Raw genomic sequence first — 136705 nt, forward strand, 5'->3', positions numbered from 1 at the left:
GTGTGAGTGTAGTGTGTGCATGAGTGCGCGTGTACATTCGCGCGCGTCCACGTGCGCGCGTGTGTGCGTGTGTGCACGTGTCGGTGCGCACGCATGTCCGTGCGAGCCTGTGTGTGTGTTCGTGTGCCCGCGTGCACGGGTGCGCCCGTGTGTGCGCGCGTGTCCGTGCGCGCGTGTGCGCATGTGCGCCCCGCCCGCGCGGCAGGGAAGGGGTTAAGCGGGCCGGGGCGCGGAGCTCAGAGCCGCGGCCGCCCAGCCCGGGACGGTCGCAGGGCGGCGGCGGGGCCGAGCGCGGGACAGGCCGGCACAGCGGGGCCCTGGGGGGCCATGGCGCCCCCCGGCCCCGCCGCCCGCGCGCTGCGCCTGGGAGCCCGCGGAGCGGCCGCCGGCCGGGAGGTAGGTCGGGCCGCGCGCTCGGGGGCCGCGGAGCGGGGGTCGCGCCCGGGCGCTCGGGGCGGCGGGGAGGGTCGCGGTGCCCGAGGGAGGAGGCGCCGGGCGCGGGGCCCGACCCGGACCCGGACCCGGATTCCGAGCGCGCCCGCGGGACCGAACCGACGGCGTCGTCGGGGGTTCGGCGCGGCTGCAGCTCAACCCGCGCGTGGGGGTGGGGGGAGACGGGGAAGGGGGAGAGAAAGAGAGAAAGAGAGGGAGGGGAGACGCGAGACGGGGCGGGGAGGAGGGAGCCGGACGGAGAGAGGAGGGGAAGGGGAGGGGAGGGGAGGGGAGGAGGGGGAGGGGAGAATGCGGGAGACCTCTTTCTTCTGCACTTTTCCAGAGCGGCCTGGGGGGCTCGGCCTCCCGGGGGAGGTCTCAGAACCTCGAGGTGTCTCTCCTAGTAAGTGGGTCACAGGAGTGACAGCGCCCCGGGGAGCGGACCCCGGGGTGGGAGGACGGGCGAGTGTCCCCAGAAGCCAGGGGGTCTGGCCGGGGTTGAGCCAGGAGTCCCCCATGCTCTTAAGCCAGTGGCCAGCCCTGGCCCCCGATGGAGGGGTCTGCTGTGTCTGCAGTCGTGCGGGGGGGTGGGGGTCGCAGCCCTCCAGGGGCTGGTGGCCCCCACAGCCTGGGAATCTAGCCTCGGAACTCTCAGGCCCCTCCGTGATTGTTACTGAACTCCTTTGTTGTTGTTGTTCTTTTTTGTTTTCGGGCCACACCCGGGGCTGCTTGGGGTTCCTCCTGGCTCTGCACTCAGGGTTCCCTGCTCCTGGTGCTGGGGTTGCCCCACGGGGTGCCGGGGATTGAACCCGGGTCAGCCACCTGCAAGGCAAGCAGGAGCCGTACCTCCTGCTCTCCCCCCAGCCCCGCATTCTTATCCTGTTAGGTTGCTCCAGACGGGGGAGAAAAATCCTCCTTGCCTCCTCCCCTCTCCGGCCGCGGGAAAGATGGAGGAGAAAATCTGTGGGTGGAGCGCTGAGGATGGAGCGTTGGAGAGTAGAGTATTTGAGGATGGAACACTGGGGGGTGGAGCACTGAGGAAGGAGCACTGGGAGGAGCACTGAGGACGGAGCACTTCTCAAAGAGGGTCCAGGCAGGACAGCAAACCCTGACACGAAGGTCTCCAGTCCTGTAGCCGGATTTGAGGTCTTCTCCGTCCCCGTCTGTGGCCCCTGCTCTGGGCTAGTGGCTCTCTCCCTCCGGGAACTCAGCCCTTCCTAGGGCCAGGGAGGCCAGCAGTATCCTCTGTGGGGGTGGGGGGGTCCCCTCAGAGGAGGGGGTGCCAGGCTGAGACCCGGCACCCTCCCCCCAAGACAGCACAGCAGGCAGGGAGCTGGTGTTGGTTAAAGCAGCAGCCAGCCGCTTGATCCCTGGCACTGCATCGGGTCCTAGTGCCCAGCCAGCTGAGGCGTTGTGGGAAAGGGGTGGTGGGAGAATTCCCGGTCGCGGGGTGCCCTGGCGGGGGGGGGGGGGGGGGGGGATGGAGTACGGTGGATGGAACGGGTCAGCCCGGCTCCGGCTCTGGAGGCTGGCCGTGGGTTTGGCCATCCTGGAGAGTGGCCGTGGGTGAAGGGAGACAGGATGAACAGGGGGTGGGGGTGGGCGGGGGGGGGGCACCTCTTTGGGGACAGACCCAGGACAGGAAGGACGCTTATGACCAGAAAGCTAAGCAGACGGGGCCAGGGTGACAGCACAGCGGTGTGGGCGTTGGCCTTGCTGGGTTCGACTCCAGCATCCCATAGGGTCCCCTGAGTCCGCCAGGAGCAACCTCCGAGCGTCTCCGGTGTGACTCCCCCCACCCCCAAATAAAAGAAAACTGAGTGCAAAAAAAAAAAAAAACAACCCCAAAACTCACGAGAGCCAGCCCCAGCAAACAGCGTTAGGAATGGATGTTTCGAAGGGCCTGAATGGACAGATTACTGCACTTGGACAATGAAGTCGCCTCTCCCCCACGGCCCCCCACACCCCTGTCCTGGTTTTTGATTTGGCAGCTTCGATACAAACAAACAAACAAACAAACAAAAAAATACACTGGAAGAAGCAGAGTGCTGGAAGTGGGACAGCGAGCATACGAATGAGTTTTCCGGCAGCGTGTTTCTTTCCCGGAACGGGAGTCCGGTGGGAACGGGTCATGTGGAGCCTGTGTGAAGGGGGACCCGCAGCCAACCCGGCCCGCATGGCTTGTGGCTTAGGGGGGCTGGGGGTTTCTGGGTACACGGAACCCCCTCCCCGGAAACCCTGGGATCCTGATGGGAGGGGAGCAGGGAGAGAGCCCCAGCACCCGAGGGGTTGCTTAGAGGGGCCCATTCACTCCCCTTTCGTGGGGGGGGGGTGCGCCCCAGGGGGTGGGACTCGAAACCAGAGATCCTCTGGCCGCGAGTCTGGGGGTGGGAATCTCTCCGGCTGAGGCGCCAGGAATGTGTCTGGAGGGAGCAGGGGTTTCTGGGAGGTGCTGTTGCCAGCCCGGCCCCAGCTGACCGGCCTGCACGCCTCCGATGTTAACCCCCTTTCTTGCGTATGAATGAAGTCTCAAATGGGCCCCCCCCTCCTGGCTCTGGAGGTGGGGGTTTGATCTCGCCTGGCATGCTCAGGGGCTGCTTGCTTTGTCTTCCTGTTTGAATCAACTTCCTGGGCTGTTGAGAGCAATCTGCTGTTTCAGGGTTAGTCGGTTTGGATTTGGGGCCATCCCTCCCTCTTCCCCCCTCCCCACAGGGCTCAGGGCTTCCTCCTGACTCTGTGCTCAGGGCTCACTCTTGGCAGTGCTCCGGGATCCAAACTGGGTAGGAGGCATGCAAGGCAAACCCCTTTACCCCTGGGCGCTCTGGCCCCCAATGGTTTCTGGTTTAGGTACTACAAATACGCTTCAGCCCTTGTCCGATACTGCTGTCAGAGAAGGTCCTGGAAGAGGTTCAGATCGGTTTCAGAGTCGGATGCATATTGAATGTATTTGTGCCTGGACGGCTTCCAAGGGAGATTTCTGGAGAGAGAGAGAGAGAGAGAGAGAGAGAGAGAGAGAGAGAGAGAGAGCGAGCTGGGCGGGGCAGGAGCTCTGCTTTCAGGAGGCCAGGCCCAGTGCCCAGTACCTCATCACGGCCCCCAACACCGCCAGCACCCCTGAGCACTGAGTCAGGAGGAAGCTCTCGAGCATCGCGGGGTGTGACCCAACAACAACAAAGAAACTTCCATACTGGATTTTCCAAAAACGACCGGAGATCTCACCTCGCTTGGCCCATGCAGGCTGTCCCCCGAGTCCCTTCCTCGTTGCCTCCGAGTTCCGTTTACGTCGCCGTGAGGATTGAAATCTAATTCATCGGCCTAAGTGAGGATTTGGGGTTTGGTTAAAAGCGCGGGCGAGTCTAGCCTGGCTGGCATGTTTGAGGCCCTGGGCTTGCCCTCTGTGGCATACATGGGCCCATACCCATCAAAATGAGACAACATGGTAAAATGAAAGTTTCTTGCTTTTGTCTTTAAATGTATAAATCCATTTTATTTCATTAAAAACTATGATTGAGGGCAGGAGCGATAGTCGAGCAGGAAGGGCTTTTGCCTTGCATGCTGCCAACCCGGTTTCAGCATCCCAAATGGTCCACCGAGCACCGCCAGGAGTGATTCCTGAGTGCAGAGCCAGGAGTAACCCCTGAGCATTGCCGGGTGTGACCCAAAAAGTCCAAAAACCCCACCAAAAAACCCCCTGTGATTGACAAAGTTATTGATAGTTGAGTTTTAATTTTTTTTTTCCTTTTTGGGTCACACCCGGTGACGCTCAGGGGTTCCTCCTGGCTCTGCACACAGGAATCACTCCTGGCGGTGCTTGCAGGACCATATGGGATGCTGGGAATCGAACCCGCTTCTGCCGCGTGCAAGGCAAATGCCTTCCCCACTGTGCTATTGCTCCAGCCTCCAAGAGTTGAGTTTTAGGGATATAATAATATTTCAGCACCAACCCCTCCCACCCTCCCTTCCCCTCCCCACCTATCACCTTGTCACGGGGCACAGTTCCGTGGCTGCAGCTCCCGTCTCCTGTTCTGGGTGTTGTGGAGTGTGTGTTGTGGTGGTGTGCGCTGCCACTCACCTTGGGGTTTCCTTTTTGTTTTGGGCCACACCTGGTGATGCTCAGGGCTCAGGGATGACTCCTGGTGGACCGGGGACCATATGGGCTGCGGAGTGTCAAACCTGGGTTAGCTGTGCAAGGCAGACGCCCCTCCCTGCTGTTCTCTCTCTCTCTCTCTCTCTCTCTCTCTCTCTCTCTCTCTCTCTGGGACTTCCTATCCTTCCCTTTTTTGTTTTATATCCTTCCTTTTTTTGTTTTACAGACTCTCCTCCAATACGTTGTTTCAGTTTTGTCTCATGCGGTGGGTTTTCTGCCCCCATGGGATCCCAACAGCCCGGGAGCCCGAGACCCACCATCCCCCATGCACCATGCGGCTGAAACTTGGTCGGGGGGACAATCACTACCAAGGGCCAGCCATTTTTTGAACTATTTATTTATTTTGCTTTTTTGGGGGGTCACACCCAGCATTGCACAGGGGTTACTCCTGGCTCTGCACTCAGGAATTACTCCTGGCAGTGCTTGAGGGACCCAATGGGATGCTGAGAATCGAACTCGGGTCGGCCGCGTGCAAGGCAAATGCCCTACCCACTGTGCTATCACTACAGCCCCGAACTTTTTATTTTTTTCCCCCAAGTGCCACCCTCTTTCTCGGAAGGGAGGACGTGCAGAGGGAGGGTCTGGGCCCTGGGCCGTGCAGCCCCTCATGGAATCTGGCTTGCCTGGCAGCTGTCCCTGTCTCCCGAACCAGCACCCTGTGGCTCCCCCCCCCCCCCCCCCCCGCATCTGCTAATCCCCTCCCTGGAGAGAACTTGAGTGATTGATTGATTGGTTTGTGGACTCATCTGGCGGTGCTCAGGGATCACACCTGGTGGGGCTCTGGGGACCACACACGGGGTGCTGGGAATCGAGCCAGGTTCAGCCATGTGCAATGCAAGCATCCTCCTCACTGGACTGTCTCTCCAGCCTCCTAGAGAGGATTTTTTTTTTCTTTTTGGGTCACACCCAGTGATGCTCAGGAATTACTCCTGGCTCTGCACTCAGAAATTACTCCTGAGGGGCTGGAGTGATAGCACAGCGGGTAGGGCGTTTGCCTTGCACGCGGCCGACCCGGGTTCGATTCCCAGCATCCCATATGGTCCCCTGAGCACCGCCAGGAGTAATTCTGGAGTGCAAAGCCAGGAGTAACACCTGAGCATCGCCAGGTGTGACCCAAAAAGCAAAAATAAATAAATAAATAAATAAATAAAAAGAAAAATAAAAAAGAAATTACTCCTGGCAGTGCTCAGGGGACCATATGGGATGCTGGGAATCAAACCTGGGTTGGCCGCGTGCAAGGCAAATGCCCTACCCGCTGTGCTATCGCTCCAGCCCCTAGAGGATTTTGTACCGCCAGCCCCTCTCCCCAGTGAAGGGGCTGGGGGCAGAGGAGGGAGAGAGGTCAGGAGGACAACTCAGATCTGCGTGTGACTTTCTCGCTCCCGTCACAGACGTCACAGGAGACAGGCCCCATCACCCGTGGCCCATCAACATACGGGCTTTTCCCCAGCAGATGGGGTTTCGCTCGTGCATCTGGTGTTTCGCTCGTGCGTCTCCTACCCCAGCAAGTAGCAGAGGGATTGAGGGGGCACAAGAAGTACCCCGACCTCGGTGCTCCCGGAAGGTGCCAGAGATCTCAGAGGGTCAGTGGCCAGGAGTGAGAGGACAGCCCTGCTCCCTGGTCAGAGTCAGGCCAGGAGGACCCAGGAGAGGTCCCGGCCAGGACTGTGTGTGACCGCAGGGAAGTGTCCCCTGCCTTTGGGGGGACCCACGGGGGCTCCCCCTCCTCTTCTCAATGTAGGTGACGCGAGTTTCCATTTGGCCTGAAACCCAGGGTGCCCCCTCCCCTTCCCGGGTAACATGCATGGCGCGTCTCTGCCTCCTGTCCGCCGCATTTCCGCCTGTGTGTTTATGGCAGCCGGCAGAAGGACATCGGGTCCCAGGACATCACAGAGACCCGTGCTCTGTGTTTACCCCGGAGCCAGCGGATGCCGCTAACGGGGTGGGAAAACGTCTGCGGCGGAAGGAGGAGTGTGGATGCTCCCCCAAGCCGTGGGACCCGGAGGTTCCAGCTGGGCCAGGCCCTCCGCAGGGTCAGCGCTGACCAGGGAGACAGGAGACGGGGCTGGCTCTGCCCAGGAAGGAGCTTCCGGCTGTGATGTTACAGGAGGGAATGCAGAGGTGGCCGAGAGCAGCAGGGAGCCCCGACCTCTGACCTCAGGCTCTCCTCTCTGGGCTCCCGAACCCCAAGCCTCCTGCGTGGGCCACACACCTGAGCTGGCGCCAACGCTCACCCATCTGTGTGAGTCCGACGCTCCATGGAGAATAGAGCTACCTAGAGCACCCTGGGGCTCCGCATTCCTGGGGGGCCTCTTAGAGTTCCACCCCCTAAGGGTCTGTAGTTAGGCCCTTCCCAGGGGCTGGCGTGCTGCCGTGCGTAGGGTTAGGCGTTTGCTTGGGGCCGGAGCCCTCGTCTACAGGGAGGGCGTTTGCCTGGTTCGCCGTGGACCCAGTCGTGATCCCCTGAACAGGACCAGGAGCAATTCCTGAGTGCAGAGCCAGGGGTAACCTCTGAGCATCACTGGGAGTGGCCCCAAAGGCCCCCCCAAAAGGAGCTTGCCTGTTGCGTCCTGGAGGACTCTGTGTTGCTTCAGCTGACCTGTCTTTCTTTCCTGTGTTCCTCTGGGGGAGGTCGTGGTTGGACCACAGGCTGTGATGCCTCAGCCTTCCTTGGCCTCCACCGGGCTTAGTCCCCTCCAGGCCACTGCCCTAACCTCAGCCGCTCTCTGTTCTGCACCCTCTCATCTTTGCCTTGACTCTTGCCTCCCAACCTTGGGCCATCTTTTTTTTTTAACTATAGTGATTATTTATTTTTTGCTTTTTGGGTCACACCCAGCGATGCACAGGGGTTACACCTGGCTCTGTGCTCAGGAATTACTCCTGGCGGTGCTCAGGGGACCATATTGGGATGCCGGGGATCGAACCCGGGTCGGCCGCGTGCAAGGCAAACGCCCTCCCCGCTGTGCTATCACTCCAGCCCAGCTTGTGCCATCTTGACCTTTCCACGCCCCCAGAGAGCGTATCTTCCTTGGCACCCCTTGATACCCCCTCTTCCTTCCTTTCTTAGCACCCCAGTCGAGCCTGCCACCCTGTCCCGCCTTCTCCGTGCTCCCTCAGCCCCCTGACCCCAGCGCCATCTCCCTGTTTGTTCTGGCTTGTTTTCTTGGTACCGGGGAGGGAAGGCGGGACGTCACACACGCTGAGCTGCGTCCCCTGCATGCCCGTCCCTGGCTACAGGAGTGGCCATCCTTCAGGCTCCTGCCTGCCTCGGACTCTTCCTCTCCCTGAGCTTGGAAGCCAGCCTAGTCCTGAGGACACCCCCCAGGTCTCCCTCCTTCTCAAAGGAATTGGGGACTCGGCTGAGCTTCAGTCTACCCCTTGTTTTTTTTTTTTTAATATATTTTGTTTGTTTGTTTGTTTTTTTCTTTTTGGGTCACACCCGGCGATGCACAGGGGTTACTCCTGGCTCATGCACTGAGGAATTACTCCTGGCGGTGCTCGGGGGGGCCCTATGGGATGCTGGGAGTCAAACCCGGGTCGGCCGCGTGCAAGGCAAACACCCTACCCGTTGTGCTATTGCTCCAGCCCCTAAATATATATTTTTTAATGAATCACCGTGAGATACAGTTACAGCCTTACAAACTTTTGCGATTATGTTTCACTCATACAAATACGCCACAGAGGGAAGCCGAAATTCAGGGGCTGGGCATTGGCCAGAGAGCTGGGCCACCTGCTGTGCGTGTAGGGGCCTGGGCTCAATCGCACTGCCAGGAGTGCTCCCTGAGCACTGCTGGGGATGGCTCAGAGTAAAGGAAAGTGACAGGAGGCCATTCACAGCGTGAATGTTTCCGATACCTTCAGAGGTTTCTTTGGGAAGGACTTGGGGGCCAGACTCGACTCTACTCAGAGCTTCCTCCTGGCTCTGCACTCAGGGATCTCTCCTGGCAGTCCCAGGGGACCTTATGTAGTGCTGGGAATTGAACCCAAGCACCTGCCTGTGGTTATTGCTCTGGACCCCCCTGCGTTTGTTTTTTTGGGTCACACCCTGCAGTACTCAAGGGCTGCAAGTGGACTGGTGCTCAGGGGGTCGTGTGGGGATAGGAGTGGACCACATTTATCATTTCTTTCTTTTCTTTCGGGCTGGAGCGATAGCACAGCGGGTAGGGTGTTTGCCTTGTACACGGCCGGCCCGGATTCTGTACCTCCGTCCCTCTCAGAGAGCCCGGCAAGCTACTGAGAGTATCCCACCCACACGGCAGAGCCTGGCAAGCTCCCCATGGCTTATTCGATATGCCAAAAACAGTAACAAGTCTCACAATGTAGACATTACTGCTGTCCGCTCAAGCAAATCGATGAACAATGGGGGGGACAGTTTCAATCATATAATGATTGAGTAACCATCCCTCTACCAGTGCCCATTCTCCACCACCAACGTCCCCAGCATCCCTCCCACCACTCCCACCCCATCCCACCTCCACCCCCACCCCACTCCGCCTTGGTGGAAGGCACATTCCCTCTTACTCTCTGTCTCTCCTTTTGGGTGTTATGCATTTGCAATACAGGTACCAAGCGGTCATCATGTTTGGTCCATAGTCTACTTTCAGCACACATCTCCCATCCCGAGCGAGCCCTTCCAAGCATCATTCACTTAGTTACACCTTGATTTTTTTTGCTTTTTGGGTCACACCCGGTGATGCACAGGGGTTACTCCTGGCTCTGCACTCAGGAGTTACTCCTGGCGGTGCTCAGGGAACCATATGGGATGCTGGGAATCGAACCCAGGTCGGCCGCGTGCAAGGCAAACCCCCTACCCGCTGTGCTATCTCTCCAGCCCCACACCTTGATTTTTATTTACTTTTGGTTTAGCTTTGTTTCGTTGCCAGACCCAGAGGTCCTGGGGGTTACTCCTGGCTCTGTGCTCGGGGGTCAGAGGCTAGTACATGGTGCTGGGGATTTCACCCAGGCCCCTGTGTGCAGAGCCTGGTCTCGGCCCGTTGAGCTCTCTCGGGCCCCATTGTCTGCTTCTAGCTCTGTCTCCTAGCGTTTACCCCTGAAGTTCAGATGTAGCCCCTAAACCACCCTCCCGTCCAGACTTCTGTGACACGTGTGTCAAGCTCTGTCTCGCCTGATCTTTTTTTCTTAAATGAACAAAAATCGTATTTAGCTCATTCATATGGGAAACAGATGGGATGAAGTGGCTCTAAAGGGGCCTCCAAGTACTTCCGAGTCAGACCCGAGGGGCGAGGAACCGCGTATGTGACTCCCAAAGCTGGAAGTGTCCTCTGGAAAATGCTGGTCATCGGATGGTTTTGCCTTGAAAAGTCGCAGTGTTTGATTGCCGCTTGGTCCAACGGGTTTCTGCGTTGGGGGTATGTGTGTGTTGGTTTCTGGGCTACACCCGGCTGTGCCCTGGGCCTGCTCCCGGCTCTGCTTTCCCCTGGGGGGGGGGGGGCGGGAAATGGACCCAGGGAAGTATGTTCTGCATCAAGGGTGGAAGTGGGCCCTTCACTGGCCAGGCCAGTGCCTCCCGCTGTGCTGTCACTCCCTGGCTGTCATCCTGGCTCTAGGGCAGAGTGGGTGGGGACGCTGGTGTCCTTCCCGTTCCTGCCACCTCCTCGTGCCTAGCTGGTGGGTTGACCTTGTTGGGATTCGAAGGCAGCTAGTGCGCCCCTGATGAGCTGGGAACCTTCCGAGAAGAGACGGGCGCCCGATCGCGGACCTCAGTTCAAGGGAAGGGCCCGTTCCCAGCCATTGCACAACTTCGGCATCCAAAGCACCAGGCCTGGATAGTAAACAAACAGAAACAGGCTGAGAAGGAGCCGGGAAATGGGGGCGGGGGGGGAGGGCAGTGGGGATGCGGTGCCCTCCTGCCCCCTGGGCGCCTCTGACTGCGGTCACGCTGGCCAGCGAGGTTGGCCAAGCAGCCTGGAGACGACTCAAGGATGTCCTATTCCTACTACTTGTGTTCCCCACCCCCCCGCCCCCGTTCAGTTTTGTTCGGGGGCCACACCCAGTGGTGCTAGGGGGTGGAGGGTTCTCCCAGCACAAAGCTAGAGGCCACTGCCCCAGGGTGCTCTGGGGAGCACGCACTGCTGGGGGTCCAACCCAGGGCCCCTGCGTGTACTCCAGCGGCTCAGCTCAGCGAGCTTCCCCAGGGGCCCAGTCCCACCGTGTTAAGGCGGCCTGTCACTGTCTGCACCAGGTGCTTTGTCAGCCCTGGGGTGGGCAGTGTTTGGCCATCACGTTCACTTTGTTTGTTTTTGCTTTTTGGGTCACACCCGGCTTCGCACAGGGGTTTCTCCTGGCTCATGCACTGAGGAATTACTCCTGGGGGGTGCTCGGGGGACCCTATGGGATGCCGGGAGTCAAACCCGGGTCTGCGTGCAAGGCAAACGCCCTGCCCACTGTGCTAGCGCTCCAGCCCCGAAGTCACGTTCACTTTCTAGCAGTTCTGCACGCCTTGGGACCTTGCTTGCAGGCTCGCTCCGCTCGTGCCTCCGTTTCCTCCTTAGCTCCCACAGAGTGATGTGCCCATTGTGAGCTTCTCTGGGAGGGAGGAAGACTCAGGAGCGACCCCCTCACCCAGCGTACCCGGCCCGCTGGCTTCTTTCTGGGCCCCTGGCTTGTCCCCCGCCACCCCCACTGTAGCGGCCTCTCCCCAGGGCCCGGAGCTGGGCCGCGGCCGCCCCGTCTGTCTCCGGGCTCCCTCCGCGAGCGAGCAGGCCCGGGAAGGGGTGGGATGACGTCTCGCTGGAAGATTGCTGCCCTTTGTCCAAATGTGCTGGCCACGGGCCAGGCTGGAAAGTCTCTGCTCATGGAAAGAGAGAACAGAAGCCAGCGAGCAGGGTGGGAGGGACGGGGTCTGCGGGGGAGGAGAGGAAGAGGAGGGCGGAAGGGGGGTGGGGGGGACAGGGGAGGGGAGGGTGCAGCCCAGCTGGGGCCCTGGGGCCGGGCAGCTGCAGGAGGGAAATGCAGCAGCCTCAGGTGTGTCCAGGCCCAGGGATGGGGGGGTGGCGGATGGGAGTTTCAGGCCAGGAGGCTGGGGGGTATCCTCTGCCCTCCTGCGAGTGATAGCCTGGTGAGGTCGGGTTAGAGTCAGGAAAGTCTGGGGGAGGGGGGAGAAGCCAGTCCCAGAGGAGGCCAAGCTGGTGGCCGTGTTGGCAGCGAGAGGTCAGAGAGGGGGTGAGGAAGGGGGCAGGGGCCACGACCCTGATCTCAGCAGGGGCGCTCCCACCAACCTCTGACCTCTGACCTGCACTGTCCGTGAGAGCGTGTGACCTGGGGGGAGCCCAGCCCTGCGGGCTTCCTGTCCTGCAGCTGTGGGTTCGGGGCCTCGGGAAGGGCCGCTGCAAAGAACCTTGCCGAGAGAGTGCTCTGGAGTAGTTCCGACCATCCTGGCCCTGCACCCAGGGGTGCGGTTCAATCTGAAGGGTGCCCCAAATCTGGGACAGAGGCCAGCCGTGCCCATGGCCGTAGAAATGGTTCTAGAAACAGCTCCAGTGGGGGCCAAACTGGGCCTCAGCGAGAGGATGGGGCTCGGCTCACTTCTCACTGAGAGGAACCTGATCGCGGGCAGAGCTTCCGGCCAGAGAAGGTGGCCATGGGTGGGGGGCGTGAGGTGGCCAGGGCTCAGGGGCCACTGCCCCTCGCCTGCCCCAGAGAGCCTCGGACGAGGGGCCTTGTCTTTCAGCAGGCCGAGGGGCAGTGGAGGGCTCCTGGCCGCGCCCTGACACGGTGGTCTGTGAGGAGGGGTTGGGTCCCCCTCTCTGACTGCCCCACCCCGTTCTGTCCCTAGGTCCCTAGTGTCGCATCTGCTTCTGTCTCTGCTTCCCCCCACCCAGCCCCTTTCATTTCCTTCCACCTGCCCACACTGATCTCCGGGACCCCCCCACCTCCCCCACCCCCAGTGCAGGGCAGAGACCCTCTGAACCCGCTGCCTTCTCTTTTTGTGTGTGTGTGTTTTTTGCTTTTTGCTTTTTGGGGGTCACACGTGGAGATGCTTAAGGGTTACTCCTGGATGTGCACTCAGGAATTACTCCTGGCGGTGCTCAGGGGACCATATGGGATGCTGGGAATCGAACCCGGGTCAGCCACATGCAAGGCAAACGCCCTACCTGCTGTGCTATTGTTCCAGCCCATTCTTTTCTCTTCTCTTCTTTTCTTTTCTTGTCATACCCGGTGATGCACAGGGGTTATTCCTGGCTCTGCACTCAGGAGTTACTCCTGGCGGTGCTCAGGGCACCCTATGGGATGCTGGGAATCGAACCCGGGTCAGCCGCGTGCAAAGCAAACGCCCTACCCGCTGTGCTATCTCTCCAGCCCCGAATAACAACAATTACTCCTTTAAAAAAAAAAATTAAAACTCGGCAGCAGTCAGAGAGATAGATACACAGTAGGCAGGGCCCCTTCCTTGGATGCTGTCAACCTAGTTTGACCCCAAAGGCCCCCCCAACCACGCCCCAACACCACATAAGGTCTCTGAGCCCATCCTGAACACAGCGAGGAGTAAGCCCTGGGCGCTGCCACCTGTGCCCGACCCCCAAGTCAGAGTAACACTAGCCCCTTCCCCACGGCTCTTGGCTCCCTGAAATGGTGCCCCTGGGCAGAGCAAAAGGAAAAACGGGTGTGGCTCGGTCAGGGTCCCCCCCCCCCCCCCCCCCCGCGTCTGGGACGACGCAGTCCTGGAGCACCTGCCTCAGACCCAGGACCATGAGTGTGACCCCTGGCGCTGCCCCATGTGCCATGTGGGATCACATTATCAACTAAAGTGTCATCTCCGCTGAAGCGGGACCACGTGTGAGTGTAGACACAGACCCGCACAGCCCAGGGGAGCGGAAGGGGGTTAACTGTGCAGGGGTGAGGAAGGGCAAGGAGCCCTAGGGGTGGCAGAGATCTTGGTTCTCTCCTGTTTCCTCCGCCACCGCCCCTGCCGAGTGACGAACCTCCTTTCTGCCTCCAACTCCCCTGGTGCCTATTTGGGAATCTCGGCGCCCCTCATTGGCTTTCCTTTTTCTCCTTGTGAATTTCCGCTCAAGACCCAGGCCCGGGGTGGGGGTGGGGGTCTCTGAGACACCCCGTCACTCACAGGCTGCATTCCCAGTGACAGGCGGGGGTCAGGAGGAGGATGCGGCAAGCTGGGTCAGCCCGGCGGGCGTCATTCCCAGCGGGGTCCTGGGAGAAGGGGCACCGCACTTCCGACGGGAAGTGAGTCCCATAAATAGATGAAGGGATGGGAAAGGGGCTCGTCTGTCCCCGCCGGCCTCCAGCCTCTGCAGCCGCTGGCCCCGGTCTCCCTCCCGAGGTGTCACTGCCAGGGCTGTTGCTTTCTCTGGCCTGGGTCCAAAGGACACGACATGCCTTGCGTGTGCCCCCTCCCCTTGACACCCCAGAGCGGGGATGCACGGCCGAGTGTGTTTGGTGACGTCTCGTGGGGGAGGAAGGAAGTCGTACGACTGCTGGCACCACAGTCTTAGTTCTTCCGACAGGATCCTGGTGACGGGCCCTGGGGGGTCTGTTGGAAGGGGTGGGGCTCATGAGGTCGGTCTTCTTTTTTTTTTTAATTTTAATTTTTATTTTGCTTTTAGGGTCACACCTGGCGATGCACAGGGGTTACTCCTGGCTCATGCACTCAGGAATTACCCCTGGCAGTGCTCAGGGGACCATATGGGATGCTGGGAATCGAACCCGGGTCGGCCGCGTGCAAGGCAAACGCCCTACCCGCTGTGCTATTGCTCCAGCCCCTAATTTTAATTAAAAAAATATTGAATCACTGTGAGATAGAGTTACAAAGGTTTCATGTTTGAGGTAAGGTAAAAAGGTAAAGGCCCTCCCGTTGATCGTCGATTTGCTCGAGCGGGCCCAGTAACGTCTCCATTGGAGACTTTGTTGTTACTGTGTCTGGCATATCGAATACTCTCGGTAGCTTGCCGGGCTCTCCGAGAGGGGCGGAGGAATCGAACTCGGGTCGGCCATGTTGGCCGCGTGTAAGGCGAACGCCCTACCTGCTGTGCTATCGCTCCAGCCCTCATGTTTGAGATTCAACCATATTATGATCAAACATCCAGCCCTCCACCAGTGCAGATTCTCCACCACCAGCGTCCCAGTATCCCCCTCCCCCAATCCCAGTCCTCATCCTGCCTCTATGGCAGACAATTTCCCTAATACTCTCTACTTTTGAACTTTTTTTTCTTTTTGGGTCACACCCAGTGATGCACAGGGATTACTCCTTGCTCATGCACTCAGGAATCACCCTTGGCGGTGCTCAGGGGACCATATGGGATGCTGGGAATCGAACCTAGGTCGGCCGCATTCAAGGCCAACGCCCTACCCGCTGTGCTATTGCTCCAGCCCCTCTCTCTCTACTTTCGGGCATGAGGTTTTGCTTGAATTTTCCCACCTCCATTCAAGCCTACCTGCCAGGGGTAGTCTTGAAACCACTAGCTAATTTATTTTCCATTGCGCATTTTGAGAGTATCACGAGAGCTCGCACGGCTGCAAAAGCGGCTGCGCACATCTGGAATTTGAGACTGTAAATGGTCGGGTTCCAGAGACAGCTCTGGAGGGCACTGATCCATTTTGGGATTCAGTTGGGCATCTCTGGACCAGGGCTGTTGGCGCACTGAGATGGCTCCCGGAGGCACATTGTAGGTCGCTGAGTGGGCGGGGACCTGGGGAGGGACAGCCTGGCACCTCTGCCACCATGTGGCCTGGAGATTTAGTACTGGAATCACAAACCAGGCCTTGCTTGTGGAAGCTCTTGGTCACCGTGATTCCATCTGGAGTACGCGGGGAGACTGCATCTGCTCCATCCGGGGTGCCCTGGTGAAATTGTCTCGGTATGGGGCCTGGAGAGACCTCTGGCACTGTGGTGTTTTCTGAGACTCGCTACTGTGTCTCTGGACCAGGGCTGGAGGTCAGCCTTCTTTTTTTTTTGCTTTTTGGGTCACACCCAGCAATGCACGGCAATATTCCTGGTTCATGCACTCAGGAATTACTCCTGGTCGTGCTCGGGGGACCATATGGGATGCTGGGAATCGAACCCGCTTCTGCCGTGTGCAAGGCAAATGCCCTACCTGCTGTGCTATCACTCCAGCCCCGGTCAGCCTTCTTAAGGCAGAGACTCCGAGCACCTCAGTGCCCTGAAACATCTCCTGACAGAGGCCAGGGACCTCAGAGCAGTTCTGTAGACTGTCCCCAGCTCACACCCAGTCGAGCTTCAGTCCTGGGCTTCCCCTGGAGTGCTCACTCCACACGACTTTCCTGTCAGACTCTGCAAGTGCAGAGGTTGAACCGGCACCCCGTGGTCCCCGAGCGTCTGTTCTGGGCTGCTGGGGTGTCATCTTGTTCCAGCGGGTGCCAGTGCTCAGGCGTCCAGGATGGGGAGTTAGGGATTGGAGGCGGAGCGGCTGAGGTCGGAAATGATTTTACTTGTGGAAGGAGAGAAGGCCGGGAAGCTCCCAGACTGTGGGCGGGGTGTCCTGAAGATGGGGGCGCCAGAGGAGGCCGGAACCCTTCCCCTTTTATGCTTTTTTTTTCTCTAGGAGGGTGGGGTGAACACTTCTTTATTGAGTGCCAAGAACGTGGCCGTTAAAACTGGACTGAGGGGCTTGGAGCGATAGCACAGAGGGTAGGGCGTTTGCCTTGCACGCGGCTGATCCAGGTTCGATTCCCAGTATCCCATATGGTCCCCCAAGCATCACCAGGAGTAATTTGTCATGAACAAAAGCTATTTTCTGTTTGCTCCCCTGTGAAAAAGAAGCCAGACTCCCCACCACGAGCCCACATGCACCCCAAGAGTGACACCCTGTAGTTCCCATCCCTCCCCAGGTTCTCGCCTCCCCAGTGAACATTTTTGCTGCAGGCTCATGAGAGGGGGTGACCCAAAGCGGGCCTGGCTGGAGGTTTGGAGCGCAGATCGTGAGGTTTGGGGGGTGCAGAGTCTAGAATTGGGAGTAGAAGCGTCAGAGCCAGCTGCTCCGCTGCTAATTCAATACAGTGATCCTGGGCAGGTGTCCAGTCCGTGGCCTCCCAGACGTCAGAACAAGAATCGGGGGCCCCAAATCTGAAACGCAGCGGGAGGCAGGAGGCGTCGGGGCAGCGAGTTGGGTGTATGAGGCGGTTCTCGGAGCTGTTCGCGGGGATTGTCATATTTTAGGACTGCAGACGTAAAGGCTCAAACTTGAAACTCCCAGGTCGGGCCAAGCTGGGAGGCTTCTTGGGGGGTTGCTTCTCTCCATCGGGACTGCAGCCCCTCGTGAAGTCACTTTTCGCCTGCAGCTCAGCGCTCAGGGATCATTTGTGGTGGGTTCGGAGCCGGGGGCTCGAACCCGGGTCGGCCATGTGCAAGGCAAGCAAGCGCCCTCCCCACTGTACTAATCTCTCTTCAGTCCTGTGGCTGCTTTTCTGGCTCTGAGGAAACCCCCAGGTCCCCCTCAGACCCCCAGACTGCAGTCACAGCAGATCTCTGATCTCATTTGAACAACTCTGTTCCCTGGGTGATTACAGCATCCATCTTGGTCCTCGCACGAGAAATGTCCCCTCTGCCTCTAAAGTGCAGTGTCCTGGGGTCTGTGTCTAGACTTCCTCCTGTGCCACTGGTTGGCTGATCTATTCCTGGGGCAGCGTCGGCCTGTTTTGATTAGAGGGTTTGTTGCTGGTGTTAATGTCTGGCCCGGCTGATCTCCCACGGACCACACCTCATGGCCTTCCTATTGTTGGTGGTTTTCTGCGCTTGGTATTCTGGTTTGAAAGCATCCAGAGAACTCCTGGGAGGTCCTGGTGGAGGGTCAGGGGTGTGCTGGGGGTGGGGCTGGTATTTGGACTCAGATAGGATTATTTAAAGGGGTTGAGTCAGCTCCCAGGGAACTTTCTTCTTCTTTCTGAATCTGGAGCCCAGAAGGTTACTACAAGGTGGCTGGGTCACACTCAATTTTCCAGACCTCCAGAAGAGCACCTCAAAAGACAATATGAAAATCTGGTAAATCTGCATGAAGTGTTTAAGAGTTTCCTGGAGTAGTTTGAGGACTTTTCTTTAACCTTGAAATTATTTCAAAACATAAACATTGTTGGGGCTGGAGCGATAGCACAGCAGGTAAGGTGTTGGCCTTGCATGTGGCCGACTTGGCCGACTCGGGTTCGATTCCTCCACCCCTCTCAGAGAGCCCGGCAAGCTACCGAGAGTATCTCACCCTCACGGCAAAGCCTGGCAAGCTCCCCATGACGTATTCGATATGCCAAACACAGTAACAACAAATCTCACAATGGAGACGTTACTGGGTCTGCTTGAGTAAATCGATGAACAACGGGAGGACAGTGACAGTGACAGTGGGGGTTGGAGAGATGGTATAGCAGGTAAGGCACTTGCTTTGTATGCGGCTGACTTGAGTTCAATCCCCCGCACCCCATATGGTCCCCCCCCAAGCTCTGCCAGGAGTGATCCCTGAGGGCAGAGCCAGGAGTAAGCCTCAAGCACAGCTGGGTGTGGCCCCCAAAACTAAAAGTCACAATAAAAAACATTTTAGGTGATCATGCTTCTGGAAACATCTTGGTGAATGCCTTCAGAAAACGTACAAGTTGTACTCACAGACCCTGCCTGAACTCAGGTGTTGGTTGGCCCCGACAGAGAACCCAGCCGGTCATCTGGGCTGATATGGCAGAATCACTGCCGCCTTTTCACTCAGGGCTCTGTGCTTTTCCCTTAAGTCACCCTGATATTACGCAAAACTCTCTGCCTTTTACCCAGATGTTCCAAAGGAAATGGGGCCCATCCTTCAAGCCCTTGAGAATCTCCCTGGGGCTGGAGCAATAGCACAGCGGGTAGAGCATTTGCCTTGCACGTGGCTGACCCGGGTTCAATTCCCAGCATCCCATATGGTCCCCCGAGCACCACCAGGAGTGATTCCTGGGTCCAGAGCCAGAAGTAACCCCTGAGCATCGCCGGTTGTGATCCAAAAAGCAAAAAATAAAAATACAAAAGAATCTCACTGTCATCTGGCTCCCTACTCTATTGTCCTCTTCCCCAAGATTATTGAGACATTTTGCATTGTGTACATTTGAAATGTCCCATATGGTGATTTAATACATGCAGTCTTACTATAACCTCAGTAGGCAAAAAGTAACCGCAGTACTCAGTAAGGTTAGCACAGGAGTATGTGTGTATATGTGTGTGTTAAAACATTTGAGATTGGGCTGGAGAGATAGCACAGCGGGTAGGGCGTTTGCCTTGCACGCGGCCGACCCGGGTTCGATTCCCAGCATCCCATATGGTCCCCTGAGCACCGCCAGGAGTAATTCCTGAGTGCAGAGCCAGAAGTAACCCCTGTGCATCACCGGATGTGACCCAGAAAAGAAAAAGAAAAAAAAAACAACACCAAACCACATTTGAAATCTATCTTCTTAGCAATTTCCAGATCTAGAATATACTTGGCACTTTATTTCTTGCATGAGAATGAAAACTCTCAGAGAGCCAATAAGTCCATTTATTTTACATTTCTCCCTGGCCTCATTTAGACCCAACTATTAGTTGGAAGGAGTTAACATGATTATTTCTCCATTAGTCTTAGCCCTATAATCTTATTTTGGACTCACTGAAACCCATATCCTGGGAAGTGGCTACTGGAGACCAGGACTCAAGTTTGGTGGCTACTTGGTGAGAATGAGGATCACTTACCCTTCCATTGAGGCTGTTCTGTGGCAAAACAAGCAGTGGGGGGTTGAGGGGGGCCCTCCTGCCTCTGAGCCACAGCCTTGATTGTGGCTGAGGTAACCGCTGTTAGTTGTAGTAATGGCGACACTTACAGAAATGAGGGCATCTGGTTTTGTTGCAGTTAAAATAGAGAGAGGGAGATGGGGAACCACCCAAGTCTCTTTCCTAGTTTCGGTTGCAGTTCATCTTACGTTTCATGCCAGTCTTTTCCACACGTGTCCAGTTCTGAGTAGGAATCAGCCCTCCAGCTTTTTTTTTTTTTTTTTTGCTTTTTTTGGCCACACCTGGTGATGCACAGGGGTTACTCCTGGCTCTGCACTCAGGAATCACCCCTGGCAGGGCTCAGGGGACCAAATGGGATGCTGGGAATCGAACCCAGGTCGGCCGCGTGCAAGGCAAACGCCCTCCCCGCTGTGCTATTGCTCCAGTCCTGGCCCTCCAGCTGTTTAACGTGGTCCTGGGGATCAAACCTAGGGCCTGACGTAGCTGAGACCGGTGCTCTGCCTCGAGCTACGCTCCTTTGTCCAGTCTTCCCTTTTTTTCCTTTGTTTCCCCTTCCCCACACTTCCTCCACCTTTCCTCCCATCTCCGACCTCTTTCATTCCCGCAGCCTTAGTTCTGTGCTCAGCACAGGTTTCTCTTCCATTTTTTCTGTTCTTCAGTTTACTACGTCTGTGTTGAAGGCGTAGGTGGAATCTAGCCGTGCTCTTTCTGGGGCGGTGGAGGCATGCGTGGTCCCTTCAGGGTTGTGTAGACACTGTCACAAATTTATTTGATTTTGTTTGCAGCACCAGGGAGCCGACGCCGCGCCTCACACACAGAGCAGGCGCGTTTTCTGCTGAGCCAGAGTCATCATCATTATTAGTATCATTATTTTGGTTCTTGGGCCCCACTCAGGGGCCGCTCTTGGTGGGGCTTGAGGCCTCGACCACGTGGGCTGCCAGGGGTTGAGGCACGTTGGTTGCATGCGAGGCAAGTGCCCTGGGCACTGTCTCCAGCTCTCCACAGTCAACTTTAGAACATTTTCTTCATCTCGGAAAGAATGCCCAGGCTCGTTAATAGTTGCTCATTTATTTTCTGCTTCCTTAGAATTATAGTCTTTTTCCCCCATTGTTTTGTGACCACACCCAGTGATGCTTACGGGGTTACTCCTAGCTCTGCACTCTGGAATTACTCCGAGTAATTGGGGGGACCATATGGGACGCCTGGGATCAAGCCTGGGTTGACTGTGTGCATTGTAAATGTACTACCTCTCCAGCCCAGAATTGTCACTGTCACTGTCACTGTCCTCCATTGTTCATCGATTTGCTTGGGCAGGTCCAGTAACATTGTGAGACTTGTTACTGTGTTTGGCGTATCGAATACGTCATGGGGAGCTTGCCAGGCTTTGCCGTGCGGGCGAGATACTCTTGGTAGCTTGGCGGGCTCTCCGGAAGGGGCGGAGAAATCGAAGGCGGAGGAATCGAACTCGGGTTGGCCAGATCGGCTGTGTGCAAGGCAAATGCTCTACTCGCTGTGCTATTGCTCCAGCCCCCCCAGAATTGTAGTTTTTAAAAAAAACACAATTAACTTACTTTGCTCTTTGACATTGTTGGTGTGTGTGTGTGTGTGTGTGTGTGTGTGTGTGTGTTTGCTTTCGGGCTATGCCCAGTGGTGCTCAGGGGCTACTGCCAGGAGTAATTCCTGAGTGCAGAGCCAGGAGGAACCCCTGTGCATCGCTGGGTGTGACCCAAAAAAGCCAAAATAAATAAATAAATAATAAAAAATAAAAAAACAGAATCTACGTACTGGGCTCAGCTTTCTCGTGTCCATCATGCCGCCTGGCCAGCTTTGTCCCTCTGTCTCATTCTTGGCGCGACCTTGTGACTTGGGACCTGCTCACCTCTGCTCAGCTCAGGGGTCCCGCGCCTGGTCTCTGCCTCAATGTGACAGAGGAATCTTCCGGGCTCATGGGGACCCCCAGAGACTGGAGCATTTGGTTGTACCCAGGAGCTCTTCCTGGCCAGCCCTGGCCTTGTCCTGAGGTGGTGTCCTGGGACAGGTGTGGGGTGCTTGGCTTGTGGCTCTGGTGGTCTCAGTGGCCGCTGCACCCCTGCCTGCCCTTATCCCCATCTGCTTCCCATCTCCCATCTGTCCCAAGTGTAGAAAAATCGGCTTGTTTTTGAAAAGTCTCCAGCATCAAATACAAAGCTCTTCTGTCAAGAACTGAAAACCCGGAGGCTGGAGCGATAACACAGCGGGGAGGGTGTTTACCTTGCACGCAGCCAACTGGGGTTCGATTCCCAGTATCCCATATGGTCCCCTGAGCACCGTCAGGAGTAACTCCTGAGTGCAGAGCCAGGAATAATCCCTGTGCATCAACGGGTGTGACCCAAAAAGCAAAAAAAAAAAAAAAAAATGAAAACCCATTTTAATGTCAGAAAACTTTTAACTCGAAGAGCACAATGGAAACGTTGTAGAAGGAGAAGCTTAGCTGAACAGACAGCAGGAGTTGTGGTGTTTGACCATGTGCTAGGTTTGTTTTTTTTTTAACTTTTTCTCAATATCTTTTCTGAAAGCTCGAACCTTCTTGGCGTCCTGGATAGTATGAATACTCCGAGAGGCCTGGGGACAGGCAGGGATGGATTCAGGCATCTCAATGTCTGTGCCTGGCCCGGTTCATTCCCCAGCACCATGTGGTCCCCTGCCAACGTCACCAGCTGTTGCCCTGGTCCCTGGCACTCAGGGCTCTGTCGAGCTGCCCACCAGGAGTGAAGCTAGGACCCTGAGCATGGGGGCCTGAGAAAATGACTATTTTTGTTCTGCTATGATTGATTTCTAGTCAATTCTCTCTCTCTCTCTCTCTCTCTCTCTTCCTCTCTTCCTCTCTCTCTCTCCTTCTCTGTCATCCTGGAGACCAAACCCACGGCCTCAACATATTCAAAGTATTACTCTATCACCGAGCTAATCTCCAGCCCTATCATATCTCTATCTCCCCATTATATATAACGTCTATATATTCTGTATTAATATTTGAAACTTTAAGCACCTGTGATTTGTAAATCACGGGTGTTCATAATACAGTTGTTCCAGGTGTTCAATGTTCCAACACCCCGCCATCAATGTCCCCAGTGTCCCCCTCATCCCTCAAGCCTGCCCCCTGAGCAGGCGCCAACTAATTGACTTTGCGTTGCTTGTCACAACGTCCATCTCAGTGGCATTACTTGCATCAGTGTGTGAGGACTGACTGAGCCCTGAAGTGCTGGTTGAGCCTCCTGTGCTCAGGGAGCTTAGTGGCTTGGTACTTAGTGCTCCTGTGGGGCCGAAGCGGTCGGAAGGCTGGAGGCATCACACAGCCACGTGTGCGGCTGCGTGCTCCAGGAACTGTGGCACTGGGCCGTTCATCAGCTTGACGTCTCTCTGAGGTCACCCAGGAAACTGGGGCTTGGGGCCTTCCTGCAGGGTAGGGACTCGGCCCATCCCCATCCCGGAATCGCAGCCCAGAGACCTCCCTGGGATGACCCGGTAGCAGCGTCCTCCCCACTAATATATATTAACCAAGATCTAATCCATATGATGCCGTCACGTGAGCGTGTGCGGTTTTGTGGGGGACGGTGTATTTGTGTCCACCGTCAAAGTCCAGCATGTTTCTAGTTCTTGCCTTTCTTCTGGGGGAGGCACGGATGCTGCCCAGGAGCTACTCTGACTCAGGGCTTGCCCCCAGAGGGGCTCAGGGGTCCGGTCTGGGCCTCTCTGGCCCCTCTCTCTGTCCCCCCTTCCCTACCCTTCTTCCCCTTGTGCTGACTTCAGGCAGTGCCCACAGAGGTCCTTACCTTTAGTGTTGGTGCCCGTGCCCTCCTGACCGCATGCAGTTCCCCGGCGGTCGGACACTTTGTGTGGTAGCAGGAACCCAGTGGCAGGCAGGGCAGTTGGGGTCACAGCCAGGTCGTGACGTGGAGATGGGGACCCAAACTCATAACCACACGCCTGCCAGCGCTGAGCCATCCAGGCCCTGCCCCAGTGCATTTCGTCAGCCCCCCCGAAGGAGCCCGGCCTGTTAGCAATCAGTCCCCACTTCCCACTCGCTCTACGTACAATGGTCCACGCTGGACTTCTCGTTGAGCAAAGCTGTACAATACGTGGGTTTGTGTGTGCGGCTGTTTTTCATTTAGACTGTTTTCCAAGTTCATCCATGGGCTAGAATAGAATGGTGCCTTTTTTATGTTATTATTATTATTATTTTGCAGCGGAATGACATTCTCGTGCATGAATATTCCACTTTTTCTTTTTGGCCACACTGGGCGGTGCTCAGACCTTCCTCCTGGCTTTGTGCTCAGGGATCACTCTGGCAGGGTGCAGAGGACCATATGGGATACCAGGGACAAAATCTGGGTCAGCGTGAGCAAGGCCTGCTCTCTACCCACTCTGTGCCCAGAACATCCCACTTTTTTGCTCATCCATTAATCAGTGGATCAGTGTTTGCAGATTCCACCTTGTTCACTTCATGGTTTCTGTTTTAAGGTTTGGGGGAGATGATTTCTTTTTTTTGTGTGTGTGTGTGTGTGCTTTTTTTTCACTTTTTTTCTTAAATTTTTATTAGTGAAACACCATGATGTACAGTTGTAGACTTACAAATTTTCAGTTACACAATGATCGAATACAGAATGGGAGAGGATATTCGCCCAATACTCATCCAACAAGGGGTAGATATCATGGATATACAAACTATTGGTCTAACTCCACAAGAAGAACACATCCGACCCCATGAAAATTGGGGTGATAAAATGACAAAATGAACAGAAACTTTCTCAAAGAAGAAATCTGAATGGCAAAAAGGCACATGAGAAAATATTCTACATCATTAATCATCAGGGAGATTTCTTAAGTGTGACTTAAACACATCCAGGTTTGGGGCTGGAGCGATAGCACAGTGGGTAGGGCATTTATTTACCTAGCATGTAACCCACCAGGGTTCGATCCCTGGCATCCCATTTTGTCCCTGGAGCTCTGCCAGGAGTAATTCCTGATTGCAGAGTCAGTAGTAACCCCTGAGCATTGCCAGATGTGACCCAAAAAGTAAAAAAAAAAAGAGAGAGAGATGTGAATTTCTCTGTACCTATTTTTGCTTATTTGTTTGGTTTCTGTCTTTGGGTCACACCCAGCTGTGCTCAGGGCTGACTCCTGGTTCTGCACTCAGGAATCACTCCTGGCAGGGCTCAGGGGGACCATAAGGGAGGCCGGGGATGGAATCTAGGTTGGCCGTGTGTAAGACAAACACCCTTCCTGCAGTATTATCTTTCTGGCTCCCATGTACCTCTTTGTTTAGCTGAAAAACTTTGTATAATTTATTAAAGTTCGAATTAAAATGATTAGTGCAAAAAAAAAAAAGAAAAGAAAATGATTAGTGCCAGTTAAGCCCATCTGGTGAATGGAAAGTTCTATTGTTCTCTCTCTTTTTAAAAAAAATTTGTTTTTTTTTTTTCAATTCCTCCGCCCCTCTCGGAGAGCCCGGCAAGCTACCGAGAGTATTCGATATGCCAGACACAGTAACAACAAAGTCTCCAATGGAGACGTTACTGGGCCCGCTCGAGCAAATCCATGATCAACGGGAGGGCCTTTACTTTACTTTTTACCTTGTTTTTGCTTTGGCCATGCCTGCCAATGCTTAGGGTTTTACACCTGACTCTGAGCTCAGGGTCACTCCTGGCCATGCTTGGAGGACAATATTGGGTGCTGGGGACCGAATCTGGGTCAGGCACTTGCAAGGCCAGTGCCCTATCTGCTGTGTGTCGCTCCAGTCCCCTATTCTTAGGGGGAAATGTGTTATTACTGATCGCGCCTCGTTATTCATTATTCCTCCTAGAAATAGTCCATTTGGGTCATAAGACCAATTGTGTTGGAGGAAATAAGGAGCCTTGGCTTGTGTCAAGATCATCTGAGTTTGATGTCATGTAAACTCGTGTGGTTTGCTTGGTTAACGTCTTTGACTTTGCTTTCCCTTTCCCTGGTTGGGACAACAGACTCCCGCACTGGCTGTGGCGCTCACGCGGGGCTGCTCGCCGAGTTCCTGTGCTCTCTTGCCTGGTAGAAGCACCCTGAGGTCCTATACTGGGGGTCCCCAAAGCACAGTGCCCCTGGGACCACACTGGGCACGTGCAGTGCTGCTGGGATCCAATTCTAGGCCTCAAGTGCGGTAAGGCAGGGGACCCCGCCCCCCGCCTCCTGGCCTGATGTACACAATGAGATGGTGATTCTGTATGAGACCTCGTTGCTCTGGTAGGACCCAGGAATCTGAGCATTGACTGGGCCCCACCATCTCACTGTTCCCAGTGACAGTCAAGTTTATCAGGGACAGAGGCCAGGGCGATAGAACAGCGGGCGGAGTGTCTGCCTTGTACGCTGCTGACCCTGGTTTGATTCCTGGAATGGTCCACATATGGGATTTCCTTCACAGCCAAGCAGCTGAGCTGAGCTTGTCACATTATTATTTTATTTAGATACATCTTTGGGGGCTTGGGGTCATGCCAGTTGCTCCTCTGGGGCTGCTCTATGGGATGAAGGCCAAATCTCTTGTTGCACCGGGACCTGGAGCCAGCTCTGACACATGCCTTCACTCTCAGAGACCCCGCCGGCCCCGTGGCTGACACTGAAGCTTCTGAATTTGCACCCCAGTACCTTAGCTGCCAACCCTCCCACACCCCACCACTGCCAGACGGGGTCCCTATAAAATAAATCAAGAAAATAGGGATTGGGGAGGGGCTGAAGGGATAGCACAGCAGGTCGGGTGCTGGCCTTGCTCTCAGCTGACCCAGATTTGATCCCTGGCACCCCAGAAGGTCCCCCTGAGCACGGAGCCAGGAGTAAGCCCTGAGCATCTCTGGGTGTGCCCCCCCCGAAAAAAAATAAGGATTGAAGAGATAGCATGGGGGTGAGGTGCTTGCCTTGTGTGAGGTTCGATCCCTGACACCACATCTGGCCATCTGAGCACTGTCAGGATTGATCCCTGTGCACAGAGCTGGCAGCAAGCCCTGAGCACCCACTCCCACTCAGTCACCAAAGTCAGAGACAGTTAATGAACAGCCAGGTATGAGACTGCATTGACAAGGCATGTGGGGCTTCATGGGGTGGAGGGTGGGATCGGCCCTGCTCCCTGCCATGACAATTCTCTGGGCTGCCACCGTCAAATGTGTCCTCCGGCTTCTGATCGACCATGAACCCAGAGGCACACATACCAATCTCGGAACCCAAGGGCTTCTGGCAGTAATCCCTCTCGGTTTATTACTAAAATATCAGAAATTCAAATTCGCGTGGCCGCTATCATGGCCACACGACATCATATGCTCTTCATAATCAGCAATAGAAAACAAATTTTCTAATGATGTCTTAGTGGCAGGTCTGAATGTTGGGGAAAATTCCAAATAACAATTTTGAGTTTTTTGTCGTAATACTGAATGTGATCAATGTAGAGAGAGAGAGAGAATAAAGTGGAAATCTGCCACACAGGCGGGGGGTGGGTGGGAGGAGGGTATATTGGGGTTCTTGGTGGTGGAAAATGTGCACTGGTGAAGGGATGGGTGTTTGATCATTGTAGGACTGACCGAGACTTGAACTGAAAGGCTTTGTGACTGTTCTCACTATGATTCGATATGCCAGACACAGTAACAACAAAGTCTCCAATGGAGATGTTACTGGGCCCGCTCGAGCAAATGATTCAATAAATGAATAAATAAATGTCAGAGGCAGAAAGGAAGGTCAGAGTTCTATGGGCGTGGCACCTCTTGTCCCTCTGAGGCCTGTCTTAGAGGCCAGCCTCCAGCCGTCCCTTGAGGTAGGGTGCATGTGCCAAACGCCTCCTGACCTCACATGTGGCATAGCATCCAAGGAAAGCCAACCCTTAGCTCTGACCCCAGAACCGCGGTTCCCCTGATAGGGGACCCTTCAGTGGGAGGTGTGGTGTGGTGCCATGCTACCCCTCAAACATACAAGCAGTTACACTCTTGTAAATTACTGTTAACTTCAGTAAAAGTAGATGTGGGGGCTCAGGGAACTGTATGTGGTGCCGGGGATTGAACTAGGTCAGCCGCATTCAAGGCAGACACCCTACCTACCTACTGTGCTATTGTGCTGGTCCCTGTGGGTTTTTTTTTTATTTTAAAAGATATTTTTGATTTGGGGGGATTATCTAGTGTTGCTCAGGGCTTCCTCCTGACTCTGCCCAGGGATCACTCCTGGTGGTGCTCAGGGGCTCATATGCAGTGCTGGGGGTTGATCCAGGGCCGTCTGTGCTCAAGGCAAATACTTTACTGGCTATACTGTCTTTTCAGATTTTAAATAGGGCCTGGGTGGTGGTAGGGTTTAGATAGGGCCTAGGTGATGGGGCTTAGATAGGGCCTGGGTGATGGGGGTTAGATATGGCTTGGGTGAGGGGGTTAGATAGGCCCTGGGTGATAGGTGATGGGGTGAGATAGGGCCTGAGTGACGGGCGATAGGGGTTAATAGGGCCTGGGTGATGGGGGTTAGATATCGCCTGGGTTATGGGGGTTAGATAGGTCCTGGCTGGTGTGGAAAGTATGGGGTCTTAGGCACTAATTGTAATGGTTACAGTAACACTAATTACCCAGCAGTATTGTGGATCGGGCACATCAGTAATGGATAGTAATGAATCTATTCATTCAGTTACTAATATTTTTATCTGGCTACCATCTACTCAGAAATTTGGCACAGCAAATGAGACATTTGGCCTCTGCGCTCATAATGTTCTAGACTAGAGAAGAGAGATGTTTCTTTTCTTTTTATTTTTCCCTGGTGAAGAAGAAATAGTTTTATTTATGAACAATGGGAGGACAGTGACAGTGACAGTGACTTAAAAAACTGTGAAGTGGGAGCTGGAGCGATAGCACAGTGGGTAGGGCATTTACTTTGCACACAGCCGTCCTGGGTTCGATTCCCAGCATCCCATATGGTCCCCCCGAGCACCACCAGGAGTAATTCCTGAGTGCATGATCCAGGAGTAACCCCTGTGCAATGCTCGGTGTGGCCCAAAAAAGCAAGTAAAACAAAACAAAACTGTGAAGAGGAGCTGGAGCGATAGCACAGTGGGTAGGGCATTAGCCTTGCATGCGGCTGACCCGGGTTCAATTCCAGCATCCCATATGGTCCCCTGAGCACCGCCAGGAGTAATTCCTGAGTGCATTAGCCAGGAGTACCCTCTGTGCATTTCTGAGTGTGACCCAAAAAGCAAAAAAAAAAAAAAAAACCACCAAAAACCTAAAAAAGGTTCTTCTTTTATAATTAAAAAAAATGTAGAGTCAAGCATCAGGAAGACAGCTAAGAAATCCATGAGAATTTAGCATGTATAAGGGCCTGGCCTCGATCTCAGATTCTCCCCCACACCCCCACACCCCCAAAAGATACAGCCAAGATTTATACCCAAGTCCCTTTCACTCTAAACCATATATTTTTCTTCTGTCATTATTGTTTAATGACACAGATGATTATTCTAATTTGTTTGGGTCATGCTATTGTATGGGCTTAGGGACTGGCCCTTTCTCTGTGGTGGAACTCCCAGCAGTGCTCAGGACAGCATACGGGGCCATGAATGGAACCTGGGCCCCCTCCTACCAGGCATGTGCTCACCGGTTGAATGCTCCATCCCTACAGACAGTTCCAGAAAGCACAGAATTATCACCTGTCACTAGACATGCACTAACCAGAATTGTGTTTTCAGATAACTGTCTTTTCATATTCTGTCCGGCTTTCAGAGCCATGAAGCTATTGCCTTAAACTTTTTTTTTTTTTTTTTTTTTTTGCTTTTTGGGTCACACCTGGCCATGCACGGGGGTTACTCCTGGCTCTGCACTCAGGAGTTACTCCTGACGGTGTTCAGGGGACCATATTGGATGCTGGGAATCGAACCCAGTTTAAACTTCTTTCTTATTTGGTTTTGTTTGTTTGTTTGGGGACACATCGACTGGGCTCTGTGCTTAGCGATCATTCCGGGCGGGAATGATCAGGGGACTGTAGGGATGCCAGGGATTGAACCCAGAGTCAGCCTCACGCTAGGAAAACTCCCTACCCGCTGTACTCTCTCCTGCTCCCACATTTCTGCCTTTTTCACTCTCAGCAAAACTTTGGTTCAATGGATTCTGCATCTTTCTAGAGACTCAATTCATGCTAATGACCTCAGTGATGAGGACTAAAAGCTGCTTTCCTCTTCTGCTTCCGCTCTGCTCTGTTCTGAACACCAATTGTATATTTAAATAGGGGATTCTGCTTTGGGAGCTATTTTTAACATATGGAAATGTGTTTGCTTTCTCCCAAGTTTCTAATTTATGTTCTGTAACCAAGAGTAGCAACACAATTTATGTGCTAATGTCCCGATCTAGGGAGAAGTCTCTACGTAAACAATGGTGAGTCTGTAGAAGCCAAAGCAAAATAGTAACAAGATGCTGCAACTTGCTAAATTATTCATTCCTCTCTGACTGCTTCCTGGAGCTGGAGAACTTCAGGAACGGTGCAGTGCAGTGTGTGTCCAGACACAGAGCACTGTATTTGCTCATCTTGGAATAACTCCTAGGGTCTCTGGCAAGGTCATGGCCATTGTTTTGCATTTCAGAACACAGATATTTCCCTCTCCTTAGACTAGCTCAAAAATGTGGGGGTGGGGGGCATGTGCCCAGAGAAATAATGCTGGGGTTAAGGCTCTTCCCTTGCATTTTCCTATCCCCAGTTCAATCCCCAGCACCGCACTGGTTCCCCGAGCACTGCCAGGAGTGACCGCTGAGCACAGAGATGGAAGTGAACCCTGAGCACCAACTGGGTAAAGCCCCCAATCACACACACGGTCACGGTCACGGTCCTCCCGTTGTTCATCGATTTGCTCGAGCGGGCCCAGTAACCTCTCCATCATGAGACTTGTTGTTACTGTGTTTGGCATATCGAATATATCACGGGTAGCTTGCCAGGCTCTGCCGTGCAGGCGTGATACTCTCGGTAGCTTGCTGGGCTCTCCGAGAGGAGCGGAGGAATCGAACTCGGGTCGGCCAATAACTTTTTTTTTTCCCTGGGTAAAGGACTTAAAGGCCTTCTGTACAGGGGCCAGGGTTTATTCCCAACACCTTATGGCTCCCTGCACACCACCAGGATATTCCCTGAGCACCCTTTGGGATGGCCAAAACCAAAAACCAGAAGCTGCTCTTTCGAAATAATTTGGGGGTTACACCTGGAGATGCTCAGGGGTTACTCCTGGATCTGCACTCAGGAATTACTCCTGGCAGTGCTTGGGGGATCCTGTGGGATGCCGAGGATTGAATCCAGGTCAGCCACATGCAAGGCAAATACCCTACCCACGGTACTATCGCTCCAGCCCCCCCATTTTTTTTTTTTTTGCTTTTTGGGTCACATCCGGAGAGGTACAGGGGTTACTCCTGGCTTTGCACTCAGGAATTACTCCAGGCGGTGCTCAAGGGACCATATGGGATGATGGGGATCGAACCTGGGTCGGCCGTGTGCAAGGCAAACGCCCTACCAGCCGTACTATTGCTCCAACTCCCCAAAATAATTTTTAACAATCTCCTAAGATCACATTTTGGAGACCTTTTTCCCCATATAGACATTCCAGGTCTGCATTTTCTTGTAGAGATGGAAATAATGTCTGTCCAGTGAGACCGCTGCTGTGGTCACACGTTAGCCACATGTGGCCACTGAGTACATGTGGCTAATGTCCCGGAAGACAGAGGTTTCAATTTAACTGCATCTGAGTTGAAACAGCCATGTGTGGCCCCTTTGTGGAATAGTACCGCCCTAGGCCGTGCAAGAAATTTGAATCTGCCTCTGTCCACTCATTTATTCATGCCGCATGACCACTTCCACTGCCGGGTGTGCTTGGTGTAGATAACAGAAGCCAAACACGTTAAAATTCAGCACAAAACAACCACTACTGTCTTCAGAGAGAGGCTGGTCTGGCAGGATTCTCATCCTAGAAGTGCAGTTCCAGTGTAGTCAGGGATTGTGGCCTGGGGTGAGAGCCTTATGCAGGACAAGCGCCTTCCCTGCTGTACTGCCTCTCCGGGCTTGTAGGGTGGCATACTCAGTTTTGCTTGTTTGTGGGCCAAACCTAGCAGTTCTCATTGCCCTGGGGTCATCCTGGCTGTGCTTAGAGGACAGTGCAGTGCTGGGGATCGAACCCAGGGCTTCTGCAGCCCTTGCAGTGAGGACTCCACTGAATAGTTGTGGTGAAGACTGACTGTGAAAGAAGCAGAGGAAACCGACTAGCTCGTCTTTCATGCCTGACGTTTCCTGTCGTCACCAGAGAAGGAAGCGAATAGTAGTGATCCTCCAGCATTGGCTGCGAATTCGTGAGGCTTTTTGTGAACTGGTGCATTCAGTATCTGTTACCACTCACTACAGATCGGGTAGGGCGTTTGCCTTGCACACGGCCAGCCCGGTTGACCTGGGTTCAATTCCTCTGCCCCTCTCGGAGAGCCCAAAAGCTACCGAGAGTATTCTGCCTGCACAGCAAGCTCCCCGTGGCGTATTCAATATACCAAACACAGTAACAACAAATCTCACAGTGGAGACATTACTATTGCCTGCTTGAGCAAATCGATGAAAAACAGGAGGACAGTGCTACAGTGTTTTTGGCTTTTTAGGTCACATCCAACGATGCAAAGGGGTTACTCCTGGCTCTGCACTCAGGAATTACTCCTGGTGGTACTCGGGGGACCATATGGGATGCCAGGGATCGAACCCAAGTCAGCCGTGTGCCAGGCAAACGCCCTCCCCACTGTACTATCACTCCAGGCGCCAGATATGCATTATTATTATTATTACTATTATTCCGATTTCACAGGAGAAGTTTTAGAGATATTAAGCCGTCTGTCGAGGCCCATACCCAAGTCCACTCACCCCAGAATGCAGTTGCTCCTTTCCTCTTTCCTGTCTTGCCATGGTATTTCCCCAAGAAGGACATCAAGCAACTGCTTGTTCTCATTTTTGCCTGTTCGTTCTTTGCTCTGCTTCTGGCAGTACTTGGGGCCTACTCCCAGGTGGCGGGGATGGGGAGGCATGGTGGAGGGCATGGGGGGGCTGTTGGTCCTGAGGGTGTTGGGATGCTGGGATGCCAGGAGTGGGACCATCCCGTTCCACTGAGCCCCTCCCAGAATGGAAAGGATTTCTTTCAAGTGGCGGTTCCCGTGTTGGAGACCCCGGGCCCACCCCTGCCAGCTCATACCTGATTCTTAGCAGACCCCAGACCCCAACCCTCACCCTGAGTTTGTGTTTCTTGGCAGGGTCAAGGCAGAAGGTGCAGAGGCCGGGGAAGGCCCGGGAAGTCCTAGAAGGGAACTGTGTCCTGGACAGCGGGTCCGCTGCAGACGCCTGGAGAAGCCCGGTGCCCTAACCAAGCGGGAGACTGTGCAGACCAGGATGTCCAGCGCCGAGATGGTCATCAGCCACCGGGCCTCGGGTCTGGGGGCCCCGAAGAGGAGGCCACTGGGCGGTGTCCCGATCCCTGGACACACGACGCCGCTCAGCATCAAAGACAAGATTTCGGAATGGGAAGGGAAAAAGGAGCCGCTGGCGCCGGGCCCCGGCAGGAAGGCCGAGGGGCCCGAGGACCACCCGGCAGTCTCCGGGATGGAGACGATGATGACGACGGCGACAACAACGACGACGACGAGAAGCGGCGACGGGCCGCGAACTCGCGCAGCCGAGGCCCAGAACGGAGCGCGGCCCGACATCGAGAGGGCCCGGGGCGGTGCGCGGGTGGGCGGCCAGGACGCGACCCCCAGGCCCGGGCGTGAGCGGGGCCGTGGTCGCCCCCCGGACGACAGCGCATCGGTGCTGACGCAGGTGCGCCGGCTGGAGCGGGCACTGCGGGACGGCTCAGCCGGGCTGGACCCGCAGCCACCGGGCACTTGCTACTCTGCACACTGCCCGCCCGAGCCCCGGCCCCCCGCCCTGGACGCGGACGCGGCGGCCGAGGACCGCAGGGGCGCGTGCTGGAGGCCCTGGGAACACAGCCCGGACGGCGCGCCCCCCAAACCCGTGGTCAGCCCCCCACCCAAGCCCCGGAGGACGTTCAAGCACGATGGGGAAGGGGAAGGGGACCCGGGCCGAGGGGGGCCCGGCCCGAGGGTCGGGAAGGACAGACGGAACCGGCCTCCCCTGCCCTCCCTCCCGCCCCCGCCCCTGCCCTCCTCGCCCCCGCCGGCCGCAGTCAACAGAAGACTCTGGAACGGGAGGCCCAAGCCCAGTGCTGACCACAGGTGGGTGCCAGGGGGCCTGTCTGCCTGGTATACAGGGCTGCCTCCACTTCTTTTTTTATTCAGCGGATCGTTCTGTCGTCTGAGACCCTTTGTAGCTGTTTCTCCCAAACCCTTTCTCTCCTCAGCTGGAGAGAACGCAGGAGACCAACGCTGGGCCAAACTCGGGTGGGCACAATCCCTGGCACTGTTGCAGGCAACCCTGGAACAGCCCTCCAGCCCCCACTCATTCCCCAGTGCCCAAAATGCCAAAAAGATGCCTTGGGCCAGAGAGTCAGGCCCTGAACCCCAACTCTACATGTGGTTCTTGGGGCATCACTGAGCCCTGAGCATAGCTGGGTGTGGCACCCCTCACACCCCCCATCAAAAAGTCTTCACTAATTTTGTTGACTTTTGTGGGGGGCCACACCCAGTGTTGCACAGAACTCTGTCCTGTGTCTTCGCTCAGGTCTCACCCCGCACAAGGCTTGGGGGGGCCCTTGGTGGCCATAGGGATTGAACCCAGGTTGGCTGTCCTTTTGTGCTCCCATTCGGCCCCTGCGAACAGTGATCATTTTGCCTATTTCCAGCTTCTCTCCTGATCGCACTGGCTGCTCCTGTTCAGAGTAGGGGCCCCCAATCTCTCCTCAAGCACTAGAGAGCGATGTTTTTATGTCATCAAGCTAACATTCAGTTAGCATTCAGTTATATTTCTTTTTTTCTTTTTACAGAGTTTTAGAATTTTTTTTATCTTTTTGGGTCACACCCAGCAATGCTCAGGGGTTACTCCTGGCTCTGCACTCAGGAATTACTCCTGGCAGTGCTCAGGGGACCATATGGGATGCTGGAATCGAATTCTGGGTTGACCCCGTGCAACGCAAACGCCCTACCCACTGTGCTATCTCTCCAGCCCCTCCAGCCCCGAGTTTTAGAAATTATGCTTAGGTTTTGTCAAATTGCTTTTCAGTTGATCTCTCAGTTGTGTGTTTGATCTCTCAATCACGATCACGATCACGATCACGATCATCTTGATCACAATCATCCTGTTCATCGATTGCCTCGAGCAGGCCCCAGTAATGTCTCCTTTGTCCTAGCCCAGAGATTTTAAAAAAGTGCAGTATTCAAGGCTCTTTCAGGGTTAGGAGAATGAGACCCATCATTGTTACTGGTATTTGGCATATTGGGTACGCCACGGGGAGTTTGCCAGACTCTGCCATGTGGACAGGTTATATTTGGTAAGAATGAGGTAATAAGATGTCACACGGCCGCAAATGCGGACGCTGTGCGCTTCCTGGAGCTGGGTTTTATAGTCCCTGGGTCTTGGCCATTGATGGGATTATACGGCGCCAGGGTGCCAGTTGGTGGTTGTGACCCCTGCCTACTGGAATGTGGAGGATCTGGGTGGAGGATGCTCAGCCCCGATCCAAGCAGGCTTGGAGATCTCAGCCCCCGGACCCGCATGCCCTCTCAATAGATCTCTCAATAAAAAGGTAAAGGTAAAGGCCCTCCCGTTGATCGTCGATTTGCTCGAGCGGGCCCAGTAACGTCTCCATTGGAGACTTTGTTGTTACTGTGTCTGGCATATCCAATACTCTCGGTAGCTTGCCGGGCTCTCCGAGAGGGGTGGAGGAATCGAACTTGGGTTGGCCATGTTGGCTGCGTGCAAGGCGAACGCCCTACCCGCTGTGCTATCGCTCCATAGTGCATAGTGCATAGTGCATAGAGATCTCTCAATAGTGCATATTTATTTATTTATTTATTTTTATTTTGGGGTCACACCCGGCAATGCGCAGGGGTTATTCCTGGCTCTGCACTCAGTAATTACCCCTGGCGGTGCTCAGGGAACCATACGGGATCCTGGGAATCGAACCCAGGTCGGCCGCGTGCAAGGCAAACGCCCTACCCGCTGTGCTATTACTCCAGCCCCCCTTTCAATAGTGTATTTTTAAAACTAGAAAACAATTTTTGTTTTGTTCTGTGGGGCAGCCATCGGTACTCAGGGCTTACCTAGTTTGTGCTCAGGAATCACTCCAGGTGGTACTCAGGGCTTACTCCTGGCTCTGTGCACAGGGATCACTCCTGGAGGAGCTCAGGGATCACTCCTGGCTCTGTGCTGAGGGATCACTCTTGGCAGAACGCGGGATCATATGTGGTGCTGGGAATCAAACCCAGGTCAGCTACGTGCAAGGCAGGCCTCTGACCCACCATATTATCTCTCAATGCTACAGTAGTGCTTTTTTTTTTTTTTTTTTGCTTTTCTTTTGCTTTTTTTCCGGTTCTGAGCCACACCCAGTAGTGCTCGTGACTTATTCCTGGCTCAGCCCTCAGGGATCATTCCTGGGAACTCAAAACCAGGTCCGCCACATGCAAGGCAAATGCCCTACCTGCTGTATTATTGCTCCAGCCCCATCGATGATGCATCTGTATCCTAATTGTCACCCATCCTTTTCTTTGAGGGATGGACTTCCAGTTTGGTCTCAGATTGTTATTCTTTTATCTTGTTTTGTTCTGGTACTACACCTAGTGGTGCTCCTGGCTCTGTGCTCAGAGTCCATGCTGGGTGGTGCTCAGGGAAGCATGAGGTACTGGGGTTCTAGCCCAGGCCTCCCACATGTAAAGCGTGAGCTCAGACCACTGAACTCTCTCCTTGGCCCTTTAAAGTGCTGCTGGGTTCTTTCTGTTAATAGTATTACTTTGGGGTTTTTTGTTTGTCTGAGAGAAGAGCAGAAGTACTGGTAGATGCGTCAGAAGCTGGGAAAAGTATTCGTAACGCCCGCCTGTCCTTCGCCAACTACAAGATCAAGATGACTGCCCTCCGACGTCCTGTTGGATCCATCACATCCTCCAGAACGGCAATGGAGAAGATTATCCATGACTTCTACTCAAATCTCTTCAATAGCCATGTCCACTTGCCGACATACCAAATTCCACAGGATGGATATGTCGTTCCCAACGTTCTCCCTTCCGAAATCCGACACGCCATTTCGTCAGTAAAGAAACAAACAGCACCCGGCCCAGAGAAGGTCAGACCTGAACACCTGAAGAACCTGCCGTCAGTACTCATCAATACACTGGCTCGGCTCTTCACTCGCTACCTGTCTGAATGCAAGGTTCTGTCCCAATGGAAAACCAGCAGGACCGTACTACTGTTCAAGAAGAGAGACATCTATGACATTGGCAACTATCGCCCGATCTGCCTATTGTCTGTCATCTACAAGTTGTTCACTCGAGTCATCCTAAATAGGATTGGCAGAACACTAGATGAAGGACAACCATGCGAGCAAGCCGGGTTCCGCAAAGGATTCAGCACCATCGACCATATCCACACGATAACCAAGCTCATTGAGGTTTCTCGGGAGTTCAAGATGCCGCTCTGTTTAACGTTCATTGATTTAAAGAAGGCCTTTGATTCTGTTGAGACGGAAGCGGTCATTGAAGCCCTAGCCAATCAGGGCATTCAAGCCCAATACATCAGGATCTTCCGTGAGCTGTATTGTGGATTCACTACCAGGATCTCACCATTCTACAAAGAAGTGATCGTTGATGTCAAGAGAGGGGTGCGGCAGGGTGATACCATTTCACCAAAACTCTTCAGTGCCACCCTCGAGAACATCATGCGACGACTGGAATGGGAAGGAATGGGAGTGAAGATAGATGGTCGGCAACTACACCACCTCCGCTTTGCTGATGACATTGTTTTAATAACACCAAACATCAGCCAAGCGGCACAAATGCTGGCCGACTTTGACCGTGAGTGTGGAAAGGTAGGACTACAGCTGAATCTTACGAAGACTAGAACTGTTACCGACTGGATTCCACGGGATGTCAAAAGACCGCGTGGCCGCCCACCTACCGGATGGTCAGACTTCTTCGTCAAGATCATGAACGATCGGTTTGAGGCCCTTCATGTTCCCGGAGCGAACAGATGCCATTGGGCTACACTGGCATGCGACAGGGACAAATGGAGACGTTACTGTTGCCCGCTCGAGCAAATCGATGACTAACGGGAAGTTAAGTGATTATTAAGTGATTAAGTTTTGGGGGCCACACCCAGTGATACTCAGGGGTTACTCCCTGGCTCTACACTCAGAAATCATTCCTGATGGTGCTCAGGGGACCATATGGGATGCAAGGCAGATGCCCTCCCCTCTGTAACTATCTCTCCAGCCCCTCTGTCTGCTAATACTTTACTGAAGATTTTGAGCACCAGCTTTTCATAAATAAGATGGGTCTGTACTTGATTCCATTGAGTGCTCTCTATGGGGCTTGGGTTCCAAAGTTGTGTGAGATCTGAAGAACTTAGAGGCCTCCTTAAATCTTTTTTTCTTCCCCCAGCAGCAAATGCCCCAATGTTTGTTTTTAACTGAATCACTGGGAGATACACAGATACAAAGTTGTCCATAATTGAGTTTCAGTCATACAATGTTGCAACTCCCATCCCTTCATCACTTCCCGACACCAATACCAGTGTCCCCAGTTTCCCCCTGACCTCCCACCCACCTCTATGGCAGAACTTTTCTTCACTCTCACTCCCCTTCTCTCATCTCTCTCTTTTCCCCCCACCTCCCCCTCATCCCTCACCTTTTCTCCTTCTTATATCTGTTCTGAGAAAGTTTTAGTTCTTCTCCAATCCTCAATCCTTTTCCAAACCAGTGCCAAAGCCCAGGATCCTGAAAACTCTCTTGGCGTTTTATTTATTTATTTATTTGTTTGTTTTGCTTTTTGGGTCACACCCAGTGATGCTCAAGGGTTACTCCTGGCTCTGCACTCAGGAATGACTCCTGGCGGTGCTCGGGGACCATACGGGATGCTGGGAATCGAACCCTGGTCGGCCGCGTGCAAGGCAAACGCCCTACCTGCTGTGCTATCGCTCCAGCCCCTCTCTTGGCTTTTCTGCCCCTTTTCTCGGGGTTTCCACACCCTTTTAGCTGCTCCCCCAGGAGACCCCCTCAGCTGCACCGCGCACGGGATGCTTCTGGGAAACCAGCCTCTTTCCACCGTGTGATCCCGGGACAGACAGACCAACCTGGTGAAGTTATTCTCATTCTTTCTCTCCTAGCCGCCATCTGTGCTTTTCCATTTTCCAGCATTTTCTGCAAAAACAGCTCACGAGGAGTTTCAGGCCAAGGATGAAATTTTTCTTGGACAGCGCGACGGTGGTTGCATCAGCTGAGTTTTAAGCGTTTTGGCTTTGAGCTTTCCTTTTTGTCTGAACTGTTTCAGCAGGGGTGATTAAGACATAATGTTTACTTTCTACTCAAAACTGAAGTGTACTCTTTGCTCTCGTCCTATCTCCCCGAGTCAAGGCAAGGCCAGGCTGTGCTGCTGCCACCTCCGAGGCAGAAAGCCAAGCCACGGTTGGAGAAGGAAATGATTAAGGATCCGGAGGGTCTGCGGGTTTAGAATTACACAGCAGAGCCGTGCGCTCTTAGAAGCATTTCCGCCGATTTTCACAGGCAGATTCAGCCACAGCCAAACAAACCTGTGTATTCAGAACTCAGTTGGAGAAAATGCTTTTTTTTTTTTTGCAGGGGGGAATATTTTTGGGTCATATTCCGTGATGCTTAGGGATTACTCCTGGCTCTACTCTCAGGAATTACTCCTGGCATTGCTCAGGGGACCATATGGGATGCCAGGGACCAAATCTGGGTCAGCTATGTGCAAGGCAAATGGCCTCCCTGCTGTACTAGCTCTCTGGCTTGAGAAAATGCATTGTTTTTTTTTTTTCTCTCCTTTTTTCCCTTTCCCTTTTTTTGTCTTTCCTCTCCACTCCCTCCTCTTCTCCCTCCCTTCTTCTCTCATTTCTTCTTTTTTCTAAAGCCTTAGGAAATTAAATGCAGGGACCCATGCCTTCCATCCCCAAACGGGAAACAAGAAGTTCCTCCAGTGTCAGGAAATTCCAAAGATAAGCTTCCCTCTGCAGCAAGATGCATGGAGGCCGTTTTTCAGCAGACGCTTAATAACCGTTGCTGGGTTCCACCAGGCCAGTGCTGAGCAGAAGTTGTTCTTTTTCAGAGAGAAGCAGCTTCAATTCTTCAGTTCTTCAGTTCTTCAGTTCCTGTGCATGTAGAGACACAAAATACTTTCACTCCAATCCAGATTTTTTGGTTTCCATTTCATTTGAGCACATGACTGAGTCTTTCAATCCGTTATGTAGCCCAATAACTGCACTGACCAACATTTCAACTTTTCAAGGGAGTGTCTTGGCATCACAACGGTTCAGCTTTTCCTTGGGGGGCTGTAAATGTGTTTCAGAGCTTTTCCAGGCCAGGAAGCCTCAGGGTGACACAGCCTGAGCTGTCCGGAGCGCCTCCCTGCTAGCAATCTGCCTGGGGGCGGCCCTCAGCTAACCCCAGCTCAGTGGTTAAACTTCCGGCTGTGCTGTCCCTGCCTTTAGGAGCCTGTCGTGATCAGTGTGACACCCACAGACCAGCTCTCACTAACGTGTCCCAAAGCAAAGTGTTTGACATCTTCGGATCTGCTTGAGATCTCGAGCCCAAGTGTCAGACGTTTGGAAGGTTGATCTGCTGAGCTCAGGCGTGTTGATGGGGATGAAGGTGGATGAAGGATGGGGAGAAGGAGGAGTGGGCGGGGGGCAGGGGGTGGTGAAAATGGTTGGTGGTTTAGCGACAGTGGCTAGAGTGGTCGCTGAAGTGGTGGCTGCAGGTGATTTTTTTTTTCCCCTTCTGCATTTCTAATCCTGGTTGGAGAAAAGCAGAAAACAAGTTTGTGAGGTTAGGTCCGAGTCCTTGCATGCAATGATGGAGCTGACTTTACGCATGGCCAGCTGGCTTCATTCTCTGGCACCACATAAGGTCCCCCATACCCCTCCAGGAGAGACCCCGGAGCACAAAGTATCACTGGGGGTGGCCCCAACCCCAGAGAGCAAACAAGTGCTCGTGTCCTCGATGAGGAAGATATCCAGTGACGAAACACAAGCTCAGAGCTAGCATGAGCCTTCTGCTGTCTCCTCTGAACCCCAGGCCTGTGAAAGCCCCCGGAGAGGAGCCCCCCAAGACCCTGAGGGTGGCCGTAAGAAAAGAGCTGGCACCCCTGCTTCCTGCCCATAGAAGGTGGTTGCTTCCAGTTTGATTGTGGACCACACCCAGTTCGGTACTCAGACTCACTCCTGGGGGTGCTCAGGGGACCATGTGGTGCCAGGGCTGGAACCCGGGGCTCACTCATGCGAAGCCGGAACTCCAGCCCTCCCTCGGAGCCACCTCCTGGCTCTGGCTAGGTGCCCAGGTCATCCCAGCTTACTGACCTCCTAACTGGAAGTAATTCTGGGAGAGATGTGTTGAGAGCAGTTGAATGACAGTTCACTTGCGTTCAGGAGCATTCTGAAGAGTCAGACATGGGAGGAAAGCAGCAAGCGAGGCAGACAGTCTGCGGGTTCAGGGACCCTGCGTTCGGGTCGCAGCCTGGGGCCACCCAGGGGCCCAGGGAACACTGTGTGGCATAGCCACTGTCCCTGAACACAGCCAGTCTGAGGCTGACGGCTCAGGCAAGGGGGAGGGTGGAGGTGGCTGTTTCTTTGAGTAGACAAGCCAGGATCAGTCCTGGTGGCCAGTGCTTTCTCCATCCCACAGCTTGAAGGCAGGGGTGAGTTCAGAGGGAAGAGGGAGGCTGCCCGGAGCCCAGCCGAGATCTCGAGCCAGCTCGGAGTGCTGGTGGCCAGGGGAAGGCTGTACCCCACTGCCTCCAAGGATGGAAGCACCGAACAGATGATCAGATCTGGGGCCGGAGCCATAGAACAGTGGGGATGCAGGTGCTTTTCGGGGATCGAACACGGCCGGCCTGTGTTCGATTCCTGGCATCCCATATGGTCCCCCGAGCCCCACCAAGAGTGATTCCTGGGTGCAGAGCCAGGAGTAAGTAAGCCCTGATGACTGCCAGGTGCAGCCTCAATGCCACCCACCACCTGCAACCCTCCGCAAGGAAGAAAAGGATAATAAGATCTTCCCTGAATTTTCTTTTCCCTGTTTTTGTTGTTTTGTCTCTTTAGGTGGGTGGGTTGGTTGGTTGGTTTTGGTGCCACAGCCCGGTGGGCCCCAGGGACCATATGATGCCAAGGATCGAACTCAGGTTCGTCGCGTGCAAGGCATGGGCCCCTGGCAGCTGGTAGGCGTTTGCCTCTCTGCACCTCTGCCCTGGGCTCAGATGGCTGCACAAGTGCTTATTAAGCCTGGGGGCTGGCTGTAGAGTGACCGGAAATGTTTAAGGCAGAAGAAGACAGAGTGGGCGCAGAGAGCGCTAGCCTCGTGAACTCTCCTTTCTTTCCAAGTGAAAGATGTAAATAGGGGCTGGAGCCATAGTGCAGTGGGGAGGGCACTTGCCTTGCACGTGGCCGACCGGGGTTTGATTCCCAGCATCCCGTATGGTCCCTGAGCACTGCCAGGAGTAATTCCTGAGTGCGTGAGCCAGGAGTACTGAGCATCGCTGGGTGTGACCCAAAAAGGAAAAAAAGAAAGAGGGCTGGAGCAATAGCATTGCAGGTAGGCGTTTGCCTTGCACACGGCTGACCCAGGTTCAATTCCCAGCATCCCATGTGGTCCCCCGAGCACTGCCAGGAGTAATTCCTGAGTGCAAAGCCAGGAGTAATCCCTGAGCATCGCCAGGTGTGATCCAAAAAGAAAGAAAGAGGGCTGGAGCAATAGCACAGTGGATAGGGCATTTGCCTTGCACGCAGCCGACCTGGGTTCGATTCCCAGCATCCCATATGGTCCCCCAAGCACTGCCAGTAATTCCTGAGTGCAAAGCCAAGAGTAACCTCTGAGCATCACCGGGTGTGACCCAAAATGAAAAAAAAAAGAAAAGAAAAGAAAAAAAGATGTAAATAAAGGTCTTAAGATTTTATTTCAGGTGAAAAATCTTTTTTTTTCTGTAGGAAAGACATTTAGTGATCGAATAAGCAGCTGAATCATGTTTCTCCTGCCTGGGAGCGGGGCGGCGGTGGCAGCAGGTGTAGACTGGAGAAGCCGCTTTAAAAGGGACCCGGGTCTGGCTCCAGCCACTGTTTGCCGGCCCTGTTCATAGGAGAAGCGGCTAAGTGAGATTCTGGCACTGGAATGCCGTCTACTCGAGAGACGGGGGGCCAAGAATTTCTCATTTCTCCTGCATCTTGTATCATAACAGTTCCTTATCACTTATCACTTAATCACTTAATCCCCGTTATTCATCGATTTATTCGAGCGGGTGCCAGTAATGTCTCCATTCATCCCGGTTGCGTGCTAGCGTAGCCCAATGGTATCTGTTCGTTCTAGGAACATGCAGAGCCTCAAACCGACCATTTAGGGTCTTGACAAAGAAGTCTGACCATCTTATAGGTGGGTGTCCGCGTGATCTTTTGATGTCCCGTGGAATCCAATCAGTAATGGCTCTAGTCCAGCGGTTGTCTGTAAACCTCATTACGTGTCCAGCCCATCTGATTTTTGATGTCTTGGCAAATGAGACCGCGTCCCTGATTCTTGAGCATTGACGAAGATCAGAACTCCGGATTCTATCTCTCATTTGAGTGAATCGTGATATTCCAAGCATAGTTCTTTCGATTCCTCTTTGAGAGACCCGAATAGCGTTCTCATCCTGTTTTCGTAGGGTCCAGGTCTCTGAGGCATATGTTAATGCAGGAAGAATAGTGGAATCAAAGAGATGTGCTCGTAGCTGGAGGTTCTTTGTCCTTTCAGTTATTTCTTCAATGCTCTTGAAGGCATTCCAAACCGCTCTCTTCCTCCTGCGCAACTCAGGTGCCAGGTCATTCATCATGTTGATTTCTCGACCTAGGTATATATAACTGTTGCATTCGAAGATGGTGGTTCTGTTGAGAGCGAATGGAGCGTCAGGAACAAGGCTGTTTCTCATAAACATTGTCTTCGTAAGATTCAGCTGTAGTCCGACATTTCCACATTCACGGTCAAAGTCGTTCAGCATTTGTGCCGCTTGGCTGATGTTTGGTGTTATTAGAACGATGTCATCAGCAAAGCGGAGGTGGTGTAGTTGCCGACCATCTATCTTCACTCCCATGTTTTCCCATTCCAGTCGTCGCATGATATTCTCGAGGGTGGCACTGAAGAGTTTTGGTGAAATGGTATCACCCTGCCAAACCCCTCTCTTGATATGGATGATTACTTCTTTGTAGAATGGTGAGATTTTGGTAGTGAATCCGCAATAGAGCTCACGAAGGATCCTGATGTATTGAGTTTGTACGCCCTGATTGGCTAGGGCTTCCATGACCGCTTCCGTCTCAACAGAATCAAAGGCCTTCTTTAAATCAATGAACATTAGACATAGCGGCATCTTGAACTCCCGAGATACCTCAATGAGCTTGGTTATTGTGTGGATATGGTCGATGGTACTGAATCCTTTTCGGAATCCAGCTTGTTCACATGGTTGTCCTTCATCTAGCGTTCTGCTAATCCTATTCAGGATGACTCAAGTGAATAGTTTGTAGATGACAGACAACAGGCAGATTGGGTGATAGTTGCCAATGTCGTGGATATCTCCTTTCTTGTATAGTAGTACAGTCCTGCTGGTTTTCCATTGGGATGGAACCTTGCATTCAGACAGGTAGCGTGTGAAGAGTCGAGACAATGTATTGATGAGTACTGATGGTAAGTTCTTCAGGTGTTCAGGTCTGATCTTGTCTGGGCCAGGTGCTCTTTGTTTCTTTACCGACGAGATGGCATGTTGGATTTCGGAAGGGAGAACATTGGGAACGACATATCCATCATGTGGTATGTGGTATGTGGGCAAGTGGATGTGGCTATTAAAGAGATCTGAGTAGAAGTCATGAATAATCTTCTCCATTGCCCTTCTGGAAGATGTGATAGATCCATCATGATGTCGGAGGGCAGTCATCTTGGTTTTAATTTAATTTAATTTAACTTAATAATCAGCTTCCTACTGATTAAAAGTGTCCTTATTTGGGGCTGGAGATAGCGTCCGGGGGATGGGGCACCTGCCTGTATGTAGCCCATCCTTTGTCCATCCCCGACATTACATGTGGTCCCCTGCCCTGAGCCAGGATTAGCCCCCAAGCTACCAAGTGTTATCGTGAAACAAAACACCACAAGATTCTTCGTCTTTCAGGTTTCCTTTATAGCAGGTACTCACCCAAAGACCCAACACTTCGAAAAATGGAGCAGTTGTGGCCGGAGCGATAGCACAGCGGGTTGGGCATTTGCCTTGCACACGGCCAACCCGGGTTCGATTCCCAGCATCCCATATGGTCCCCCAAGCACCGCCAGGAGTAACTCCTGAGTGCAGAGCCAGGAGTAACCCCTGTGCCTCACCGGGTGTGACCCAAAAAGTAAAAAAAAAAAAAAATGGAGCATGGAGCTGGAGAGAGCACAGTGGGTAGGGTGTTTGCCTTGCACGTGGCCAACCCGGGTTCGATTCCCAGCATTCCACATAGTCCCCTGAGCACCACCAGGAGTAACTCCTGAGTGCAGAGCCAGGAGTAACCCCTGTGCATCGCCAGGTGTTACCCAGAAAGAAAAAAAATGGAGCAGTTGTGGCCAGAGTGATAGCACAGCGGCTTGGGCGTTTGCCTTGTATGCAGCCGTCCTGAGTTCGATACCTGCCCTCCCATGTGGTCCTCAGAGCACCACCAGGAGTGATTCCTGAGTACAGAGACAGGAGGAACCCCTGAGCACTTCCGGGTGTGACCCCAAAAGGAAAATTAAAAAAAGAAAAAGAAAAAAAATGGAGCAGCAGTTTATGAAACCTGCAGTGTAATGAGCGGGCTTGTAAGAGAGCATTTTGCTTTGCACGGGGCTTTCTGAGCCCCCCAGGAGGGCCGTGCATATGTGCGGCTCCAACCCTTAGATCGATGACACTGTGAAAGTACAATGACGAATAAGCAGGGAAATGAAGGGAAATAAGATGCGAGTATGGAAGACTCGGGTAGGGGGGTCTAAATTGCTCCAAGGGTCTCTGTCACCAAGTCCTCTTCCTTATTTCCTCCCAGATTCGAGCAACACTTCCTCCTCCAGCCTGCCCACAGAGGACGCTTGGAGCACGGCTGGCTTAGTCTGGCTTTCTGTAATTTGGGGTTCTCGGGAAGTGGGGGGCCATGTGTCTGGTATTACAACAAAGCCTCCGGGACCTGTCAGCTAGGAACCATCCGGGAGCCGCTTCCCTGGGGGCTGTAGGGAGTTTGCACGTGGGGGGAAGGACCGTTTCCCTGTGCTAGACACGTGGGGACAAAACTCAAGAGAGAAGCCGGGCCTCTTGAGGCCAGGACCATCCTGACCCCAGACAAGGAGGAAGGGAGGGCCAGACCCCAGCCAGGCCCACCCACAAGGCCCTGGTTAATTTCAGGGTGGGGGGGCCTACGAGCTCACTTCAGTCCCATCCAGGGAGCACCCCATGTGTGCCGCAGACACCCTGACCAGTCTGCTGCAGGGGAGACATGGGCAGGGCTGTGACGGAGAGTGGGAGTCGAGAAGGAGAAGGAGAAGGAGCCCCGGAGAAGGAGCAGGAGAGAGGCGGGAACGGGGGACAGCCGGATGTTTGGATTTCTCATCGCGCCCCACCTAACAGCATCCGAGATGTTCAGAGAGTCACAGGAATCATGTTGGCAGGGCCGGAGGGATGGGACGGGGGGTTGAGAGCCTGCGTGCACACGTCTCACCCCGGCTTGAGACCTCCAAGAACAGCATCTAGACCCCCAAGCATTCTGGAGTAAGCTCTGAGCACAACCTGGTGTGCCCCCCGCCCCTCCAACCAAAAACAAAGCAAAGGAATCGGGAAGCATGTGGGGAGTGTGTGTGTGTGTGTGTGTGTGTGTGAGAGAGAGAGAGAGAGAGAGAGAGAGAGAGAGAGAGAGAGAGAGAGAGAGTTGGAGAGGGGATGGGAGAGTTCTCATTGGAACCAGCAGCGGGGCCAGTCCTGTGCATTGTTAGAGCGTCCTGTTAGGGGACGCTCTGGGCTGGGAAGGGCTGGCTGGCCCAGACTCAGGTTTCGTTCTGGGCAGGGGCCAGGCTGCTTGTGGCCACTCACCACCTTCTGTCCATCCACATGTGCGCTGGGGTCACCAGGAAATGGGAGAGTTAGAGCAGCCCTGGGCGTGGGAGCTTTGCAGACTCCCTCCTTCCCGCTGGGCTCTGTTCCCCCACAGCCGCCTGCCCCTCAGGTGGACACCGGAACCGGCTTCACTTGCTGTAAGAGCATAAACATTCTTTCAAGGTTTGTTTTGATTTCTTACCACACCCTGTAGGACTTGGGGCTAGCAGCCGGCTCTGCCGTCAGGGATCACTCCTGGCATCACTCAGGGAATGGCGTAGGTGGTGCCCTGGATTGAACCTGGGTCAACGCCCTACCCACTTTACTATCCGGTCCCAGAGCACAGACATTCTTTTTTTTTTTTTCTGCTTTTTTTGGGTCACAGCCGGCAATGCACAGGGGTTACTCCTGGCTCTGAACTCAGAAATTACTCCTGGCGGTGCTCAGGGGACTGTATGGGATGCTGGGAATCGAACCCGGGTCGGGTGCGTGCACGGCAAATGCCCTACCTGCTGTGCTCAGCCCCTGAGCATAGACATTCTGCAAATCAAGGTCACATCCAGGTGGGGTTCCACCGGGAGTGAGAAATGAGTGCTCCCCTTTCCTTCCTCACTTCCGGGGCACAGAGCCAAGGCAGCCCCAGAGCATCCCTGGGTGTGGCACAGAAATGAAAATAAATAAAAACCATGTGTCATCTCTCGGGATTTTTCACCCCATTTTGCAAAACCTAGAGGTGATTCCATAACGGAAGCTAGTGCCGGGGGACGAGGGGGAGGTGACCGCGGGGAGCGTCTGTCTGTCCTCGGGGTTCGAGCTGTTTGGCTGAGCGCCGGGTCCCTTTCTCCTCGCCTCTCCCCCGCGCAGGAAGTCCTACGAGTTCGAAGATCTGCTGCAATCGTCCTCGGAGAGCGGCGGGGTGGACTGGTACGCGCAGACCAAGCTGGGCCTTACACGCACTTTATCGGAGGAGAACGTCTACGAGGACATCCTGGGTGAGCGCGAGCGGGCGTCAGGATGGGGGTGGGGGGTCGAAGAGCAGGAACCAGGTTAGCCACTCGGCACACACATGCACGCACGCACGCACGCACAGGCACGCACGTATGCACGCATACACGCACCCACCTACGCGTGCACGCACGTATGCACGCGCACATGCATGGACTGAGTGGGCAGGTGGGTGACACGAGACCCACCCATGGTGGGATGCAGAAGGGACAGAGAGGGGGGCGGGGGCGGGAGGGGGAGGGGCTGTCAGTGAAGGGCTGGCAGGCAGCATGGCCCCGGTACACCGGTCCCAGCGTCGGGACCTGCGCCTTGGCTCTGCCGCCAGCCAACTGCCCGGATGCCTTTCCTCGCCATCCCCTCCGTGTGCTGAGGGCGGGGGTCACTGCCTGGCCAGGCTGGGAGGGGACTGGAGAAAGAGCCGCCTCCCGGGCCTGATTCCAGACCCGGGGAATGGTAGGGATCGCGGAGTGAAGGAAGCGGAAGGCCAGCAGGCTCCTTACCAGGCTGCTGGGTACAGGCGCTGCTGGGAGTTCTCACCGAGCAGATGTCAGCGTAACTAAAGGAAGCTTGGCTCAGCTCTCAGGAAGTCTCGCAGGGGCCCGGGCAGTAGTCTAGTGGAGAGGAGCTTGCCTTGAGTGCAGCCGACTCAGGTTCAATCCCTGGCATCCCATATGGTCCCTAAGCCCCACCGGAGTGATCCCTGAGCGCAGAGCCGGGAGTCAGCCCTGAGCCCCACTGGGTGTGACCCCCAAACTTTAAACAAACAAACAGAAAATCCCCAGCTGTCAGATTGCAGATTTGGAGTCTTAGATTTGGAGTCTGTTTGCCTTAAACCAGGGGTTAAGGGAGAGAGCACGGTTTGAGACCCTGGTTTGACACACCCCTCTCCCCCACCGCATGGTGGTCGCCCTGGGCATTGTTGGGTGCAGCCCTGAGGGGTCCTGAGCCCCATTGGGGTGCCTGAGTGACCCCAGCCCTGCCTGCCCTGGCTGTCCCACAGCCTCGGGCCCTGGCATTGAGCTGCTGGCCCTGAGGTCAGGAGGGGCCCAAGACCTCCCGAGCACCAGTAAATAAAGAGATGGGGGAGTTTGTTTATCTTTCATACACACCACGGGCTGGGTGAGGCTGGGTGAGGCATGAGCCCAGGATTGGAGGTTGGGGAAGAGCCGTGCGTGGCCGTGCTCAGAGGTGATGGGGCAGGATCCCGCGCAGCTGCCCCCAAATGTCCCTGTTGAGCACAGCGGGCAGAGGCTCTCGAGGAGAGGGAGAGGGGGGAGGGGGAGGTTCCGGCCAGAGCTGGCTTGGGTTCAGGGTGCCTGGGGGCTATTTCAGACTCTGCTCGGGGGGCACCCCTGTGATCCAGGTGCTGGGGATCAGGCTGGGGCCGGCTGCGTACAAGGTCAGCACCGTCCCCATGGCTGCCCTCACCTTCCTGATGGCCCCTTCCGGTCAAGGAGGAGGAACTGCATCCTCCAGGCCCAGCTGAGACTAGATGATCTCCTGGGACTAGACGGGTGGCATGCCCCGTTCCCCGCTGAGACAAGGGCGGCCTTGCAGTAGAGTAGGGGGGTGGGTTAGTCTTCCAGAACAGACTCGCAGGCCGCAGTTGGGAACCGTGTGATTGATCTTCTCCGGAACGAGAGGGGACTGAATTTCTGGTCTGAGAGTGGGATCCATGGGGGCTACCCCAGTGAAGATCAGGGTCTGTCCTCGCAAAGAGGAGGATGGACGGGGAGCGGGGGGAGGGGGGTCACAGGTGTCCCCGGAGCAGAAGCCAGGGTCTGGGGGCACCCGAGAAAGGACCACACCTTCGGTCCTCTCTGATCCCGCTTCCTTTGGCTGCAGACCCGCCCATGAAGGAGAACCCCTACGAGGACGTGGAGCTGCACGGACGCTGCCTGGGGAAGAAATGTGTCCTGAACTTCCCGAGCTCACCCACCTCCTCCATCCCTGACACAGCCACCAAGGTATGAGCCCCCGGGGGGGGAGGGTGCCCCCAGCACCGTGCCCGGCTCTCGGAGCTGCCTCCAGCAGCCTGCCCACTCTCTGCTTGGCGTCTGCTCAGCAGAGTGTCTGACAGTTCCTTTGTGCTCCTGGGTGAGCCGCGTCCCCAAGCTGGGTGAGTAGGGGAGTGTCCCTGCAGCTGGCCGGAAGCATGTCCCAACCCCAAAACAGACCCTGCAGTGGACTGTGGAAGGGCTCTTCTGGAGGTGGCCAAGCGGTGTTTGTGTGTCTGGAATGCGTCAGTGCACCTGTGTGTGTGCCTGCGTGTGCTGGCATGTGCTGGCGTGTGCTAGCGTGTACGGCCTGTCTGGGTGGAAGGGGCCCCATGCAGTGTCTGAGTTTCTGAGTACCTGGCGGTCAGGGTGGAAGAGGACAGACTGCCCCATAGACTTTAGCCATTTCGGAGGGGCCTGGAGAGATGGGGCAGTGGGGAGGGCGCTTGGCATGCACGTGGCTGACCTGGGTTTTATCCCAGCACCCCATATGGTCCCCTAAGCGCCACCAGGAGTGACCCCTGAGCGCAGAGCCAGGAGTCGGCCCTGGGCACAGCTGGGTGTAGCACCCTCCCCCCCAAAAAAAGCGCCCAAAATAATAAAAATTTTGGAGTTTTATGCTATGTACATGAAAAGATTACACCTGTGTTCACACATGTGAGTATGGAAGTCACTGCCTACGGGACTGAGTCGCAGTCCTTGGCACTAAGGAGCCTTCATCATTGATGCTTGATTCCCCACCCATACATACATAGTCCTGAGCTGCCACTGGCCACGGCTTGCCAGCTCTCCTGCACGTACTGCAGGCCCAGGAGCAGAAACTTGTCCCGGCCAACGAGTGACCATTTATTCTCTGCGAATCTGCCTAGCTAGCTCAGAGCCGCTGGGAATAGTGTCTGTCCATCAGGGTTGTGGCTCTGTGTCAACAGATCACACTTTATCTCGGGGCACAGAAATGTGCATTTCCTGCAAGGTTTATGTGTCATGAAAAGAAAAAAAAATTTTGGAGGGGTGACATTTAAAAAATGTGAAAACTCCCAGCTTGCACGAAACAGCGGCAGGCCAAGGAGGAAACACGTGTCCCGATTTGTCCACCTCATCCCTCTGCCCTGACCTTGCCTGGACCTCCATTCCCCATCACTCTTTCTTCCAGAAGCTTCTAGCCCGTGCGGGCCCCAAAACTTGACTCCCCCATCCCCCGCTTGCCTGTCACCCTCAGTGGACTGACCGCACCTAGCGCTCCTACCTTACTCCTCCCTTCGGGGACAAATTCTGAATCATTTTTAGGTACCGTTTTCCTAGCTAGACGGTCAGTTCCTCAAGGCCAGACAGCACGGATGGTTGACCCTGGAACAACGGGGCTTTGAACTGGGTCCCCTCACTGACAGACTCGCGGGTTCCGCCCCAGTTGGATGCCAGCTGATTCCCAGGCTGGAGACTTCCCGCTGTTTGGGGAGCTCAGGACTCCGAGCCCAGAGTCATCCCAGAGTCGGCTGTGTTGAGTTTCTCGGTGCCTCCCCTAAGTAGGTTGTGCAACTCAGTAAACGTCAGCCAGAAGTGTGGCCAGTGTTGGTCTAACGCCTTGGCTGGGCCCAGACCTTGCCTCTGAGGGCTCCAGACCAGGTCGGGCGTGCAGGGGGGGGGGGGCGCCTTGGAGGGCCGGGGGGCACCTCACCAGCCCAAGAGAGTGAAGCCCTGGCCCCAGAGGGCCTTGTCCCAGCCCAGCTCCGCAGCTGTCGTCTCTGCTTGTCCGAGCCCCACCGACTGCCCTCTCTTTTCTCCTCGGGTGAAAGCGCGCCCTCGGGAACGGTGTGCATTGACGGCTCTCACCTCCCCAGCAAGCCTCTTCCCGTGGCCCCGGGATTCCTCCTGCTGACTTCCTGCAGGGAACTGGCCTGGCCGAGACCCAAGAGGGCCTCACACACTGCCTGCCCTTGCTCCACTGATCACTGGGAGGGAAGCACTGAGAACCCTCTGCCCGTGGCCCCCAGAGAGGTCAGCCCGCAGCCCCCGCTTCCTCTTCCTGCCCGGGAGGACACGGGCCAGTATCCAGACAGCACGCAGCATCCGAAGCGGCTCTCTCAGTCAGGCTCAGGCTCACACCGTCCTTTGCTGAGCAGCGGGACCTGTGGCCATCAGAGGCTGGCCTCCCACCGAGGGGCCTGGCTTGTGCCCCCGTTCTGGGCCAGCTGCAGCCACCCCACTCCCTGTCTGCCCCATCCTGGCTGCATCTGGGGCCCAGAACTCACCACTGCCAAGCCTCAGGTCCTCCTCTACCAGGCACAGAATGGCAGGAGCATTTAGCAGAGGGTCACTGATGAGAGCAGAGGGCCGGGCACAGAGGGGCGGCTGCCGGGCCAGAGACTCACGCGTGCACACACGCCAGGCACATGTACCATCACGCATCCATGTCAGACATGTGACGGTCACACACACATAACAGGCACGTGCAGTCACACATGTCAAGCACATGCACTGTCACACACATACATGTCAGACACCTACATAGTCACATGCATGACAGAAACATGTAGTGTCTCACACCTGTCAGGCACATGTACAGTCACACACGTATATGTTAGATACTTACACCGTCACACACGTCAGGCACATGCCCAGTCACACATGTCAGATACCTACACACATACCAGGCACATACGGTCACATATGTACACACACCAGGCACATACACAGTTATACACATACACCACAACACACACAGTCACACACATCAGACACACACAGACTCATGTTCATACACATACACATGCCAGGCACATGCACTGTCACACACACGTCAGACACATGACAGTCACACATCAGTCACATGCACACAGTCACATACACATATATCAGACATCTACATATTTCAGGCACGTGTACAGTCACCCATCTATGTCAAATACCTACATAGTCACACGCATGTTAGGAACATGCGCTGTCTTACACACATCAGGCTCATATACAGTCACACATGGAGACACCAGGCATGTGGACAGTTCATACATATACCAGATACACACAAAGTCATGTTTATGTACACACACAACAGACACACAAAAAGTCACGGAGATACACACAGACTCGTGTTCAAATACATGAGACACATACACAGTCACACGCATGTCAGGCACAGACATATACAGCTTCACACAGAGATATGGAGTCGCACACGTGACACAGTCACACATCACGTGCGCACAGACCCAGAGGAACACACTTCCATACCACAGAAGCCTCAGCCGTGGGTGACTCCGGGGTGTGGCCCGGAGAGGGGACGGTGACTCCTGTGACAGCCTCAGGCTGCTGAGCCGCCCTGCCTCCTCACACTGGCACATCTGAGATCACAGAGCCTCAGCATGGGAGGGCAGCACTGGCCAGATGTGCCGGCCCGGGCCCAGTGGCCTCCTTTCCAATCTTGGGGGTGCTCTGAGTACGTGCTCCCATGCGGGAGGCCGGGCCCCCTGCCCCACACTGCTTCTAGCCCTTGAGCAATGCCAGAAGCGACCCCCGAGCAAATGGCCGGGAGTTAGCCCCAAGCAGTGTGGGATGTGGCAGGAAACACAACTTGCCCAGGCCAGGCCGGAGCAAGAGTGCAGCGGGGAGCACGGCGTTTCTTGGCACACGGCCGACTGGGTTCGATCCCCACATCCCATGTAGTTCTCTGAGCACCTCAAGGAGTAGTTTTTGAGTGCAGAGTGAGGAGTAACCCCTGAGCATTGCTGGGGGTGACTCTCCCCAACAAAAAAAACAAACCCAGCCTTTCCAAGCCACATCCTGGCTGTGTGGCTCTGGCCTCCTCGTCTCCTGGTGAGTGAGGACGGAGGACGGTGCCCGCCTGGCCACCAGGTACCTGGGAGGATGAATCAGTGAAAACTGGACAGCCACCAAGGCCACTACTACCGGCATAAGTGCTGATCTCATGTTTGTGGAATTCTCAGAATTATGCTTTCAAGTTGCTTCTTTAAAAAATAAAAATAAAAAGATCTCCTTTGAAAATTGAAATTTTCATTGCCAAAAACATATTAAAAATAGTGAAGAGAGGCTGGAGAAGTACAACAGCAGGGAGGGTGCTTGCTTTGCACATGGCCAACCCAGGTTTGATACCTGGCACCCCATATGGTACCCCAAGCCCCTCCAAGAGTGATTCCTGAGCACCGAGCCAAGAGTAAGCCTTGAGCACTGCTGGGTGTGCCTCCAGAGAAACAACAAAAAGAATAGTGAAGAAACTGAATTGCATACATTGTTGAGGACTTCCCTTTTTCTGTATGGCTCAGATGTATTTCCCTGTCTGTAATAGATTGTTGTTACATGTGTGTGTATGTGTGTAATGTATTTTTAAAAATTGTGGGAACAAGACTGTAAGACTACAGGTAAGGTATTTGCCTTGTACATGATCACCCCAGATTCAATCTGCTATACCCGATATGGCCCCCTGAGCCTCCCAGGAGTGATCCCTGAGCAGAGCCAGGTGTGCACTGCCCTAAACACTGCTGGGTATGGCCCCAAACCCAAAACAAACAAAATGGAAAATACTGTAGAAGGTTGAGAGATGGTTCAGTGGGCTCACTCTGCATGTAGGGGGCCCAGATTCTAACCCTGTACCACATCCACATGTTCCCCTGAGCACCACCGGGGCGGGGGTGGGGGGCAGGCACTGGGCACTACCTTCCATGCCCCCACCGCGGAGGGGGGGGAACCCAGGCAACAGAATTTCACGTAATCTCAACCCTGCTGTCTCTGCACATAGCCACTGCTAACTTTGGGCTTATTTCCTTCTATACTGTCTCTGTAGGTGTGTGTGTGTGTGTGTGTGTGTGTACACATTTAAAAGTACTTGGGGGCCTGGAGAGAGTATAGAGGTTAGGGTGCATGCATGCATGACCCCAACCTGGGTTTAATCCCCAGCACTAGTGACCTCCACTGGGGTGACCCGGTGACCCCACACACAGCAGGCTCTGAGCAGCCCTCCAGTCTCTGGGCCTGGTGCTGCCCCACAGGCTTGGTTGGTGAGTATTGCCAGGAATGCCCCCAGGCAGTGCCCTCCACCCACCCTCTGGTCACTGCTTCAGAGCCCTCCCCCTGAATAGATGTTTGGATTCTGAGTCATATTATATAGGTAACTTGGCTGCATTTATATTTCTCATGAGCACTTCCCTGTAACACTGATTTCTTCCCAAAGAACAATTGTTATAATGTCTTTAAGACTCCATCTTTTTTGTCTTGTTGGTGGTTTGGGGGGGGCCACACCTGGCTGTGCTCAGGGCTTACTCCTAGCTCTGTGCTTAGGGGTCACTCTTGGTGGTACTCAGGGCATCACATATGGACTGGGGATTAAACGCAGGTTGGCCGTGTACAAGTAACTGCCCTCCCCACTGTACTGTCTCTTGGCCCTGCGTCATGTCAGTGTCTTGTCGTCATGAGTCTCATCATCGTTGTTATTAGGACTAGTATTTTTTTTTCTTTTTCGGTAACACCCAGTAATGCCAGGAGTTACTTTTGGTTCTGCACTCAGGAATTACTCCTAGAGGCGCTCAGGGATCATCTGGGATGCTGGGAATCGAACCCAGGTCGGCCACGGGCAAGGCAAATGCCCTCCTCACTGTGCTATTGCTCCAGCCCCCACACTGGGCCCTTTGACTGGCTCTTCTCCTCTCTCACAGCCATCGTTGGCCAAACCTGCTTTTTTCCGGCAAAACTCCGAGAGGAGGAACTTCAGGCTGCTGGACACTCGGAAGCCGAGTCGGGACGGAACCGTGTCCCCCTCCAGAACTAGCCCTCCGTCCACCCCCAGCAGCCCCGACGACACGTTCTTTAACCTCGGAGACCCTCAGAACGGCAGGAAGAAGAGAAAGATTCCCAAGGTAATGCCGGCTGCGGCCCGTTCTCCTGCGCCGTCCCTCACCCCTTCTTGCCTGACCGAGGGGGCATCCCTGGCCCGGGCCGATGGACTCGGTGAGGCCTTGAGGCCTGAGCCCCTATCTGGACTGGATCGTGTAACAGCTGGGCCCCAACTCCTGACTCCGATGGGGTTTCCCAGGCCCAGTCTCCAACAGGCCACACCATATCTTTCGGGGCTGGAGCAGTAGCACAGCAGGTAGGGCATTTGCCTTGCACACGGCCAACCCGGGTTCGATTCCCCGTATCCCATACGGTCCCCCAAGCACTGCCAGGAGTAATTCCTGAGTGCATGAGCCAAGAGGAACCCCTGAGCATCGCCAGGTGTGACCCAAAAAGAAAAAAAAAAAAGCAACCGTATCTTTCCCACACTGTCTAATGCCCCAGACTGCTGGAATGCACAGCTGCTGCATCTCCCAGGGGTGCCAGCTCTGCTCTGCCCCGGCACACGCCCCAGGAGGGTATAGAACAGGACTCTTCACTCCACAGCCCACCAGTGGGATGCAGGGGGCTCCTGGAGCCCAAATAACTGTAAGACTGTGTGGCCCAGCTGGCGGGTCGGAAGCGGCAGTGACTCCCGTCTCCTTCAGCTGTCTCTGAAAACCAAGGGGCATTGTCACTGGCTGGCCCCTCTGATGCTGGTTAGCCCATTGGGGCTTTGGGTAGTTTGACTCCCCCACCGCCAGCCCTGCTCCCCGTTTTTGTCCAGGTGGCACTAAGTCACCTTGACCCTACTGGACGCTGGGCGGTCAGAGGAGGGGCGGACACAGCATGTGGCAGAGGTCTGGGACTCCCTAAACCCCACGGCAGCACCTGTGCTGATGGGAAGCATGTCCCCAACTCCTTTCACAGGCAGGGTACCAGAATGTGGGAGACCATTGTGCCTTAGCCCCCACAGCAGGCGGGAGATACCCAGGATGGCTCTCGGCGGCAGAGTTTTTTTTAAAAATTTATTTGTCGGCTAAAATCAGCCAACCCTGATTTGCTCTCTGGCACACCATATGGTTCCCTGACACCTGCGAGGAGTGTCCCCTGAGCAGAACCAGCAGTAAACCCTGAGCACAGCCGGATGTGGACCCCAGACAGCAGCAGAACCCAGAGTCGAATATTTTAACTCTCAGCTCGTTGGAGCGATGGTCTGTTTCAGTGCGTGAGGCGCTTGTGTTGCTGGTGGCTGAGCACATGTGGTTCCCCCAAGCCCTGCCAGGAGTGATCCCTACGGGGGCTGACGCGATAGTATAGCGGAAAGGGCATTTGTTTTGCACACGGCTAACCTGGGTTCATCCCAGCATTCCATATGGTCCCCCAAGCACCATCAGGAGTAATTCCAGAGGGCAGAGCCAGAAGTAACCCCTGTCATCGCCAGGTGTGAACCATTCATCTGACAAAGGGTTAATATCCAACATATATAAAGCACTGGTAGAACTCTACAAGAACAATACATCCAACCCTATCAAAAAATTAATAGATGAACAGGAACTTCTTCACAGAAGAAATGTTAATGACCCCAAAAAAAAAAAGGATAAAAGTGTTCTCCATCACTAATCATCAGGGAGATGCAAATCAAAACAGCAATGAGATATCAGCTCACACCACAGAAACTGGCACTCATCAAAAACAACCAGTATTGGCAAGGATGCAGGGGAAAGTGACCCTCATTCATTGCTGGTGGGAATGTCAACCGGTCCAGCCTTTTTGGGAGACAGTCTCTATGGACATTCCTCAAGAAATGAGGAGGTGAGCTTCCATCTGACCCAGGAATCCCCTGCTGGGAATAGAGCCAAAGGGCCCCTAAGCACAAAGCAGAAAGGACATCTGCACCCTGTGTTCCCCCATAGCACTGTGTGCAATTGCCACAGCATGGAAAGAACCCAAGTGTCCACAGACAGATGAGTGGGTGGAGAAGCTATGGTACGTCTACACAATGGAATACTACACAGACGTCAGAAGAGATAAAGCCATGCAGTGTGCTGCAATGTGGAGGGATTTGGAGAGTATCATGTTGAGTGAAACCAGCCAGAGGAGGAGGAGCAGGCTCAGAATGATCTCTCCTGTGTGGGATGGAAAGAATCCTCGTCAGGAATCAGCGCATGCCCAGTGGCAATAGAGACGAAGCGCAGGAGAACAGTCTCACTAGGAAGCTCGGCAGTGGGGCAGAGGCGAGAGGGATAAGTTAGGGAAGGGGACACGAGGAGAGTGGGGGAGGGCGAAAGGGCCCACCACAGCCCAGGCTGGGGGGCAGGCGAGAAACTGGGACGTTGGCAGAGGGTGGTGGTGGGCATTGGTGAAGGGATGGGTGTTGGAACATTGTGTGCCTGAAACACAGTCATAAATATCTTTTTTTTTTTAAATTTTTATTAGTGAAACACCATGAGGTACAGCTGTAGACTTACAAGTTTTTGTGCTTGGGTTTCAGTTATACAATGATTGGGTACCCATCCCTCCACCAGTGCCCATTCTCCACCACCACCAGTCCCAGTATCCCTCCCACCTCCCCATCCCCCACCCCACCCTGCCTCTGTGGCAGGGCATTCCCTTTTGTTCTCTCTCTCCTTTTGGGAGGTGAGGTTTGCAAAAGAGGCATTGAGTGGCAATCATGTTCGGTCTACAGTCTACTTTCAGCATGCATCTCCCGTCCTGGGAGGATCCTCCCAACACCCTTTATTTGGTGCTCCTTTCTCTATCTGAGCTGCCTTTACCCCTAGAGTGTGTGGCTGGCTTCCAAGCCATGGAGTGAACCTCCTGGTACTTATCTCGACTATTCTTGGGTGTTAGTCTCCTATTCTGTTACTTTGTATTCCCCAGATGAGTGCAGTCTTTCTGTGTCTTTCCCTCTCTTTCTGACTCATTTCGCTTAGCATGATACTTTCCATGTAGTACCACTTGTATGTAAATTTCATTACTTCATCTTTTATTTTTATTTATTTATTTTTGCTTTTTGGGTCACACCCGGCGGTGCACAGGGGTTACTCCTGGTTCTACATTCAGGAATTACCCCTGGCAGTGCTCAGGGGACCATATGGGATGCCGGAAATCAAACCCGGGTCAGCCATGTGCAAGGCAAACGCCCTACCCGCTGTGCTATTGCTCCAGCCCCGACTTCATCTTTTAACAGCTGCATAGTATTCCATTGTGTAGGTGTACCAAAGTTTCTTTAACCAGTCATCTGTTCTCGGGCACTTGGGTTTTTCCAGATTCTGGCTATTGTAAACAGTGCTGCAATGAACATAGAAGTGCAGATGTCATTTTGACTGTACTTTTTTGCCTCTCTGGGATATATTCCCAGGAGTGGTATTGCTGGGTCAAATGGGAGCTCAATTTCTAATTTTTTGAGACTCGTCCATACTGTTTTCCAAAAGGGCTGAACCAGTCGGCATTCCCATCAGCAGTGATCTCTTTCTCGCCATATCCACACCAACACCAGTTGCTTTTGTTCTTTTGGATGTGGGCCAGTCTCTGTGGTGTGAGATGATATCTCATTGTTGTTTTGATCTGCATCTCCCTGATGATTACTGAACAATCATAAATATCTTTGTAACATTGTGATTCACAGCAATTCGATTAAAGCAAAAGTTAAAAAAAAAAGTGAACATGTGGGAAATCAATGAAGTATAGGGAGTATGAGGGAGCCAGCAGGGCCTGCCAGGGGGGCTATGGGCTCCCCAGGGGGTATATGCCTGCCTAGGGTCTGGGCTGCCAGGGATGCTGATTCTTCTGTTGACCTTTGTTTGGGGGCCACATCTGGCAAGATCTGTGTGTGTATGGGGGAAGGGGCTGTCACTTCCAGCTGTGCTCAGGAGCTTGGATGCAGGCCGCCTGCATACAAAACACACGTTCCAGCTCGGAGCCACACCCCTGCACTGCTGATGTTTGAGGTGGGTTTCTCAAGTGGTGTTTAGGGGGCCCAGGGCCCCCTCCCAGCACCTGGCCCTTCCTTAGCCCTTCTCCCAGCCCCCACTCCTATAGCCGTCTTCACTTGAACGTGAGAATCCAAGAATCGGGGGCTGAGAGGGCTGGGTGGTGCCAGGGGACAAGCCAGAGTCTGTCATATTGCCCTGTCCCGAGATGCTGGTCCTTTGTCTTTTTTCTTTTGTTTCTGGCTCACACCTGGCGATGCTCAGGAGTTGCTCTTGACTCTGCACTCAGGAATCACTCCTGGTGGTGCTTGGGGGACCTTATGGGATGCTGGGGATTGAACCCAGGTCGGCCGCGTGCAAGGCAAATAAATGCCTTACTGCTGTGCTGTCACTCCAGCTCTGAGACGCTGGTTCTTGAGGAAATCTAGGGGCTGGGGCGATAGCACAGCGGTAGGGTGTTTGCCTTGCACGCAGTCAACCCAAACGACCCGGGTTCGATTCCTCTGCCCCTCTCGGAGAGCCCAGTAAGCTACCGAGAGTATCTCGCCCGCACGGCAGAGCCTGGCAAGCTACCCATGATGTACTCAATATGCCAAACACAGTAACAACAAGTCTCTCAATGGAGATGTTACTGGGCCCGCTCGAGCAAATCAATGAACAACGGGAGGACAGTGCACAGTGCAGTGCTAAGGAAATCTAAGCACCTGCCCCATGGGTGATGGGGTGGTGAGGACCTCTCAGGACCAGCGTGGGTAGGACTGGGTCTCCCCTGAGAGCCTGTGCAGAAGACAAGGCAGAAGGGTGTCTGCCAAGCCTGGGCACAGGGCCCCACCTGGCCCCAGGAGCCGCTGAGAGTAAACCCATCCCCCCCTTCCTGACAGACCTGCTCTCTGGCTGGGAGTGGGAGCAGGCTGCAGGCAGAGGTGGGGGCCGGGTGTTCCAGCACCCCACGTACACTTCCCCTGCCCGATCCCACCAGCACGGGAGAGCTGAAAAAGTGGGGCCGGAGCCTACAGTGGGGAGGGCACTTGCCTTGCACACAGCCAGCCCGGGTTCAACCCCCAGCATCCCGTACGGTCTCCCACGCCCTACCAGAAGTGATCCCTGAGCACAGAGCCAGGAGTAACCCCTGAGCACTGCTGGGTATGGCCCCCAAAGAAACAAACTAACCGAAACTGAAAATGTTTGTGGAAGCTCAACAACACAGCTGACTCCACCCTCACACCCTGACCCCCCCTACCCCATTCTCAACCCCCACCCTGCACTCTGCTTCCCCCCCCCCCCCCCGGGCCTTGTCTGGAATGTGGATCTTACTTTTAGTGTCTTCATTATTTTGTCTTGGGGGTTAAAGCACCTTCCAAACCTGCTTTTGAGGAGCCCCAGCTAGACCTCAAGCCAGTGAGCCAGCATCCCCCTGGATCCTCGCTGGGCGCCTTGGCACAGCTGTACAGCTCAGCCCAGGCCTGGAGGGGGGAGTGCGGTGGTGGCTGGCATCCCCCAAAGAAGGATTGAGAGATGCCCTTGGGCCAGTGGGCAGAGTCCCTGGGCTGCCGTAGCCTGCCTGCCTCTGACCGTTTCCTCCCCCACCCCCATGTCTGGCAGCTGGTGTCACGCATCAACGCCATCTACGAGGCTCGGAGAGGCAAGAAACGGGTGAAGAGGCTGTCCCAGTCCACGGAGAGCAACTCAGGAAAAGGTAGACGCCCGCCCTGGGCTGCCCTCTCGGCCCAAACTCGGCTCTTCCTGGAATGACTTCCCCGGGGCCTGGGATGGGCCTCCAAGGCAAAGGGTGTGATGGTGCCTGATGGGTACTCAGGAGTCCCACCCTTGGGAGCTGGGGGTCGGCAGTGGAGAGTCTCTGTCTGGGGCTGCGTGCGCTGGCTTCCGAGGGACCAGCAAGCCTGGCACGCAGAGAGGGCGCCAGGGCCTTCTCCGTTACTTCGGGGTGCTAGTTGAGACCCAGATGAGCGTGGGAGCATGGTGGGCTGGAAGCAGATGTGGTGTCTGTTGAAACAGACCTCGAGAGGGCCTGGAGTAATAAGCACAGCAGGGAGGGCATTTGCCTTGCACATGGCCAACCCAGGTTCGATTCCCAGCATCCCAAATGGTGGCCTACCCGGGTTTGATTCCCAGCATCCCATATGGTCCCCCGAGCAATGCCAGGACTAATTCCTGAGTGCAGAGCCAGGAGTAACCCCTGAGCATCGCTGGGTACGATCCAAAAAAGCAAAAAAAAAAAAAAAAAAAAAAAAAGAAGAAGAAAGAAAGAAAGAAAAAGAAAAAATAAACAGGCCACGTGAAACCGCTCCCTCCGCCCCGCCCGCTGCCTCCGAGGGGCCTTCCAAGAACTCATCGCTGCAATTCCCTTCCCCTTGTGTCTGTTTCTTCATTTCTCTAGTGACGGATGAGAACAGTGAGTCTGACAGCGACACGGAGGAGAAGCTGAGAGGTGAGGGGCAGCGTGTCTGCGTGCAGGGGCCCCGAGAGCCGGTGCCAGCATGGGGAGAGCACCTGTGTGTCGGAAGCACGGCCCTGCTCCATCAGCCCTCTGCAGGGGCGACCTGCACCCAGGCCTTTCTGTGATGTCCGGGGGGGACATTCACCAATGCCGGACGATGGGGCTGGAGTGATAGTACCACTGGCGAGGCTCTTGCCTTGCATGCAGCCAGCCCAGGCTCGAGGCTCGGCATCCCATGTGGTCCCTGGGCCCAGCCAGGAATGACTCCTGAGTGCAGAGCAGTGCCCCTGAGCACTGCTATGAACAAACCTCCTTTCCCTCATCTTCCCCCTGACAAAAATGCCTGACAACCGTGGAGACAGCTGGGCACTTCTAGCTCAAACCCTTGGCCAGCCCCTGGGGCTCAAAATTTAGGAAGCTGGGCTGAGGGTTTCTGGAGCTTTCTGCCCTTCCTTGGGCCTCAGAGAGAAGCCAGGAGAGCGCAGTGTCCGGCCAGTTCCTCAGTGGCACTTCCTTTGGTGCCCCTGACCTCCTCTGCCCCCACCCAGGCGGGAAGGTGGCACTGTCAGCAGTCGGGGGGGGGGGGGTGTCAGGGATGTTTACATCCCGACCAGGAGGAAGAGATGGACAGAGGTACCAGTCAGAGACACAGAGACAAGGATGCCCCATTTGTGCCTGAGCAGAGGCCCCGGGTCCCGGCATCCCACCCTGCCTTGCAGCCTGGCCAGTGCTGTCCCGTCTCAGGGCGTGGTGCCCCCAAGAGCATCACAGCCATGCCGGGGCACCGCAGTGGGAGCTGGGCACGGTCTGGGCCGTGCCGTGTTGCCCTGCTGACCTCTTGGGCCCCGCGTCCCCACCCCTGTCTCCCCAGCTCACAGCCGTCGCTTGGTGAAGGTGAAGTCACGCTTGAAGCAGGCGCCCCGGCTGCCGGCCCTGGACCGCGAGCTCGCCGAATTCCGGGAAAGGCGGCTCCTAGAGTACTTCGTGGTGGTGTCACTGCACCGGAAGCAGGCAGGGGCCGCCTACGTGCCCGAGCTCACCCAGCAGTTCCCTCTCAAGGTAGGCTGGGCCTCCTCCTCCCTGTCTCCCCAAAGCGTATGTGCAGCTGGCACCACGCCTCCTGTCTGCTGAGAAGGGACTGAGCCCGGCACCCCGAGACCTACTCCACAGAGCCCCACAGAGCCTTAGCTTCTCGGGGTCCACTGCGGTCTTTCCCTGCGGCATGATTTCCTGAGGGAACTGGCACCGTCCATTGCATACTTTCACCTTATGGGCTTTTTAAAAATAATTGTTTGGGGCCAAAGTGATAGTACAGCACATAGGGCGTTTGCCTTGCATGCAGCTGACCTGGGTTAGATCCCCAACATCCCATATGGTCCCTCGAGCACACCTCCAGGAGTAATTCCTGAGTGTAGAGTCAGGAGTCACCCCTGAGCATTGCTGGGTGTGACCCCTGGGCCCCCCCCCATTTTTTTTTAATATATATATTGGGTATTTTGGCTACACCCAGCTGTGCTCAGGGTTTTCTCCCAGCTCTGTGCTCAGCAATTATTCCTAGTGGGGCAGGGATTGAACCGGGGTCGGCCACATGCAAGGCAAGCACCCTCCCTGCTGTTCTGTCGCTCCAGCCTCGTGCCCATGCTGTATAAGCCTGTCATTATATACAGATATTTGCTGCGAATTCTGAAGCAGCCTGTTGGTGGTCCCAGCGCTCTGTCCTGGGGGTGCCGCCAGCCCACCAAAGCAGCTTCCAGCTCTCCACTGTTGCTGACGGTGCTGCTTTGCATCAGGCTGTTTCCTGCCTCCTGGCCCCTCTCTCTGTCTCAGTCCATCTGTCTGTCTCTCTCTGTCTGTCTGTCTGTCTCTCTCTCTCTCTCTCTCTCTGTCTCTCTCTCTCTCTCTCTCTCTCACACACACACACACACACACACACACAGTCTCAGAGGGAACTTTCTTCTTTCTCCTTTCTAGCTCTTTTGGTTGTTTTTGTTTTTGTTTCTGGTCTGCACTGACTCTGCATTCAGGACTCACTCCTGGCAGTGCTCAGAGGACCCTCTGGGATGCCAGGGGTCCTGAACCCGGGTCTGCTGCTTGCAAGGCAAATCCCCCCCTCACAATGTCTCCAGCCTCCTTTCTAGCTCTTACTCCCCACTCACTCCACAAGTCACTTTCACCGAGCTTCACATGTGAAAGATCACCTGTCTGAGCCATTAACATCCTTGAAAGCACACAGTTATCTTTTTTTGCGGGGAGGGGGTCAGGGAATGATGGGTCAGAGAGCTAGGTTGTACCAGGATTTGGGGAGTTGTTGCAGGGTCAGAGAGATAACTCAGTGAACTGAGAGAGAGCATGCGAACTTCCAGTCCCTGCTGCCATATGGTCCCCTGAGCACTTTCACAAACGACTCCAGAGCACAGAGCTAGGGGTTGGTCACTGGTGAGGACCTCCAGGTCATTCGCTTTCCTAACCGGTTCCCACACTTGCTGTGTGATCAAGGACAAATCACTTACCATAAGAGGCTGCAGCTGGAGAGACAGAGGAGCAAAACCTGTGCATGGGAGACGCCCCTATTCCAGGCCTGGCACCCCTCGGTCCTAGGCACATCGGGAACGACCTTGGAACAGCACAGACTGTGGTCCCAAACCAAAATCAATGCAGATGGTCAGACTCTCCGAATGTAGTTACATATGTGCTCTAAGAAGCGTTTGCCTAGCTGGGGGGCTGAGAGGTTCAGAGGTCAGAGTTGAGGTGTGATCATGCAGATCCATGAGTCTCCTCTTTGGAAGAGTTTCTGTAAAATTTCCTTCTTGAGTCCACTGGTTCTCGCCCAGATGGTGGGGGTCTCGAAAGCCCCTATTTTCCCTCCAGAGTTTACCCTGTTGGACTGGTGGGGGCCGGGCAGGTACAGTGGCTTTTACAGTGAATTGATGCAGGCTGACGCCACTGCACGGTGGGTAGGGTGTTTGCCTTGCATGCTGCCGGCCCGTGTTCATTCCCTGGCATCTCATTATGGTGCCTTGAGCCCTCTGGGAGTAAGTCCTTTGCTCCCTCAAAAAAACAAAATGCAGAAACAACCTTGATCACAGCCAGTTACAGCTTTGGGGGCAGGAGAGAAGTTACGGCCGGGAGGACTCCAACCTTGCATCAGCAGAAGTGATCCCTGAGCACAGAGCCCGGCGGCCTGGCCCTCCTGCACCCATGAGGAAGAAGTCTGTTTGGGGGCAAGGGATGTGACTTAGCGGGAGAGCTGATTGTCCTGCGTGTGTGAGACCTTCTCGGCACCTCCAGATCAAAGCAAAGCCAAGACTGTCACTGGGAACCCCAGGAAAGGAAGCCCCGCCTCCCAGACTGAATGGGGAACTTCAAAGGGAGGACGATGAAGGGCCTGTCACAGCGGACAAGGGGGACCTGGCATCTTGCCAAGCATCCCCCTCACTCTCTTGTCTTGGGGCTTGTTCCGGAACCTTTTCTAACCCTTCTCCCTGCAGTTGGAAAGGTCGTTCAAGTTCCTGAAAGAGGCCGAGGACCAGCTGAAGGCCATCCCGCAGTTCTGCTTCCCCGACGCCAAGGACTGGGCCCCCGTCGAGCAGTTCACCAGGTCTGGGCTCCTCTTTCCCAGGAATTAAAGATGCGGGAGGAGTTGGCAGACCCCAGACTCACCCGGGGCCGCAGAGATGGTGCAGCAGGGAAGTCACTTGCCTTGTACGTGGTCGACCCAGGTCAGATCCCCGGCATCCCATGTGGTCCCCAGCACACTCCCAGGAGTAATTCCTGAGTGCAGAGCCAGGAATAGTCCCTGAGTGTTGGCCTCTGCTGGTGGGTTTCAGGCTTCCCTGGAGAATCAGTTCCCCTAGCAGCCTGGGGTGTTTCTGCTTCCAGAGCCTTCCTCAGGGCAGGGCGGTAATCCAGAGTCAAGGAAAAATGGGCCAAAGCCGTAGTACAGCATGTAGGGCATTTGCCTTGCATGCTGCTGACCAGAGTTTGATCCCCGGCACCCAATATGTTTCCCTGAGCACCACCAGGAATAATTCCTGAGTGCAGAACCAGGAGTAACCCTGAGCATTGCCAAGTATGACCCAAAAAGAAAAAACAAACAAAAAAACACAGTCAAGGAAAAGTGAGGAACATTGCCCACCCCTGGTCTGACATGATGCCCCAGAAACTTCAGTAGCCTGTCCAGCCGCTTCTCAGATTAGGGTGCACGTCCACTGTTCCCATCACGCAGGTTTAAGCCCGGACAGCCCAGCGGACTGGGTCCTCTCCCAGTTTGGGGGACATGTTATTCTCTGAATTTAGCCCAGCCATCTTGGATACTTTGATGCCAGTGTGTACCACAAGTGGCTCACACTCGAATGTGGTTTTATTGACACGAACTGCAGTGTCACGTCCACGTGTCGAGGACAGTCCAAGCCACGCACCCTAGGGGGGCCCCAGCAGCGACGGGCACAGGAAGTGCCCCCCGACCCCCCACTACAGAGGCAGCTCCCAAATACATGCCCATCAATGGTGCATTCCGTGCTTCAAGGAGGAGGTAGTTTCTCACTCCTCCCTTGGACACAGTAACTTCAGAGATACCCCTCCCCAGTGTAGACTGGGGGTTGTCAGGGTCCCAACACCGGGCCGGCCGAGGCTGCTGGGTGAGAGCAGCCAGGGTCCCGCACTTCTGCGTTGCTCTGACACGTCTCACTTTCCCTGCCGCAGTGAAACCTTCTCATTTGTCTTGACCGGCGAGGATGGGAGCAGACGGTTCGGGTACTGCCGGAGACTGCTGGTGAGTACACCACGCCCCTTGCACGGCCAGCCGGGCTGCCCACCCTGCTCGCCACGGCCACAGAGGGGTCAAGGGAAGGAGCAGGTTAATCGGGAGTGATAACCATAAGGGAAGGCTGGAGGGAATAACCCCACTGTCTCCTTCGGAAAAGAAAACACCCGCCATGGAGTTGGGGTGGGGGTGGGGGACAGAGACTGGGGACATTGGTGCTGGGAAATTACACGGGTGGACAGATGGGCGTTGGCACATCGTATGACTGAAACCCAATCATGTGCAGCTTTGTAATGCTTGAACTCACAGTGATTCACTTTTTTAAAAAAAAAAGAAATGAGGAAGCACCCACCATGTACTCTCCCTTCATGTCCTGCAGCCTTGAACTTCTGACAAACCCAGGGCACAGGCCCCAGTATACAAAACCATTCGCAGTGACCTCTAATGGTGGGCGAGCGAGTCCCTGTCCGAAAATCACCTATCCAAGCCAGGAACATATTCCCCAAAGTGACCACAGTGACACTCTTGCGGCTCAGCTTCCTAAGTCCCTTCTTTGCAACACCTCTAGTAGCGACAGACCATATCCCACTCAGAGCATCCTGGTCTCAAACACTGGCCGGAGGGATTCCACACACAGGCACAGAACAGGACATGGTAGATGCTGAATTAATCGGTGAATTTAAAAGAGGATGAAGGGGCTGGAGTGATAGCACAGCGGGTAGGGCGTTTGCCTTGCACGTGGCCGACCCAGGTTCGATTCCCAGGATCCCATATGGTCCCTGAGCACTGCTAGGAGTAACTCCTGAGTGCAGAGCCAGGAGTAACCCCTGTGCATCGCTGGGTGTGACCCAAAAAACAAAAAATAAATAAGGATGAAGAGTCACTGAGACAGTGGGTCATTTCGGTTGAGACTTTGAAGAATGGAGGGGTTTGAAAGAAGTCTCACTTTCCCCACCGCAGTGACACGCAGTGAACTTAAAAGTGAGTTACTGAAAAAAGGAGTTTCAGAAGTGATCTCTCACTTGGAATTTTTTTTAAATTACAGTTTTTATTTGGAGGTTTTGAAGGGAAGGAGAGCGAGAGAGTGGAGAGTAATGCACTCAAAAGAGAATGCGGGCTTCTCTAAGGGCGGAGAGAGCCCCTACACACATCCCAGCATTAGACAGGAAAGCACGAAAGTCCACATCTCAAGAGGGGAGATGCAGGCGACACATGTGCTCAGGCACCACATGTGCACGGCCACGTGGGCGCAAGCAATACATGGGCTCGGGCAGCATCTGCGCTCTCACTTGGAGTTATTATAATGAGTGTGTGGCCTCCCAGTCTTAGAGAACTCAGTGACCTCAGCCACCTTCCTTCTTGATTCAAAGGCCATATCGAGCCCCTGCTGCACACACCACACTTCCCTTGCTTTGGTCCCATCAGAAGAACCAAACGCGTTGATGTCCTGTGACTGGAAGTGTTCTGCCTCTGTCCGTGGGGCATTGGACTCCCCGCCTGAGTGGGTTTGTAAGGTCAGGGTGCAGGGGAGCACCAGGCACGGGGTGGCCACACAGAGACCTTCAGGAAGCTTTTCTGCTAATGCGATTGCTCACCTCGTGTTTCCTTCCAAACAGCCTGGCGGCAAAGGCAAGCGCCTCCCTGAAGTTTACTGCATCGTCAGCCGCCTGGGCTGCTTCAGCCTCTTCTCCAAGGTGAGCACGCAGACTCCAGGAAAGCGAATGTGGAGGGTGGGGTGAGCCCAGACACCCCCTTTCCCCGTGCTCTCAGAACCACTGCGGGCTCTGGCATGCAAAGTATTTTATTTTATTTTTATTATTATTTATTTATTTATATTGCTTTTTGGGGGGGGTCACACCCAGTGATGCTCAGGGGTTACTCCTAGCTCTGCACTCAGGAATTACTCCTGGTGGTGCTTGGGGGACCTTAAGGGATGCTGGGAATCAAACCCGGGTCGGCCACATGCAAGGCAAACATCCTACCCGCTGTGCTATTGCTCCAGTCCCGCAAAGTATTTTAAATTGCGCAACTTACTGGTTCTCCCCCCAAATAAAAAATAGACTGGATGAATTACTTGAAAAAATAAACCCTTTGACTTGCATTTTAATTCAGGGGGGGATGTTGTATTTTATTTTATTATTGTTATTATTATTATTTTTGCTTTTTGGGTCACACCCGGCAACACACAGGGGTTACTCCTGGCTCTGCACTCAGGAACCACTCCTGGCGGTGTTCGGGGGACCATATGGGTTGCTGGGAATCAAACCCGGGTTGGCCACGTGCAAGGCTAACGCCCTACCGCTGTGCTATCACTCCAGCCCCGGGATGTTATATTTTAATATTTTTGTTTGAGGGACCAGGGCGATGGGTTGATTGTTGTTTTTAGGCCACAGCTGTGGTGTCCAGGGGTGACTCTGCACTCAGGGCTGGCCCCAGCCAGACTCAAGGTGATGCTGTGCTGGGGACGGAACCCCGGCCTCCTGTCTGCAGAGCACGAGCTCCGGTCCACTGGGCCATCTCTCCAGCCAAGCCACGTGTGTGTGTGTGTGTGTGTGTGTGTGTGTGTGTGTGTGTGGTGCACACCCAGCAGTGCTGAGGGCTTACTATGACTCTACGCTCAGGGATCACTCTTGGCAGTCCTCAGGGGACCATCTGTGTTTCCGGGGATCAAATCCAGGTTGACCAAGTGCAAAGCAAATGTCTTTCCTGCTGCAGTATCCCTCTGCGCCCCCCCTACCCCACCACCGCTCCTGACTTCTAATGTACAGATTTAGTGAGATAAAACCCAGGACCATACAGTCCAGCCATATACAATCTAAAACCCTGGCTGTGGGCGTAGACGCAGAGTTGTCCAATCACCATCACGAGTTTTAGGGTATTTTCACTGCCCCAACTAGAAGCCCCGCAGTGCTCAGGAGTACTCCCGGGTCCTGAAAACCCTTTGCCCTGCTTTCTTCTCAGAGACTATCTATACTGGGCTGATCCAAGGAGAGCATAGCCCTGTCCGTGACCTCCTTCCTTCCCTCGGTGACCTCAGAGTCCATGCACAGTTTAGCATGTGCTCATTGATTTCCTTCATGACTAAACTATTTTCCTTACATACTCATCACATTTTGCTAACAGCTGGCAGGTAGGTGTGTGCACCTCAGGGCGATTATCACCAACACTGCTATGACACGTTTTGGTTTAATTTTTGGTTCATAACCTGTGTTGCTCAGGGGTTATCCCTGGCTCTGCACTCAGGAGTTACTCCTGGCAGTGCTCTGGGACCATGGGATGCCAGAGATTGAACCTGGGTTGGCTGCGTGCAAGGCAAACGCCCTCCCTGCTGTACTGTCGCTCCAGCCCCAAATGCACACGAGTTTTTATTTAGGTAATAGCATGGGTTATTATCTTAAGAGTATCTTGTGGAAAAGGAGAGAGAGAACACAGGGGATTGCACTGCCACAGAGGCGGGGGGATGGGGGGATGGGGGTGGGGGGATGTTATCCATGGTGGTGGAAAATGGGCACTGGTGGAGGGATGGGTATCTGATCATTGTATAATCGAAACCCAAGCACAAATAATTGTAAATCTACAACTGTAATAAAAAAAATGAAACAAACAAACAAAAAAAAAAGAGTATCTTGTGGTTATCTGCCTTTAACCTTTTGAGGAATTGCCTCAGATTCACCGAAACAGCTTGAGGAAGGTCCAGAGAGATAGTATAGCAGGTGTAAGGCATTCTCCTTGCATGTAGCCATTCCAGGATGGAGCCCCAGCACCCCATATGGTTCCCTGAGTCCCCCTCCCCTCTTGGAGTGATCCCATAGGAGTAAGCCGTGAGCGCTGCGAGGTGTGGTCCAAAACCAAAACCAACCAAACAAAATAATTTGAGGGTTTTCTCCAAGACGCTTCATAATTTTACATTCCCACCAGTGGTGTCAGACAGCACCCACATTCCTAGCTGGCTGTCTTTCCATTCTCGCCATTGAAATGGATGTAAGTGGGGGCTGGAGCAATAGCACAGCGGGTAGGGCGTTTGTCTTGCATGCAGCTGACCTAGGTTCGATTCCCAGCATCCCATATGGTCCCCTGAGCACCGCCAGGAGTAATTCCTGAGTGCATGAACCAGGAGTAACTCCTGTGCATTGCTGGGTGTGACCCAAAAACCAAAAAAAAAGAAAAAAGAAAAATGGATGTAAATGGTCTCCTGGTTTGGGTTTGCACCTCCTGGCTGGGAGTCCCCCAGAGAAGGTCACACATGAACCTTCACACCCAGTCATATTTTACTGGCCCTCAGAGAGCACCAAACCATTACAATACCTGTTTGTTTTCTTTTCTTTTTTTTTTTTTGCTTTTTTGGGTAGGGCTGGAGCGATAGCACAGCGGGTAGGGCGTCTGCCTTGCACGCAGCCAACATGGCCAACCCGAGTTCGATTCCTCCGCCCCTCTCGGAGAGCCCAGCAAGCTACCGAGAGTATTCGATATGCCAGACACAGTAACAACAAAGTCTCCAATGGAGACGTTACTGGGCCCACTCGAGCAAATTGATGATCAGTGGGAGGGCCTTTACTTACTTTTACTTTACTTACTTTTTGGGTCACACCCCACGATACACAGGGTTTACTCCTGGCTCATGCACTCAGGAATTACCCCTGGCGGTGCTCAGGGGACCATATGGGATGCTGAGAGTTGAACCCAGATCAGCCGGATGCAAGGCAAACGCCCTACCCGCTGTGCTATTGCTCCAGCCCCCTGTTTGTTTTTCTTTTTTTACCACCAACCCCAGAGTCCCACTGCGGCCCAGTTGTTCCCACTGAGAACGTGCTTGCATGCATGATCAGTCCCATAAATCCCACTGCCAGACCCAGCAGGGTCTTAGGATTTTCCTCCCAGAAGTTCTATTGACCTAAGTTTTATTGCCGAGGGCCTTTCCCTGTCTACCTGCCTACCTCACAGGGAAACCAGGAACTGCAGAGCACAGGGCAGAGGGAGTGGGCGAGAGGGCATCCACTGCGGGCAGCGTGGCTTCCCCAGGCTGCTCCCAGCGGAGACGCCGCCTTCCCCATTGCTGCTTCTCTGCTCCTCCCTGCAGATCCTGGATGAGGTGGAGAAGCGACGAGGCATCTCTCCCGCGCTGGTGCAGCCCCTCATGAGGAGCGTTGTGGAAGCCCCGTTCCCAGCCCTGGGCAAGACCATCGTGGTCAAGAACTTCCTCCCCGGTTCTGGGAATGAGGTGAGCCCCGGCCTGTTTCTCCAAGACAGGACTTGGGGGAACCCCTCGACTGCATCCCGGCGTCCTGCGGACTGACTCCCCGTGGGTCCTCACCCCATGATGTCCCTTCCTCAGACCTCAGAAATGCCCTCTAAGCCCAGTGTAGCCCACCCAGGATCCAGCACCAGACCTGGGCCCTGGCTCCCCTCTACTGCGTGGCCTGTGGCTGACCTGGACAGTCAGGGCCAGCACTGGGCTCTCTCGGCTTCTCCGCCACCCCAGAACCTTCTTCCGCTATGTCTGAACCTACTTTCATGGCTGGTGTGTATTGTTTCTCCCTGTCAGGTGAAACAGGTTCTTTTTAGGACAGAAAAGATGCCAGGGCTTCATCCGGGACTGGGAAGCATCCCCTTTCCTGGCCAGGCGGGTGGGTGGAGTCAGAAGAAGGAAAGTGTTTCTTTCTTCGGGAGGAGGGTGTGTGTGTGGGGGGGGGCACACATAAGGCAGAGTTCAGGGCTCAGGATGACTCCTGATGGGGCTTGGGGGACCAAAGGATGTTCCTGGGATCGTACCTGGGTCAGCCATGAGTGAGGCAAGCACCCTTCCCGCTGTACTGCGCTTCCGCTCAAGGAATGTGTTTCCTGTCCCCTCCAGTGGCTCTGGGGCCATCAGGTGCAACCCACGCTGCCTTCTAAGGGGCAAGCGGCTCTGTGGGACACTGAGGGGGGCTGCAGGTGAGTGGAGGCAGCGGCTGATGCAGGGCAGTCCTAAACCTCACTGGCCCTGGGCAGTGCCTGAGAGAGCCCCAGCACATAGGTAAGCCACAGGGCCTGAGCGTGAAGCCCCTGTGAGTTCATCCAGATACTGATGGAGACTCAGAGAGAGGAACGTGGGGCTGAGGAGAGGGAGTCTGGCTCTGTACGCCTCGTGATTCCATCCCTGGCAGTACACACATGCCTGCGCGCACATATGCAGGCACACACACACAAGCATGTACACGCACACACGTGCCCGTATGCAGGCACACACATGCACACGCAGGCACACGCACACGTGTGCACATATGCACACACAGGCATACATACACGCACGCCCACACATATACGGGTACGTACGCACAGACACACACGCGTGCACATACGCACGCAAGGGAAAGTGTCAAGGCAGACCCGTGCACCCGAGCAGTCAGGTGGGTAGATTCAAGAACGTTCCCTCGAGTACTGAGGAGTAGCGGGCGAGGCAGGAGGCAGAGGCAGAGGCCCTGTCCTGTGTCACTCCAAGGCCCGGACTGTGTCCCCTACTCCAGGTGCCCCTGGGCAGAGTCGCCCGCGCCAAGGAGCGCTCCTGGCCATGTGGACCGGGCTGCCACTTCAGTGCCCTCTCACACCCCAGCCGGGCTGCGTGCAAAGCACAGTGTCCCCGTGTCCCCCAGCCAGTCCTGCCTGCTCCTTTTATTTATTTATTTATTTATTTTTATTAGTGAAACACCATGAGCAACAGTTGTAGACGTACAAATGTTTGTGCTTGGGTTTCGATTATAAAGGAATGAAAGATGAAAGGGAGGAAGGAAGGATAAAAACATCTCAGACAATCACCCTCACTGTCCTGTTGTTCATCGATTTGCTCGAGCGGGCCCAGTAACGTCTCCATTGTGAGACTTGGTTGTTACTGTGTTTGGCATATCCAATACGTCATGGGGAGCTTGCCAGGCTTTGCCGTGTGGGCGGGATACTCTCGGTAGCTTGCTGGGCTCTCCGAGAGGGGTGGAGGAATCGAACTCGGGTCAGTCAGGTTGGCCGCTTGCAAGGCAAACGCCCTACCCGCTGTGCTATCACTCCAGCCCTCTGCCCGCTCCTTTCTGTCCCCGGAGCCTCTCGGTTCCCTTTCCTCTCCCCTCTCACCTACCAAGGGCCTGGATGAGGGGCTGGTACCCCACCTCACTGCTCCCGGGCCCGCAGGTGATCGAGCTGTGCCGGCCCCTGGACTCCCGGCTGGAGCACGTGGACTTCGAGTCCCTCTTCTCCTCCCTCAGCGTCCGCCACCTGCTCTGCGTCTTCGCCTCGCTGCTCCTGGAGCGGAGGGTCATCTTCATCGCCGACAGGCTCAGGTAGCCAGCTGGGGGGGAGGGCACTGCAGAGCCGTGAACAGGACAGGGGAACAGAGCTGGAAGTGGCGACCTGGAAGTCAGGAGGCCCCAAACCCCATGCCAGAAGGCCGAGGACCCCAAACAGCATTTTAGAGAACTAGCACTCAGCAGCCCCCTCGAAACCTGTTTGCTTTGGTTTGGTTGGTTGGGGTTTAGAATTGGTTTCTGTTTGGGGGCCACACCCAGCGTGGCTTAGGGGCTATTCCTGACTCTGTGCCCAGGCGTGAGCCCTGGCTATGCTCTGGGAGCCAAATGTGGTGCCAGACTGGGGCTGGTCACCTGCAGGTCGAGTGCCTGGCCGGGCGGGGCTGTGGGTCAACCCAGGACTTCTATCTTGGGACTCCCTGACCCTCTTGTCTAAGCACCTTGAAAGGAAAAGGGGTTGGGGCTGGAGCGATAGCAGAGCAGATAGGGCATTTGCCTTGCACGTGGCCGACCCGGGTTCGATTCCCAGCATCCCATATGGTCCCCCGAGCAATGCCAAGAGTAATTCCTGAGTGCGGAGGCAGGAGTAACCCCTGTGCATCGCCGGGTGTGACCCAGAAAGCAAAAAAAAAAAAAAAAAAGGAAGGAAAAGGGGAGCAGAAAGAAAGGGGAGCTGGGTGTGGAGCAATAGGACAGCAGGCTGGGCGTTTGCCTTGTACACGGCCGCCCCAGGCTCCATCCCTGCCATTCCTTATGGTCTCCGAGCACCGCCAGGAGTAATTCCTGAGTGCAGAGTCAAGAGGAACCCCTGAGCATCTCCGGGTGTGGTCCAAAAATCAAAAAAGTCGGGGGCTGGAGTGATAGCAGAATAGGTAGGGCGTTTGCCTTGCACGCGGCCGACCCGGGTTCGATTCCCAGCATCCCATATGGTCCCCTGAGCACCGCCAGGGGTAATTCCTGAGTGCAGAGCCAGGAGTAACCTCTGTGCATCGCTGGGAGTGACCCAAAAAGCAAATAAATAAATAAATAAATAAATAAGAAAGGAGAGCTTGGCCGAGACTAGAGGTTATCCAAGGACAGCAGAGGGAACTCTCAGAGGTGCAGGGCCCGGAGCAGGGATGCTGCTGGGAAGGACAAATGGGACCTGGCCCCTTCTGGGACATCCCTGGACAGATCTCTGACACCGCCATAAGAAAAGACCAAGGACAGGCACCTCCCGTCCACACTCAGTCAGCAGGCAGCCAGGTGTGAGCAGGCAGGAGCACCGGGCCCAAGGCCTATTCTCAGCAGCTCCCTCTGCTAGTGCTCTCCTGGTGGCCAGAGCAGGCCTTGGTGGAGGGGTGTGTGTGTGTGTGTGTGTGTGTGTGTGTGTGTGTGTGTGTGTGTGTGTGTGTGTCCTAGGGCCAGCTCTTGGGGCAGGTAGGAGAAGGCCTGTGGGCCCACTGGCTAACTTCGCTCTCACTGTTCTGGACCAGGGGTGTGTGTGTATGTGTGTGTGTGTGTGTGTGTGTGTGTGTGTGTGGCCTAGGGCCAGCTCTTGGGGCAGGTAGGAGAAGGCCTGAGGGCCCGCTGGCTAACTTCGCTCTCACTGTTCTGGACCAGGGGTGTGTGTGTGTGTGTGTGTGTGTGTGTGTGTGTGTGGCCTAGGGCCAGCTCTTGGGGCAGGTAGGAGAAGGCCTGAGGGCCCACTGGCTAACTTCTCTCTCACTGTTCTGGACCAGGGGTGTGTGTGTGTGTATGTGTGTGTGTGTGTGTGTGTGTGTGTGTGTGTGTGTGTGTGGCCTAGGGCCAGCTCTTGGGGCAGGTAGGAGAAGGCCTGAGGGCCCGCTGGCTAACTTCGCTCTCACTGTTCTGGACCAGGGGTGTGTGTGTGTGTGTGTGTGTGTGTGTGTGTGTGGCTTCGGGCTACTCTCACTGTTCTGGACCAGGAGGGAAACCTAAAGGGCACCGGGCACCCCCAGATTAGGTCCCCAGCACCTGAAAGCAAAACCAAGCAGCTTCGCATGCGGGGCTGGAGAGATGGCACCAGGAGGCAATATGCTTACCTTGCATGCAGCCCACCCAGGCTTGGTCCCTGGCCACACGACGGCCTCCTGTGAGCACTGCCAGGCGCACATCCAGGTGTGGCCCGGGCCTCAGTCTGATTCCCCATCCGCAGAGTCAGTGGCGCTGCCCGCTCTGCCGCCTGCCCAGTCCAGCAGAGGTGGAAGCGCATCTCGGGGGACCCATTTCCGTCTCTAGTCTCATCTTCGCCAGAGCCTGAGAACCGGATGAGCCACCCCCACAGGGAGCCACCCCATCACCTCCCGGGTGCTCAGGAGCTGGCTTTGGGTCTGGGGTCACCGCGGCCCCCGCCCCCCAACACACGCTTTATTGATGCTGCGTCACGGGCCCTGCTGCTATGGGAGGAAGTGGCGGGGAGTCGGGCAGAGAGTGCAGGAGCTGTAACGGGGTTCAAGTGGTGCCAAGAGCCCGTCAGCTTGAGACTAACATTCCTGCTTCGTTTCATCTTTGGTGGGGGGGACATGGAGTGTCCCAAGGCTGTGTCAATCCGCGGTTAGACAGGAAAGAAAGAATGGTGTTGTGGTGGCTCGTTTGGTCGTCATGGCAACCCTGCCAAATATTTCCCCAGGCCCCCTTTCTTCCATTTCCCGCATCATAAACATTCTATTTCTTCGTTGAACGTTGAATCATTTCGAGTCCCCAGGTTTTGGCTTAAACTTCTTGACAAGAGCCCAGCAGAAAAGTCTAAACTCTCCCACGGACAAAATTTCAGGGGGTGTGTGAACTGCCCCCAATAGCCACAAAACCGACTGTGTGTCTTTTTTTTTTTTTTTTTTTTTTACTTTTTGGGTCACACCCGGTGATGCTCAGGGCTTACTCCTGACTCTGCGTTCGGGAATTACTCCTGGCGGAGCTCAGGGGGCCATATGGGATGCTGAGACTCAAACCCAGGTTGGGCACATGCAAGGCAAACACCCTACCCACTGTGCTATCCCTCCAGCACTCCCCCCACCCCGGACTGTGTGTCTTTGTGTTCCATTAAGACCATAGGCCAGTGGTGGGACCCTGGCTATTGTTAATGGGGCAGGGGCTCTGAGACACAGCTGTGACAACAGTCACGGCTCATCCAGAAGGAACTTTCCACCCTCATCCTACTCTGTGCTCCTTGGGGGCCTTTTTTTGGTTCGTTTTGGGGCCACACCCAGTGGTGTTCAGGGCCTATGCCTGGCTCTGGGCTCAGGGATCACTCCCGGTGCTTGGGGGACTGTGTGTGCCACCTGGGATCATAGCTGGGTAGGTGGCACATAAGGCAAACGGCCTTAACCCCTGTTCTATCACTCTGTCCCCTCAACTATTACGGTCACGGTCTTCCCGTTGTTCATCGATTTGCTCGAGCGGGCCCAGTAACATCTCCATTGTGACACTTGTTACTGTGTTTGGCATATTGAATACGTCACGGGGAGCTTGCCAGGCTTTGCCGTGCGGGCGAGATACTCTCAGTAGCTTGCCGGGGTCTCGGAGAGGGGAGGAGGAATAGAACTCGGGTCGGCCATGTTGGCTGCATGCAAGGCAAACGCCCTACCGCTGTGCTATCGCTCCAGCCCCCCTCAACTATAAAGGCTCGTTATTTCTTTTTGTTTCATGTTTTGGCCACACCTATTCAGGGCTTACTCCTGGCACTGCTCCTAGGGGTCACTGCTGGAGGGGCTCATGGGCCATAGGCAGTGCAGGAGATCAAACCTAGGTGGGCCACATACAAGGCAAGCACCGTGTTATCTCTCTGACCCCGCAACTCTTTCTTTCTAAGACATGTCCGAGGTCTAAAGGTTCTGTGATTCTCTAACTTCCTTGGAGTCAAGGAGGCTTATGCCCACAACTCTGAAATCTTGAAGGACTTGATTTAATCATGAGCTCTGCACTGGCCTTCTCCTTTCGTGAATGGGCTTAAGTCTCTGGCTACTGATGCCTGGAGCTGGCGACATCGACCACCTGCTCTGCAGGTAATACATAGGAACTTATTACAAGTGCACCCAACATGGGTTCCCAGAAGGGGCACCGTTCAGAGATCTCCATCCTAGATTCCCTCAAGAGACTAACTCCCTCTTGTCTTAGAAATGAAAGCCAACATCACAAAATTGAAACAAGTAATATGGAACATCTCTCAGAGCTGACTCATCCTGGCTCCGTACACCGGCATCTCCTGGCTCCATACAATAGCATCTTGTCTGGACCAGACAACTTATTCTCTGGTCCAAACCATTGGCTTCCAACCCTTTCCGGTGGGTGCCACCTGCAAGGAGAGAAATTTTGCACATTCAAACCCAATCCAAGTCCATGCAGCCACCCAGTGATCACCGTTGCAAAAAATGTAGCATGTGTTTCTATCCCTTTTGCTACTTTGTGTGCTAATCACAAATCACTAAAATTATTGCAGAACCCCTAATGGGCCACAAAATCCCAGTGGAATAAAACCTGCAGGAGACACAGCTCTATTCATCTGTATCTGCTCTCAGCTGTGGTGTGTGAATAGCCACCTTTGTATTCCGGCCACTCAGGAGCACAGAAGTTTCCTAAAATCCACCATATTAGGTTTCTACTTGGAAGACCAGCTGCTGCCTGATTGAGGAAGTATTTTATCATTTAGTTAGAGAATTTAACAAGACATTCAAGAGAGCACAGAGGGGTTAACGTTGCATGCAGCCCACCCTGGTTCAGTCCCTGACACCACAGGGTCCCCTAAGCATAGCCAGGAGTTACCCCTGAGCACCATTCAGGTGTGACCAGGTCCTGGAGAAGGAAAAAAAAATTGTACAATGAAGTGATGTCAATATATTCAGTGATACCTTTTTTTTAAATTTTTTTGCTTTTTTTGTGTCATACCCAGTGATGCTCCTGGCTCTGAACTCAGGAATTGCTCCTGGCAGGGCTCCGGGGACCATATGAGATGCTGGGAATTGAACCTGGGTTGGCCGTGTGCAAGGCCAGTGCCCTACCCTACAATGTACTATCGCTCCAGCTCCCTTCAGTGATATCTTGACCAAGGATACCAACAGGAACCATAAGTGATTTTCTGGAAGCACTTATGTTCTTAAATATCCAACAAAGATGTCTCTGCCTGGGAACAGAAGTCTAGGGATTCCGTGCTGGTGGGCACACTGACCTCGCCCACTCTAACTGAGCTGCTTGGGCTCACTCTTATCTAAAAAGGAAGGTATCATGTGAACACAAGAACAAAATCGTGGGGCCGGAGCGATAGTACAGCAGGCAGGATACTTGCCTTGCACGCAGCAGACGTGTGTTTAATCCCTGGCATCCCATGTGGTTCCTGAGCACCACCCGGAGTGATCGCTGAGTGCAGAGCTAGAAGGAAGCCCTGGGCATCGCTGGCTGTGACCCAAAACAACAAAACAAAAAAGTCTAGTCAGTATGTTTTCACTCTTCTCCTTCTTAAGTAAACCAGAACTCAGTGATTTTTTTTTAAAGTGGGCTCAAGGCAATTTGATGACAGTGAGCTCATAACTGTGGCGTCATGGAAACCAACACAGGCATGTTGGTCGGGCCTGAACTCAGCTGCCTCCTCGCTCCCCTGGGCAGAGCAAGCTGAGAGGAGATGCCCTGGGCATCTGGCGCCAGGCATTGCTCTGCAGGGGTGCCCGGACTCCAGGGGGCCCCAGGTGCCCTCCCCTGCCAGTGTCCCCACTGCACATGTGTCTGTGGAAGCTGAGTGAGGGGCTGCTTGGGGCAGGCTCAGCAGCCCCAGAACCCTCGCCCAGGAAGGGGAGGAAAATCGGTCCGACCTGGGCAGGCTGCTGGCTTGCACACAGGGCTTACAGTGCCTGCTGACCAGTGCACGGTCACGAGTTCAAATCCCTGGGGTTCCCCATGGGCCAACCACCAGCCCAGCAGCCCTGCCAGTGTTTGCGCCTGGCAGTTCTGCCCTCTGTGAAGCCGTGAGCAATTTCTGGTTGCCCCATAGCCAGGGGTGGGTGCGTGCATGTGTGCATGTGTACGTATATTTGCATGTGCATACGTGTATGTATGTGTGTATGTGTGCATGCGTGTGTGCATGTGTATGTGTGTTTGCATGTGTATACGTGTGTGCATGTGTGTGTGTGCGTGGGTGCATGTGTATGTGTGTGCATATGTAGACGTGTGTGTATGCATGTGTGTGCGTGCATCTGTGTGTGCTTGTATGTGTGTGTGCTTGTATGTGTGTGTGTTGTGTGTGTGTGACCACACTGAATAGTACCACAGTAGGGCTGGAGCACAGCCATGCATGCGGGGTCTGAGGCCTGGCACACGTGGTCCGCTGAGCACCCTGGGGACTGTCCTGGTGGCCCCAGGCCCATCCTGGCCCGAATGACATCAATTGCTGGGCCTGAGTATTACCCCTCAGGCCTGCCCTCAGAGCACCCCCACGCCTCCCGTTAATAAAGCTGTGAAAAACAACAAGAAACAAGTCAAAACATGTGAAAACTGGGTGCTGGTGAATGGGGGGCTCAGTACTCAGCAGAGCGCAGCGCAGTCACTGTTCCTGCAGGGGGAACTGCACGATGGGCTGATTCCCAGCTCTGTGCTCAGGACTCACCTGGCAGTGCTCCGGGGACCATAGTCAGTGCCAGGATCAAACCCGCGCCCTTCCTGCTCTGCTTTCCCTCCAGGGTGATGGGTTTTGTCGCAGCCTGATGGGGCACAAGCCCCATGCAGGGACCCTTTGGACTTAGCATTAAGTCCCCTGAGCTGTGCCCAGAGTCCCTCTCAGCGGCTCCTGGGTCTGGCACAACCGGTTGTCGCCCCCCCCCCCCAGTCCCCCCTATGCAGGCATGCTGCAGGCGGGGGCGCTGAGCTAACCCCCCCTTCTCTCCTGTCCCCAGCACACTGTCCAAGTGCTGCCACGCCATGGTGGCTGTCATCTACCCCTTCGCCTGGCAACACACCTACATCCCGGTACTGCCCCCTGCCATGATCGACATCGTGTGCTCACCCACCCCCTTCCTCATCGGGCTGCTCACTAGCTCGCTGCCGCTGCTACGGGAGCTGCCCCTGGAGGAGGTGAGTGGGGCGGGCACTGCACACCGCGGGCGGAGACGGGTGGCGGGTACTGCACACTGTGGGTGGAGGCAGGTGACAGGCAATGCACACCACGGGTGGAGGCAGGTAGCTCGGCTCTGCAGGTGAGCTGGCAGGCACTGCATCCTGTGGACGGAGGCGGGTGGTGGGCATTGCACACCTCGGGCGGAGGCGGGTGGGTCAGCTCTGCAGGCAGCAGGGAGGAGGATGGGACTCTCCCCTGGGACTGCATTCACTCCCCGCCCCCAAATGGACCTGCTGCTGTGGACGTCCGCTGACAGGGATGGTCAGTGGTGGTCACAGCACTGTGAGACACCGGCCCCCTCCCCACCCCCAGCACCTGGGGGGGGGGTGCAGTACCCGGGGTTTGCATCTGGGCTGGCGACAGAGTTGGAAGGGGTCAGAGAGAGAGTGCAGCGGACAGGGTGCTGGCCTTGCGTGTGGCCAGCCTGGAGTTCAATCCTGGTGCCCACTAGGGTCCCCTGAGCCCACCAGGAGCGATCCCTGAGTACAGAGCCAGGAGTCAGCCTGAGCACTGCTGGGTGTGGCCCCCAGGGCTGGCCCAGGCTGCCCTTTCTGAGGCCTTTCCCTGGTCACTCTGAGGCCACTTCCCACCCAAGGGCTCTTGGGCCGCCTCCTTGGCCTCTGCAGCACTTCACTCCGGCCCCTTCTCGACGGTCACTGTCCCCGGGTACGGACAACCTGAAGAGGGACGCCAGCCGCTCTGCACCCCAAAAATGCCCCTCAGTCCCTGGAGGCGGCACTCAGACACCTGGTCCTACTCCATCCAGTTGGGACCAGCAGGTCTGGGCCCTTGAGCTACAAGGTTGGTGGGCAGGCACCCTCTGGGGTCACCCCAGAATGTTCTAGAAGGAAGACTATCTCTGCAGGAAGTGAGGGCCCAGATGCTTCCAGCTGGTGGTAGGGCAGGTCCCCTGCCCCTCTCTATCATGGCCTGTGGCCCCTGGGGGCCAAGACCCTGGGCCCCACCCCCCCAGGAGAAGTGGGGGCAGGTGCCTTCTCCGGAAGCTCAGCTAATGGAAACCTATCACCTGTCATTTCCCATGTTCCTTGGACACCCCCCACCGGGTGTGTCCCCTCCTGACATGGACTGATGGAGTCGAGCAGACAGTCCAGGAGCTCAGAGAAGCCGGGGCTGGGCGGATGGCGTCTTTCCCTCCCCGCAATCCGGGAGCTGGAGCTGGTGGGGCCCATGGCTCTTGGGTGCTGGAGCGCCCCCCCACCCCCACCCCCGTCCCACACCGTCTCTGGCTGTGCCACCTGCTGCCTCTCCAGGCCCCAGGTGGAGCTGGCCATGAGCCCATGGGCCTCCCCTGTGACCAGCCCTTCTCCGTGTCCCGTAGGTCCTGGTGGTGGATCTTGTCAACGACCGGTTCCTCCGACAGGTGAGCTGGAAAGCGGAGCCCCCTCCCAGACCACTCTCCGTGTCTCCTCTTTGTCCTTGGGCCTCCTAGGGGGCTTGGGGGGCAGAGCAGGCTGGCTTGGAGCACCTCTGCCAGGGCAGGACTGAGGATAAGACAGGGGCAGGGGGCTGGAGTGATAGCCCAGCGGGTAGGGTGTTTACCTTGCACGCGGCCGACCCGGGTTTGATTCCCAGCATTCCATATGGTCCCCCGAGCACCGCCAGGAGTGATTCCTGAGTGCAGTGCCAGGAGTAACCCCTGTGCATCGCCGGGTGTGACCCAAAAAGCAAAAAAAAAAAAAAAAGAAAAGAAAAAGACAGGGGCAGGGCCGAGGGTAGGATGGCAGAGGATGGATTTCCTCTGGCACCACTGAGAACCTTGGTGTCTGTTACAGCAACAGACACTCATCCTCTTCCTCGTGCTCCTTATGAATACTCAAGCAAGGGGCCTCTGCATAGCTCGGCTGGGAGGGCACTTGCCTTGGACAACCATCCGGCACCCCATATGGTCCCCTGAGCCCACCAGAATGATCCCTGAGCCAACGATCACAGAGCCAGGAGTCAGCCCTAAGTATCAGGAGGTTGGCCCCAAAGCAACAACAAAATCTCGATCATGGCCCGGAGAGGCAAGCACAGGTAGGGCACTTGCATTGCACTCAGCCTTCCTGAGTTTGGTCCTCGAGCCCCACCAGGGGTGACCCCTGAGCACAGAGCCAAGGATCAGCCCTGCCCGAGCAACGCTGGGTGTGGTCCCCCCACACAAAGAATGTTTGGGCACAAAGGTCTAATCAGAGATGGGGGAAATCAGCATGCAAACTTATATACAGATTTCCCTCAAGTGGCTTCTGTCCTGATAAACCCAGGAATAGCGGGAAATATCGCTAAGTGGGTGATCCATTTGCTCTCTCTCACCCGCCAACAGCTCGCCTACTCATCAGAGTGCGGCCCAGTGTGAACCTGGTCACACTCAGATGCCCCAGTGGGGCAAAACTCAGGTTTGTTTCATAACTAAGCGTCGGCTGGCTCATGTCGCTGATTGAACTCTGTCCGCCTTAGAGTCTCCACTTACCGTGGTGACAGCCAAGCAACTCCTGGCTCAGTGCTCAACAATGACACCCTAGTGACTGAAGCAAATATCACAGCGGGGAGGGCATTTGCCTTGCAGGTGGCCAACCCGGGTTTGATTCCCAGCATCCCATATGGTCCCCCGAGCACCACCAGAAGTAATTCCTGAGTGCAGAGCCAGGAGTAAACCCTATACATACGGGGTGTGACCCAAAAAGGAAAAAAAAAAAAAAGAATGACACCCTAGGGCCAGAGATAGCCAGCACAGTGGGTATGCTCTATCCGCTGTAGGGACCCAGTCCAAACACCATTTGTTAAAGAAATTACCCTTTCTACACTGAGGATTCTTTTTGTTTTGTTTGCTTTTTGTCTTTGTTTTGGGACCACACCAGTGGTGCTCAGGACTTATTCCTGACTCTGAGGGATCACCTCTGACAGTGCTCAGGGGACCGTTTGTGGTGCCAGGGGTGAGACCTAGTTTGGTAGATACAAGGCAGGTGCCCTACCTGCTGTACCATCGCTCCGGCCTCCCACACTGAGTATTCTTGATTCACTTGTCAGACATTAGTTGAGACACTTCACTGTGGGGTTGTCCACACCCCAGCCTTAGGTGAGTGATCCTCTTCCTTTCCTTTACAGGACTCTCCTCTCTTCCTCCTCTCTCTTCTCTCCTATTTCCTAAAGACAGCTGTCTACTTCAAGGGCCAGAGAGAGCACAGGGGTAAGGCATTTGCCTTGCATGCAGCCAGTTCCTGAGTGTTGCCAAGTGTGACCTAACTTTCCCCTAAGTGCATATGCATATGCCCCAAATATACAGGCGTTATACTCAGGACTCTGAATTCTGTCCCTGAGTCTCTATGCGTCTGTGTTTAAGCCAGCGCCTTACTGTTCTGATTATTATTAGGTTTGAAATTAGGAATTGTGGGGCTGGAGCGATAGCACAGCGGGTAGGGCATTTGCCTTGCACACGGGTTCAATTCCCAGCATCCCGTATGGTCCCCGAGCACCGCCAGGAGTGATTCAGGAGTAACCCCTGTGCATCACCGGGTGTGACCCCCCCCAAAAAAAAAATCAGGAATTGTGATATCTTCAGCTTTTTCCTTCTCAGAACTTCTTTGGCTGTTTGGGGATCTTTGGTTCTGCAAAAATCTGAGGGTTAGCTTTTTCCTATTTCTGTGAAAAACGCCCTTGCAGTGTGATGGGAATTGCACTGAATCCCTCGAGGGTTATGGGCAGTTTGGCGTTTTAACCCCGTCCATCCCCCCCCCACACCCACTAGCTCGGCTGTCCCTCTTGTATGGTCTCTCCTCCCCTTGTCGGTTGCTGCCCTTCATCTTGACCATGAGGTTGGCATCGATTAGTAGCTCAGCTGGAGAAGCCAAGGTCAAGCCACGTGGAATCAGTCTTCCCACTCAGCTCTGGCCCTAAGCCTTCTGGGACTGGGGTTTTACTGTTTGTTCCTAAGCCGGGACTGGCCCGGTCCCCACAGACCAGGCCCATCAGCCTCCTGCTTGTCCCTTTGCAGATGGACGATGAGGACTCCATCCTGCCGCGGAAGCTTCAGGTTGCCCTAGAGCACATTCTGGAGCAGAGGAATGACCTGGCCAGTGACCAGGAGGAAGGGGCCCCGGACTGCCGGCATGGTGAGTGCTCGGTCCCCTCCGCTGTGTGAGGTTGGGACAGGGGTCAAGGCCGGGTGTCCCCCTCCACACCCAGGTAAGTAGCAACAGGGACCAGAGAGGCAACGAAAAGAAACTGGTGGGGGCTGGAGTGGTAGCACAGCGGGTAGGGCGTGTGTCTTGCACGCGGCCGGCTTGGGTTCGATTCCCAGCATCCCATATGGTCCCCCGAGACCCAGGTTCAATTCCCAGCATCCCATATGGTCCCCGGAGCACCTCCAGGAGTAATTCCTGAGTGCAGAGCCAGGAGGAACCCCCGAGCATCACCGGGTGTGACCGAAAAAGAGAAAGAGAGAGAGAGAGAGAAAGAGAGAGAGAGAGAGAGAAATTGGATGCCTGGTCCCGTGGTTTGAATTTCACCCCAATTGTGAATTCCGAGGGCTTTTCCCATCTCCCCAGCCTGGCCCCGGAGTGTCACCCTACAGAGGGGAGGCCGGGGCTGGCTGTAGCCATTGCACAGCAGGTGAGGCCTTTGCCCTGCATGTAGCCAAACCCGGATTCGATTCCCCGGCATCCCATAGGGTCCCCTGAGCACCACCAGGCGCAGAGCCAGGAGTAAGCCCTTGAACATTGCTGGGTGTGGCCCCCAAACTAACACTGGAAGGATGCCCAGACCTCCCTTCCACGAAGCCAGCGGCCACCCCCCGCGCCTCACACGTTTGTCCCCCCTCCCCGCCGCCCAGGCCCCGAGTGCAGCCCCTTGAACGAGGTGGTATCCGAGGCCTTCGTGCGCTTCTTCGTGGAGGTGGTGGGCCACTACTCGCTCTTCCTGACGCCGGGCGAACGTGACGAGCGCAGCCTGCAGCGCGACGCCTTCCGCAAGGCCGTGTCGTCCAAGAGCCTGCGCCGCTTCCTGGAGGTCTTCATGGAGACCCAGACCTTCCGGGGCTTCATCCAGGAGCGAGAGCTGCGCCGGCAGGACGCCAAAGGTGGGGGCCCTCCGGGGACCCGTCCCTCTCCGCTCAGCCTTTGTCCTTTCCCAAGCCTCTGTCCTGCCTCCTGCCCGTCTGTCTCCCAGGGGGTCCCCACTGTGGGAGTCTCTGGGCTGAGGACTCTCCCTGGGCTTCTCTCTGCCCCTTCCCCTGGAACCCTCTGCTACTTCTGCACAATCCTGGGGATGAGGGGACAGCAGAGGAGAAAGGGGGTGTCACCAGGACTGGGGGGTGCCAAGGCTCCAACCAGGTGATGTGCACAGGTGCTCGGCAGGGGTGCACGGGTCTGGCACGTGAAGCCTGGGGGTCGAGCCTGCAGCGCCTGAACAAGGACTCGAAGGTTCCGGAAGGGCAGTTCCAGGGGGAGTTAGGCCTGGGTGAGGCAGAGAGGCCGGCCCAGGGGGGCCCAGGAGCAGCTGACCCACACCCCGGGTCCTGACCCATGTCCCCGGGTCCTAGGCGTAGCCCCTGTGCCCAGGCTGTTGCTGTCCAGGTCATTCTAATGGTTGGGGGCTGAGGGGACAGACAGGGGTTGGCTAGTTGCTGAGTCCCAGGGGTCCCATGAACAGAGGTTAGTCTTGGGGTTCATGCAGTCTTCTGAGCTTCCGTTGGGGATCTGGGGAGAAACCTCCTGGAGAGTAGGAAGCCAAGGGCAGCGCCAGGCCCAAGAGGTGGCCGGTCCACCCCCCCCACCCCCAAGGGACTCCTGGCCCCTGGAGAGGGTCGCCTGCCAGGCACTGCAGAGCCGTATGGCGTTTGCTGGCACACGTGAGCTGGCGCCCCGCTTCCCAAAGCCAGTCACCCCGGCAGCAGGCAGGGACAGAGGGGTGGGGGCAGGGGGGAGGTTGGGAAGGGCGTCACGGCTGCGGTTCTCTCCTCGCAGGTCTGTTTGAGGTCCGTGCCCAGGAGTACCTGGACACGCTGCCCAGCGGCGAACACAGCGGCGTCAACAGGTTCCTGAAGGGACTGGGTGAGGCCCCTCCCCTCCCCCCCATCCAGGGTGCCCCCGCGACAAGGGCCCCTAGACACTCTTCCCCTCCCCCTCTCAGATCTCTGAGGAACTGAGAATAGGAAGCAAGAGGGAGGGACCGGCGAGACAGTGCAGTGGGGAGGACACCTACTTGCTTTGCATGCGGCCGACCGGGTTCGGTCCCTGATGCCCCAGATGGCCCCTCCAGGAGGGATCCCTGAGTGCAGAGTAAGGAGTCGGCCAGCCCTGAGCATCACTGGATGTCACCCGGAAACTACCCCTCCCACCAAAAGAAGAAGGAGCAAGAAGGGAAGCAGAGGAGGGGGGAAGAGAGCGGGAAGGTGGGGTCCGAGGTGGGTGGGACAAGGGCCCTCGAGGAAAGGGAGAGCCGAGGAAAGCAAAGGAGAGGCGCGAGGGGCCAGCCCCCCAAAGGAGCCTTGTTTGGCGAGGGTCCCAGGCATGTACCCCCAAACCCTGCAGGTCGCCCTACCCAGGAGCTGCCCGCCCTGGCTCCTGGGTATGGCCACCCACCCTCGGTAGGACGGGGGACCCCTTTCCCACGGGGAGACTCGAAACGGTGCGGTGTCCCCACATGTCCCCAGGATGGAGACCCCCAACTCTCGGCTGCGCCCCTGGGGAGAGGAAGGAAAGGTGGGGGCCACCCTGACTGCCCCCCCCTTTTCCTCTCTCCACCAGGAAACAAAATGAAGTTTCTCCACAAGAAGTAATCCTCCGCCCAGCACCAGGCAGCCTGTCCCCGCGTGGGGCCCCTCAGAAACGCAGCGGGGACCGGAAAGGGGCCATCCTGGACCTCAGCACTGGAAACGGGGTGGGGGGGCCTGAGGCTTGTCACCCCGCCCTCGTGGATGGGACTGGGGGCCAGTTTGTTGGATATTTTTTCTATTGTTTAATCGAAAGGAAAGTCCGTGGGGTTTTTTTTTCCACTGTGCTGGGCTCAGGGAAATCTGCCCCGTCTCACCTGGACCTGGGGCGCCTGCCCGGAGGTGGGAGGTGGGGGGCTAAGATGGGAAGGAGCCTGAGCCATGGGACGAGGGGGCCCTCTGACCCAAGGGTGGGAGAGGGGGGCGCGGGTGTCCACAGCCCCTGGGAGCGGCGGCTGCACAGGGCTGCCCCCTGGCGGCCAGGCCCTGCCCTTCTCTCCTCGGCCTCCGCTCTGAGTCTCAGCAGCGCTGCCCGACCAGGGGACACAGTATGAGACGTCCCCGCGCCAGATCACAGTACCATAGCCCCTAATGATATCAAGCCTTTCCTTTCGACCAATGGGGCAGTGCCAGAAGCCAGGGCAGCGCCCTGAGCAGGGCAGGGCAGGGCAGGCTCTGCCTGCTGGTGGCTGTCAGAGGGACCCTGGGAACAGCCTCTGGGAGCCCTTGTACCCTCAGGCATGTTTGCCAGAGCAGGCCTGGGCCCCCCCACCCCGACCGACTTGGTCTTCATGCCCTGCGGGACCCTGGACCACAGCGGGCAAGGCTGCCCTGACCTCGGGGAGGCCCAGAGGCCCCGTCCCCAGAACAGGAGGAAAACGAGGAAGAGACCCCCAGTCTGTCGTCAGGGTTCTTAACTGGAGTCACAGACCCGTACCCCGGTTTTCAAACCTGGCTGTGTGTGTTTTGGTTTGGGGGGGTCTGTCGCAGATACTATCACCAGCCCCAGGCCCCCCAGGATTGCAGGAAGTAGACTGCACAGAGACGGGCTCTGTCCCTGGGGGGTGGCACCCGGAGAACAGACGAGAATCTCCGTGACGGGGGCTCAGGAATCGGAGCTGACGGGCTCCTTGTTTGCAGTTCACTTTATTCGTAACCAATATTCTGCTTATTTTTATATTGCCCAGAGATGATCACTTTTAATATTTTTGGAATATACCTTCTTTTCTAACTTATTTCATGTTATATTGTTTACTTAACACCCCCCAGTGAATAAACATACATCTTGACCCACATGTCTCCTGATTAAATCTGTTTGGTAGTTAGATTCCGAACTTATTTTACCAGGGGCTGGAGCAATAGCACAGCGGGTAAGGTATTTGCCTTGCATGCCGCTGACCCAGGTTCGATTCCCAGCATCCCATAGGGTCCCCTGAGCACCGCCAGGAGTAGTTCCTGAGTGCAGAGCCAGAAGCAACCCCTGAGCATCGCTGGGTGTGACCCAAAAAAGAAAAAAAAAAGTTATTTTACCGGACTGGATGTGTGTTTCCTTATCAAAAAAAGGAGTTCAGCTCCAGGAGGGGGAGGGGCCAGCCCTTGTGCTCAGCCAGCCCCACCTCCAGCCTCCCACTGCTTCCTGGGAAATAGCCTGGTGCCAGCTGTCTGGGTGAGAGGCCTCAGCGCCCTGTGCCCACACCCTGTGCCCTATGCCCAGCGACCTATCCTCTGCCTCCACCTCTCCTCAGCGCGGGTCCTGCTCAGGGCCTGTTCTCCCTGGGCGGGAAGAATGGGGTCCTGCATGCTTTCCGGCAGAGCACAGTCCCTAGGATCCTGGAGAGCAGTGGGCCAGGGACAAAGGGACAAAGGTGTGTGGAGCTCTGCTTGGGTCCCCGGCGCAGCTGCTCCTCCCCTCAGTTCACCCCGGCTGAGGATGCTTTGGCAGGAAGTGAGGCAACCCAAGCTGGGGCCAGCTGCTGGCGTGACACCCAGGGTCTCCTGCAGTCGGGCCTGTCCCCACAGCTTGGAGGGTCGTGGGGCATGTGTCTGCAGTTCCGCGCAGCCCCGGCCCCTTGAGGCGGGGCTCTGCGACACTGCTCGAGGCCCTCGAAGGGGTGGAGGTATCCTGGGCAGAGAGGGGTGGCCTGCACACCCCAAGCTCTGTCCCTGACCTGTACTTTCTAGCCCTGGCAAAGTATTGCCCATCAGGGCTAGAGAGAGAGAGAGAGAGAGAGATCAGAGGGCAGAGCGCTTAGCCTGGCGCTCGCCAACCCAGCTTCAATCCCGGCACCCCACAGGGTCCCCCACAGGATCACCATCAGGAGTGATCCCTGAGCCAAAGCCCCCCTCTCCCTCCTCTCTGTCCCTCCTCCCCTCCCTCTCCCTGGAACCTCACCAGCTCTGCCCCTCTCCCCTCAGAACTCCACCTTCTCTCCCCCAGCCAATCTGAGATAAGCCAAGAGATCAAGGCCTGGTGATAGCAGGTCGAGTCGCCCCACAAGGCCTTTCATTTTCAAGGCCAGTCATACCCCAAGAGGTGTGTCTCTGAGCTGTGTCTCTGAGCTGGGTGGGACTGTCAATGTGTCATGTGTGTCATCTCCCTCCCAAGACCTGCCCAGCCCAGCCCAGCAGGTCACCACACCCCCTCCTGAACACCTCAGCCTCCCCCACCCTGACCTCTGCCTTGTGGGAGAGGGGCCCGGGCACCCCACCTGTCCCCCTCTCAGCCATCACCCAGCTCCTTACCTTGATCTGTACCCACAATGCCCAGCAGCTGCTCCCTGATTTTTTTGGGGGGGCCACACCCGGCTATGCTCAGGGGTTACTCCTAGCTCTGCAACTCAGGAATTACTCCTGGCAGTGCTCAGAGGACCATATGGGATGCCGGGAATCGAACCCGGGTCGACCGCGTGCTAATGCCCTACCTGCTGTGCTATTGCTCCAGCCCCAGCAGCTCCCTGATTAACCCTTGCCCACCATCTACCAACTGCCTGGCCTCATCCAGGCTTCCTGTGCTTCTCTGAACCTGGTATCCCTTCCAGCCCCGAAACTGGGAACAGCGCTAACGGTCCAATGGGCAGCATCCTTCCTTGGCAGGCTCCTCCCTCCGATCACAGGCAGATCCCTCTCTTCCCCACTGGCTCCTCCCTTTCCACAGGCCCCTCCCCTTATAGCTCCTCCCTCCAATCACAGACCCCTCCCTCCCATGCAGGCCCCGCCCTCATCACATCCCCAGTCCCTGGGCTCCCTGCAGGTGTGTATTGCCAGTGTCAGTGGGAACTGGCGTTGCTGTCTTAGCGTGGGAGACCAAAAAATGACAGATCAGTCGTATTCCTCCGCCAGAGTGTGTGGGTCACACTTCTCCCAGTCCAGATCCCCCGTGGGGCTGGCAGGGAGCGTTTGAGGTGCTGTTGCACCACTGGGAAAGAAAAATGAGCTCCCAAGGCAAGAGGGCGGTTCCTTGAGGCTTTGAGGGCCAAGGATAGGGAGGAGGGCCGCTGGGGAAGGAAGGGCAGAGACTTGCACTTGGTCCCTTTTGTGGGGATGGTGTCTACCAACTGGTGCTCCAGCCTCAGTTATTCTGGGTCTAGTGGGCCTTTGAGTGCCTGAGGTGTGGTGCTCGCCTGGCCCTGCCGTGTCAGGGATGCCCGAGGCCACCTCATCATCTAGGGGCTTCCAGGGCCACACCTGGAGGGAACTATGGGATGCTGGGAATGGGTCATCGCACCACGAGAGGCCAGAGGCAAACCACGCGCCTTACCCATGAACTAGTTCTCTGGCTTTCGGCCTTTTATAAGTGCTACAAGAACAACTGTTTGTTCGGAACCTACTTCAAACTATCCCTGAGCGCAGCTGTCTGGTACTGGGAAAAATGACTTTCCATACGGAAAAAGAATGAAATTAGTGTCTCACTTGGGCACCCTTGTAAAAGTCAACCCCATGGCAGCAAAGTGGCACAGCTAGAACCCAGAGCGGGGCCCGTGGGGGCTGATCCGCCCCCTCCCGTCTGAATCACATTGCAGGAATGCCTCTGCCTCCATGTCCTCACCTCTAAGGCTGAAATAATAGAGCCTCACCCAGACGAAATCAGTCAGCAGCTCTGTTTAGAACAGGGAGAAGCTGCTTATCTGCCTGTTAAAGCAAACCAAGCTGTTACGAGCCACATCTTCTGTCTTTGTTCCAGAGACAAGATGTGAGGACACATTGCTGATGGGAGGGAATGGGGAATTCTCTAACAAGGCCGTGAAGGACAAAAGACAGCGCAGAAGACGGACAGGTTGGAATACAGATTTAACAAGACATTCAAAGAAGAATTCTATTCAAGAAGGATGGGAATATACATCATGGTATGTCTGTCGGGCGGAATATCACTTATCAGGAAGGAATGGGCCACAGGAGCGAGCAATGCTTCAATGACATTAGTCACTTGTTGAGAGAAAGACACAACGTTGTAGGGAACACAGAGCCAGGAGTAACCCCTGAGCATCTCCAGCTGTGGCCCCAAAACAAAAATAAAAAATGCTTCTTGGGACTCATAAGGAAAAGACCAAGGACTAGAAAAAGAGCAGCAGATGAAGTCCTATCATGCATGCAGCCGATGCAGGTGCCATCCCTGGCATTACATGCATTCCCTTGAGGGCCGCCTGAAGTGATGAGAGAGAGAGAGAGAGAGAGAGAGAGAGAGAGAGAGAGATCTAGCCTTGCAGAATTCTTGCTGAAAATGGGCAAGGTGCAAAAAGAATACCAAAATGGTGTCTGTCAAGGGCCTGGAGCTATAGTACAGCAGCAGGTAGGGTGTTTGCCTTGCAAGCAGCTGACCCCGGCTCAATCTCCTGCACCCCATATGGTCCACCATACACCACCACTTCCCAGAAGATTTCTGAGAAGTGGCAGAAGCTTGTGAAAGCCATTGGTGGGCGCGCTGGGGAAACAGGATAGAAATCACCTTAAAGCTCATCCTTTGAGAAACCACTCTTCAAAGCCGAGCTTGCCCAGACACCTTTCGTCATTCGAATTTTATCAAGTTTAAAATTGTATCAAGTTTAAAATTGGGCTGGAGTGATAGCACAGTGGTAGGGCGTTTGCCTTGCACACAGCCAACATGGCTGACCCGAGTTCGATTCCTCCGCCCCTCTCGGAGAGCCCGGCAAGCTACCGAGAGTATTGGATATGCCAGACACAGTAACAACAAAGTCTCCAATGGAGACGTTACTGGGCCCGCTCGAGCAAATCGACGATCAACGGGAGGGCCTTTACCTTACCTTTTAAAATTGCAAGGATGGGGCTGAGACAATAGCAAAGAGGAGAGGGCGCTTGCCTTGTATGCAGCTGACCTCGGGTTGGATCTCCAGCATCCCATATGGTCCCCGGGAGCACCGCCAGAAGTAATTCCTGAGTGCACAGTCAGGAGTAACTCCCACTGAGCATCGCTGGGTGTGACTCACAAAGCCAAATAATAATAACAAAATTTTTTTTAATTGCAAGAATGGAGCCGGAGCCACAGTACAGAGGGTAGGGCACTTGCCCTGCCCTTGTGACCCGGATCTGATCCCAGGCACCCCACCTGGTCCCCCTCCCAGCCCGCCAGGAGTCAGCCCTGAGCGCCCTAAGCGCAGAGTCAGTAGTAAGCCCTGAGCATCCCTTGGTGTGGCCCGAAGACCAAAGTAAATTTTACAAAATTGCATCGCTTTTAGTTGCTCGTTGAACTCTCCCCACCGTCTCTGGGTAGACGCTACCATTGTGACTTCTCTAACGGATAGCGCAACAGCTCCTAAGTTCAGGGCAGGGCCCTAGAGCAGCCCAGGATCCAGAACTCTGCGCTCTCCCAGCGCGGGCTTAAACCGTGTCCCCTCCGCGTGCGAGGGTCGGAGAGCTCCGGGGAGCATCCCAGCTTCCCCTCCTCGCCTTCCGAGAAAGGCGAGGAAGCTGGGGAACTGCTCTGGCTGGCTGCCGGAGATCTAGTGCCTATTCAGTCACCGGGAGGGCCCACGAGGGGGAAAGCCGCGCACTCGGAGCCGGGTCCCAAGTCCGCCCCGCCCAGCCTCCCGGAGGCGCTCTCGGACTCGGACTTTGGCTCCGCTTTAGAGGCGGAGCCTGCGGGGGGCGGGCAGGGCGGAGGCGGAGCTGAGGGCGGGGCCTCACCGACGGGCCCCGCCCTCTGCGGGCCCTCGCCCCCTCGCCCACCAATCAGCGGCCGCGGGGGGCGGGCCGCGGGCGGCGGCGGGGCCGCGGGCGCTGGGCGGCCGCGCTGGGAGCGGCGCCGCGGGGCTCGCGGGGCAGCCGGCGGGCGGGCGGGCGCCGCCGCCGCGTCCTTCCCCTCCCCTCGCCGCGCCGCGCCGCGCCTCTCGCCGGCCGCTCGCCATCCCCGCCGCCGGACCGGAACTATGTGATCCCGGAAGTTCCGGTGCCATTGCTGTGTGGGATAAACAGTAATGGCGGAGGCTGCAGCTCCCGGAACAACAGCCACACCATCGGGAGCAGGAGCGGCGGCCTCCCCCACCCCTCTCCCCGCCGTCGCCGCCCCGTCCGCGGGGGCGGGGGCCGGGGGGGGGCGGCAGCGACGGCAGCGGCGGCGGCGGCTGGACCAAGCAGGTCACCTGCAGGTGAGCGGCGGCCGCGGGAGGCGGCGGCGGCGGCTGCGGCGGAGGAGGAGGAGGAGGAGCCGGAGCCGAGCAGGGGCCGCGGCGCCCCGAGGGGCAGCGGGGTCCCCGCCGGCCGCGCCAACCCCCGCCGGGCGCGCGCCGCCACCGCCCGCCGCGCTCTCCGGCCCCCGCTGCCGGCCCCGCGCCGAGGACGAGGTCGGGCGACTCCTCCTCCTCCTCCTCCTCCTCGTCGTCGTCCTTTTCGTCCCCGTCGGATTGTCGCCCGATCCCCACCCCCCTCCCCGCGGCGCCCCCCACCCCCGGGGCCGGCGAGCCCCCGGTCCCCGGCCGCGCTGTCATCCGTTGGTAACGTCCCCGCGCGGCCCCCGCCCCCACCCCCGAGGTGGCTTTTGTGCTGCTGCTGCTGCTGCTGGTTTTGTTGTCCTGGCGTCTTTGTATGGGGTGGCCGGTACCGAGCTTTGTCTGGGAACCGAGCGCCGGGGGTGGCGGTGTTGGGGGTCGGTCCTGGTGCCGCGTCCCCCCCACCCCCCCGCCAGCACCACCACCCGGGGGTTTTCGCCGCGCCCCAAGGGAGCTCCTGAGAAATGCACGCAGCCACCTCGGGGGCGCCGGGGACGGGGAGCCCCCCCCCCCCCAGAGGAGGAGGACGTTGGGGTTGGGGGCGGGTGTCTGGCGGATGGGAAAACGGGGGTGGGGGTGGGGAATGAATGGTTGGTGGGTGACGGTTATAGGGGACCTGCGTATGCGGGCTTAAAAATGATAAAAATCGAGCCTGCCGGCACTGGGGGGGGGGGACGTTAGATTGGGCATTGTACTTGGGGGGGGGGCTTGGGGATTATTATTATTATTTCTTTAGAATGAGTAGCGACTAGAAGCTTTGCTTTTCTGTCGGTTGAAGGGGGTCGTGGGAGGGGGGGAGTTGTTAACCGAAAGGCCGGTCTCCCCCATTCCCCCCTCCCCCCCGGGTCGGCAATGCGCAAATGCGTAAAAACAGCCCCGCAGCCAGCCAGGGCTTGGGCCCAAGACGTTTGGGGCAGGATGAGCTAGTTTCCAGCGCTAGGATAAAGGCCCCTAGTGCTCAGCCCTCCCCCCCCCCCCCCCGTGGCTGCGGAGAATGGGTTGGGGGGGCCGCATCTCTGGTAAGGGGGAGTTTTGCCCATCCCGGTGCCCTCGGTCCCGGTCCGGGTCTCCCGCATCTGCTGTCCTCCGTGCTGCAGTGCTACTGCGGCTGATTTCGATGTGGCGGTTGGAGCTGGGAAAAAATGAGAGCCGGTGCAAACCTTTGTATTCCAGAACTTTCTAGACGGTTTGCCCTTCAAGGGCCAGCCGGCCTGCCCTCTGCCGGAAGTAACCTGCCTGGGAAAGGGGGCATCTTCAAGACGTGCGTTGCGGTGCCCTCATGTCCGCGGGCCCCCGCCTGACGTTTCTACGCGCACGCTCGCTCGGCTCCTCTCGGCTCTCTGCAGTGGCGGGGACCGGGGCCCCGGACAGTGGGATCGCCCAGGGCCTCTGCAGAGGATGGGCAATTCCCGCCCTGGCCTCACCTTCCCCTCTGCTGCCCCGGCTCCTCTTCCACTCCCCTTTCCTGTGGTTCCTCACTGGCATCAGCATTCAGAGCAGGTTGCTAGACTGCCCGTGCCCCTATGCCTACCTTGAGTTCCAATAAATCGCCTCGATTGCTTCTGCACCTTTGGGGATTCTAATGGCCCAGGGAACCAGTAGGTTGATGTATTTAAGAAACAGTCCCAGAGGCTAGGTTGATAGTCCAGCGGCGAGGGTGTTTGCCCTGCACGGGGCCAACTCTGGCCGGAGTTCCATCCCCCACTCCCCCCGTATGGATGGTCTCCAGAGCAGAGCCGGGAGTAACCCCCTGAGCATCGTGGTGGTGGCCCCAAAACAAAACAACCTTCTAATACTTTTGGAAAAACACATGACGTAGCAGATTTAGGCTTAGATGTGCTAGTGAAATATACACACATATACGTATGTTTCATGTATGTGTATCTGGAGGCATTTGCTTGAAATGGTTATTTAAAAGCAAATATAAGTTGATGTGCTTTGGGTTTTATTTGAAATTGTTTTCAGTTCTTGGCACCAACTTGATTTAAAACAGTATTTTGGAATAGAGGGATACCACATATGATGTTTTCTAGACCAAGGTCTCCTAGCTGGGACCCTGTTTCATCTTTGTGTTTGAGGGGCTTCACTCAATCCTTGGTATACACCAGTGTTATTAGTAAATATGTGGACTGATATTGATAATCCCTGTACCTAAAACTACCTCAAATATGTGCTTTTAAGATCCCTGTGCTTTTCATCTGTAAAAATAAATAAACAAACACCACGCGGAAGTGAACGAAGACAAAGCCTGTGTATGTCTTTCTGGGACAGCCCCCTTCGGTTCAGTAAATAACTAAACTGGGGTCTGTGAGTAGACTAGTGCTGTGCTAGGGAAGGGTAATACTCAAATGACCTCTTGCCAATAAGTATTCTCAATGTGTTTGTTTGGTCACTGGGCCTCCTTGGAAGGGAATTGACCATAGTGGAGAGTTCTGGGTTTGTGCCAATTTCCCCTCCTATCTAGGAATTTGATAAGGCTGTTTTCTTCAAGTAGGGTATAATCCTCTTAGAAGAGAGGACTTGTTTGGATGACTGAGGGTATTTCTTATTGCTTAGTCATTCACATTTGCTTGTTGGTTACTATCTTCTAAATATTGCTCTTGAAATTCTCTTGCTTAGTGTTTTGCTTCTCCAATTTTAAGGAAAAAAAAAAAAACCAAGAGAACCTTTCCCCAGGAACTATATTGTACTGCCAGACCCCCACCCCCATCCCAGGTTGTTATTTTGTATCTTACAAATGCTGTAGTTCTGGTTTCAGTGTATCAGACTGAAACAGTTGCTACTTAAAGAAAAGTTGCAATTTGTGAATTTTAATTTCCATGGTAGGAGTGGCAAATGAATATTCTAGCAGTTTATGTACGGAAGCTCTGGGCTTTGGGGGCCAGAGAGATAGTACAGTGGGTAAGGTCCTTGACTGTGGCCAACCTGGGTTTGATCCCTGGCATCCCAGAGAGTCCTTTGAGCCAGAGTTGATTCCTGAATGCAGAGCCAGGAGTACCCCTGAGCATCGCCAGGTTTGACTCAAAAGCATAAAAGAACCCAGGGGCTTTTTCATTTTAATGTTTTAAAGTGTCGTTTGTGTTGCTTTAAAAGGGATGGAAATTCTTCCAAGAATGCTTTATCGAAGTACTGTGCTATCCACCACAAAATGTATTATTTGCAATATATGGTCGTGGTTTTTTTTCTCCCTTTTGTGGTATGTGGGAGTGCCCTCCAACACTAGCGACACAGTGGGCTCACACAGTACTGGGTTTGAGTCACATGTCCTGCTGTATTCTGTCCTCCCTGTACAGTGTGGTGTGAGGGAAAGGGAAAGTGTTGGCACTTAGGTGGCAGTGCAAAGGTCATCTTGCCCAGGAAAAAAACAATTTGCCACAGTTATTATTCTGTGGCATATACTAAAACAGTTTCTATTAAAAAGATGAGGATTACATTTTTAGTAACTCTGTAGCACTGTACCACTGACCACGGGTTCATTGATTTGCTCCAGCAAGCTCCAGCACTAACGGCTCCATTGTGAGACTTGTTACTGTTTTTGGCATATCCAGTAAGCCACGGGGAGCTTGCCAGGCTTTGCCCTGAGATCGGGATACTCTCGGTAGCTTACCCAACTCTCCAAGAGGGGCAGAGGAATTGAACCCGGATCAGCTGAATGCAAGGCAAACGCCTTACCCACTGTGCTGTTGCCCCAGCCTGCAGACAGAAATTTACTATCTAGTCTAGAAAAGTTGCAGTCATCAAACATTGAATATAAAATAAGAAATGTCTTGGGGCCAGGGAGATGGTACCAGGCGTTAAGGCCGGTGGCCGACCTGGGTTAGAACCCCCCATCCTCCCACCCCTGCACCAAATATGGGCCTCTGAACACCAGCAGGGGTCACGTATAAACGCCAAGCCACAAAAGGCATCGGAGTATCTCGGGGTATAGCCCCAACCCCTCTCGCCCAAATGAAAACTAAAATAAGACAAAAAGAAATGTCTGGCAGATCAAGTGCCAAATCAGTCTTATTTTGTAAATCTCCAGAGAGGAGGTCCTCATGCCCTGAGCGCAGGGACCACCGGGCTTTCTCGGAGTCCCTGCTTTTTCGCTGCTCACTATTTTCTGGAGGTTTGTTTGGTTCCGTTGTGCCCTGACGAGCTACTCCTAGTACTGACTTCCTGTCCGAGGTCTTAATTATCACGCTGAGGTTTCCAGGAGGTGCAGATGCAGAGTGGTCAGTTCTGTTTTGTCTTTACAATGAAGTGTCTGCTTGGAGTTACTGGACCTTCAAGGTGGAAAGAACTTCTGGAATGATCTGACCACTTTACCTGAAGACCAGCCCCTCGGTCGGGACCCTCGGAATCAGAGCATCTTCTGGGTTGGTTTTGTTTGGGGGAGATATTTATTGTGGGAGTTGCCAACTCTTCTGATTTTGAGTTTCCTCCAGTTAATATCATTGAGAGACAAAAGCCAAAACCGAGAAACCATGCGTAGCAAGCGAGCACAGCCGACAATGCTCAGTGAGTGCCTGGAGCACCGAATAAAGCTTGGATTCTAGGGTTTCTGTCGCTTCTTCAGTATCAGCTGGGTTTTTTCTGCCGGGACTCCTTCCCGATGCCAGTGCTCTACCTAGGAGTGTATTCACTTGCCGGCTAGTCTGTTTCTGCCCGACGTATGAGGGAGCTTCAAGCTTCCCGCTTATATTTAATAGTGCTGGGAAAGATTTTTTGTTGGTTTGTGTTTTCGCCTTCCTACTAAACTACTCCAGCCTAGCTCTCCTCGAGGCGTGATCTGTGGGTCTCTTGCCCTCTGGGTTGCCTTCCCTACTGGCTTCTACATGTTAACCTCTTCGGTGCTGTCAGAAAATGTAGTTGGGCAAGGGACTGAGCTCAGAAGGCCGCAGCACTAGTGCGATTAGGGAACCTTAGAAGGTGTCAGGGATCGAATCTAGGTGCAAGGCAAAGTGCCTTCCTCGCTGGACTATCTCACCAGCCTCGGAAACTGTTGTTTCCAATTCTTCACTGATTGAGCCTGATCCTGGGATAGCCACCCCACCTCCCCCCAAGTGTGCCCATGCTCTCTTCCTGCTTGGTCAGATGCTGCCTGTCCTCCAGGGGCCCCAGCTCACAAACTGGGGCTCACAATCCCAAATGGAGGCGCATACCTCAATGTGAGGGTCACAAAAATTTTGGCCGCAGTAAGGTTTCCAGAAGTTCGCCAACCAACAATTCAGACTTTAAAGCTTAATTCGTCTGAGGTTATTTCTGGAGGGGCTGGAGCGATAGCACAGCGGGTAGGGCGTTTTGCCTTGCATGCGGGCGACCCTGCTGACCCGAGTTCGATTCCTTCACCCCTCTCAGAGAGCCCGGCAAGTGACCTGTGACGTATTGGATATGCCAAAAACAGTAACAACAAGTCTCACAATGGAGACGTTACTGGGCCCGCGCAAGCAAATCGATGAACCACTTGGGAGGACAGTGCTACAGTGCTCTCCCATGTTGCGTTTCTTGGCCAAAGGGGATCATGAGTGGGAAATGCCGCCAGGCCCATCCGCGCCTCACCGGCACTCCAAGCCCCCGAGAGCTGTTCCAGGTGTACTGGCTGTGGAAAGTGCTAGAGGGGGGCCTGAGAGAGGGCTCCAGATGGGGAGTCCCTGGGGCCAGGGTACTGGGGGTGGGCATGACAGAACGCTAGGGAAGGGCCAGCGAACAGCTGGTGAGGGGAGAAGATATCAGGGACCAGAGCATCACCGTTGGCCGCTTGGGAGCCCAGGACCCGGGCTGCAGTGTGGCTGAGACTCAGATGCCACCTCCCTCCCTCCCTCTTGCCCGTAGATGGTTTATGATGAAGTCACTTTTTTTTTTTGTTACTTTTTGGGTCACACCCGGTGATGCTCAGGGGTTACTCCTGGCTCTGCACTCAGGAATTACTCCTGGCAGTGCTCGGGGGACCATATGGGATGCTGGGAATCGAACTCAGGTCGGCCATATGCAAGGCAAACGCCCTACCCGTTGTGCTATCGCTCCAGCCCCTGCAGTTACTCTTAAAATTTGACCAACCTGTGCATTTCAGCTGGGCCCCAAAGAAATAAGAAAGGGTGGGCCGGAGAGGTGCCCCTGCTTTGTATTCATTCGGAAGCCCTGGATGAGAACTCTTGCCCCCACCGTTCCCCCCCCAGCACCCCAGAGTTGTCCCATCCCCCTCGAAAAGATACTGAAAGGATAGCTCTCTCTGTCTTATTGCATAGGAGAGTCAGGGGCCTGAAAGGTAGTTCCTGGGTTAAGGTCTGTGCCCGGAATGTACCCCTCCCCGCCTTGGTCTCCACTTTAGTACCACCTCGTCCCCCCGCCTAGAATCGCCAGTGGGAAAGGCAGAGTGAGAATGGGAGTGATGCTCCTGCCAACTCCAGGCTGTTGGAATTGAGTCTCCCAGGACGGACTTTGGATGCTTTGAAGCATGACTGTACCTCGGTCCTTGGTGCTGATAACAGTGTAATTCATCACTGACTTGTCTTGTTTTTTGAATCATCACTCTTGGTTTACATATGTCAAAAATGGTGGTTTAGCTCAGCTTGAGTTACCTGGTTCCCTTCTTCCAAGCAGAAAGTAGAGTAAAACTGCATCGCAGTTAGATTGAGCTAAAGCTGTTGAGGGTTGAATTTGCGGTAGAGTGGCGCGTAGCTACAATGTTTTTATGTTTCCTAGCAGGAGGGCTTCAGGATCTGGATCACTTGAACGGTTACCACCTAGAAGTTAAGTTCTTTGAAAGGGATGGCAGCCTCCCTGGTGCCCCTGGGCTGCTTTCTGAGGTGCTGGGGGAACATGCAGTGCCCGAGGCGGGAGGGGGGCAGAGCATGCCTCTAGGCCATACCTTCCTCTTCTGCCGCATCACCTGGCCTGCTGGTCCGTGAGCTCTGTGGGGAGGCTGCTCAGGACCTGTAATAAGCAACGGACTGACGGTCCATATGACGCCACTGGGGAGAGAGCAGCAGAGGGCCGCGGGCTGGGAAGAACCCGGGAGCTGCCCCCTGTTCCTCGCAGGCTTCGCTCTCTGCAGAAGCGAAGGCCTGTGTCACTTCCGAGCCCACAGAGTAGTATCTCAGGAAATTGCCGGCCTCCTTCTCCTGCACCCATTGTTAGGATTTAGTAGGTCTGAGGCAAGGTGTCATTTTTCATTTCTAGCAAATTCCCAGGTGATTACGCCTGGTGCAGAGACTATTTGGAATCTGCCGAGTCATCCTCTGACATCTGGTTTTCAGTGGAGGGGAGGGAGGGATCTTGTTTTTTTGTTTGGGGGCCACCCTCCCCCCCACCCCCTCCCCCTGCATTGCTCTCAGGGATCACTCCTGGCCGGCTCAGGGTGGGTGGGGCACGGTGGGGTGCTGGGCACCAAACCTGGGTCAGCCGCTGTTCCAAGCTGGCGCCCTGCTCCCTCTTGGCCAGGCCAGGGAAGGGTTTTATTGATTCTGGGTTCTTTGGCTGATCTAATAATCGAAACGAGAGGCAGATGAACAGAGGCAAATGCTAAATTTGATGTCTGCCTACAGGAACCCCACAGAGATTTGGGCCTCCCGACAGACAGCTGGGGTTTATTTACTCTTGCAGAGCTCGGCTTAATAAAGGGGAGAGGGCTTGGGACCCAAAGGACAGGCACGTGCAACTGTTCTCCGGAAGTGGAGAGCAACTGTCGGGTAAACAAACGTTTTCCGGACCCTGCAGAAACAATGCCTCCCCCCTCCCCAATTCGCCTGCGGGCCCCTTGGGGGCAGGGCAAGATTCTTCCTCAGTCTTGGTCCTCATTGTTTCCAACTCCAAATGATCCGATGTCTGGGGGCCCTTGATTTTGCTCCCCTAAAGCCGAAACTGCAGGTCAGACACAAAGTAGGGGAGCACAGTCTGCTGGTGAAGGCCGAGATATGATTCCCCCCATTTTTTAAAGAAAGGTTCCTTGCGTCTGATTTTGCGGGCCCTTTTGCTGGCATTTTCACCTGTGGCTTTTAAAGAACAGAAACGATTTCTTGGTGCAGCACGCATGTTGCATCAAAATCACCGTGCTGTGTGATTTTTTTCGGACGGGTAGGGCTGTGGGGGGCCGTGGAAAACAGCAGCCGCCTCCCTCGGACTGTAAACTGAGAACCTGGTCCGAGCGAGCCCGGCCTCGCCAGACCTACTACGTCCACCGCAGTTTCCATTTAACCCGAAGCGAAGGCTGCGGTCTTAAGAGAATTCTGCTTTTTTAGTATTAAACAAAAATTTCGTGTTGGAGAGAACTCGGGGCCGAGTGCATGCTTCGGCGCGCACAGACGGGCCTAGCTCGGTTCAATGCCTGACTCCCCGCGGGCCCCCCAAGAACAGAGCCCAGAGCAGTTCCTGAGCACCCCACGGAGCGGTTTCCCTCCTCCCCGATTCACCAGAATTGGTTTAGAGATCTGATTGGTTTTGTTAAGCGGTTCCTCAAATATCCCCGGCAGCACTGGGAGTTGTGCTGAATGGAAATTTTTTTTCTGTTGTAAAAGAGGGTGGGACCAGGATTTCGGGTTAAAGAAAAGATTTTCCTTGGCCTCTAGGCACCTAGCCTTAGGGTGAGGCACAGGGTCTTATCATGCAGATTACCTTGAGTGACCAGAGCCCCTCTGATTGGCCCGTTTAAATCTCTTCCTTCGGGAGGGGCCGAAACGGCCCGGGGTCCCCTTTAAGTCTGGCCCAAAGCTCCCATAACGCTCAGTCTGTCTGTGACTCCTTCCCCAGGTTTGACTACTTCTTACTGGCTTTTCTGCCGTTTCTAGGAGAGAGCGCCAGTCTGTTTCTGCTAGCACGTGGTAGCCGTGAATCCTTTGGCACTAGCCTTTGCTTCCTGACCGTCTCTGTGACTTTGTCCCACAGGTATTTCATGCATGGGGTTTGTAAGGAAGGAGATAACTGTCGCTATTCCCACGACCTCTCGGACAGCCCGTACGGTGTAGTGTGCAAGTATTTCCAGCGAGGATACTGTATTTACGGAGACCGCTGCAGGTAAGAGCCCCTGACTCAGCAGTTCTGTCTCCTGGGACGGTTGGGAGAGGCCGATGCCTAATCACAGTAGCTTTCTGGGGTTCTGGGTGCTTTGGGAAGGAGCCCTTGATGATATCAGCTCACTGTACTGTTTGTTTTGTGTTTTATTCACTTTTGAGCCACACTTTTGACCCCGGTTCTGTTCTCAGGGTTCACTCCTGCCCCCACCCCCAGCCCTCCGACCACATGGGATGCTGAGGATCAAACCTGGGTCAGCCACGTGCAAGGCAATTGCCCTACCCACTGTAGGGCACTTTGCCCACGCACTTTGTTTTTTTGTTTTTCTCTCCAAAAGTGCCACACCTGGCTGTGCTGGGGACCGAATGTAGGGGGAAGATCATGGGGTGCTTGCGCTGGGAGTTAAAACTCAAAATTCCTAGACATAACTGCTTTCACTTGAACTATATCCCCAGCACTGTTGCCCCCTTTTTTTTTTTTTTTGGTTTTGGGTTACTGTTTTTGGCATATTGAATACACCATGGGGAGCTTCCGGGAGCTGGATTTTATAGTCTCTGAGTCTTGGCCGTTGATGGGATTACACGGCGCCAGGGGGCCAGTTGGTGTGTGTGACCCCCGCCTACTAGGATTTGGAGGGTCTGGTGGAAGATGCTCGACTCCAGTCTGAGTAGGCTTGGAGATCTCGGCCCCGGAACCCGCGTGGCTTTGCCCCTCTGCCAGTACCTTCATGTGTGCGGAGAGTGGTCTCAGCATGGTGGTGGCTGGTCCTGGAGGTCTTCGGCTGCCGGAGCCCTGGTCGGGGCGGGGAGGAAAGCTCAACCTGCTCCCCTCCAAGGGGCCTCGGCAAGGAACAGCCAGGCGCGGGGGCAGAAGACTGCACTGTTCTCGTCCGGGAGCAGCGTCTTATCAGGACATCCTACTTTGGACAAACTTGCAGGCTATCGAATGTAGCCTGCCCACAGGGCAGAGTCTGGCAAACTCCCCGTGGCCTACCAAATATGCCAAATACCAGTAACAATGATGGGTCTCATTCTCCTAAAGAGCCTTGAATACAATCTCAGGGCTAGGATGAAAGAGACGTTACTGGGGGCTGCTCGAGGCAATCGACGAATAACAGGATGATGAAATGATGAAATGAAATGGGGAGCTTGCCAGACTACTATGCGGGAGGGATACTAGCTTGCCGGGCACCTGGCACTGTTGGGAAGGACGAGTAAGGAGAGGCTGCTAAAATCTCGGGGCTGGGATAAATGGAGACTTTACTGGCGCCTGCTCGAGCAAAAGGATGAACAATGGGATGACAGTGACACAGTGACGGTGGTCTTGGGTTCTCGTCCAGAGTTAACTGAGGGTGACCGTGTGCGGGGTTCTCTCCTTGCAGATAACTCGCCCGCCCGTTGCATTGTATCCCTGGGCCTTGTGGCGGGGCTCATTCCTGCCCTGCAGTCACCATTGTTATTATGTTGTTTTTTCTCTTTTTAGAAAGCTTTCGAGGGGCTGGAGCAATAGAACAGCACATAGGGTGTTTGCCTTGCACATGGCCGACTCGGGTTCAATTCCCAGCATCCCATGTGGTCCCCCAAAGCACTGCCAGGAGTAATTCCTGAGTACAAAGCCAGGAGTAACCCCTGATCATCAGGTGTGACCCAAAAAGAAAAAAAAAGCTGTTGAGTCCAAACAGGCTATGCTTTTATCACTGAATGATGGAGGCACCTGTGAGACCTGGTTTTACTCCTAGACTTCCGAAAATCAGTTGTCACTCTTTGGAGCTTTGGACCCTGCCCGGCATGACTCACAGGAGCATTGGGGATCAATCCCAGGTTGGCTGCAAGGCAAGCACTTGTCCATGTACTGTTTCAGGGTCCTAACTTTTATTCTTTGGTTTTTTGGTCCATACCTGGCATTGTAGCGTGTGGGGGCGTGTGGAGTGCCAGGAATTAACCCGGGTCTGCCCTGCTGGCTGTACTCTCTGACCTACCGATTCTGATTTTTTTATTATTTTTTGCCACTGCCCCGCATTTACCTTTAAAGGCCCAGGGAATAGTGAGGTGCTGGGCTAGGTGGGTGCCTGTGCTTAGCCGCATCCTTTCCCCTACTCAGGTTCTAGCAATAAGAACCATAGAGAGAAAATAGGTTTGGAAGGATATTTTGGAGTACTGAGAGCTGCTACTTAAAACCTTCATGAACTTAGTTCCAAATGTAATTATGAATCAGGATTGGGGGGGGGAGTGGAATGCCTCAGGAAATTCTAGTATCCCCCTCAGAACCCGAGGGGTTGGTATTAAATCACTTTAAAAACTGCCCCATTTGGGAGCCAGAGTGGCATAGCTGGGTGGTTCCATCGTCTCTGCACCCAGTTTCTGGTTTTGTTTTGGGGTCATACGGTGCTTGCCCCTGGCTTTGCACGCAGGGCCTGCAGAGTGCATGGCTTAGAGGCTAGTCCGCCCTGTGCTGTCCTTCCAGCCCCTCCCGTTTCAAGTAGGGCTCACTTCCGGCTTGCAGGGGAGGGAGGAACTGTGTCAATGCAGAGGCTCTGAATGGGTGGGAACTGATGTCAGAACCTTTCATGGGACTCCCAGGAAGTGAAAAGGGATGAGTGTGGTGGGACGCCCAGGGGAGCCCTAATCTGAATTTAGTCATCCTGCACTTTGGCTGGACTGGGCCGTTCAAGAGCAGCCAGATCTGATGGTCAAGTTGGTGGTGGTGGTTGGCTGGTTTAGTGGTTTGTTTGCCACACCCAGGGCCACTCCCACTGGTGCTGGTTCTCAGTCTGGCCCTGCCTGCTGTGCCGCCTTATTTTTATTTATTGTTTGGGTGGAGGACACACCCAGGTGTGCTCAGGGATCCTTCTGCTTGGGGACCCTGTGAGGTGCTCACCAAGTGCAGGGCAAGCACCTTAGCTGCTTTACTGTATCCTGCCCCTCTGTGTTTTGAGGTTTTGTTTTGTGTATGGGGGGCTGGGGGGGTAAGTAGGCACATTCAGCGACGGTCAGGGATTACTCCTCACTCTGAACTACTGACTACTGGTGGCCCCCAGGAGACCATGAGGTGCCAGGAATCCGTGCGGCTGGCCCGGCGAGTGCACCCCCTGCTGTGCTGTCACTCAGCCCAACCGAGAGGAATTGTACACAGCAGAAGGTGGGCTGGGTGGTACCTGGCTCAGTGCAGGGTTCCATCGTGCAGAGCATGCGGACCGGCCCTTTGGGGCATCTGTGGTCCCTGCAGAGTGGTAATAGGAGAGAGCGGGTTTTCTAGGCCACCTTAGTGTTCAGGCTGCTGGGCTCCTTGATGGGTCATAGTGAATCCAAAAGTGTCCCCCGGAGGCGGCTGGAGAAATGGTCCAGGCACCAAGGCACTGTCTTCACGTGGCTGCGCCATGTGTGTTCTGAGCATAAAGCTGGGACTATCCCGAAGCATCACCGGGTGTGGCCAAAGTACTGAAAAAATGGTTGGGAGGCACAAGAGACTAGGGAAGGACCAGTTTAGAGTCCTTATTTCGGCCAGGCAAATGGCTGCATCCCTCGCATCCTCCCCCAGGCACCAGCAGAGGTCACTACTGAGCACCCTACATGCCCAGTTCCTCTGTCCCCTGAGTTCTGTTTCAGAAACCGTCCGCTGGACCACAGGAGTAATGAACTTCAGAAATAGGATTAGGGACTGGAGTGATTGCACAGCGGGTAGGGCGTTTGCCTTGCACGCAGCCGACCCGGGTTCAATTCCCAGCATCCCATATGGTCCCCCGAGCACTGCCGGGAGTAATTCCTGAGTGCAGAGCCAGGAGGAACCCTTGAGCATCGCTGGGTGTGACCCAAAAAGAAAAAGAAAGGAAGAAAGAAAAGAATTGCTAGAGGCGTTTTTCAGGATGGCTAGGGTTTTGTGGTTTTTAAGTTTTGGGTCCACTGTCAGCTCAGGGAAAGTCTGTGCTAGGCTGGATCCTGGACGCCCCCTCCCCCATGTGCAAGAACTAGCTTTGCCAGCTGCGATGGTGCTCCTGCCCCCTCACGGCTAGTTTTTTCTTCCTTTCATTTATATTTGTTTAGCGAGGCACACTCAGGCGCTGTTGCAGTACCATTCCCTTCATCGCTGTTGCAGTACCATTCCCTTCAGCGGCGGCCACTCCCCTTCACCAGTGTCCTGTCCGCCTGCAGCCTGCCCCACTGGCACTGCTTCCACTTTCCGTTGTCCTGGCTTCCAGTTCTGTTACAGTTCTGGGTTTTTCTGCGTGACACTTGACCCCCGCTACTTCCTAGGCCCCTGTTGCACGCCTCTCCCCTTCCTGTTCCCCACTCCCACCACACTCCTGCGCGGCAAGCTTCATCTTGAACACTGGCTCTCAGCTCTCAGCTTTCCTAACCTTTGCGCATCTGTTCTTTCCTCGTTGTGTTCTTAATTGGGGGTGCCATCCAGGTAGGGGTGCAGTGCTGGAGATCTATCTGGGTGGCCCTGTATCTAGCACATGCAAAATGTGATTCCATCACCTGAGCCAAACTTCGGGCTCGTGAGGTTTCCTTTGGTCTTGTTGTGGGGCTGGAGCGATAGCACAGCTGTAGGGCATTCGCCCCTCTAAGAGAGCCTGGCAAACTCCCCGTGACATATTCCATATGCCAAACACAGTAACAACAAATCTCACAATGGAGACGTTACTGGGCGCGCTCGAACAGATTGATGAACAACAGGGCGACGGTGACAGTAGTGGGCCTCAGCAGTGCTGGGCGCTCCTGCCGTCTCTCAAACCCAAGGCTCCTGCAGGAAGGCTGTTCCCCAGTCCTTTGCCGGGCCCCCTGCCCCATTTCATGCAGTTGCTTGCTCTTCAAAGCAGCTTTACAGTTAGCTATCTGGAACCACACTTTTTTTGATCTTTTTGTCATCAGTTATCTAAAGCCATGGAATGCTTCACAGCTTTTGGAGGGACCAGGCACAGGTGAAGTGCATCTCTTGCTCCTCCTCCTTCACTCTGCATATTTCTGCTTCAGAGAATAAAGTACTGGGTGTTGGCGCTGGTAGCCGCACTCACGATATTTGTGTTGCAAGGCAGAGTAAATTAGCATATTTGAGTTGATACAGAATGACTCAGCAACTTTGTGAATGTGTGTCTCAAACTGAAGGACAGTCTTCAGGGTTTGGGTGTTTCTGCCGGCCAATTACCCCACCCAGTTTGGTCTGTTTTGGTTCACATGTGCCCAGGACATGCTCCTGATTCTGTACTCAGGGATCATTCCTGGCCAACTGGGAGACCATATCTGGGATGCTGGGGATCGAATCTGGGTTGGCTGCTTGCAAGGCAAGTGCCCTACATACACACTAGACTATTGCCCTGGCTCCTGGACAGCCTTCAGTTTTCTCTTAAACATACCTATAGTATTACAGTGGGTTTCTACTTGTTGTATCATTTGCTTCTCAGTGAATTCACTTAACTGCTAAGAGTTTTCTAAATAGCTTTTGAAGGAAGTTGTGTTTCTGTAGCTGGAGATGTGGTTTAATGATATTTTTGTAGATGAAAGGGAACTGTAAAAAGCAAGAATTTGGGGAAGGAAGTAATCAAGTGATTAACATAGAAGAAGGAAGTGCTTGTTTTGTAAATACTGCTTCTGCCTGTTAACTGTAGCGATCCCTTAAAATAAAAATGCGCTGGTAAATGCTCAACACTGCCATCAGTGGGTTAGGTCAGGGTGTGGAAATCCGATTCCTGATGGATTTGACTGAGCTTCTTTAAAGTTTCATTGGAACAGTGATGCCAGGGGGACTTGGAACTACAGTCACCAGGCTGGAATAGTTGTGACAGCATAGCTGGAGGAGTATCTGGCGATTGTTTGTTACGCCCGCCCTCCCCCATCTCTCTGGTCTTGTTTGTTTTCTGTGTGTGTTTTTGTTTGTTTGGGTTTTTGTTTTTTTTTTTGGTCACACCTTGTGATGCTCAGGGGTTACTCCTTGTTCTGCACTCAGGAATTACCCCTGGCGGTGCTCAGGAGACCTATGGGACGCTGGGGATCCAATCTGGATCAGCCGCAAACAAGGCAAATGCCCTACCCATGGTGCTGTTACTCCAGCCCCAATTTTTTTTTGGCTTATGGACCACACCCGGAGATGCTCAGGGGTTCCTCCTGACTGCACTCAGCAAATTACTCCTGGCAGTGCTTAGGAATGCCGGGGATGGAGCCTGGGTCGGCCGTGTGCAAGGCAAACGCCTACCCGCTGTGCTATTGCTCCAGCCCCTCTCTAGTTGGTCCTGTAGACTTCCGTTCCCTGAACTGGCAGTGCTGGTCTTGGGAAGGGAGTGGCTGGCGAAGAGGGCGGTGATGGGTCCCAGTTCCTTCCCCGTGGGCTCATAGGCCGTCTTTGGAGGGTGCCACGCGACGGGGAGCAGGTGTCCGGCCCGGTCGAGGCTTCCAGTTGGGGTGAAATGCCTCTTTCTCCTTTAAGGTATGAACACAGCAAGCCCCTGAAACAGGACGAAGCGGCCGCTGCGGATCTCGCGGCGAAAACGGCCCTCGCTGCTGCTTCCAGCCTCTCGCCAGTCGCAGCACCAGTCGCCGAAATGAACACGGGGCAAGCCGAGGCGAGAAATTCAAGCTTCGCGGCTGTCGGCGCTGGTTCCGAAGACTGGGTGAACGCCATTGAGTTCGTTCCTGGGCAGCCCTACTGTGGCCGGAGTGAGTATTCTGAAGAATGGACAGGTCGGAGAGCTAGCCCCCTCCGTTAACGAGTTACTCACCTTCCTGCGTTCTGTCGCCGTGGTCAGCCTAATCTGAATACTTTGCCCTGGATTCCGTAAGATGTGCAGGTGGGATGGAAGAAACTTTTGAGTCCAGGTGGCAGTGAATTGAGTATGTGTAGGAAGAGACCCGGCATTACAAAGTTGAAGTGGTTGGTTCTGTATTAAAAGCGTCCTGTTGGGTGTGCTGATTGAAACCACTTTTACCCTTTTTTTTGGGGGGGGGTCACACCCGGCGATGCAGAGGGGTTACTCCTGGCTCATGCACTCAGGAATTACTCCTGGCGGTGCTTGGGGGACCCTATGGGATGCTGGGAATCGAACCTGGGTCGGCCGCGTGCAAGGCAAACGCCCTCCCTGCTGTGCTATTGCTCCAGCCCCACTCTTTGAGTAAGCGCTTCTTGGTCCACCTGCCTTACCCGTCTGGGACCTTTCTCCCCCTCTTGCACATTTCAGCCGCCCCTTCTTGCACGGAGGCGCCCGTGCAGGGCTCGGTGACCAAGGAGGATGCCGAGAAGGAGCCCGCAGCCGTGGAGACGAAGAAGCAGCTGTGCCCGTACGCCGCCGTGGGCGAGTGCCGCTACGGCGAGAACTGTGTGTACCTCCATGGGGACGCCTGCGATATGTGCGGGCTGCAGGTCCTGCACCCGATGGACGCTGCCCAGAGGTCCCAGCACATCAAAGTAAGTGGGGGCTTGGGCGCGGCCTGAGATGAGGCCGTCTCTCCCCTCGCAGACCCTGTGACCGGCTCATTTCAGAGGAAACATGTTCCCCTATGAAGGATTGTCTGGAAGTTAGTGGCATCTTCTTCCTGGATTTCTTCATCAAGAAATGCTTTCAGGTGGCCACACTGACTGCCTCGGCCCCAAGCACCCTGGGGTGATGTGGTGCTTCACTGTGTGTCTGAACATTGAACTGTCCTGCCTGCAGGGGTGGGAGACCACCCCCTCCCCCTCCCCCCCCCCCCCCCCCCCCCCGGCCCTGAGCCTGGATCAGAAGGTAGCCTGTGTCTGCCCAAATACCCACCAAAATAAAGATCCTTTCAGGACCTCATGCTGGGGCCGGGGTTTTTTTCTGTGTCACATCCTGTGGATCGAGTCTTCTGAGCTGTGCCTCCCGTTGGTGGTCATTATGTGTTTATGGTCTGTACAGCCACTGCCATGCCTTGGCCTGACGGTTCGCATCAACCCCAGAGGAAACCCCTCGCTCGTCAGTGAGTGCCCTTGCTCTCAGCTCTGCCTCTCATCCTGCCAATACCTGAGCTGTTCCCTGGATCTGTTTACAACAGGCTGAGCGTATGAGGCCCTGGGCGGTGGCCTTCTGTGACTGGATTCTTTTCAGAGTCATGTAGTGGCGCCTACAAGGACCTGGGTTGCTGTTAGCGCTTGTTCTTGGAGCCCGCTGGATGGGCGGCGACCAGATTTTGCTTCCACTCTTTAGTTGACGAACATTCAGATTGTTTGGCTTGCGGGTGTTCTGAGCAACGCTGTCTCTGTGTAAGCTTCTTGTGGGCGTGATCTCCTTATCGTGCAGTAGTTACTGGGTCAGATGGCGGCTACTGTTAAGTAAGGATTTCTGGCTGGGTTTCTGTGTCTAGGTTTTTTTTTTGCTTTCTGAGTGGAGGTTGGGCACATGTATGTGCCGAGCTGTGTTGTGTTGTATGTGTGTTGGAGAGAGCCTCTTGCTCTCAAGCCCGGGGACCCGACCTGCAGTGCCTGGGCTTATCCCGGCTGTGTGCTCAGATGAGTACGCTTGGGGCCACATGGGGTCCCAGGGATGAGCCTAGCGCTCGCAAGGCAGGTGCGGTAACTCCTGTACTCTCCAGGCCCCTCAAGGTGGTCCTAAGAACATTCGTAGCATTTGTCTTAGTTGAAGAAGCACAAGTCTTGGTTTTATCATCCATTACCATCGGTCAGTCTCTTTAATAGGTAGATGAAGGCTGGGTAAGGTGTGAGTACTTGAGCGACCGTTGAAATCCTCCCGTCGCTGCATATTTGGTTGTGCGAGACAGGGAGGTTAGATCTTTATGTGGATTTCATCTTGTGTGTCAGGGCAGTGGTGCCTGAGTCTTTGGAATTGAATATGAGAAGGAACTAACGCTGACGTGATGGTGTGGGGTTCTGAATGACTTCCTCCTTCCCATGTGCATCTGCTCATTGGGACTGCCTTTCTCTCATGGGCCCGTAAATAAAGTACTTAATGGCAGTCACCAGGCCAGTGGAGAGATGGAATGAAGTATTGGTACGGTGGAGCATTACTCAGGCGAAGCACATGAAATGCTGGCACGTTCGATGGCCCAGATAAGCTGAACACATTCCAAGTTAGCTGCCAGTCACGAAAGGTCACACACATTGAAAGCGTTTCCAATGAACAAATCAGGACTGTTCCGGGAGCAGGGGGCTTCGGGGAGATGAGTGCCTTTCTCTCCAAGTGGTGAGAAGGCTCTCATTTACGGCCAGTCCGATTGTGAGAATGCTTATACTGCTCACAGCACCAGAAAAACGGGTTGGTGGGACGTTGAAGAAATGAATGCTGGCCAGAGAGACTGGACGCACAGTGGGGAGGGCCCTGCCTGGGCCTTAAGCACCTGTGGGTGTGGCCCCACCCCCCAGTAAAAGAAATGAGGGCTGCGGTCCAATCCCGTCTCCAAGCCTTATGCCAAGAGAATCATCTCGGGCCTAGGTCCCAGGCAGGGGAGGGCGTCCTTGCTCGGGTCACGGCTGGCTCCATGTCCAGAGCCCTGTGTGGTGCCACGCGCCTGTCCCGCCCCAGACTCGCTCTCAGCGTCCCCCGTGGGAGTTAGCCCAGCTGACGGGGCTCCGCCGGGCCTCGCCAACTGTCGGGTTGAGTCTTAACCGCCCCGTGACTTCATGCAGTTCTTCTCTCTCCGCTTCTTCTAGTCTTGCATCGAGGCCCATGAGAAAGACATGGAGCTCTCGTTTGCTGTCCAGCGCAGTAAGGACATGGTGTGTGGGATCTGCATGGAGGTGGTCTATGAGAAAGCCAACCCCAGTGAGCGCCGCTTCGGGATTCTTTCCAACTGCAACCACACCTACTGTCTCAAGTGCATTCGCAAGTGGAGGAGTGCGAAGCAGTTTGAGAGCAAGATCATAAAGTGAGACTCCTCCCCAACCTTCGTTTGTGCTTTCTATTTTGGGGAAGAATAGAGTATCTTGTGCCAACTCTCAACCAGATGGACCGCATTTCAGTGCATGCATTTTCTCTTGAACCCGGGTATTCTCAAGGGGATTTCTTTGTATTTCCGCTAGCTTCTAGGTTAGTTGGTGTATCTGCTTTGATTTGAATGAGGAAACCCTCTGTATCCGCATCTTCGTGCTTTTTTCTGAGGAGATTGTGTTGAATGGATTAGCCGGTTTAGGCTCGGTGAAAACCGGTACCTAGCTCTGACTGTACGTTTCCTGACATTGGACATTTTCCACTTTCCTATTTCATTCATTAAGCTAGCCGATAATCCACCATCCTTGAAAGATTGTTCTCATAACTGAACAAAAAGTACATAATCTAAACAGAGCAAAGCTACAAGAAATAAATCTATTTAAACGAAAGAAAAAGGAGTCTGTGTGAAATGTCTTCTTTTGTTGGGTTTTTGTTTTTTGTTTTTTTTTTTTAATGACTTAAGTAATATTTTTTTTTTGGTTGTTTTTTTTTTTTTTTCCAATGAACTGGCTAGTCCTTCCTTGAGTTGAATTTATCCAGGAGTTTGTCTTGCCTCCAAAGCAATGGTCAGTTGTGTGGCAGTGTGTGGAAGGAGCCCCTTCCGGTTCAGTCTGTGGCTGTGGAGCTGGCGCACCGGGTGTGTCCTTGAAGAGCGGGCCGGGAGCGGGAACTTGCACTGCAGCCTGTTATTGTTTCCCAGGTCCTGCCCAGAATGCCGGATCACATCTAACTTTGTCATTCCAAGTGAGTACTGGGTGGAGGAGAAAGAAGAGAAGCAGAAACTCATTCAGAAATACAAGGAGGCGATGAGGTATGAGCACTGCGGCCTTTCCTCCAGCTCAGCGGCCCGGCCGCGCCTGGGCTCGCTTGGAACAGACAGTGCTGAGTCACACTCCTACCTCCGACCTACCCCTTCTTGGCACTCCCCAGGGCGCTTTATTTTGTCACTCTTGTCACTCCCCGGTCATCGCACGCACCTGAGCACCTGAATCTCGTACCTTGCGCTAACGCAGGCCTTGGGCTTCCTGCCCGGGGGCTGCGTTAGGCTGAAGTCTGTGCTGTGCTGGTGGCCACGATCCGTGGGGGGGTGGGGGTCATTTACCTTCCTCGAGTCCATGGCACCGTTGCCCTTTGCTCTGACCGATGAGCGTTGGTGAAGATGGTCTGTGCCTCACATGTAGTGCCGAGCTGTTCCACACTGTTTGCAATTCGCTTCTGGTCTGTGATTAGCACAGGGCCAGGAGGGCTGTAGTGTTTGCAGGACGTGTTGTGTCTGCCCCTGCCTGTTTAAAACACAAAAAACCGCCCCGGATGATAGTCAAATTAGAGCCCTGAAATCCACCGTGAATAAGGGTTGCGATATTTTCCTTTCCAGCAACAAGGCGTGCAGGTATTTTGATGAAGGCCGTGGGAGCTGTCCGTTTGGAGGGAACTGTTTTTACAAGCATGCGTACCCCGATGGCCGTAGAGAGGAGCCACAGAGACAGAAAGTGGGAACATCGAGCAGATACCGGGTAACTCTCGCTGTTTCTTCTAAGGAGGGGGAAGCGGCCGGCCAGAGGCCTGGGGCTCAGGGCTCAGGAGCCGGGCGGGCCGAGCAGGCGAGCTAGGGAGAAGGCCCCCCGCGCTCCGGCCGCCCCTGCCCTCCCTATCATGGCCTTGTTTTTTACAGGCCCAACGAAGGACCCACTTCTGGGAGCTCATTGAGGAGAGAGAGAGCAGCAGCCCCTTTGACCACGACGAAGAGGAGGTTGTCACCTTTGAGCTGGGCGAGATGTTGCTTATGCTTTTGGCTGCAGGTGGGGACGACGACCTGACAGACTCGGAAGACGAGTGGGACTTATTTCATGACGAGCTGGAAGATTTTTATGACTTGGATCTATAGCAGCTCGGCGTGGCGCGAGCACAGGGCTCGCTGAGCCCGCCCGTCGCCTCCGCGTGCTGGTGTGGCAATGCCCGTGTCCCCTCCTAGGCAGGCCTCGCAAACTCCAGGTGCTGTCGTGACCCCCCCCACCCCCTGACCCAGGGCCTGTCTCCTCCACCCTCACCTCCCCCCCCTCCCCGCTGCCCCACCCCAAGGAGTGTGTTGTTTTCTCTGTTTCAAAAAAAGTTACAAAAAAAATAAATCTTAAAGTTAGTTTTTTTTTTTTGTAACAGGAATTTAACTGTCAGACAGTTAGTGTAGGTTTGTTGCGTCAGCCCAAGTCACACCCTTCAGGGGAGTGTGCACGGAGTCCCCACGCTCCCGTGCGGACCTCAGACTCCGGGGCGGGGGGGGGACTGAGACGGGGTGACGGGGGAAGGATCCGAACTGGCAGGTCGCCCTCTGCCCCAGACTTGAGAGCCGGGGACTTGAGGTTTCTGGTGACGTCTGCACATCTTGTGTTTTTCTATCCGTTCCTCGCCCGCGCCCTGCCCCGTGCACGCGTTCTGTGGTTTTGGTCTCTTGTTTAATTGCACACGAGGAATAAATACTACTGGGTAACCAGAACCAAGTGTGAATGTGTGGCGAGTTTTACTGCGTTGAGCACGATGGGAAGTTTCGAGGAGCCGGGTGATGGCCTCGGGTGCAGGCAGAGTTGGCCGTGGACACCCCCCCCCCCCCAAGGCTGCTGGATTCGGTGGGCACACACGCGGTCTGCTTCTCATCCTGTAGTGGCACAGTGCTCTTAGCCTTAGTGGAAAAACGCGGTGTAGCGGTTTTGGCCGAGATTGGCGAGTAGGTGGGAGCAGACCCGCGCAGTGCTGGGTTTTCGTTGGCCCTGGAGCAGTGTTGGCTGGCTCTGATGTAAATAGAGAAGCGGGCTCGGCCCTAGAGGCGAGCACTGTCCGGTGAGCCCACCTATGGACACAAACTGGGTCTCGGTACACAGTTCTATCCATGTTTTATGATCCCCTGGCCTTTCCAGTCTGGGCACTTTGTTTGACAGACGTTTGGTCCTCGCTCGCGGGGTTTTGTTGTCAGGTTTTTGTGTTTGTTTCTGTGGGTGTTTGCCTCATTCCATCCCCGAGCTTTGCAGGTAGACATGTGATTCTCAGCTCTGGTCCAAGGTGTATCCTGTAGTGGAGTCATTGGTCCTCCGTGATAACGCCCTGCTTTTCCACTGGGGGGAGGGGGTCATCATTCACAAGACAAGCAAAAATCCAGTTAGTAGACTTCCTGAAAGGGGAATTTCAGCTTTGCATTTCGTTGCTCTGTTTCCTAAAAATAACTTGGAGCTGCTCCTCATTTGTCCATCTGCTGCTCTGGTTCCTTGGATCCCACCTGTTCACTTTAAGGAAACAAGGAATTGTTGCAGAGGTCTCTGTATTTTGCAGCCGCCCTTTTGTAAGAAGCACTTTTCCCAAATAAAACAATAAAAAACAAGTCTGCTTTCTGTGTCGTGTGGTGTGGTGAGCTGCCGCAGCCTGCCCCGTGGAGCGGGCGGTCATTGCCACGCCCACCCCCCTCCTCGGTCACGTCTGATGTCCTTTCTGCCGCCCCTGCCTGGCTGCTAGGAATGCTTGCAATAAAGAACAACCTGACCAACTGGAATCTAGTGGTTTTTGTAGAATTTACAAGACTCGACTTGGCGGCTTTTGGGGGTGGGGATGGTTGAGCCGTATCTGGCGCTCCTGGGGTCTGCTTATTGTGCAAACCAAGTGCCCTCCCTCCTGTCTCCAGCCGCCCTCCCTGTTCTCCAGCCTGTGTCTTGTCCCCGCGGGACGCTTAGTGGGTCCCACAAACTGTCTTAAGTGTGGGTGGAGTTTCCCTTCAGTGTGGTGGCAGGCTTGCTGCTAGGAGCCAGGCGAATGTCCTTCGAGTCGGGCGCTTCTTGGCTGTACTGCCGGGTTGGGATTGTGTGATGACCTGAGTGCAGTGATCTAGGCTTGTCCTGGAATTTCGGGGCGCTTGTGTTTGCCCTGTTGGGGAGAGGGCACGCCTGGCTCCTGTGATCTGTGCCCGCGTCTAAGGCCTTGTGTTCTGCATGTTTTTAAGAGTAAGTATTCCTAGGTGGAGAGAGAGTACGGGGAAGATGCTTGCTGCGCACCTGGGCAACCCAGGCTTGATCCATGGCACCACTTATGGTTCCCCAGGCCCTATCAGTGTGGCCCAAACCCCAGTCCCATCACCAAATGCATCATTCATGAAACTAGATTGATTCTTTAGGAGACTTGCACTGTAAAGTGTGTCTAGATCTGTCAGAAGCACTGACTAAGTTGGTTTGTTGGAAAATCAGGCAGCTAGAAGAGGGTTGTTTGGTTTTTTGCTTTTTGGGTCACATTTGGCGATGCACAGGGGCTCCTCCTGGCTCTGCACTCAGGAATTACCCCTGGCGGTGCTCAGGGGACCATATGGGATGCTGGGAATCGAACCCGGGTCGGCCACATGCAAGGCAAACGCCCTACCCGCTGTGCTGTTGCTCCAGCCCCAGCTAGAAGAGTTTTTATATGTGTATGACAAAACTGTAAATAAGACTTGAAAACATGGGGCTGGGGCGATAGTATAGCGGGAAGGGCGTTTGCCTTGCATGCGGCTGACCTGGGTTCGATTCCCAGCATCCCATATGGTCCCCTGAGCACCGCCAGGGGTAATTCCTGAGTGCAGAGCCAGGAGGGATCCCTGTGCATTGCTGGGTGTGACCCAAAAAGCAAAACCAAAACAAAGAAAATTTAAAATATTTGGAATAATGCAAGGGAAGTGAAAAGGTGTTCAAAAGCGCCTAGGTGAGGCTGGAGCAATAACACAGCGGGTAGGGTGTTTGCCTTGCACGGGTTCGATTCCCAGCATCCCATATGGTTCCCTGAGCACTGCCAGGGGTAACTCCTGTGCATTGCCGGATGTGACCCAAAAAGGAAAAAAAAAAGAGCCTAGGTATGCATCTCAGGTGGAAATACTTGTTTTGATTGGTCTGGGGGCCATACTCAGCAGTGCTCAGCCCTTCCTGGCCCTGTTCCCAGGGATCACTCCTGGCAGTGCTCTGGGGGCTGTTTGGGATGTTGGGGATCAAATACGGGTCGGCTGCACACAAGGCAGAAGATGATATCTCGGGTACCAAAACCCAGCTCTGAGCCTTCCCGGCCTTGAGAGTATAGTGAGTTTTTCCAGTAAAGGCTATCCTGACAGGCACTCACTTCTCAGGGCTTCCTTGGAGCCAGAGTCCCCCAAAGGGCAGCAAGGACACTTGAGGACACTTGTCTTGTAGGCGGCTGGGCTGGCTTCAACAGCAGGGTCAGGGATGGTCCCCTGAGTACTACTGGGCATGGCCCTGGAACGGGGCGGGGAGTGGGGTGGAGGGGGGACGACACATGGCATGATGTGGACAGGAGAACGGGTCGTCCCCCATGTGCTGTGAGTGTTGGGGGTCCTGGCGGTGGGGGGTGGCAGGTGTGCATCTGGAGAGTATGAGGGGAGGGTGCTTGCCTTACACGCTGCTGGCCTGAGTCCAGTTCCCCAAGCCCGGAACACAGTTGGTGTGCCCCCCCACACCCCTCCCCAATTGCTGTCAATCAAATAATGGGTCCCCCAAACATGACCAGACAGAACCCTCAGCAGGCCAGAGCGCATACTGCGGTGGTCTCAGGCGTCAGTCCCAGTGCCCCATGTTGGCTGCTGGAAACAGATTCCTCCTGCATCATCACAGTGCAGTGGTCATGCTGTGGGACAGAATCACCGCACTGTTTCAGTGACCCATGCTGCAGCAGTCCCAGGTGCAGTGAGACGCTGCAGTGAAGCCTTGACCCCGCGTACTGGATCCCCGCTGAGCTTTAGATCCCGGGCGGGGACCGGGGACGGGTCCAACTCTGCCCTTTCAGACTGCCAGCCATGCTTCGCACACATGCCTGCCTTTGGCACTGAAAGCACACCACTCCCTCCACTCAAACCCTGCCTGAACCCTCACTCTTCAGTGGCCAAGACGCTGATCTGTATGGCCCCCTAGCACCACTAGAGGTCACTCTTGAGCACAGGACCAGCACTAACCCCTTAGCACTGCCCATGTGGCTGAAAGACGACACCCCGACACCCCCCCCCCCCCGCCCCCGCACGCGGCCCCCAGGTATATTTGATTCCCGGGAGAGCGACTCCTCACAGCATTGGCTTTCATGAGGCCCTTCCCCTCCCTGCTGCCCACCCCATGTCAAAATAGATCGCTAAGTGGTTTGGGAAATAGTTAACACACAAAGTAGAGTGTTGCCTGTGAATTTCACTGCGATTTCATCCTTCCTGTTCTTCCCTCTTCCCCAGAGGTGATTGTCTGAACTTGTTTTTGTTGTGGGGAGCGGCCCCCTGCCAGGAGCTGAAGGAGTCAGCAATGAGGTGGGCAGTGAAAGGACACTCTGGCTGGGCGGGTGGCTCTGGGTGAGTGCCTCGTCCTCGGGCTCCGGCCGTGGCATACACCAGAACACTCCAGACAGGGCCGAGTGATACTCGGTGCGTGGTGAAGTCACCTCTCGCCACTCTGGCAGCTAAGGGACGCTTGTGGCATGGCTCTGGGCCACTGTGGATGGTGTCACTGAACATGCGACTTCAGGTCCGCGTCCTGTGTGAGCAGTCAGGGGGCTGGGTCAGGTGTTTAAGGAGCTGAGGACCCGCCCAGCTTTTCCTGATGGCCCTGCACTTCACAACTTCCTGTCCTCCCCATCCCCCACCCCCAAGAGGGGAAGGAATGTCTCCATTTTAATTTTACTGTTTCTAATACCCCCCTCTCCCATCCTTGGCTGAAAGTGGAAGTCAGCCTGACCTCTGGGATCAGCGTTGTCCCCCAAACCTGGTCCCCCGAAGGCATCTCAACCTTCACTGTGCCCCTGTGCCAGGGTGGGGTGAGGTGAGGGGGGCGTCCATACTGTCCAAACAAACGCGTGATGCTTCCCAGAAAGCTCAGAGAGAGAGTGGCGGGCTGAGGCGCTTGCCGTGGGTGCTGCTGCCGGGTCTCTCCCTGGCACTGTGTGCAGTCAGAGAGAGCAACCCTGGGTGTGGCCCCCAGACAGCAGCAGAACGCTGTCATGCTTGTGCGTGTCACACCCAGGTGTGTGCTCGGTAGCTGGTTCACACCCCCAACCTTACGGGGTTGTGTTCCCACCCCCCACCCCCGTTTTGGGCCCTACGCGACAGCGCTAAGGGCTTTCTGCTGACCAGGCTTGGGGGGTGGGGTCTATATGGGGCTGCCAGGGATCGAACCTGGGTGGGCCGTGAGCAAGGCGGGCGCCATCCCTGCTGTACCGTCTCCGCAGTCCAGCTGCCGCGTATTAAATGCATCTGGCGTCCTGGCACCTGCCCCGGTCAGCAGTGATTTCATTCTCAAAACAGGTCAGCGCTATTTCATTTTTGTGGTGAAGGAAAGTCACTTTCACCTGTGATTTCCCGGCGGGGCCCCGCCTGTCCCCAGGCAGACTCCACTGTCCTCGCCCGCTGCTCAGGCTCTCCGACAGCCTGCCCCCCAGCACCACTTCCTCTGTCTCTTCCCACAGCCCATGAAGGAACAATATGCACTTCCCCCACTGGGGGCCAAAGGGGGCCCCCCCAGCAGTGCTCAGGGGTCATTCAGGATTCAACTCGGCGGCCACTTGTGCTGCTGGGGATTGGAACCCAAAGACCAAAAACAAGAATTGGGCTGGAAGGCCAGAGAGAGTCCAGGGGCCAAGCCACTGCCTCGCATCCCGCTGACCCTCACGAGAAGCCCCCTGGCACCATGTACTGGCCTCAAAGAACCACTAGGGGTCACTCCTGAGCACAGACCAGGAGTATCTCCTGAGCACTCCTTGATACGCCTACACCCCTCCCACCAAAAATTTTTTAAAAAATAGAAGAAATTGGGGCTTGGGGGCCGTCCCCGGCAGTGCTCAGGAGTTGATCCCCATTGGTGCTCAGGGGACCTTGTGTGGTGCCAGGGCTTGAACTGGGTCGGCTGCATACAGGTAAGTGCCTTCCCTCCTGTGGTCTCTTGGATTGTGAAATTTTGGATCATAGATTTTCTTTCATACGTAACCGACACTAAGTTCTGACCTTTTGGGGTAGGTCAGGCCATACCTGGTTGTGCTCGGGGATCACTCCTGGTGGTTCTTGGGGGAGCTAACTGGCCAGCTGCAGGGCAGGCAAGAGCCTTAACCCCTGTCCTGTCTCTCCGGCCCCCTGACCAGTGGCACTGAGCCGCAGGGCTTGGGAGTGGCCCTGGGGGAGCACTCTCAGCTGTGCTCTGGACCGGAGATGTCGGGGATCGTCCCCAGCAGAGGCGAAGCCCACAGACATTTCTCTGCAGTGCTGGGGTCGGCCCGGCTCCTCTGGCCTTAGCGTCGTGTGTTGCATCTCAGCCGACAACCAGCTTGGTCCAAACAAGGTTTATTGCTCTTGGGATCTGCAGGGCGCAGCCCCACCCCCGGGCTTCCCAGCGAGGCCAGGATCGGTTTGATGCTCAGTACCCCAGAGTAAACACTGAGGTACTCTGCAGACACTTGATACTCTGTGCCAGCTTAAGAAACAGTGGGCACGTGACTCACTCAGACTTGACAGTTACAGTGAGCGGACCGTGTCATGTTTGAGAAGAGATGGGCACAGGGCAGCCGTCCGCACCTGGCCTGCCTTCCCACAGCGCTGACCCCCGGCAGGACACGCCCCCACCCTCACCAGCGTTCGGGCCTGTCGCTGCTCCCCGTGCCCAGACCAGGCTCCTGGAGATGGCTCCGGAATGTTCCAGACCTCCTGTCGCCTCCCTTGTCTTTCCATCACTCTTCAGTCAGTGCCAAAGGGGGAAAGAGCCACTGGGGTGCCCAGGCTGTCTGTGGGAGAGCGCCTGCCCCAGGGGACACGCCAGAGCAAACCTGTCCAGCCTGGCTGTGTGCAGGGGCCAGCAGAGGGACTTGGCCTCCCGGGAAGGAGCAAGGCCAGTGTCGAGCAGCTCCACAGACCCTGGGGCGTGGAGAAACCAGGCACTCAGCACACATGGGGTGCTCTGCAGACACTGGGTACTCTGCAAGACACTAGAGTACTCTGCAGACACTGGGTACTCTGCAAGATACTAGGGTACTCTGCAGACACTGAGGTACTCTGCAGACAACGGGGTACTCTGCAAGATACTAGGGTACTCTACAGACACCAGATACTCTGCAGACACTGGGTACTCTGCAGACACTGGGGTACTCTGCAAGACACTGGGATACTCTGCAGACTCTGGATACTCTGCAAGACACCGGGGTACTCTGCAGACACCGGGGTGCTCTGCAAAATACTGGGATACTCTGCAGACACTGGGTACTCTGTAGACACCAGGGTACTCTGCAGACATTGGGTACTCAACAGATTGGGTAATCTATAGACACAGACACTACAGACACTGGGGTACTCGGCAGACACTGGGTACTCGGTAGACCCCGACAGCCCAGGAGGAGCGCACTCAGCAGGTACACTGGCTCTTGTCATTCGTGCCCTGGGAGCCCGGGGCCAGCACGATGGTCGTGGAGTGGGGGAGGCTGCCCGGGGCGCTGTCCCCGCACACGGGCAGGCTGTTGCGGGCGATCAGCTCCTTGGCCATGAGCAGGAAGACCTCGTTGATGTTTCGGGACTCCTTGGCCGAGGTCTCGAGCGCCGCCAGGAGACCGTGCTTCTCGGCCAGCGTGCAGGCTTCCTCGAACAGCACATTCCGCTTCTCCCACAGGTCAGATTTGGTCCCTGGGAGGGAGAAGCCAGGAGGCCAGTGAGCCGCTTACTCCAGTTTGTTTTTATTCTAAACAGACGTTAAGGATCTTAGGGTGAGGCCGTGGCACTCTGGCCTTTCAAGCTCCAGGCCTGGAGTTTGATCCCTGGGACAGTGCCAGCCCCCCTGCCAGAAGCACACACCCCATCACCGTCACCGCAGCACAAAGGACATGTGTGTCCTCGCGCACAAAACTCAGAAACACCGTCGTGGGTAGCACAAAAGGGGGCGCTGTGGAGCGCATCTTCTACCCACTCTGCCAACTCAAGGGGCGGCCAGAGGCGTGTGTGCTTGTCTCTGCTTTCTTAAGTGAAGCAAGCTTTTACTGAAACCCAGTGGGAGACGTGTGCGTTCAAGAGAGAACACGGGCTGGTCCACACTGGGGACAGGCCAGCGACATCCGTGCTCGAGAACACGGGCTGGAAGAGCGAGCCCAGAGGGGCGTGTTTTAGTGGTGCGACAAGTCTCTGCTCTTAAGACCTGGTGGTGCTCAGGGCTGACTCCTGGCTCTGTGCTTGGGGATCACTCCCGGCAGTGCTCGGGGACCATATGTGATGCCGGGGATCAAGTTGGTGTCAGCTGCATGCAACGCCTGTGTCTTACCTATCCCTGTATTTTGTCTCCAGCCCCAGGATTTTTTTTTCTTAATCAAGAATCTATAGGCAGTAAACTGTGCAGATGTGGTGCATCCCCTCAGCGACTAACAGTGTCTGTGATCACTGTCTCTGCAACACATGGAACATTCGCAGTTCCCCAGAGAGCCCATGACCGACCGAGGGGGCTGGCCGAGGGGGGAGCGTCCCATCTCTGCACCTCCATCCCCACAGCGGACTAGGATTTCCCAAGGCAGGAATCCAAAGAGAAAGCCGCCTGGGACACGGGATTTCTTGCCCCTGTTGACAAGGAAACCAGGTAATGAAGCCAGGCTGGGCCGGTTCCTCCACCTGGTTTTCACTATTGTCCGTTAGGGGCCTTTTTAGCCCACCTCTGTCTCGCCAGCTCCCCCTTAACTCCCCTCCCAGGAAGAACTTGACACGGTTGAATGGAAACCAGGATCCATTTGCAGGAAGTTGCAAATACACAGATTCTACGAACTACCCAGTTCCCCCATGGCCACCTCTAACCACGGCACAAGACCAAAACCAGAAAATCACCCCTGACATGACCCACAGACATCACTCAGAGCTCACCAGCTGCACGTGTGTGTGTGTGCATGCATGTGTATGCTGGAATGTGGATATGCATGGGTATATATGTGAGTATGCATGTGAATATGTGCATGTGTGTATACATGTATAGGTGTGTGTATGTAATATGAGCGAATTCAACAGTGCCCGGGGCTTACTCTGACCATTCAGGGACCACTCTTGATGGGGCTGAGGCATCCAGCCAGGGTCACGTGAAGGTCACATGCAGGGCAGGTGCCTTGACCCTGCAGTGTCTCTCCCGCCTCTGCTCCCACTCGGGTTAGGTCTGGCTTTTTATGGGCATAGGAGACTCAGTCCTCCATCCTTCCTCCTCTCCTTCCCCGGCCCAGCTTTGCAGCTCACATTCCAGCACACGTGGGTGTCTCTGGCATCCCCGCAAATCCAGCTGCATGCAGCCAGGTGTGTGTGGACACAGCCACTGCAGGGGGAAGCCGCCAGTGAGCCCCTCCACTCAAGGAGCACTGCAGTCAGGAGTGTGGCCCAACTAAGGGGCGAAACTCCCAGCAAGGGTCAGGACCTCCATGCTTGAGCACTGCAGCTGAGTGCACGCGCGCCCCCTGGTGGCCACAACGGGCTGATGGCTGGGAAAGGGACAAAATCAAGGGCAATGGCTGGGGTCAGAGTCAAACGGGAAAGTGCCATGTGGCTGGAGAGAATCTTCCAGAGTTGCAGGAGGCAAATGGAACCCTGCTGCCGGGATCAGCCCCCTCCCCAGCACCAGCCTTGGTGTGCCAACCCCAGCCGCAAGAAGGGTCTTGCAGCAGAATCAAATCCCTCTCTTTTTCGACCCTCCTTCACTGATGGTGAGAATATCGACTGGGTCAGCCCTTTTGGAAAACAATATGGACGATTCTCAAAAAATTAGAAATTGAGCTCCCATTTGACCCAGCAATACCACTCCTGGGAATATATCCCAGAGAGGCAAAAATGTGTAGTCGAAGTGACATCTGCACTTGTTTGTTCATTGCAGCACTCTTTACAATAGCCAGAAACTGGAAGAAACCTGAATGCCCAAGAACAGATGACTGGTTAAAGAAACTTTGGTACATCTACACAATGGAGTACTATGTAGCTCTTAGAAAAGATGAAGTCATGAAATTCACGTACAAGTGGTACTACATGGAAAGTATCATGCTAAGCGAAATGAGTCAGAAAGAAAGGGATAGACATAGAAAGATTGCATTCATCTGGGGAACATAAAGTAACAAAATAGGGGACTAACACCCAAGAATAGCCGAGTTAAGTACCAGGAGGTTCACTCCATGGCTTGGAAGCCAGCCGCACACGCTAGGGGAGAAGCAGCTCAGATAGGGGAGCACCGAGTAAAGGGTGTTGGGAAGATCCGCCCAGGATGGGAGATGCGTGCTGAAAGTAGACTATAGACCGAACATGATTGCCACTCAATGCCTCTTTTGCAAACCACAGCACCCAAAAGGAGAGAGAGAACAAAAGGGAATGCCCTGCCACAGAGGCGGGGTGGGGTGGGGGTTGGGAGGGATACTGGGATCAGTGGTGGTGGAGAATGGGCATCATTGGAGGGATGGGTACTCGATCATTGTATAATTGAAATCCAAGCACAAAAATTTGTAAGTCTACAGCTGTACCTCATAGTGTTTCACTAGTAAAACTTTAAAAAAATCCATCTCCTTTTCGGGGCGGGAGGGGGGGAACGGGCATTGGAAGTTTGGATGACACCTGGTGATACTCAGGGCTTACTCCTGGTTCTGTGCTCAAGGATCACTCCTGGTGGGGCTTGGAGACCATATGTGGTGCTGGGGATCGAACCCAGGTCAGCTGCGATAAGTCAAGTGCCCTCCCCCTGTGCTATGACTCTGGCTGGCCCTTCCAGTGCACATCTTATGTGCCATGAGTAAGTGCTCATTATCTCATTAAATATTTTTGATTTTTGCAGGGGGGGGCACCTGGCAGTGTTTAGGGGGCTACTCCTGGCTCTGCGCTCAGGGGTTTGAACCCAGAGTCACAGCAGAAGGATCTCACCTGCCCTCATTAAATTTTTTTTTATGTGGGGTGGGGGTGGGATTTGGCTCTGTACTTAGGAGTGACCCCTGGCAGTGCTCGGGGAACCCTCTGTGGGGTGGGCAGCATGCTAGCCCGAGGCCCCGCCCACTGGATTCTTTTCAATCGAGGAATCTGAGTGGTCCTGCGCTCTGCTAAGTGCAGTGGACGCCTCTGGCCTTCAGACCACTCGGGGTAGCGGGGTGGAAACAGCCTGCCCAGAGGAAGCAGCCCCGTGGCTGAGAGCCAAGCACCGAGGAGGAAAAGGAAGCTCTGCTTGCACAACTGAAGCAACAGGAGTGGCCGGAAAGGGCTGGCACTTTGCCAGATGACACCGCAGCTGAACCCGCTGCACGCCTCTCTGCTCCTGTCACCCCTTGTCGGGACTGGCTTGGGGGTCCTTTTGTGTATTTGTGTGTGGGAGGGGTTGTTGTGCCCACACGTGGCAATGCTCAGGGCCCGTCCTGCTTGGTCCCAGGGGTCCCAGGGTGCATTCCTGGTGGTTTCAGGGGACCATGTGGTGCTGGCGATGGGACCCGGTCGGCCACATGCAAGGCAAGGGCTTTACTTCTTATACTGTCTTCAGCCTCCAGAGGTTTTTTTTTTTTTTTTCCTTAACCAATTCACACCCCATGCCTCATGTCCCATGAGTTAGTGACTCTGATGGTACTTTCTGGGCCAGACCTGTAGCAAGGTGCTGTCTCCCGCTGTGCTTTCTGGGGCTGGGGGCAGGAGCCCTTTTAAGCCCAGGGATCAGACTAGCATCTCATCCATTCTTGGCCTGGACTCTACCGCTGAACTCCCTTCCAACCTCAGCCCTGCTTGTTCCTTTGCCGTGTATGTGGGGGGGGAGAGGCAGGGGGAACACCAGGCATGCACCCCACATTGCTCTGGGGACCCTGAGGGTGCTGGGGATTGAACTCAAGGCCTCTGCACAGGCCAGGTATGGACTCGCCCGCTCTAGCCGCGTCCCAGCCACCGCCACGCGCGTCCCAGAAAGCTGAGCATCAGTAGAGGGGGCTGGCAGGGTCGTGCGCAGCCTCAAGGCCCCCATACCCACCCATCAGCATGATGACCAGGTTGGCCGCTCCATACTTCTCCACCTCGTGAATCCAGTGCGGAACAGACTCGAACGTGGAGCGCCGCGTGAGGTCGTAGGCGATGATGGCCGCGTGCGCGCTGCGGTAGTAGCTCTGTGTGATGGTCCGGAAGCGCTCCTGGCCCGCCGTGTCCCATACCTGCATCTGGAGGAGGGTAGGAGTGGAGGGAGTTGGGGGCAGCCCGCCTGACACAGTTCCCTGCACTCATCTGAAAAAAGACCGTTTCCTGGAGCCATAGGACTGCAGGGAGGGCGCTTGCCTGCTCCTGACCAATCTGGGTTCGATCCCTGGCATCCCATAGAGGTCCGGAAACACCTCCGGGAGTGATTCCTGAGTACCACTGGGGGTGGATCAAAAAAATCAAAAATATTGGGGCTGGAGCAATAGTACAGCGAGTAGGGCATTTGCCTTGCACGTGACTGACCCGGGTTTGATTCCCAGCATCCTGTATGGTCCCCTAAGCACTGCCAGGGGTAATTCCTGAGCACAGAGCCAGGAGTAACCCCGGGTGTGACCCAAAAAGCAAAAAAAAAAAAAATTAAATTAAAAAAAAAAGGGGTCAGGTGAATGAGACCAGTTGTAGTTACCATTTCACCAAAACTCTTCAGTGCCACCCTCGAGAACATCATGCGACGACTGGAATGGGAAGGAATGGGAGTGAAGATAGATGGTCGGCAACTACACCACCTCCGCTTTGCTGATGACATTGTTTTAATAACACCAAACATCAGCCAAGCGGCACAAATGCTGGCCGACTTTGACCGTGAGTGTGGAAAGGTAGGACTACAGCTGAATCTTACGAAGACAATGTTTATGAGAAAAAGCCTCGTTCCTGACGCCCCATTCGCTCTCAATGGAACGACCATCTCCGAATGCAACAGCTATGTGTACCTAGGTCGAGAGGTCAACATGACAAATGACCTGGCACCCGAGCTGCGCAGGAGGAAGAGAGCGGCTTGGAACGCCTTCAAGAACGTCGAAGAAATAGCTAAGAGGACGAAGAACCTCCGGCTCCGGGCACATCTCTTTGATTCCACTGTTCTTCCTGCATTAACATATGCCTCAGAGACCTGGGCCCTACGCAAACAAGATGAGAACGCTATTCAGGTCTCCCAAAGAAGAATAGAAAGAGCTATGCTTGGAATATCACGTTTCACTCAAATGAGAGAGCGAATCCGGAGTTCTGACATCCGTCGACGATCAAGGATCAGGGACGCTGTCTCATTTGCCAAGGTGTCGAAAATCAGATGGGCTGGTCACGTAATGAGATTTAAAGACGACCGTTGGACTAGAGCTGTTACTGATTGGATTCCACGGGATGTCAAGAGACCGCGTGGCCGCCCACCTACCAGATGGTCAGACTTCTTTGTCAAGGTCATGAACGATCGGTTTGAGGCCCTCCATGTTCCCGGAGCGAAGAGATGCCATTGGGCTACACTAGCACGCGACAGGGACAAATGGAGACGTTACTGGCGCCCGCTCGAGCAAATCGACGACTAACGGGAAGTTAAGTGATTAAGTGAAGTGAAAAAAAAAAGGCAGTTGGGGCTGGGGCGATAGTACAGAAAGAAGAGCGTTTGCCTTGCACGCGGTAGACCCGGGTTCAATTCCCAGCATCCCATATGGTCCCCTGCGCACCGCCAGGAGTAATTTCTGAGTACAAAGCCAGGAGTAACCCCTGTGCATCTCTGGGTGTGACCCCAAAAGCAAAAAATAAGTAAATAACAAAAGGCAGTTTTAGGGCTGGAGAGATGGTACAACCGGAAGGCAGTTGCCTTGCACGTGGCTGATACAGATTCAATCCCCGGCACTCCCTATGGTGTCCTGAACCCCGTCAGAAGTGATTCCTGAGTCTGGAGCCAGGAGTAACCCCTGAGTACTGCACAGTGTGGCTCCAAAATAAATAAATAGGGCAGCTCTCTGGGCCTCCTTTCCAGAATATTGAGTCAATGATCTGGGTGCTGCCAGGGCTTATTTTTTTCTGTTACTCCGATAGCACAGCGGGTAGGGCGTTCGCCTTACAAGAGGCCAACATGGCCGACCCGAGTTCGATTCCTCCACCCCTCTCGGAGAGCCCGGCAAGCTACCGAGAGTATTTGATATGCCAGACACAGTAACAATAAAGTCTCCAATGGAGACGTTACTGGGCCCGCTCGAGCAAATCTATGATCAACGGGAGGGCCTTTACCTTTACCTTACCTTTACCCCAAGCTTCAGGGTCACCACCAGAGGTGCACTTGCTGCGGTGATGAAACTATTGTCCTGAGCTTTGGTGTCTTTTGCTTTTTTTTTTTTTAAATCTTTTTCATTTTGGGCCACACCCAGTGAATTTAAGGATTGTCCTAGCTGGGTGCTCAAAGTTGCTCCCAGATGCTCAGGGAAGCAGGTAACGCTATCCCTCTAACATGAAGATTGTGGATTTTTGTTTGTTTTTTGCTTTTTGGGTCACACCTGGCAATGCACAGGGGTTACTCCTGGCTCTGCGCTCAGGAATTACCCCTGGCGGTGCTCAGGGGACCATTTGGGATGCTGGGAATTGAACCCGGGTCGGCCGCGTGCAAGGCAAACGCCCTACCCGCTGTGCTATTGCTCCAGCCCCAGATTGTGGACTTTTTGTCCACATCCAGCTGGTTTTACTCCTAGCTCTGTGCTCAAGAGGTTATTCCTGGCAGTGCTGGGGATTGGACCAGATTTGATCCCCGACACTGCGTACAGAAGCCCTGAACCCTGCCAGGAGTGATCCCTGAGCATCATCATCTAGCCCTAAACCAAAACCAAACAACCGAAAGAAGAACAAAGAAGACAAAAAGGTCACTTGCCCAGTCCTGTGTTGTGACTAGCTCTGTGCACTTTGTACATGGTATCTGCGTGTGTAGGAATTTGACCTTCCGGTAGAGAAATGGACACACCTGCCCTTTATTTATTTATTTATTTATTTATTTTTGCTTTTTGGGTCACACCCGGCGATGCACAGGGGTTACTCCTGGCTCATGCACTCAGGAATCACTCCTGGTGGTGCTCGGGGGACCATGTGGGATGTTGGGAATCGAACCAGGGTCAGCCGCGTGCAAGGCAAACGCCCTACCCGCTATGCTATCGCTCCAGCACACCTGCCCTTTAAATGGTGAGATGGAGTGATGGTTTCTTTCATGCTTAGCTCCATCCTCGATGCCTAGATTTTAAAGGCTCCCAGGACCTGGGGATGGGAGGGGGGCCTGATACTTTAAGAGGTTCCTGTTTTCTCTTTACACCATTACTTCCCGAGACACTTGTATCTGCTTGAGGACACCCCGGCCCCAGCTCCCCCAACCTTCACTTTCTTGCCGTCGATCTCCAGGGAGCGCACAGTGAAGTCCACGCCGATGGTGTTCTGCTGCGCCTCGCTGTAGACCCCAGAGGTGAAGTGCTGCACCACACATGTCTTGCCCACATTGGAGTCCCCGATGAGAATGACCTTGAACAGGAAGTCGAAGTTCTCGTCCACGGACCTGCCGAGGCCGGGGAACTGCATGGCTCTGCTCGCTGGCTCTGAGCTCTGAAGAAAAGGAAGGACCCATTGAGTCAGCAGGAGATGCCCACGTGATCGTCAGAGCACGCCTGCCCACGGGGGACCCACACGCGTGTTGGGGGGGGGACACACTGAAAGTTTCTCCCACCATCCACTGCCTGGCCCTGTGTGTGGTCAGCACTGAGATGATGCCAGGATGGAAACCCTAGTCAGGGAGACCACGTGTGCCCGCGAAGTGGGGTATCACAGGAAACTCCCACCATTGTGCAGACCTGCCTTTCGTCAGCGGACTCATGTCTAGCTCCCGTGCATCTCCAGAGCGGGTGTGGGGAGACTGAATGCTCAGGCCCCCAGCAGCCAGTGCAGGGGCAAGACTGTCAGGTGCGTGAGGCCGGAGCGATAGATAGCACAGCAGGGAGGGCGTTTGCCTTGCACGTGGCTGATCCGAGTTCAATCCCCAGCATCCCATACAGTGCTCCCGGCACCGCCAGTAGTCATTCCTGAGTGCAGAGCCTGGAGTAACCCCTGAGCATCACAGGGTGCAACCCAAAAATCAAAAAATAAATAAATAAAGGAGATGTCTTTTTAAAAATTGTCAGGTGGGCTGGAGAGATAGCACAGCGGGTAGGGCGTTTGCCTTGCATGTGGCCGACCCGGGTTCGATTCCCAGCATCCCATATGGTCCCCTGAGCACTGCCAGGAGTAACTCCTAAGTGCAGAGCCAGGAGTAACCCCTGTGCATCCCCAGGTGTGATCCAAAAAGCAAAATAATAATAATAATAATAATAATAATAATTGTCAGGTGTGGGCCAGAGACAGCTCAAAGGGCTGAGCACAGGCTTTGCGTGCAGGAGACCCGGGTCCGCTACCTGAGCACCTCCAGGAGAACTGCGGGGAAAGCCTCAAACCAAAGAAAAGATAAAGGATGGATTTCCCCCTCAAAAAGTACAATACGGAGATAGCACAGCGGAAACTGTAGTCCTGTGCCCTGGGGACCGTCGCGCCCAAGAAAGCGGGGAGGGCGTTTGCCTTGCAATTGGCTGACCCCGGTTCCTTCCTTGGCATCCTGTATGGTGTCCCGAGCACTGCCAGGAGTGATCCCTGAGCAAGGCAAGGTTTCGCCCCAAAACCAAATATACATATTTTGTATATATGTATCTACATTGCTGGAGTCTATTGTCTAATATATATATATGTATGTATACACACACACTTTACGTATTGTACTTTTTTTTTCTTTTTGGGTCACACCCGCCGATGCTCAGGGGTTACTCCTGGCTCAGCACTCAGGAATTACTCCTGGTGGTGCTCAGGGGACCATATGGAATGCTGGGAATCGAACCTGGGTCAGCCGTATGCAAGGCAAACGCTCGACCCGCTGTGCTATCTCCGTATTGTACTTTTTGAGGGGGAAATCCAGGTGTCACCTGGTTGTGCTCAGGGATCACTCCTGGCTGCTATGTTATGTGATGCTGAGGATCAAAATTGGGTTGGATACATGCAAGGCAAATGCTTTACCTACAGTGCTAGCTCACTGGCCACTCCACACACACACACACACACACACACACACACACACACACACACTCACACACACTCACACACACCCCTCTGCTCTGTTGTCTTTGAGCCCCACAGGCACTGTGGCTGCTGGGCGTGCACTTGGCCCCCCTGGGGTCTCCACCTGCTGCCCTGCGCCCTCTGTGCCCAGGAGACCAGCCAAAGAGCCCTTCCACATGACAGCCCAGCAGATATTCTCAGCAGGGCCAGTCCCTGGGGCCTTCTGCCACTGCCTGGGGCGCCCTGGTTGGGTTCCTTGCACCCTACCTCCCGCTTGGAGACTTGCCCACTGGAATCGACACCCTTCTCCAGCCTCCACTCTGCCTTAGTCTAGGGGTAAGCCCTGAGCACGGCTGTGACTCCCCCCAAACCAATCCTACCCTGGACACCCCCAAAAAACAAGAGTCCTAGAAAAAATGCTGGTCCTCATCACCGGGTATGGAAAAGCCCCGGAGTCCCAAGCGGTACAACCCCAAGTTCCCCAAGGGCTCCCCCAGTTCTCCAGGCCCCCCTGAAGCCCGGGATGGACAGAGTGAGCCGATCCACCAGCTACACGACCCACCCCGGGCGCCCACTTCGGGGCCCCCTCTGACTTTTCCAATGAAAGAAAAGCTCTTTCACTTCCGGGACCTGGTCTCGGTCACCCGAGCTGAAATCTGACCTCCAAGGCCTCAACCCCACCCCCCCAGGACAGTCTCCAGCCCCCCCCCCCGCCCCTTCCCCCGTCACGGTCCTGCCGGGAGAGAGGCGCCCCTAAGCGAGGCCGCAGCCCCCCACCCCGCTGCGCGCTCACCTGCCAGCGCCCGCCAGGTGCGACTCCCGCGCTCGGCCCGCGCCTCTTCCTCCTCCCGGCGCGGCGGGAACTGTAGTCCTGTGCCCTGGGGACCGTCGCGCCCAAGAAAGCGAAAGGAAGGCCCCGACCCCGCCGCAGCCGTTGGGGACAGGCGCAGGTGAGACGCGCTCGACTTCCCGCGGGCCACGCTGTCACCCAGCCAAAGGCCAGACTCCAGCACCGGCCGGCCGGGAGTGCCCGGCCCCTCCCCCTTGTCCCCTTGTGGGGACAGCGCTGGAGCCGGTGTCGTGCAATGGTGTCTGGGCTTGAAAAACCGAGGGACCACTGATGGGACAGCCAAGAAGTAAGAAGCAGAGAGTACTCGGGACAAGGTGCTTGTCTGGCATGTTGTCCTCCTCCGGTGGATGCCCGGTGCCACGTGGGGTCCCCCAAGCACTGCCAGGAGTGACCTCTGAACGCAGTCAGGAGTAGCCCCTGAGCACTGTCAGGTGTGGTTAAAAAAAGAAAAAAACACCACAACACTCCCCCAAATGACAATAAGATGATGTCTGAGCCAGGATAGCCCCGAGGGCTGAGTGCTGTGTAGGAGGCCTGGGTCTGAGCCCCAGCCCCACCCCGAGTAGCTCCTGAGCACTGCCCACGCGGCCCTATTACCCCTTCCTGCCCGAAAGAAACGCTCAGTCAGACCCGGCACACAGGATAGGAACGTTTGCTTCTGATAACAGTGTCTGGAGAGAAAAAGCCAGACGCCTCAGCCCCAGTCGGTGCTAGGTGCTAGGATGCGCTTTTCCAGAAACAAAAGGCAAACGGATGCCATGGCTCCTCTCTGAGCCCTTCCAAGCGGCAGGGTGGGTGAGAAAACAGTCTGGGGATGTGGGTGGGTGCGGGGGAAGCATTCTTTCTCCCCCACCCTGTCTTTCTCTTTCTCTCTCTTTCTTTCTTTCTTTCTTTCTTTCTTTCTTTCTCTTTCTTTCTTTCTCTTGCTTGCTTGCTTTCTTGCTTTCTCCCTCCTTCATCCCTCCCTTCCTTCATTCCTCCCTCCCTTCATCCCTCCCTCCCGTCTTCCCTCCCTCCCTTCTTCCCTTTCTCCTCCTTCCTTCCTTCCTTCCTTCCTTCCTTCCTTCCTTCCTTCCTTCCTTCCTTCCTTTCCTCCTGGTGGTTGCCCAATGGTTACTCCTGGCTCTATGCTCAGGTGATGGTTGGTATTGGAGCTTGAACTAGGGTCAGCCAAAAGCTTTATATTCTGTACTATTTCAAGAGACCAAGAGCCTTAATTCTTTCTATTAAAAGTAAGGGCAGAGGGGCTGGAGAGATAGCACAGCGGGTAGGGCGTTTGCCTTGCACGCGGCCGACCCGGGTTCGATTCCCAGCATCCCATATGGTCCCCTGAGCATTGCCAGGAGTGACTCCTGAGTGCAGAGTCAGGAGTAACCCTGTGCATCTCCAGGTGTGACCCAAAAAGGAAAAAAAAATAGTAAGGGCAAAGGGGCTGGAAAGTTAGTATAGTGGGTAGGGTACCTGTTTTGCATACAGATGGTCCAGGTTCAGCTCCTTGCATCCCATATGGTCCCCAGAGCCTGCCAGGAATAATTCCTGGGTGCAGAGTGAGGAGTAACCCCTCACTCTAAAAAATTCTTGGTCTTTGCCAAGCCGCATATATTACTTTTTGTCATGGCTAAATAACCTCTTTCCAGCCAGACATCAGCAATGATCCCTTCAAATCCTGGGAGTTGCTTTTTGAAACGCAAACATCCAGGGAGATAATGTCCTACGGTCTAGAAGCTTCCCTTCCTGTTGGAAAACCTTGTTTCCTGCAGGTGCGCTGGTGTGTTTCAATTTGAGATAAAGTGAAAGAAGTTGGAGGAGACCGTGTGTGACAAGAGATCTTGCGGGTCTTTGATCTTTGCACTGGAGAACTCGAGGTGGTTTGTCTTGAGCGCTACCTGTCCTGGACTTTATCTGCTGGCCCTAGAGGGAGACATTCCTTTCTGTCTTTGTCATGTACTGGGGCAGCGCCTCTGCTGTTGCACGACCAATGGGAGCTAACTCGGGGCTGGAGCACGTGGTTTGCAGGCTTTGAACCCCAAGGGTCCAATCCTTGGCGCCAGCTGCCAGAAGCGACCCCCAGGACCGAGCTGGGGGTGGTGACCCCACTCCCTCGCCAGCCACTGCTGGGAGTGGCCACAGAACAAGCAACAAAGCCCAGAAAAAAGGATTTTGGCTTTGATCGTTTGGGCCACACCCGGTAAGTTCTACCTCCAGCTAAAAAGAGGCTTTTTTTTTTAATTGGAGAAAAGATCATCTTCAAGGCATTTCTTCCCAGATGATGTTCTCCCTCGCCCCCTTTCTCCAACTAGCACCCGTAGCTGGAGTCAACCTGCCCAGCCTCCAGGTTCAGGAATGTCTCGACTCCCAGCTGCAAGCCCTCCGCGCCCCCATCCCCCCAGTCCTCTCCCTCCCCCTCCCCGCTCCCCACTTCCTGCCCCAGCAACCCGGAGCACACACACAGGTGCGACCGCGCCGCCGGACTACAACTCCCAGCGTGCCCCGCGCGGGGCGGTCACGTGACGCCCGGAAACCCTGGCCGCGGCCCGGGGCTGAGGTGGCGGCGGGGGCGGCGAGCAGCGGCGCGCGGAGCGAGCACCGCCCGGAGAGCAGCGGGGGCCGGCGGGACGCGGCCGTTCAGGCGCCCACTCGGGTGCGCGGGCCGGGCGGGGCGGGAGCACCGTGCCCCGGGTGGGGATCGGGGGTGGGGGGCTCCCGGGGGCCCGCCTTCCCGGGACCCGCGAGCGCGGCGTGGGGATGCGCGGTGGGTGTGGCCGCGGGGCCCCCGGGCACTGCAGCTTGGCGGGCGGGCAGGGGGGCGCCGGTGGCCTGGGCGCGGCCAGTCTGCGAGCCGCGGCCTTGCTCGGTGCAGCGATCTTTGCACGGCGGCCAAGCGTGCACGGGGGCCGGGGAGAAAAGGGGGCTTCGTGGAAGAACTTTATTTGGGGGGTGGGTTGGGGGTGTTGGATTTGGGCTACCCCTGGCGCTGCTGGGGGCTTACTCCTGGCTCTGCACCCTGGAGTCACTCCTGGTGCGGCCTTGGGGACCGTACGGGATGCCGGGGGATCGAACCCGGATCGGGCGCGTGCAAAGCAAGCCCTTACTTCCCCGCAGTAAACTGTCCATCGCTCGGGTCTTGGGACCAACGCTTTCTTGCCTTTTGAAACGGGGATGGGTCCGGTCAGGGATGTGGTCGAGCGGCTTTTTCATCAATGCCTACAGTGTCCTTTGTGGAATGCGGTCTGGGCGGTCTCTCTTTGATCGAAGGTAAGGAGAGGAAGGGGCGCTGGGGGTTTGGAGGAATGCTGTGATGCCCCAAGAACTCCGAACTCTGAAATGTTTTGGGGGGAAGCCGAAATGTTTTTGGGAAGAAGGCTCTGGCTGGGCCAGCGAGAGCTGAGTAGTTTTCAGGGTTTGGGTCATCTTGCTGCCTTCCGGTGGCAGGTTTGTGGCTGAGTCTCCGGCAAGGTTCTGGGCTAAGAACCTTCCGAGTGATCTCATTTCAGCCTTGAAGGAGGAAACTGAGGCTCCGAGGGAGGTGGGGTGGAGGATTTCCACTTGATCTTAAACGTCATTTGTGACTCACACGTGGCGCCAGATGTTTTTCTTTACATCTTCGAGGTCTAGTTTCTGCCACAAGAAATTTGACCCTGA

General features: G+C 55.1%; 3 protein-coding genes across 4 annotated transcripts; 2 read left to right on the top strand and 1 right to left on the bottom strand.

Annotated features, from left to right (window-relative positions):
• The first annotated feature begins 238 nt into the window (after window positions 1–238).
• Window positions 239–87864, top strand: DENND2A (DENN domain containing 2A). 2 transcript variants are annotated; one of them, XM_056124083.1, is made up of 19 exons: window positions 239–396; window positions 32552–33529; window positions 47372–47499; window positions 49358–49479; window positions 55173–55373; window positions 60867–60960; window positions 61663–61713; window positions 62594–62781; window positions 65211–65320; window positions 66424–66493; window positions 68101–68178; window positions 71562–71702; window positions 73640–73788; window positions 80631–80808; window positions 82191–82232; window positions 84840–84957; window positions 85677–85922; window positions 86809–86895; window positions 87592–87864. In XM_056124083.1, the coding sequence occupies exons 2-19, from the start codon at window positions 32688–32690 to the stop codon at window positions 87621–87623; spliced, it is 2877 nt and encodes a 958-aa protein (XP_055980058.1). In that variant the 5' UTR covers window positions 239–396; window positions 32552–32687; the 3' UTR covers window positions 87624–87864. The 2 variants fall into 2 exon arrangements, 1 of the variants encoding a protein (XP_055980058.1); XR_008793835.1 differs by lacking the exons at window positions 86809–86895; window positions 87592–87864 and adding an exon at window positions 83954–84035 and having other exon boundaries at window positions 85677–85697.
• A 5930-nt stretch (window positions 87865–93794) lies between these two features.
• MKRN1 (makorin ring finger protein 1) lies at window positions 93795–115649 on the top strand. Its single transcript, XM_056124085.1, is given in 9 exon segments — window positions 93795–94096; window positions 94098–94156; window positions 103139–103267; window positions 109685–109914; window positions 110433–110659; window positions 112877–113091; window positions 113854–113964; window positions 114529–114667; window positions 114826–115649. Coding segments are annotated over 9 exon segments (1434 nt in total). The 5' UTR covers window positions 93795–93985; the 3' UTR covers window positions 115039–115649.
• A 6862-nt stretch (window positions 115650–122511) lies between these two features.
• On the bottom strand, window positions 122512–133111 carry RAB19 (RAB19, member RAS oncogene family). Its single transcript, XM_056124086.1, has 4 exons — window positions 133007–133111; window positions 130456–130680; window positions 127106–127289; window positions 122512–122796 (listed from the first exon to the last, which is right to left on the bottom strand). The coding sequence occupies exons 2-4, from the start codon at window positions 130654–130656 to the stop codon at window positions 122522–122524; spliced, it is 660 nt and encodes a 219-aa protein (XP_055980061.1). The 5' UTR covers window positions 130657–130680; window positions 133007–133111; the 3' UTR covers window positions 122512–122521.
• Window positions 133112–136705: the final 3594 nt, after the last annotated feature.

This window comes from Sorex fumeus, unplaced genomic scaffold (genome assembly GCF_029834395.1).
Source record: "Sorex fumeus unplaced genomic scaffold, SorFum_2.1 ptg000048l, whole genome shotgun sequence".
Lineage (NCBI taxonomy): Eukaryota > Metazoa > Chordata > Mammalia > Eulipotyphla > Soricidae > Sorex > Sorex fumeus.

What these genes read in the sequence shown, in the direction of transcription:
- DENND2A (XM_056124083.1), top strand. Translation starts at nt 32,688, where the DNA reads ATGTCCAGCGCCGAGATGGTCATCAGCCACCGGGCCTCGGGTCTGGGG. An exon ending in AAGCCCAGTGCTGACCACAG is followed by an intron (nt 33,530 to 47,371) that starts GTGGGTGCCAGG and finishes TCCCCCGCGCAG; the next exon opens with GAAGTCCTACGAGTTCGAAG. An exon ending in ACGACCGGTTCCTCCGACAG is followed by an intron (nt 82,233 to 84,839) that starts GTGAGCTGGAAA and finishes GTCCCTTTGCAG; the next exon opens with ATGGACGATGAGGACTCCAT.
- RAB19 (XM_056124086.1), bottom strand. Translation starts at nt 130,656, where the DNA reads ATGCAGTTCCCCGGCCTCGGCAGGTCCGTGGACGAGAACTTCGACTTC. An exon ending in TCGACGGCAAGAAAGTGAAG is followed by an intron (nt 127,290 to 130,455) that starts GTTGGGGGAGCT and finishes ACCCTCCTCCAG; the next exon opens with ATGCAGGTATGGGACACGGC. An exon ending in CCTGGTCATCATGCTGATGG is followed by an intron (nt 122,797 to 127,105) that starts GTGGGTATGGGG and finishes TCTCCCTCCCAG; the next exon opens with GGACCAAATCTGACCTGTGG.